General features: G+C 41.0%; 1 protein-coding gene, 1 long non-coding RNA gene and 1 pseudogene across 5 annotated transcripts in view; 1 reads left to right on the top strand and 2 right to left on the bottom strand.

Moving 5' to 3' along the window:
- The window catches only part of CBLN2 (cerebellin 2 precursor), a 7527-nt gene extending 7201 nt beyond the window's left edge, over nt 1-326 (top strand). For all 4 annotated transcript variants that reach the window (XM_066247276.1, XM_066247278.1, XM_066247277.1 and 1 more), the window contains exon 4: nt 1-326. This exon is cut by the window's left edge. The gene's annotated coding sequence lies outside the window, so the exon portion shown is untranslated.
- Nucleotides 327-3028: 2702 nt separating this feature from the next.
- Nucleotides 3029-69749, bottom strand: LOC136315516 (uncharacterized). Its single transcript, XR_010727519.1, has 3 exons — nt 69399-69749; nt 3789-3848; nt 3029-3283 (listed from the first exon to the last, which is right to left on the bottom strand). It is a non-coding gene; the product is annotated as an uncharacterized lncRNA (long non-coding RNA).
- On the bottom strand, nt 61907-62057 carry LOC136315859 (U2 spliceosomal RNA; annotated as a pseudogene).
- Nucleotides 69750-144179: the final 74430 nt, after the last annotated feature.

Here is a 144179-nt window from a genome sequence, read left to right on the forward strand (position 1 = left end):
TGGTTCCAGTGGTTTCTCAGCTCGGTCCTGATTTGGCACCTTGTACAACAGTCTTATTAAAATTCAGCTGAGAGGTGATGGGCACAGGATTCCTGAGTCACGGAAATGTCACTAATCCCAAAGCAGTCGAAGAAGAGACCTCAACTCGGATGTTACTTTCTCCTTTGTGTAACAATGTAACCAAAATATTGATAACACATCCTAATTTAAGATTCAGAATAAATGGGTTTGATGTCTGCCTGGCGCTTCTCCCTTCCCATGGTCTCCCGGAGACCCTCAGATTGTGTGTAAGTATCAGCTGGGGGTCCATGAATGTAAACCCATGTCCTGCCCGTTTAAAAAAGACACACACCAACATGCCTCCACACGCAGCTCTAGTGGTAGTCTCCATGGGCACTGCACACTGAACATGTTACAATTTGTACATAATATTTTGTCACATAGGACAATTTGTGGCAAGATACGTGAAAAAAAACCCAGCATTTAAAAAGGCTTTCTGGATGGGCAGTCTGCTTTTATCGTATATAGGCGTCGATGGGGTCCAAGTCTCCATCCATTGTTTTCATCAGACTAGAGATTTCAAAGAAAAATGACCTTTGAAGACAGTATCGGTGGTGTCTAAGGTACCTGTGAGGATGGAACAGTGTTGGATTCCACTTTTCAAAAAAGGGAATGTAGTGGGAATCGTAACTGAAAGGCTACAGTTTGAGGAAGGGTCCTGAGTTTCACGGCTCTTAGGGGAAGAGCCTAATGGGATGCAGCATCAAATTTAAATTAAAATGCTGTCACATTTTATGAGGGGGGAGTATCAAGACACATCAGTCAAAAGGCACCTGGCTGTGTGGGCTCTGTGATCAGTAGAGACCCGTCTGAGAGGGAGGGAGCCTTGGTTCTGAATGCTGATAAGGCAAAGGGAAGGAGACGGTGAAGATTGTTCTCTGCGGTTTATAGTCCTCAGTTATTTAGTCTTCTGTCATTTCTGTCACCTCACTGTCTGTTTAATTTGAAACAAGCAGCGCACCCCATTAGAGGACAATAGAGCACTTCAGAGGTAGAAAGCTATAGGAAGGAGTCCTTGTTATCTTAATGGCTCACGAATACGGAGCACAGGTATTTCTTTGTCTTGAAGGACATGGTTATACAATAAGGCTGTCATTTGGTTATATGGGTTAATAAATATGTTATTACACTGACCAAATAAGTAGATTTCAGGAGTTTGTTTTCTGCTAGGTGAAATACTTCATTCTGTGTATTCCACTTTTTTTTTTTTAGCTGGATGCCAAAGACTATATAGGAAGAAGCCATGATGGTGGTGTCTCTGGATGCGGTGGTTATATGTCCCTGGCTGCATCTGCCCTGGTTCTGTTTGGCTGTGGACCTTGAGGGAGATGAAACTCTTGTGTGTGGTCGACAAAAATTATATGGGCCAGATGAAAAATTGAAATAGATTTTCCTTTCATTAGAAAAAAAAGATGCACGTATAATGTGTGCCGCCTGATTTCAGCCGCCCCACCTCTGAGCCTCAGTCTTCCCATCTGTAATGTGAGGACAAGGGCTGCTGTACCTCTGCCCAGCTTATGATGCTGTTGTGAGGGTCACACAGAGACCAGTGACCCTCACTGCTGTCAGGCGCTGTGACTGCAGGAAGTGTTGATGGTCAGGAGGGTGTTTCTGGGAGATCAGATTTTTCAGCACACAGTTTACAAAACCTATTTAAGATGAACATCTGACAGGAGGGCATTTTCGTGTGTGTGTGAATTTTCATCTTCTCAAATAGCATTTTACTAAACTGTGGCAGTACATTGAAGTAGAATCTGATTTTTAAGAATGATAATATGCACATATGAATATCTACACATTTTCCCATGAACTCAGTTCTCAGTTATGGTATTTGACTTTCTTTTGTGGTTCAAGCCCACCCTTCTGTTCCAGTATGTGATAACACTTTATAAAAAAAACAACAACATACAACTGTCACATTTTAACACAGGCAAAGAGTGAATTATCAGTTTTCTGGTATTATAATAGTAAGTTGGTCCAGTTGATAAATTTTACTACTACTAACTACAAATGCTTCTTTTTTGTGTGTTTGTGATAGAGACAGAGAGAGGGACAGATGGGGCAGACTGGAAGGGAGAGAGATGAGAAGTATCAATTCTTGGTTGCGGCACCTTAGTTGTTCATTGATTGCTTTCTCATACATGCCTTGATGGGGCGGGGGGAGGCTACAGCTGAGCGAGTGACCCCTTGCTGAAGCCAGCGACCTTGGGCTCAAGCTGGTGAGCCTTGCTCAAACCAGATGAGCCCGCACTCAAGCTGGCGACCTCAGGGTCTCAAACCTGGGTCCTCTGCGTCTCGCTCTATCCACTGCGCCACAGCCTGGTCAGTCAAGGCAATAAATGCTTTTTAAAAAATTAGAATTTTTAAACTCAGATACATTCTAATTTGAAATATAACTCTGATGATTTTACTCTAGATCTTAAAAAACAGTGTTTACCATCTCTAACTCATGAGGGCTTTTTTTTTTCAGCCTAATATTTTTTGAGTTAGGTATTCATGCATGATGAAGTCATTTATGTTTTTAAACTTTATGCTTACTCTGGTTGTTCAGAGCAAAGATGTTAAAATATTGGCCTGAAAACTCATGGAACCTTGTCAAGATGACAATTTACTTATCTGTAAAGAAACATTTAAGCTAATCTAGTTAATGCAAGCATCAGAAGAGGGAAGAAGGTATGCAAAACAAGCATTTGACTCCTTATCCGGGACAGGTCTTTGATATCAAGGGAATGTATACCATGTCACATCCATAGTAACTACTGCGTATATATGATTTGCCTGCAAATATGTGATCGTGCGCTTTTTTTTATCATAGTGATATAAAATAAAATACAGATTGGCCACGTTCTTCTGAACTCTAGAAGTACGTGAGAGGAAAATTGGATAAGTCACTTGACACAAGAGAAACAAAATCATAGGTTACTCCAGTATGCTTGGTGTGCAACAGAGGGAGCCAAGAGTGTCCTGTCAACATCCCCGTATTTTGGCAATCTTTTATAAGGAAATAAATATGGCATAAGATGATGTAGCTGTGAGTAGACAGTTCACCTTTACATTTCCACAACATAGGAAGCATATAATCCAATGCACATGACTGAAGTACTTTATTACATTATATTTTAAGATGAGGTCAATAAATGCTGGAGCTCGAGGGATGAAGCTCACAGAGGCGGTTACACAGAATTACTCCATAGGTGTTTTACTGGGTACCCTGTACATTCACCTGTAAAACAAGTGTGACCAGATTAACCGGAGAACTACAATGAGTTTTTGCCCTTTGCCTTACTTAGGTAGGTGTTTAATTGTCATTGGGGCTTTGTTTCCGAAGCCCATCCTTTGCTACCAAAATGGGATATTACAAATATAGTTTAAAAAATTTAAGGTCAAAGCCTATAAATTCTCATGAAACTTTCTTAAAATTGATTTTCTTGGCATTTAAGGAGCAAGCAAGCCACAGGACATAGAAGGAAATAAGTTACAATTTCCATTTGGGTTTTAACATCTTCCAGCTTTTTGAGCTCAGAATTTAAAAAAAATTTTTAATGATACTCTGAAGATGTGAACTGCTGCTGGCCACATTCATTAAACAAGTCCGTCCACACATTTGCCTGGCCTTTGAAAGCATTATTTTTGCAGCTGTATTTCACACACACACACACACACAAAAGTGTATTCACTGTCTTGGTAGATAGAGGGCTACAATGTTCTCACATTTAGATGTTTCAAACCTCATTTGTGTCACACAGCCATCCGTGACATAACTGGTCAGATCCAGTACTCACTCACTCCTGCAAAAAACAAAAAAAGAAATAAAGGTCTTGTCAAAACTCTTTAAGGTAGATTCAATGCATATAAACATTTTTTTAAATGGCATGTGTATGCGTCTGTATAATAACATTATACCAAAACATGAATTCTCAGTTAATGAGTGCTCCTTCCATTCCCAAACCCAGTAGGGTAACTTGCAATTTAAGGGCAAGAGCCGCAGGCGTCACCTCCTGCTGACACCAGGAGCTCTGTTTTATCTTCTTAAATGGATTTTGCTGTGGATTCCCGGATGCCAGAATCACTTCAGGGTCCACAGCCTCATAAATCATCATCTTCATCTGCTTGCCCACGCACACTTGCTGTGTCATGACAGTGAGCTCCTTGACAACTTAATTTGGAAAAGAAATCTCCCTGCCCTCTCCTCATGCTGAGGCAGGGCTCCCCGGGGTTAGAATGCGGCTGTGCCTTGGAGCACCCCTCCCAGAATGCAGGCTGTTTGTTAATGAGCCCACCTGCCCACCTTCGGAGCACTGCCTGGACTTGATTACCACGTTCCCGCGCGTTCTTCAAGAATGCTGTTCACCTCCTGAATTAATTTCAGGTGGCAAGACTGACTTTCGGAGAAGATTGGTGATATTCCTGGTATGTGCAACTCCTGAGTATTTTGTTTAAGGCTGCTTGCTCTGACTTAATTCATTTTACAATACTTATATCAATTTCTCACGCTTTTAAAGTCCAGGAGGCTATAGAGAATCCTTGGCTTTGAGCTTTAAATGGGTGTTTATGGCCATTGTGGAAGCATTGTTGTTATGGAATGGACTTAAGAGTAATATCTATAACAAAACTAAATTGACCAGAAACTTTTGGCAAGTACACCTTAATACTAAAACCCGCTCATTTGCAATATTTTTACTTGGCTCTTAAAAATTCCAACCTGCTTTAAAATTAATATTAAAGTGAATATTTTTCTTTGATTGTTAACAGTTTTTTTTTAATTTACAAACATGCAACTTTTAGATCATAAAAAATATGTAAGACCTGAAAAATGTGACACTATCTTTTTTGTCATCGCCCAACCACCCTGTCAGGTTGTCATAGCCTGGTTTTTGTTCCAGAATTGTAAAACATCAGCGGAAAGAGCAATTATATTACTTGTAAAAAAGAATCCATTATTTTGGGGTCGGAATGTAGATCTTTTCACCACACTTATGGATCGCTGCCTAGGGCTCAGGCAGTGTGCTTCCCAAGGATGATGGAAAATACAGACATCCGGTGTATAGGAGCACTCGGTGTATAGGAGCTTACAGTCCTCGCTAAAAACAGTGTACAAAATCACCCTGGGGCTCCCCAGTTCCACTGCTGGGGGGTGGTGGTGAGCTGAGGTCCATGTGGGTATTTTCTACTAAAGAGAATAATGTTATTTACATTTTTCTCAGAGGAAGAGGGTGTTATTTTGGTGTGGACCTTGAACCCTGAACATTGGTTGATCTCCAAGGACAGCTCCCCACTTTACATGTCTCCCCTCCCCCTATTCCCCCCCTCCCGCACTGAACAGGGTTGGCTCTTTGGCTGGTGTGTGGCTGCCCAAAGCTCACGAACTAACTTGGAACGGATCAGAGTGGACAGATATGGAGGAAATTCCACTGTTTCCATTATTTTAACTCATGAAGGTTCAACTGTACTAGCCCTTGTAACCGTGCTGTTCCTGCTTGTCCTGCGGGGTGCACTGCTTGGGAAGGAAGAAGCTGTGCTAGAATAATTCAAATCCTTAGAAGACAGATATAAAGCAAGATGTAAATGAGGCACGAGATCGAGTTCATGGAGAACGGAACTGTGTGTATGCGTGTGTGTGTATGTGCGTGCCCGAACATGTGTGCACACGCAGGCAGTCCTCTTGGGTGTATTTTACATGATACTAATCTAATGAACAAAGATCTAACTTAAGAAACAAAGTGTGTCTCCCATTGTGCCACCACTGAACACTAGCTGTCCCTACGGAGGGCCTGATGGAGCCCGGGGCCTATGGCTTGGGGACAGAGACTCATTTCTCCTAACTTCTTATCTGACGACTTGGCCCAGGAGGCTGTACATTCCTGCCTTGTCTTCAGTCTGAGGAATCTATCTCAGCACCAGGTGGGAAGGACATCTGGCCTTCCTTGCAGACAATGACTGAGAACTGCAAAGAATAATGAAGCCAGCTGGTGCTATATTTCTGAGAGAAACTTTGAGTGGATCTTGGCCTCCTCCACTCCCCCTCCATCACCTCTGAATTGCCATGGCTCAAAAGATTGACAAGGGGTTGGGGTTTTGGGTTTTTTTTTTCAAGGAAATTGCCACATCTCTGAGTCCTTAGCAAGTAGCCGACCCTCCTGCATCAGGCTGAGATGATTAAGGAAGACTTATTCTCCCCATTACCTTTGATACTTCATTTTCCTTCTTTTAAATGTCTCAAAATGTACTGCCCCAAGCAGGGACTGCCCTGCATCTGTCCCTCAGGATTCTCACCAGTTCCTGAGTGTGCTGATAGAAGAAATTAGTTCTAGAAATCAACTTTCCTCTTTATCACAATAGAGAAAAGAAATGAACCTTAGTTTATGTTATCTTTTCTTCAAGAATTGCAGAAACATTTCATTCAGGGGGAAAACACACACACACACACACACACACACACACACACACACACACAAAACAAACAAAAAATCTCCCCAATAGATGGTGCTGCTGCTGTGATTTAAAGCACTGTATAATTAGTATGTAAAAAAGCTCCAGAGAGAAGCCTCTGAGAATTCCCTCACATCAAGTTATAGAAAGACAAAAAAATGGGGCTTTATTTGTGCTGAATGAAAATGGACACAATTGTATAATTTGAAAACTTTGGAAAGATTTTCTTTCGATGTGTGGAAGTCAAGAAATGACTTCTCCACTGTTTGGTGTCTCAAATATCTTTGAAGCGTAACTATAAACAAAATTGAGTGTTCCGAAGGATGAGCTTCATGGCCTTCCAAGTCTCCCCCACGCCCTCGCATAATGCTTCAAGGGTCTGTTAGTTAAAGCCATAATAGTTAAAGCCATTTCATTAGAATGAAAACTGGAATCCTTCCTCCCCATTCATGGAGGGAAAATGGAAGATGCTGAATCTACTGGCAGAACACTGTTAATGGAAAACTTCAGTGTATCAACCCTTTCCCCTGTCAGATGCTGTGTAATTACAATCATACTACAGTGTTGACATTATCATTATGGCCCTTTCACAGATGATGAAAATAGGATTTAAAGCGATGACATAATGTGGTCAAGGTCTCATAGCACATAAACCACAGAGATAGAATTCCAATTTTGGATTTTCTAACTTCAGAACCAAGTCTCTAAACTAGGTTTAACACTGCATCTCAGAATGAAAGCCAGAATGTGCAAATCATTTTTCTTAAATGAGAAATCTATATATACTATGATTAGTCATAAGCGTTTACCTCACAATTATTTCCATAGAACCCATTGTTTTTTTTAAAAATGGACAGTTTAGTTCTGCACTCTGAGAACATAAGACACTTGGTTGTAATCATGAGAGAAATACTGTGACCCTGTCACACCAGAAACACCAAAGTTTGGGCTCTCACTATGTTTACTTCTCATTTTCCACAAAGAAAATGTTGATAGAAACCTTTTTTTGTTTAATTTCCTTTGCCAGAACTCTCTGCAAAGACAAACTCAACATATTCAAACGCAGAAATGCAAATAGCTCATTTTCCCAACAAAAAGGTGCATCTTTGAGGATATGGGTCCCTGTCTCTAGAACTCCAGAGTGAAACCCGAGAAGTCAAGTACAAGCAGCAGCAGCCCTGGCCAGAGGTCTCGGTTGGTTAGAGCGTCGTCCCCATAAGCAAAAGTTGCTGATTCAATTGTAAGCCAGGGCACATACAGACACAGAGCAATGTTTCTGTCTGTCTCTCATCTCTTTCTCTATAAAATCAGTAAAACAAAATTTTCTTAAAAGTGTAAGAGAAGTAAACAAGCGAAGTAAGCGATGCTTGGATGCTTGAATTGAGCAAGTTGACCTAAAGCTGTGGTGAAATCCCTTAGAACCTGGAATCAGAGAATCTTTAGCCTTGAAAACATAATTAGTAAAGTTAAAATTAATAAAAATTAATGGGGAATTTTAGAGATAGTATGTGTCCTTTGGCTGGATTAAAAGTTTTTACTAGGCCCTGGCTGATTGACTGGGTGGTAGAGCGTCAGCCCAACATGTGGATGTCATGGGTTTGATTCCTGCTCAGGGCACACAGGAGAAGCATCCATCTGCTTCTCAATCCCTCCCCCTTGTTTCTCTCTCTCTTTCTCTCTCAATTTTCCCCTCCTGCAGGCAAGGCTCGATTAAAGCTAGTTGGCCCCAAGTGCTGAGGATGGCTCCATGGCCTCCACCTCAGGTACTTAAAAAAAAAAGAGGCTCTGGTTGCAATGGAGCAAGAGCCCCAGATGGGCAGAGCATTGCCCCCTAGTGGGCTTGCCGAGTAGATCCTGGTCGGGGTGCATGCGGGAGTCTGTCTCTGCCTCCCCTCTTCTCACTAAAAATAAAATAAAATAATAAAATAAAAAGTTTTTACTATATTCTAATTAGAAGAAATATATTTTTTGAACTTAGATAAAAAGGCAAAACAAACAATGCCTCCTAATTTTTCTTATCTGAAAATAATTTTCTGGGTTTTTATTTTTTATTTTTGTTGTTACCTCTCATATCGTTTTTTTGGGGGTTTTTTTTTTTTTTGGAAAGCATATTAGCTTAAAGACTGTGGACATAGCGCAGGGCTTACATTTGGAATTATTACATCTAAATTTTCTTTTTTTAAGGATATTATTAATGCTATATAATAAAACATTAAGGTATTTTTTTGAATTATTTTATTAATTTTAATGGGATGACAATAAATCAGGTTATATATGTTCAGAGAACACAAGACTTTTTATCTAATATGTCATTTCACATTTTAAACAGAAGATAGTTTTTAAATAAGTGTCACCTTTCTATTAAAAAAGGTTAGGCAAACAATACTTTTTAACAACTTTTCATTTATTTACAGTAAGAGGCTTGGTCTTAGTGGGTAAATGAAGGGTATGTGTTAAGAGAGGTAGGTGCCTGTTTGTGTCATCATGTCTGTCTGGCTCCCTTGCCTGGCTCTGCTGCAGGCCTCAGAGTTCCCTTCATTGCTTCCAACAACTGAAAACAAGGTAGATTAGCCAAAAATGTAACTACTTACACCAAGGCAAGCTTAACTTTTCAGTGAAATAAGGTCTTTAAATAAAATCTCAAATGAACCTACAATAAATTTAGATTTTAAGAATTTCAGGTTTTTTTAATTAATGATATCGATCATTTTCTATTGATTATTTAGGACATCTGGTTTTATTGATAGTACTTCGATATCATAGAAGCTTATCCTGCCAACCCTGGTGGCCACTCCTTCTTGTCCAGCTGTCCCGCAAAGCTGGCTGTGCCGGGGCTGTTTCCCTGGTGCCCTCCATCTGGCTCTGGAATGTTCCTGCCTGCAGGATATTTTGAGAAAGTGCATCATATCTTCATGAACCAGCTTTCATTCTAAAAATATACATTTTAAAATTAAAATAATTCTGGTTTATTAGATACAAATGCATGGAAAGTGTCAGGGAACACTGGTGGAATCATGATATGGGGATTTAAATGTCCTCATGAGTAGGATAGTAGATGATAGATAGACAGAATGATCAATAGACAGACAAACAGACAGGTAGATAGACAGGTAGATAAACAGACAGAGACTCTCTCTTGACCAACTTTGACAGGCTCTCTCAGCTCTCTTTCCTACTAAGCCTTGACCTTGGGCATTGTCTTCAAGCCTGTCTAACTCAGCTGTAGCAGAATCTGCTAAGCCCGTTTAGGAAGAGGTAACACAGTCCAGTGGTCCATATCACAGTGCCCTGAAGCATGGTAAGAGCAGGTATTGATTCCTAAGACCCTTAGGAGACTCTCAGTGCTGAGTCAGTGGCCCAGGAATGATAGAGCAAGACGCCTCCTTGACAAACGGCTTCTTGGCTGCTTCTGAGTGGCGCCTCGCTGCCTGGTTCTCGAGTGGGCCTCTTCCTAAGCCTCTAACTTAAAACTGGATGAGAGGAGTCAGAAAACACAGAGGCTGGGTGAGAGTCCCAGGCTTTTTTGTTTGCAAAACGCACTTCATTAGGAACATGGGAGCTTCTCAACTGAGCTGCCTCCTGACGTCCTGAAATCCCGTCTCCGGTCTGCACTGAGGACACGCTCCACCATGACAATGCTGATTCCATCTGCCGCCTTTCTTCTCGGCAGGACTGTAATCAGGATGATTTGGACCTGTGTAGGCTTTTCTGATGAACAAGTGCTTCCAGAATGACTCTGAGTCTCCTTTTCCTCCTGTGGGGTGTACTCACTGCCGTCTCCACAAAGCCTCTGACAGGTTCCTCTCCACCACAACCTCCTACATCCTTTTGGTTTTTGTTTTTTTCATAGTGACCTGGTATCTTATTTATTTAAGAGTTCAAACCTTTTGACATTATTTTTTTATATCTTGCCTTCCAAAAATCAGATCTTAAATGAAATCTTGATCTTGGACTTACTTTGGGATCCCCCACAGGGGCCCCTAAAAAAGAAATCTCAAAGGTCTGCCCTTTTATCGTGCACAAAGAGAGATGTTAAAAAATAATGAGATGCATTTTATAGGTTCAATGGCATGAAAAGCATTGTCAGATAAGAAGAGATGCCTAACCTTCCCTAGGTTATATTTATACGGGTACATTTATTAATATAAATACTTCAGAAACCATATGAAGTTCATAGAGCTGGATTAGAACCCTTGTCCATGATATGCCCTGGTATGACCTTATCAGTCATAATTCCAGTTCTTATTTTTATAATGTTGTATGTTGCAGAAATAATCAAACGCCTTTTGTCAAATGAACTCTGATTAGCTCTATATTGAAAGTCATCTGTCACCCACAGATAGTTTTTGTTTTACTCTGATTCTTCTCTAAAAGCTCTGCAATCAGCTACAGACCAGTGTGTTTAATCTTCAACAACAACAACAACAAAAGGACTGCCTTACAGACCCATGGAAAGGATTAGGACCAATACGCTGGGTGCAGACTTCTAATGGCTTTACCTAAATACCTTTGAGACCACACTACTGCACAGAGCAAGGAGTCCAGAACACGACTGAAGAAACAGATGTGTTCAGGAAACCACGAGGCCAAGAGCAAGTGGAGTAAGAATCACATGGGAATGAGTGAACCGATGAAGAATGAGAAGCAGTGTTTACAGCTTGTGTTTAGAACAGGGATAGTCAACCTTCTTATACTTACTACCCACTTCTGTATCTCTGTTAGTAGTAAAATTTTCTAGCCGCCCACAGTAATGGTGATTTATAAAGTAGGGAAGTAACTTTACTTTATAAAACTTATTAATATAAAGCAGAGTTACAGAAAGTTAAAGCATATAATAATAATTACTTACCAAGTACTTTATGTCGGATTTTCGCTGTTTGGTAGAATAAATCTTTATAAAACAACTTACTATAGTTAAATCTATCTTTTTATTTATACTTTGGTTGCTCCGCTAGCGCCCACCATGACAGCTGGAGCGCCCCCTAGTGGGTGGGAGGGACCAGGTTGACTACCACTGGTTTAGAACATTGTTGGTTCTTTAATGTTCTATTTTCTGGATATAAGGAATCTCCTTTTTCTCTTCAGATATCTGCAACTCAAACTAATTTAGTAGGCCATCCTTTAGTGAACAGAAGTGGAGCATTGATCTTTTTCTCCTGCTCAATTCCTCCAGAATTTGGAAACTCTTCCTGAAGGTCCTATTTTCCATGGCAATATAACTCTTAGGCATCATCAGTTTGGTAAGGATCTACCCTCCTTCTAACAGGAAATCGTGAGAAAAATTGGTTAGATAATCCTAAGCTTTGGCTGGACTATCAGATTTGAGAATGATGTGCAAAGAGTTATGACAGGACATCCTCACAAAGACCTCTTGGAAAACTAGCCTGGTATCCGGTTTCTGAGGTTCCCAGCCTTCCAGGTAAAAACAAATACTCCCTGGCAGGCCCAGGAAACTCAGACCACCTTGGGAGCCTCAAGGACAGAGGAATTCTCCCAAACCCATAGGGTCCCGCAGGTGAAGTCTGGTGGTCAATTCCTGGCTTGGAGTTTTAGCCTCGAGAACCTTTTGAAAGTCCAAGCTAGATTCCTTACAAATGTTTCAAGACAAGCAAACTTAAATAGGCATGTATTGTCAATGGCCAATTATCATTCTTGCAGACCTTATACAAATAATCAAGTCACATCTTATTTTGTAAACTTTAAGTATCTTTGATGGGAAAGAGAGTGCCTATAGAGGGCAGAGAAGGAACTGGTGACCAACTGGGATAAAGTGTGCATTTGGATGACTTGCCAAATAATGGCATCTATGACAGGATTCGGGAAGTCAGGAGGGTGAGATGATTTGTATCACAGCTAACATTACTCCTTTTCAGAAAAATTTTCTGCACTTCAGATGTATTTGGGTTCTGATTTGTAAGAAAAAAGAAATAGGCATCTCCAATGGGCGGCAAACCAACCACAGTGTAACTAGTGGGAGTCAGGGCTGGATGCTCTGTTTTCCTGCATGAAGCATTCTAAATGAACACATTTTACTTGCCGAGATTGACTCATTTTGTATTAATATATATGGTTAGTGGGTTTTGTTATTTTGCATCTAACGAAACAGCATTTTAGATCTAAAACATAAAACTGAATCTGCTACAATGATGATTTAATATTCCCTGCCAAATGTAATTTGATGCTTGATTTGCTGATGCATTGTGTTCATTGTGATCCCGATCTTGGAACTAGGGAACTATAAATACCATGAAGGATATTTCTAGAAATCCCCTAATAACATATTTAGGAGACATATGGAGACTTTAGTTTATTTACAGCATTAACATGCTTTTAAAGTCTTAATTGTACTAGTCATATTTAGAGTTTCCTTCCCTACTAATTCAGATTCTAAAACCTGCTTCAGACACTACCTGGAAAGCATTCAAACAAAAGCAAAGCGTTATCTAGGTGTGCTCTTTTCATTTCTGTATTGGAATTCTGTCAATCAGAGGCTAATTCAAGTCACTAATGAAAATGACCAACATTTGCTGAAAGCTTCCCATGTTCCAGGTGCCAACCTACGTGTTTACCTTCCAGTTAGGAGCCAGGTGCTTCATGCTCTCTACTCTGATGCAGAGAAAATGAAAGCCCAGGGGTTAGTGCCTTTGCTCGCCACCCCTCTGCTGGCCAGCCCAGCCGAAGTCTGCGTCCAGACTGACTGCCTCAGGATCCGGAAGGTTCTATATTATGGCATCGTACATTTGGGGAGCTGCCTCAGAAAATTTCAGTAAGGGCTGAATGCTCCTTTCTCAAATCGATGGTGGTGGTCAGATGCCTATCTTGCAAAAGTTTTCTTTTCAGTCCATAAATTAGTTATTTATTACATTTGTAAGTTAACCATAGCTGAGGTTAAAATTAATTCATGAATTTAATCATATTATTTTATTTATTTATTTATTTGCCAAGTATAGGACGCCAAACTAACTCACAACACTGAAGTGCTTGTCTTAATGGCTGAATGTAGCTGCTAGCCAGACTTGAGTCCTTAATCCATGTATGTATTAGGGTCAGGTGCTGAGGGTGTGATGATGGCAGGGACAGTTAGAGACCATGGAGTGTATGATTTGAGGGGTTTTAATAAGCAGAGATGGCACTTCTGCTCTGCCCAGTAAATGTCAGGACTTGGAGGAGGAGCAGAGGGCTTCAGGAACAGAAGCACACTGAGGAGACTCTCCCATGTCTGCAGGGGGCCGTCCCAAAGGGGTGACATCTAAGCCCCCGTGAAAAGGGAGAGGGATGGAGAGACGTAGTCAGCATGGGCTCAGTGGGGTGCAGGGCCGGGGAAGACAAAGGGAGTTAGAGAAAAAAGTCCCAGGAAACACGAAGAATTTAGTATTTAGCTCAAGGATAAAGTCTTTACAGTTTTAAGAATTAAAGTGCTATAATCAAATTTAAATCACTCTAATGAGGCTGTTATGACATGAATATGAATCTTATGCAGAAACCGGATTATGTTGACATTTGACCTTTTTCTACCTTCATATGTCTTTCCATAGTCCCTTCTAAAAATGCAGTCACTGGTGTGGGAACGGAGCACTGACTAGTCGTGGAGTTGTAAGATGTGCCCCGGGACCAGGTGTTTGCTTCCTGCCTATCAGAATGTCCCGCCCCCAGGCTAGGTCATCCTCAAAGAATAAAACAACAATATCAAGAAAACTTTATGCTGATTTCTAAAGCAATTTGGAGGCCAATGCTGCCTAAGCTATAATGTTTTTTTCTTAAGTTCATGCACTAGATTTTTGATGTCTGTGTTTGATTTGTTAATTTTTAAATGCATAGAATATTTAAATCTTTGTCTATGTGTTTAATAAGATGTAATTTACATGCAGTAAACCCCACCCTTTTCACTTGCAGTCCTGAGAGTTTTGACAAAGTTCTACAGTTTATCCAGCACAATCAAGAGAGAGAACAGTTGTTTCTTACTCCCCCAATTCCCACTTGTCCCAATGGCCAACTTCCCTGTGACACCCAACCTCTGAACACCTCTGAGCTCTTTCCTGTGATGCCCAGCCTCTAAACACCTCCGAGCTCTTTGCAGCCTTATAATTCTGTCTTCTTTAGTATGTCATAGCAGATGAACCCCACAGCTCACAGTCCTAAAAGGAGTGAACACAGACATAAAGGTATTCATTTATCCCAGCGGTAGTCAACCTTTATATACCTACTGCCCACTTTTGTATCTCTGTTAGTAGTAAAATTTTCTAACTTCCCACCGGTTCCACAGTAATGGTGATTTATAAAGTAGGGAAGTAACTTTATCAAATTTATAAAGCAGAGTTACAGCAAGTTAAAGCATATAATAATAATTACTTACCAAGTACTTTATGTCAGATTTTCACTAAGTTTGGCAGAATAAATCTTTATAAAACAACTTACTATAGTTAAATCTATGTTTTTATTTATACTTTGGTTGCTCCGCTAGCGCCCACCATGACAGCTGGAACGCCCACTAGTGGGCGGTAGGGACCAGGTTGACCACCACTGAATTATCCTTTCGTGTCTGCGTTCCATCCTTTTCATTGCTGACTAGTATTGAACAATTATAAATGTAACCACCATAAACATTCCATACAAATTCTGTTTAAACATAGGTTTTCATGTCATCTGGGAAAGTACTGAGGTATGAGGTTGTTGGCGCCCTGGTTATAAGGGTGTGTCATGTGTGTTACCATATGTTACCTTACAGAGATGAGACACTCAAGAGAATGAGATACTATTAACATTGTTTCACCAAGTCCAGATAAGCACTCTTCAATGTCAGAAAGGGTTGTAACTGAGTTTTGGGATGAAGCAAGATGAACTTTGCCGATGGTAAATGGATTGAAGGATGGGGAAAGAAGGACAGATGTACCTCTTGGGATCAATTGCTTCCCAGCAATTAAAGTGAAGAGAATCACTGTGTGTTTAGAAGGAGAAAGGAAATTCTAATGTCTTCTTCTTGGGAGCAGCTTTTGGATGATGATGGGCAGGAAAAGGCAAACCATTCTGAAGATGTCACGAAAAGACGAAAAGAAGGTATGCTAAACAGCTTTTGGCAAAATCGACTAGCTAAAGAGTAAAGGGACAAGCACATAAGTTATTGAGCAAGTGTGAGGTGTTAGATGCCACTCTACCTTTGATGATCACGAGATAAGATAAAAAATACCCAGGTGTGAGGGACAGTTCTGTTAAATGCTTGGTCAAGGACAAGGTAATTAACTTCTAAGTGATTCTTGGTGAGTCTCCAACTCAGACTAGTATTAATATCAATCTTTGTGGATTTTCATCATGATCGCTATTTTGTCATTCTAGAAAGGTCCTCAAATTCAAGACGTGGAACGGAGGACTGCCTTTTACATAGGTTATACCTTGTTTATGTCATTTTAAACAAGCCCAGGATGGCCTCTGTGTATGGGTGTCTAGGTTGCTGTGACTTCTCCACAGGTGGATACCTGTTAGCTCAAAAGCCTGCAGGCTCCAAAGTCAAATTTTTACACATTTACATATTTTCCAACGAGTCCAAACAAACAGATATTGGGTCCTTCAGTCAGTGCCTGCCTGCCATACACATCCTATAAAACTCACCCAGCCTCTGCCGGCCATTGATAAAATAATCTTGTGGTCACAGGACCCAAGAGACTGCTGTCTGTCCTTCAGAGCTCTCTGGCCAGAGACCCCTCACCGCATAGTGTCTGGTCTCCTCTTCCCAAAATTCCCTCCCCTCTTCTTCCTCCGGATGGTGGCCCCCTTGCCATAAGCCTCTGCACGGTCGCTTGCTGAGAGGGATGTCCCTTCTCACGCACCCTGACAGCTCCTGAGTGTCCCTGTCTGTCATGATCACATCTGTTCCCTTGATAAACCAGAGGGATTAAGTCAGGCACAGGTGACTCAGCGCTTCCTGGGTTGGGCTGAGCTGCTAACAAGGCTTCCTGTTAGGACCAATAGCCAAGATTTCTTCTCTCTCTCTCTCTCTCTTGAATTTAATGAGAAAAGTTTCTGGGAGTAACTGGCAGATGGACACCAACAAATGTTTCACCTCCAGACCACTTGAGGAGAGTGAACTCTTTTTTTTTTTTTTTTAAACTGAAGTGGGTGAGATAGATACTCATGTGGGAGACAGTCTGCCAGAAACCCGCGGCCACGAGGGCAGGTATATGGGCAGCGCCCGGGCTGCCCTGGGCTCTGCCTGTCATGGTGCTCTGGAATGATTTGTACGTTTTTCTAGAAGCATTTAAGTCATCTATCTAATATTAACTTCTGTGGATAATAATAATAATAAAGGATTGTACAAAGTATTTCAATGAGCCCCAGAGATATTTACTGATATTCCTATATCTAATTCCAAATTAGGGATTTTTTTTTTTGGTTGACAGTGAACCATTGTGTGTTAAAAAGCAAATTTCTTGCAAATACTTAACCCTGGGGAGAATGACAATGAACAGAACCCAAAGCATCCTGGGCTTTATCAACCTCCGTTTCTAGCATATTCAGATGCAATTTGGAGTCAGGAAGACAGTATGCGGTATCGTGGGTGTTCAATGGCAGACATGCAGGTCTGTTGGTGATGAGGAGGTCAGGGAAATGCACATATGACATCTGTATGCATTAGATGACTGCTCACTGAGCTTGTCTTTACCTAGACAGTGCCTGGACGCCCCGCTGATTTCCTGCATTACCCAGCAGCCAAGGGTAATTTTAGCATGTGAGAACTCTAACACACTTTCTGGCTTATCTTACTTACCTCGCTGTACAGGAAAACTGCCCCGACTTTCTCAAACGCCTCCGACACTTAGGTAGGTGAGCCTCAGAATCATACGGTGTAAATGACTCACCTAATGAGAGGACATATCATCTGAGCCCTGGGCCACGTTTTTCCAGAAGGAAACCTTCCATTTATTCTGCACAGGGCTTTACTTTTTTTTTTCTTTTCCAGATTTGCAAGCTACTTGAGCAAACAGTACTGTAACAACACAAGTTGCGATGTATGTGTTAATGATATGTGAAACAGTGTCTGCAGCTCCACACATAGTATCTCTGATGGTGGGACAGAAGCCAATGGACTAAAATATACTTTTTAAGTATCTGAAATTAATAAGAGGCATATGGATGAAACATATGATGTCGAAGTATGCCTCTCGGAAATCACTGATTTCAATGACCTGTCATTAATTTGTATTATTATGGAACAAATAAAGAAACATGGGGAATCTGAAAATATAAGCACCCTCAGTTATATATGTAAGAATATATATTTGAATTATCACAGCATGACCCCCCCCCCAGTTTGTTCTCATTGATATAAGAAAGCACAAGGGAATATGATGTAGTTAGTCTGTAAACCCTACATAGTTATTTTTATCCTCTCTTTAAAAAATTATAGATTTGCTGTGATGATCAAAGAAAGAAAAAGGGAGTGATTATTTCACTTAATAGTTATTTACTTAGCTTGTGATTTGACAATAGTATAATTTTAAAATGTTTTTAACATTAAAAATAAAATCTGTGAACTGACTGCTTTTCTCCATGTAAAAGTTGTATGTCTCTGTGATCTAGCTGTTTGGTCTTGTTGTTCACACTTAAAGTACTTTATGTAAAGAGCTGTTACACTCTTCTTTCTTCTATTGTAATTAAGTCCATTAATCAAAGATAGCTCGTACTGTGGGGGAGTCTGGCTTGCTGTTTGCTCAGTGCTCCTATAAAATGCCCAGCCTTCCAGAGACTGGAAGAATCACATCTGTAGCCCTTTCAAATAGTTCATTCTCTGATTTCAAAATAGAAAGGAAACTAAAACTTCTCTTTTTTATAGATAGTCTAACCAGTTAGGCTGGACCAGGAACCAGGAGACTTTGAGACCAGAGAGTTATTTCCCTCAGAACTTGGGAGGACCTCTCGATCTCCAGAGATGAACTCCAAGGACAGCATAGTGTTCCCAAGACTAGATGGTTCCCGACCTTGGAGGGCTTGGGTGAGGGGGCCAGGGTGCTGCTGGTGGGTGGGCTGAGTCAGGAAGAGCCCGCAGGGTCCTGGGGCTGTCCTCAGGGGAGGGCTGGAGGGACAGAGGCAGGGGTGGGTTCCTGGCTGTGGATAGTGGAAAGTTCATGAGCAGAAGAGGAAAATGAGAAAAGAGGGTATGACTGATTCCTAAGCTCTCAGGTCACACCAGGGAAAACGCGGACACACTTGTGTCAGTGGATTTTACAAAGGAACAAGAAGTAATAGGAAAGAAATGGGTAAGAAAATTACCCCCCACGGCAGGACCCTGGGAGAAGATTGTCCACTATTACGCTGCACTTCCCTCCGTGTATCTCAGCATGTTTGCTAATGCGTTGTTTAGAATGGGGCGGAGGCTTGGGGCGTGGGCAGAGAGCTCTTTCCGCCGTGGTCCTTCCTGTCCCCGCGTGTTTACTGCAGCCTGTGGGCGGGAGAAAGGGCCGAAGAACCCATGCACGGAAAACCTTTCGCACTCCGACTCTTGATAAAGAAGAAGCGTCTGTGTAATGGAGCTTACTCCATCAAAACATCGCCCTGCCGGTTGCCGGAGAGACGAGGACAGGCGGTGAAGGCGTCGTCTTTCCTTTGTTAAGATATGCACAGGAGAGAGCGAGGTGACAGGTGGAGCCAGGGCGCCACTGAGCTGAGAAGCATCGTCACAAAGTCCTGTGGGGTCGTGAGGAGAGGTCAGCGTGAACCATCTGCAGGGCTTTGTCCTACCTTGACCAACACTGGCTTCTTCTGTCCTTCTTCCCAAGTAAAAACGTCCTTGTGTTTAGGAAGGGGAAAAAAGAAAAGTAACGCTAACTAAGCCTGGGACGATAGCATTCACACATTGGAGCAGTCCTGGTCTCAGCACTGTTTCATTTCTTCCCGTTGGGAAGGGATGGGGGCTCTTCCAGGGACGTCGAAGCCGAACCCTCGAAGTCCATCAAAGGAAGAGGGCAGAGCCACGGAGCACAAACCAAAGCCAATGATACAACCAAGACAGCACTTAGCAGACAGAAAACGAGCTGGGGGTGAATCACTGCCTCAGTTCACCTGCGACTTATCAAGCCTTGCCTCGGACACCCGCCTGCAGCGTGTCCCGCTCAGGACCGCGTCACGTGGGAGAGCGAGCGCCCAGGCTGCGGGGAGGACGCGGCTGGGCCGAGGGCAGCTGAGAACCGAGCTCAGACGCCCTTCCCAAGGATCCATCTTTCTCTTCTCTTTATACAATCCCCTCTACTTAGGACGGAGGGCGTTCCTCAAAGTCAGTAGGACCTTTTTACACATTTGAGGACAAGGCAAAAGATGTATAAAACCCCACGCTAAAAAATAAACGCTCACGCAGAAACCCTGTCAGTAGCACACCTGGTGACAACAAGACGGGCTGCCACAGCCGGCAATGCCCTATGAATACTTTGAGCTGAGTAACTCAGGGCATTATGGAGTTTGCAAACTTTATTGGCAGGCTACGTCTCAGAAGGAACTGTATGCAATTAGTTTTCAGAAGTTTATAAAAGAGGAATGATAGGGACCCAAATGGGAAGGTGTGAGATAAATGGATTAATTCCAAGTGAACTGGGAAAATCCTGTCTGGTGAATTTATTACAATGATACACTAAGCAGAGAAGTGAAAGTACGTTATGAAAAGGTGGCAAGATTTAGACTTTGAGGAAAGATTGTCAAATGAAGTAGAAAAAAAGCAAATCTTCGCGTTTCAGAGAGAGTGGAGCAAAAGTAGGTTGACAGTTGTGAATGCTCAAAACACAGTTTATTCTTGTATTATTTATTACTTTATTTTTTTTCCATATGAACAACTGTAAACCTACTTTTGCCACACCTTACATATTATATTCAAATTGGGGAGTTCATTTCTTTCTTTTCCTGTTTTTATTTTTGTGGCCATTTTGAGAAATTTTATTCCGGAGCTTTTTAAAGATCATGATTTACTCCTGAAAGATTGTTTTTGCTTTCTCTCTACCTATGCACGTCAATGACTGGATTAGTGACTCAATATGGCTTTATGTAACAGTACACATTGCCACAGTTATGAACAAGGCTAGAACACTTTTGTCTTTCAGTATGACAACAGATTTGAAAACTTCTATAAAACCTAATTTAGGACATGACATAAACATAGATAAAAAAAAAAAAAAAGCCTTGCATAAGCCTTTTTTAAGGAAATTGTATCATATGTTGCAGTTGAAGCATTCTCAGTCTAAAGCTGAGAGGTTGATATTAGTAAAGACAATCAAGGACTTACATGATCAGTATGCCTGAAATTATGTCTTTAATACCAATTGACAAAAATGTACTGACTGTCAGCTAATCACAACATATCAAGTACCACTAAAATTCAAAAGAGAATCTTCATTACAACGTTTCACAACATAGTCCCATCCCAAACCCAACAACCATGAATGATAAAACACTAACCTTCGTCACTGAGTTTTGATATTGTTACTAGAACTTACTCATTAAATTGTTCGTTCAGCCTGACCTGTAGTGGCACAGTGGATAAAGCGTCGACCTGGAACACTGATTTTGCTGATTCGAAATCCTGGGTTTGCCTGGTCAAGGCACATATGGGAGTTGATGCTTCCTGTTCCTCCCCCTTCTTTTTCTCTCTACTTTCTCTAAAATGAATAAATAAAGTCTTTAAATTGTTTGTTCATCACTTTCTTGGAGAACGAAGAACTGCCCTGATATGAACACAGGAAGTCTGGAGAGACTGGGATGAACCCCTCAGAGAGAATACTGTGGGGCAATCCCCTTGAACGTTTAGTACAGCTTTAGTTGCAGGCTACATAAAAGGCTTTCATCGCTTTTTCCTACGATTTTTCTGCCTTGTAGAAAATCAGGTTCTCATGCAGAATTAAAAAAGATGTAGTGACATGTGGAGACAGGATGGTGTTTGGGTCATGTTTCTCAGTTCAAGTATTTGTTTCCATCATGTGCTGGTTTCCCTATGTGAGCAATTATTTTAATCTCTCTAAGGTTTACTTTTTTTAAATTTTTTAATTTTTTTTTTTTTTTGTATTTTTCTGAAGCTAGAAACCGGGAGAGACAGTCAGACAGACTCCCGCATGCGCCTGACCGGGATCCACCTGGCACGCCCATTAGGGGGCGACGCTCTGCCCACCAGGGGGTGATGCTCTGCCCCTCCAGGGCATCGCTCTGCCTCGACCAGAGCCACTCTAGCATCTGGGGCAGAGGCCAAGGAGCCATCCCCAGTGCCCGGGCCACCTTTGCTCCAATGGAGCCTCAGCTGCGGAAGGGGAAGAGAGAGACAGAGAGGAAGGAGAGGGGGAGGGGTGGAGAAGCAAATGGGCGCTTCTCCTGTGTGCCCTGGCTGGGAATCGAACCCGGGACTTCTACACGCCAGGCCAATGCTCTACCACTGAGCCAACCGGCCAGGGCCTTTTTTTTTTTTTTTAACAAAGCATGTTAAAACAATATTCACTGCATATGGTGCGGGGACCAAATAGAGGTTGTATAGAATCAATAATTTACACACAGAAAAAAATGTGGCTTCTTACAATGCAGTTCTGACAATGACTCGTGGTTATTTTGTGGACATCTTTTCCAGTTCCTCCATCTCCACCCATATCTACCTCAAACGTTTACTTAATGGTCACTTAGCAGTGCTCTCGTGAAAGGACTCTGAAACCTCTCATTTTAACTTTCCTTCCTTTGTGGGGCACAGTGGATAAAGCATCGACCTGGAAAGCTGAGAGGTTATCAGTTTGAAACCCTGGGCTTGTCCAGTTAAGGCACATATGAGAGTTGATGCTTTCTGCTCCACCCGCCTTCTCTCTCTCTCTCTCTCTCCTCTCTAAAATGAATAATCTTAAGAATTTTTTTAACTTCAATTCCTTTTTACATCTTCTATTTCCTCTGCCCATTGCTCTCCTCCTGATCCAAAGGTTCTCTGTTCAGACTGATCAATTTTTTAGCTTTTTTTTTCCTTCCTATGTGATCATGCCTTTCCTTAGGGCGTGACCTCCTTTCCAAGTTCCTGAAGTAAATTTCCAATTTTGAACTGACCAATTAGTGTGACCCTAAATTTCAGTATATATTATATTTTGGAATACTTGTACAGAATATTTTAAAGCTGTGATAATGACATATTTTCTAACTAAACATATTTTAAGTTTATGGACATGTTTTACAAATTCTAAGGACAACCTCATGTGCTTCAAAACTGCGATACTGGTTCTAGGGTTGTCAACAGTTGTCTTCTATCCCTTCCCACTATTATTTTTCTTAACACATGCATACACACACACACACACACACACAGGAGCAAATGGTAACATTCTCTAGATAAATTTATGTCACTTAATTGAGATAGTTCCCTTAATACAAAAAAGACATGCAGTTGCATTGTGGGAATTGAGATCCACTAGATTACCCATGGACATCACCTGCAGGACACTTCACTTCACTGGTGGATCAAGTCATCTTCAGGCCAGAGAAAAATATCAAGGACACTGGCTCTGTTCCAAAATAGTCGTAACTGTCAATGGTTCAGGCTCCCATTACACAGAAAGCCCGTAGACCAGAGGGGTCAAGGGCACAGACTCTGCAGTTACGTGACTTGAGTTCAAATCCCAACTCTGCCACTGCCTAGCTCTGTGACTGGAAGTAAATTTCATCATCTATCTGTGCAGTAGATAGCACCTATCTCGTAAGGTTGTCAGGAAGATGATGGACTATGCTAAGTACCAGGTTTGTTCTTTTTCTTTAGAAAGAGTTGCACTGAGTAAGTATCAATGTCAGGCATCCACTGGTTAGACCACAGCTTCAGTTAGAAAAAGGGTATATTTAAAGAGCAATATTCCCAAGTTACAATGGAACTGTAAAGATAGAGGTCAGCGCAGCACCGGATATCATTGTTTCGACAATAAGTGATGAATAAAGGAGACAATAAGAAAATGTAGGCAGTGCTGATTGATGTGACCATTTCTTAAGTTACTAGAACAGCATTATATTTCAGGAAAAGAAATTCCTAAATCCAAAGTGGAATGTTGATGTTTATAAATTATTTCCTTGATTTCTTAGGAAATCTTATGAATCTGGGATTCTGCTTCCATGACTACCAGTTTTGTACATACTTGATTACTGTATACTGTAGTCACAACTCAGACGTGCCCAACTCAATAGCAGTAGCTGAGTTAGAATTGAGCAGGTTTATAGTTTTGTTTGGCTCTTGGCACAATAGATTCCCAGCTTTAAGTACCATGGGGGTTTATAGAATGAAGACATCTGCATTATTGTATGAAAATGTCCCTCTGTGTAATAAATATAACTGACAGAGGTGCGTGACTTATGCTGTGAAAAAATATGTTAATGGTAATCTAGTCTTAAATACTGAGAAAACTGCCAATTAAAATTTTATGGGCCTAGTTACCATGTAAATGTTCCACAGATGTCCATATTCATGATTGACTGCCTGGTTTTCCTAATAAATGTCTTAGTTAAGATTATTTTTTAAATGCCTATGAAAACTTTGATTTAATCTGTCATTTACATTAATAGCTGTTTCCAGTTTATTACCCTAATATGTTCTTTCAGGTGATGTGGGTGATCAAATGGTCACAACTTGGATGAAGTTTCGGTGACTGTCGTGGTCTAGACGCAGTGGTAGGCAAACCACGGCTCACGAGCCACACGTTGCTCTTCGGCCCCTTGAGTGTGGCTCTTCCACAAAATACCACATGTGGGCGTGACCTCAATAAGAAATGTACCTACCTATATAGTTTAAGTTTAAAAAATTTGGCTCTCAAAAGAAATTTCAATCGTTGTACTGTTGATATTTGGCTCTGCTGACTAAAGAGTTCGCTGACCACTGGTCGGGCAGTGTTTTTCAATCACAGATCCTCCAGAAATTTTGTGCGGGTCCATGAGAGTTGAAAAACACTGGTCTAGGGTCTCTCCATTTCAGTGCCATCTAAATAGTGCTAAGTGTTTATTCCCTAACCTGTGGGAGTGTTGTGAGGAGGCACAGATGCATCCTGGCTTCAGACTCTCTGCTCCGCACCCCGATAGCATAGAGACCAGTTGTAGCATGTGCCTGAGTCTATGAGCTTCCTGGCACAGGTCACTATTTGGGCTAAAAGCAGGTGAGGCCCAGGATGTGAGGGTGTTTGTCTCTCTAGAGGTGGGGACACGGTGGCAGGAGCCAACAGGAGAGCGTCTTCCACTAATATTTGCTCATGGAGATCTTCTCAGATCGATCAATCTTACACACAATCTTCCAAACCTATGTAGGAGAAGTGTGGAATTTCTATCTGTTTACTTTTTAAGTTGTGAAGGATGAAAAGGGTGTGGCTTTCTGAATTGGTACCATCATCTGACTTTACCTTTTATCAGCCATGAAAACAGTAAATACCCTGACCAGATAAAATTGCCTCTATAAACTATCTATATAATTTGTTAAGGTTTTTCATTTGAAAGCAACCCCTTGAATAATCACAGAGACATGGAAATGATTGGTGGCTATCACATTCTTTTGTTGTGATCTTTATGTGATAGTAACCAGAAGGAAAGTATTTGTTCTCATTACTGTTATATAGTGCCCACAAGTTATATTTTAATTATATGGAATTGGTTTTCACCAAAAGCACTATCAACATTACTACCCACAGATTTTTATTTTTTTTTATGATTCAGAGTTTTAGCATCTATCTTGAGGTCATTAAAATAAATATTTATATTTTTGATGGGAGTGATGTGATGATCATGGTAAATTATAACCAAACCTCAGAAGGAAGATACCTTGACTGAACCACGGAAATCACAATTTATGTCTGCAGAATTTTCAGGTTACTTGTGTTAAAGTAACATTTTTTTTATTAATGTAAAATTTTGAAAGAAAAAGAAACAAAAGAAGTAAATTACTAAACAGATAGCAGGGTTTAGCTCGTAATTAGATGAAATGAATTCTTATCAATGTTCCTTCTAAATTTAATTAAAAAAAAATTTTTTTTTTGTATTTTTCTGAAGTTGGAAACGGGGAGGCAGTCAGACAGACTCCCGCATGCGCCCAACCGGGATCCACCTGGCACGCTCACCAGGGGGCATTGCTCTGTTGCAACCAGAGCCATTCTAGCGCCTGAGGCAGAGGCCATGGAGCCATCCTCAGTGCCCAGGCCAACTTTGCTCCAATGGAGCCTTGGCTGCGGGAGGGGAAGAGAGAGACAGAGAGGAAGGAAAGGGGGAGGGGTGGAGAAGCAGATGGGTGCCTCTCCTGTGTTCCCTGGCCGGGAATCAAACCCAGGACTCCTGCACGCCAGGCTGATGCTCTACCACTGAGCCAACCGGCCAGGGCCTATTCCTTCTATATTTACATGTCACTAAAGAAAAAGAAGGTTGTGCAGTTAGTACCTCAAGACAGTTTCTCTATAATTTAAAAGTACAATGTGCATTCATTTGCCTCTTATCTAAAAAAGAGGAAACAGTTTATCCTAGTGTGTTCTAATTAATCATTTCCTTAATATCAAAAATCACTAACATGGAAAAAACAACTCAAGAGTAAAAAAATTCTTTTCTTATATTAGGTAATAAAAAAGAAATACAAATATGCAATTCAAGCAGAACAGTAAAACAATGTCTTTGATCGGTTGTCTTTGATCAGTTTTTACTTAATTTTTTATAAAAGAATAAAATTAACCTTCCAAACCATCCTCTGTGTTGTTAATGATGATCTCAAATAGAAAGACCAAAGGCAATGGTCAGAAACCCACCACACTGTGGCCAAACACAATGACTCTGATTCTACCTTCCATCACATAGCCTCCTCCATTAACTCATACAACCAGGCCACCCCCTCAGGCACTGGCTCTCTAATTCAAGTTGAGTTAATCAGCCTTCTACTAATCACTTCTTACTACATGTTTTTTTAGTGTATAATTAAAAATGTCTGTTTATTTGGTGACGGCACAATGAGTCTGCCGCTGGTCTTACTTGGTGTCATCCAATAATGTGCTCTGTGGCTTTCTTGACATTTGGAGCTGGGCATTGTGTGTGAGTTGCTATAAGAGCAGTCAAGAGCTGCCCAGGAGAACACCCAAGACAAAGAATATCTAAGCACACTATGTCCTCTCGCATTAGATATTCTCATCGTTTAGACAGGATGAGGGCCGCCACATTTATGTAAGATGAGATGAAATGATTGGCTCAAATCTATCAGCCTAAGGAGAGACTTTGATTTCAAGATCAAGTCAAATGCCTTTGTGCTATCATCCAAAACCCTTGGAGGCATAGAGACCTTTGGGATAGGCCAAGAGCACCTGTTCACTGTCCTTGGAATTTATTTTTGTGTAAATGAGAGAAAGGTCCATGATTGAGGGTTTTTCAGTTTCCCGGAGTGACGGCTCAACCTGGTGTGCATGGAACATAAATGAGTGAAAAATCAGCCTGTATTTTGTGAGGCCTCTGTGGTGTGTATGTTTACGTGTTAGGACAGAAGACCGTGGTTCGCAGGTTCGATCCCCAGACCAGCCACAGGGACAGCACCCCAGTTCCTGTTAATGTGCCAACTCCTGTTATCCTCCCGGAACTTAGGGACCGTGATCAATACCTAAACTCTCTCCTTTCTCTCTACGCCATTGCTGGCTTCCTGAAGCAGTCTTGGGTCAAAAATAAAAGTTGTTCAATGTGAGGAAAAGGACTTCAACAACACACCAGGGTGCTAATGACATGTTACAAAGTAAATGGATGCCATACCTGTTCTAAATCTATGCTAATGACCCATTAAATGGCTGCTTAACTTCACATCCTAGAGATCATGCTAGCATCATTCTTCTCTTACGCATTACAGACTTGGTACATTTATCATCAACTTTTAGAAATAGACTATGAGTATGGTTCAATAATAACTTGATGTCATGTTCTTTTTTATTTCCTCTTGTACCTAAACAGAAGGTGTGCATTAGGCTGCCGCTACAAGCTGCACAACACCAAACGGTGTCACGGGGAAACCTAGCTCTGGCTTGCTACGGGGGCAGTTGGGCACAGGGTTACACGTGCACTCTGAGCGGTGTCATCTGGGGTCAAAACTTCAGTGCTTATGCCGAGTATTTAATCTCCTTGTTTCATTCATTGAGAGGGATATTCATAACACCCATGTCACCAGGTTACTATAGGATGAACTTAGTACATGTATAATACAAAGATCAATTCCTGGTAATTATTTAATGCTCAGTAAGTTTTAAAATAAGGGAAACTGACTTAGATTTTCTGATAAAACTCCATTGATTCCCAGAACACATTTGAAAAATACTTTGAAAGTTTATTTCAGAATTAAACCTCATTTATAGACAGTGTTTATGTCTTACAAACAGCTGTGTCATGACTTTGCTCATAAATATATATATATTTTTAAATCTCAGACTCTTCTTTTATACAATTTTAGGGAAAAAAATGTATTGTGCTTCAAAATATGTTGACAAGAGTAGAACAAATAATTTAGCCTTTAAGTCTAAGACGATCAGAATTCTTTTATGTGATCAAGCCTGATTCCTGGCTTAGAATCTGTGTGTATGCCAAGCATTCATGTATGAATACTACTTGCAAATTACATTTAAAGAGAACCTTCTTCTTTTTGAGGTTGTTTTTCTTATATTAACTAGTTGAAAATCATGTGAATGGCTTGATAAATGTAAATTTAGGCACTTTTGCTAAACTTATTAGTAGATTTTGGGCTGAAGCTGTAGTTGAAGCTCAACTTGGTGACTGTGCTATTTATCTTTGGAGATATGAATGTCACTATCACTCATGAGTGAAAATGTCACTATTTATCACTCATGTTGCATTCAAAGTTGGGTCTTTCCCAAGGCTTTGCTAATATAACACAGTAAGGTGAACACATTAGGAAGTTCATTCCTGTAGGACACTTCCAGGAGATTATTTCCGATGGCTTTAGGCAACCCCTGTGTTTCGGTCGTTCGACCCCCGCCGGTGTTGCGACCCACAGGTTGAGAACCGCTGGTCTATAGAACCACCCAGCAGTTCAGTGTGTATTTTAATGTTAAAAAATTTTAGGGACAGTTAATGTTTATTTCCCATATTGGACTATAAAAATCACCTCTGCTCTACAGACAAAATAGTACACACACCTTTCGTTAGACCGAGAGTTTCTTGCCAACACCTTTTAATAGATGGTTTGCTGAGCCAGAGGGTCTTGCCAGGTTTAGTTTGGGGGCACTTCTACACAGTTCCACAACAAATGGATGGCAATTAAGTTCACGAGTGACGTGAACATCTTCTAAAGTGTCAACTTTGTGTTCTGGTGCCAAAGGATAATGCAGATGGTATTTCAGGTGTAAGAAGCTCAGCCAGTACAGACTTGGAAAAATTGGTTTGGAGAAGTCGTTCCTGGTCTCTGCTGCAAATGAGATATGGAGAGCTTTCAAAAATACCTCTGCCTGGATCTCTCTCTCAAAGGTTCTCATTTGGGGCCCACTCTGGGTTTTGGGACTTTTAAAAGCTCTGTGGATTTGGATGTGAAGCCAAGGCTGAGAACCACTCCTGAAGAATCATTAGAAGGGAGCTCAGTGCCGACCTTGAAGAGGGACCACCCTCAAATGACTCAGCCATTACCTTCCAATAACAGTCAAACAAAGACATCTAAAAATCAATAAGAAACTTGCTGATACAAAACTAAATCTTTAATTAAATCAATCACAGGGGATTTGTAACGCAGGAGAACAAAACAACAAGATTTTGTTTCCTTCTAGATTGATGCGACAGATGTAAAAAGAAAAAATAGGTTAACTTGGGGAAAGAGCAATCTATAAATTCTAGACTGATTTCAGTGTCCCCTTTTTGTTACTATGTGTGACTTTTGGGTTTTTAAGTTGAACTCTCTGGAGGGAGATTATTTTACCTTTAATTTATTGCTGTCAGCACGTGTCATAAGGGCAGCCCTGAAATCCAAAGTCCTCTTTCAGTAGAAAAAAACTTTTCCCTAAGTCCCATCCCTAACTCTTCCTAGTCCTTGTCTGCTTAGTCAGGAAGAAGAAGAAGGCTACAGAAATGAAAAGAATACTGCCCTGGACACTGAAGGTGTTCTGTCTCCAGTGGTGCCTTCGGCGTTAGTTTCTGCACAAAGAATAAGCTTATATGACTCAGCAGATTTGGGGAGGAGAGAGTTTCCCGGAAAACACAGCCTACGGGCAAATCCCTAGGAGCCCTACAAGTGTCTCCACTTGCATGTCCGCTGTCCCTGTGATCCCAAGATCTGGTTCCTGCAGGAAGCAGTTCAGAGCAGATGTTTTCAGCAGGAAGTTCACATGGGTTCATCCTGATTCCTTCTCAGACTGATCGTCTATGCTTACTCCTGCGAGCCATGCACTCCAGAGAAAAGTCTGTAAGCACCGTGCTCAGGGTCGACTCTTGGCTTTTCTCTTGCCTTTGCCTCTTTCCACAGTATGTTCTTCATCTAGAAATCCCCCAGGAGGCCCATTTATCCTTTTTGAAGCCATTCTTGTCACTTCTCATCCACAGAGGTTTCTTTCCATCCTCCCTGAAGCACTCATTCTTCTCCAGCTTTTACATTGTGATCTTGTTCCACTCTCTGGCATTACTTTTTGTTTTACCATTTTTGAATTTAATATTTATTAGGATTTTTTCTTATCTTCCCTAAATGGCCCATAAGTATCTTGGATGCAGAGAGCATGCAATGTATTTATCAGATATTACCATCAACACCTCCCGAACCCCACCCGAACCCCTGGCATGGATCCTCGTGAGTGCTGAGCACTAAATGAAGCTAAGTCAGTGCCAAGCACTTGCACAAATATGCTAACAAGTCAGACAGCAACACCCATCTGCTGAGGCGGCACTTAATCTTCAGCAGCTGAGCTCAGTGACATGCACGCTCTGTCCCCAGGCACCCATTCATTCTGGGACTCTTCAGAGACCTAACAAGCAGGATGTTCAATTCTGGAAGCGGCAACTCCCACTCAGGCTGTGGAGAGTTTAGACTTCAGGAACAGAGAAGCATGAGTCCCTCTCTGAGGGTTGCCAGGCTCTGGGAGGCAACAGGACTATCCAGTGGCCAAGCCTCTATCCCAGCCAACCCTGCTAGATTAGACTTCAGTTGTACCAGAAACTTCCACGCCACTCTCAGAGACAGAGGTATAGGGATCCTGCCATGTCGGCTGAGCGTTTGTCTGTGAGCATGACACATGGTTGCATGCTGGGGGCTACCATCAGTGCTGATCGTGATTGCTTACCCCAAAACACCAAGATTTGGTCCATTTCTAGGGGCATGTCCAGTTGGATGCTCCTTCTTTCAGATGCCTACCTGCATACATAGGATCCGTCTATCAGAGGATGCAGGTTCTCACACTTTTACCATGTTAACCTTGTGAAGTTGCAGACGTTGAGCCCTTTTTTGACTTATACAATTCAATGTTATAAAGTTAAACCTAATTCATCTAGGTAATATGCATTCATATATGTAGGGACTCATACCAAGAAAGTGATAGATTAGGAAACTACCCACAAAATAAGTTAGTTCAGATTTGAAAAACAGTCTTTGGTAGCCTTGAGACATTTCAAATAGGTTTTTCTGGACACCTCTCTCTTTTGATTCATTTTAACTTTAACACAGTCTCTTTGAAGACATTTCCTTTTCATATTGAAGCTCCCTGAAATGTCCTCAGTTTCATCCTGAAGGACATTGACTTAAGCTTCTGGGAAACGTGGAGGTCACGGACAGATCTCCGTCTGTTTGCACGCCTCAAAAACCCACAATAACTCTTTAATAAAATTCTGGTCTTCGCGCTTTGTGCCTGAGCGCTTCCCAGCAAAGGCACATTAAAAACCACAGCCCTGACTCTGAGCTAAAACACCTCGGAGGACGCCACTGGAGCAGGGTCCGCACTGCCAGGTCTTCTCTTTCCCCAGCCACCTCTTTGTATTCTTTTGGATGAAAGGCACCCAGTCTTGAAGTGAACTTTTTAAAATAATGATACTGATTAATGTGTACTGTTGTTCTGCGTATCCTTTTTCTAATTAGATTTGATTTCTAATAGTGTCAACTGGGATTTCTCTTCAAGTCCTTAAAATGTGGGGGTTGAATGTGCCATCCAAGGTTGGAGGTGAAAAGACTGTTAACAGACATTGGCTGAATGGTACTTGATTTTTGCAGCTTGGTGCCTGGGTCTTGCACTAGATAATTGGCTAAATATCTATTGGCCAAGATGTCTTTCCATAACCAAATCTAGGGTAAGACACACAAACCCAACACATTGCACAAATTATTATAATTTGCCTTTTGATATATTCAAATCACTTTTTTCTGTGTGCATATATAAACCATTATGTGTGTGTATGTGTGTGTGTGTGTGTGTTACAGAATATGTTGTGTGCTCTATCATCAGTGTTTCCTGGGACCCTGAAATCCCCAGATCCCCAAACCCCCAGATTCCTGACTCTCATGTTTCTTAATAGCTGCACAAAAACTGCCACTCTATGACAATTTGATTCATTGCTATTTTCCCCTTTGATAGGTAATGTGGTGATAACCTTACTTGTGCACAAATCTTTTAATTTCTCAGAAAAAATCACATTCTTGGAAGTTGAATTACCCAGTCAAAATATGGGTATAAAATTAACTTATGTACAAAATGTTCTTAGCCACAATGGAACTTCAAAAAAATAGAGATCTTTAAAGCCACATTTTGTAACCACAATGAAATAAAATTAAAAATTAACAACAATAGCAATAGTTAAAATTTTCCTATTCTGAATTAAAGATAAAATACAAAAATACTGGAATCCTTGAGGACAAATGAGGAACCTGTACATAATGCCTGGGAAATGTGATTTTCACCCTATTGTAATTTAGAAAATAATTTCATTATATAAAATATTTAGCAGGAATCAAAGGCTTAATTTCAGAAATAGAAACATATGTAAACATTATTAAACTATAAAGGACATAATTGATGACAATAATGACTGAAATCAATAAATTAAAAATTAAAATAGACTTGATAAGTGACCCTAAAGGCTGGCTCTTTGAAAATAATGCAGCACTGGGTTTGGTGATGACATTTAGGCATCAAAAGGCCTGATCTGTGAAAGAAATAATGGGTGGGCTGCACACCTTTAAAAGAAGAAAATTCTGCATACCAAGAGAAAATGTCAGATCAACGACAGACAGACCAAGGACTGAGAGAAAGTGTTACATATCCAACAGAGAGCTACTTTGCAAAATATACAATGAACTCTTAAAACTCCCTAGTAGGAAGACTGAAAATTTGGTTAAAATAATAGGACAAAGCTCTGAACAGACATCCTATCAAAGAAGAAAATAGGTGGCAAATAAGCCCATGAAAAGATGCTCTGCCACACATAATAAGACACCACTGCACATCTAGCAGCATGGCCAAAATCCGGACCCCTGACCACATGCATCACATGACACCGAGAGTGTGGAGTGCTGAGGGCTCTCCTTCCCTGCCAGCAGGAGTGCAAACCAGCACTGGCTGGTGCTTTCTTATGAAACGGACCCTAGTCTTCCATCTGGCAGTCACGCTTCTTTGGACTCATCCAGAGGCATTGGAAACTGATAATCATACTGATACTCACACACGGCTGTTTCTAGCAGCCTTATTCAGAACTGTCAAAACTTGGAAACGACCAGGATATCCGTCAGTTGTGAGTGGACAGATAAACTGCATTCCACTTGCACAGTGGGGTATCATTCAGAGCTAAACAGAAAAGTACAATCGGTCATGCAAAGACAAGGAGGAACATTAACTGCACGTTACTGAGTGAAAGAAGCCAGTCTGAAAAGGCTACAGACTGTGTGATCCCAACTAATGACATTCTGGAAAACTCTTAAGTTATTGGGACAGTAAAGAGACCAGGAGTCACCAGGGGGTCAGCAGTGGGGGTGAGGGATGAGCAGATGGAACACAGGATTTTCAGGGTACTGAAACTATTCTGCATTATACATTTGTCTAAAATAATAGAATATATAAGAATGATGTAAAAAAATCAAGAACTTTCTCTTAAATTTTACTAAATAATAATGTGGTCTGATCGTAAATTTTAGTCCTCAGCTGTTTGGATAGACCAATTGTATTTTTTATTTCTTTTGTTTTGTTTTGTCTGAAAAACGTCTTCCTTGAATTTGCAGCAGATGTTCTCAGAGTCACCTGCAAGGACAGTTTTGAAAAATAGCATATCGTTATATTTTTGTTTTATGCAGGCAAATGTTAGATACACCAAAATGCAGTCATTAAATTTTTCATTAAAGAAAATCGAACCCGGATACTCAGTGTCCTAAATTCTTGTTGTGTTTGAGGTGAGGGTCTGGCTAAATAGATTGCATAGTCTCAAAGCACCTAAAGATTGTTCTTGCTATTTCTAGTTTAAAGCCTGTCTTGATTCTGTAAATTCAGATCAGTTACATTTCTGGCCATTCTTGAACCCACTGGCATTTCATTCTAAGAGCTCAGCAAATGCTGATAATTCCTGTTTGTGGGCACAGAGTGGGAGAAAGTGTAGATTTCTTTCTATAAGCTGCTGAAGAAAATATTTCCAGTCTCCCATTACATGGAACCTATTTAAGTGATACAGTGAACCAGGCATAATGGTTAGTCTGAGAAAGCAACATTTTCTATCCTCTTTCAGGCTGAAATTCAATTTTATTCTGCCTTAGTCCCTAGGTCCGTTATTACCAACGAAGGTGGGTTCAGCTACTAGTGGTTTCCATTGCATAGAAGTGCCCAAACTTTGAGCTAGCCATTTCTGATACAAAGCCCTTGGGTCACTTCCTTCAGAAGACAGGTTGAACTATTCTGGAATACTCAGGTCTCATATGAGTCCCTCTTGGTCAGACAAGAGATCCTTATCCTCAGAGGAGTCTTGGTAACAGAAAACATGGGAAATCTACCACAGCAAGAATTTCCTAGACTTTCCTTCTCTCCTTCTTTGTTTTGACTCAGGAGACACCAAGAGTTAGAATGGTTATTACAGAAGAAGTGGCAACTGCCTCATTTCTTATGGTAATCAATAATATTAGAGATATACAGTGTGTCCGTAAAGTCATGGTGCACTTTTGACTGGTCACAGCAAAGCAACAAAAGACGATAGAAATGTGAAATCTCCACCAAATAAAAGGAAAACTCTCCTAGTTTCATACCTATTCAGTGCAGTTCGATGTGGGCTCACGCACAGATTTTTTAGGGCTCCTTAGGTAGCTATCCCGTATAGCCTCTACAGACTCCTCACTGACTGATGGCCTACCAGAAAGGGGTTTCTCCACCAATCTGCCGGTTTCCTTCAACTGCTTATCCCACCGAGTAATGTTATTCCTATGTGGTGGTGCTTTGTTATAAACACACTGATATTCATGTTGCACTTTGGTCACGGATTTGAATTTAGTGAGCCACAGAACATACTGAACTTTCCTCTGTACCACCCACATCTTGACTGGCATGGCCGTGGGCTGCGCCGCTGTATACATGGTGTTACATCATCATCTGCACATGAGCACATGCTGCCACATCATCCTACAGAAACTAGGAGGGTTTTCCTTTTATTTGGTGCAGATTTCACATTTCTATCATCTTTTGTTGCTTTCCTGTGACCGGTCAATAGTGCACCATGACTTTATGGACACACTGTACTTTATCACATAGTAAGTTCAGTCACTTTACAAGTTTGGGACTACTTAACGCTTTATATAAATTAATTAGAAGTCTAGGAATACTGTTAACATGTTTTAAATGTAGCAAAAATAAATATCTTGTTGATAAACACTTAGCTCCCATCATAGGTTCCTTGCTTCCAAGCATTTTTAAGAGATCTTAGGTAAAAGAAAAATATTCCTTTTTAAAACACAAGGGCATATTTCTTGCAATATATATTAGGACCACTATATTTAGTATCACATTCAGTAGTTACGGTATTGAAGTGGTAATGCATGAAGACAAGATCTAGACAAAGGTTTATCCATTTCGATTGAATAGAAGGTAAACTACGAGTAGACAAGTGCAAAATTACTCAAAGAACAATTTAACTTTGTTATAGTCTCTCTCTTTTACTTAATTGACTGAACCGATTACTTTAACTCTGGACTTTATATTTTTTGGTCTCTGTCAAGTATCAAAATCATAGTAGACATGTCACTAACTTAGTCTTAATTTGTTCACACATGTAGTTGTAACAATGAAATTAGCCTTCCCATTGCTACCTTCTTCGTGGAAATTTACATAGCATCGTCCATAAAGTGACTTGACTTGTGGAGCAATCTCTTTGGCAGCCAACCCTATGTAATTAGATTTTTCTCCAAGGAATACTATCAATCATTATTACAAAGTGATTAACCTACCATGTAATATTAAATATTCTAAAAATCAGCTACATGATTTTATGTTTAGGACTTAAGTTAAAAGTCATAATACTCAGAATGAAAGGATAAAGAACACATTCACAGCCCTAATTTAAATTCTCTTATGATGTTTTTGTTTTTTAAGCCTAGATTCAATTTTGAATTTATTACAAAAGAAACTATGTATTGTTCTTTATAAACAATATTTAACTCCTCTGAGAACCATTTGTAAAATCTAATAAATTCCAATATCATACTTGTAAGTCAGCATAAACTTGACATTACTCCAAAAGATTAGTATGATTTTGCATAACTTGAAATATTTAAATCAATCTCTGCACATTATTTTGCATATATAATTTGTACATTTTCTGTAGCAATGTGATATTCAAATTATTAGTCAACTTTTGAAAAATGTATCTTTCCAGAATATAGGAATATGAATTGTTTCTTTATTTACTATTAAAGCATATATCCAGATATCCAGTATACTACTTAAAGAAAAATTATCTTAATTCACGTTTTGCCTTTTGATTATAATTAAACAAATGATATTTGCGGTCTTATCAATCATTTTGCAAAACAAGGCTGATATTGTCAGCTCAGAAATTTTGTTTATTTAAGACTATATAACTTGTTTAATATTGCCAGATTATCATAAATGACAACTAATAAGGCATTCTCATGGTATGATTAATTAATCCAAATATAATAGACCTCTAGGGCAGTGGTCTCCAACCTTTTTTGGGCCATCGACTTGTTTAGTGTCAGAAAGTATTTTCACGGACCGGCCTTTAGGGTGGGACAGATAAATGCACAAAATAAAGTTATGTGACTGGCGTAAAAACTGTGGTATTTTTAAATATAATTGTCAAACTTACAAGACAAGCATCAAGAGTGAGTCTTAGACAGATGTAACAGAGGGAATCTGCTCATTTTTAAAAAATAAAACATCATTCAGACTTAAATATAAATAAAATGGAAATAATGTAAGTTATTTATTCTTTCTCTGCGGACCAGTACCAAATAGCCCACGGACCGGTACTGGTCCGCGGCCCAGGGGTTGGGGACCACTGCTCTAGGGGATATCTTACTGTGTCAAGCCACAGGAGTTCAAACTCTAATGTTGATGTCCTTTAATTAGTTTTAACTGCCAGTAAGGCTTTGTACGATTTAAAAGAACAAGGAAGATTTCTTTAAACATTGAAAACAAACAGATATACTCTAAACAAACAAACAAACAAACAAAAATGTTACCATAGCAAGTTATTTGGTCCAATGATATCATTTTAGTGACTTGCACTACTAAGGCGAGCCCACCTCACTCAGGATATGACCCCATATCCTCTCTGTTCCTTCCTCAAGATGAAAGGAAGTGTACAAACTCCCCAGCCCCTGAGGTGGAGCAGCTGCCTCTATGCCTGAAGAAAGGTCCCAGCTAGAACCAGGAAGGAGCATGAGTCTGGAGGTCAGTTGGCATAGGCAGAGGGGAAGTGAGGAGCAGAGGTCCTGCCAAGTTCCACCTGGGACTCACTCTGGGTGGTTGTTGGCCAATGGCGTGTCAGTGGACAGACCTGAGATTCAAAAATAAAACAAAACAAAACAAAATCCTGCTTGGAACCCAACACAACCAACTGTGCAGACTCTCACTGAAATGGCTGAATAACTTCGGTTTAGATGCTTGAGGAAGAGCCCCATTCTCTGTCCACATGGTGTCTGTAGAGACTAGCCTGCCACTCAGCCTTCTGCAGTGTCCCCCATTGATGCCCCCATGGTCTGTGTTGAGCTCATCCCTCACACTTGGTTTATGACATCGTCAAGAGAAAGCGGACATGAGCATAACTTGTGAGATAACTTGTCCCAGGATGGGTTGTGCCAATAACATTTAGACTCTGCTCGTGACTGAGAGGCATCACTGAAAAGTCTTCAGAAAAGTAGGGCTGAGGCCTGCAATTATGCACCTGAGACCGCTGGCAATGGGGTGCCTGCCCACTCTGACCTTCTTCACCATCCATCTATCCACAAGGACAATGACATCCCCAAATCACCAAGAGCCCTCCACTGAATCGGAATCGATGCATTACCTTGGTCTTCCCCTCCTGTCAATCTCCCATTGACTCACAGACACCTGAGATCTGGATGTGGGAATCAGAGTTCTGGAAACCCCACCCATACAATACCAGTGGTGTATAAGAAATAATTGGCATCCCCGGAGTCTCAGTGTGACCTTTGTCCCACTGCCTTTTATGATCTCTGCAGCTCTTGGCTGACCTCAAGAAGATGCCTTCCACAGGAAAGCTGAGAATCGACCGTCTTAGGCCCACCATGTCTGGTAGGCAAGATGGTGCAGTATTTAAAACCACGGTCTCTCCAACTAGGTTGCAGTGCTGAAGTCTAGTTTTATTGGCTATTTGTCTTTACTTACTGAATTTATCTGTATCTCAATGAACTCATCTTTAAAATTGATATCGGATTACTTCCCTATTAATTTATGAGGATTAAATGAGACAATACTCTCAAGCACCTGACATTTAGTAAGAACAGAAGAAAAGAAAAGGATATCTATTATCCTTTGCCAATACCCTGTCCTTTTGACTTAAGAAATCTCAATGGCTTATGAGTCATTGAGTGGATTTATGAGTTCTGGAGAAAACTAAAGAAACCAAGACTTTTCCAAATTTTACGATTAACAGGGTTCTTTCCATTAGATTAGTTTGCTGGTGCAAAACTGTGAAAACATGAAACAGCATCAAAACATTAGAAAAATAAATCCGTTGAGGATAGATGTCCACCAAGGGTGGAGAGCTCATCAGAAAGGCAGTCGGGAAGGTGCTCCCGGAGCTGACTGCCATTGGTGTTCCGTCTTCTTTCCCTGGCCCAGCAGAATCAGTGATGCACTTGTCATTTTAGCATCTAATCGCTCTTTGTGAAATCAATAGCGGCTGACTGTATTAATGAGGCCAGCTATTGATAGATATGCAATGGACCTACCATTGCTGTCACTTTTCATTGCAGCCTCAAATTCCAGTACTTTATTAGGACTATTACTTCCCAGTTATTGATTTCGCCTTCGATAACTCTGTTTTTGGCAGAATCACTACATATTTTTTTGATTTTTGAGTCCACCTAGATGTTCAATACTGCTGAGAACACATAACATGAAACCTATCTGTAAGAACCATGCTGGATTTGAGCAGAGGCGGAAGACTCTAACATGTTGCCATTAGTCAAAGGTGGGGGTGCTGCTCAAGTTTTTAGTGTTTCGCCTACAGTTCATGGTAGTGTGGTGTAATGAACCCAGCAGAGACCGGTCAGGAGGACCTGCCACATTCTGGGCATCTCCTTATGTCAACTCAACTAGACTTCCCCACAGCTTGTGAGCTTGGAAGTTCCAGAAGGTTTGACACTTCAAAAAATGTGCCCTAATTCATAGACAGTGGGTGGTAAAGTTGGGATTGAAGTCAGGTCTGCTTCCAAGGCACTTGACTCTGAGGCAGATACTCTTTACCTCACATCCCAAGCCTCTGATCCAATCCTACGTCTCCCACTGACATTTATTCATCACCTTTACCATCATCACCATCCCTTCTCTTTAGGTATACATTGTATGATATTTCGGCATTCTGCACATGACGCTTTGCATACACTCTCTATTTTCACAGCCCCACAAGGCTGTGCATATGTGAGCTATTTTAATTTCTTGCACAATTCCAGAAGGAAAACTTCCCTCAATAAAACAAACAATGTTTTAGGTGGTGCCATTTTTCACCTCATGGCAACCCAACCCTAACAATCATGTAGTGTAATCAATATGCCTTTCTTCATTTTAAAGGCAGGCCAACCAAGACACAGAAAAGTTTAAGTAAGTCCTTGTGGGTCACATGCCTCATCAATTGTGAACCTGACGTCTGAGCTCTGCACCTTGAACTTGAATGCTTGTTGGAGCTCCGTATTCGTCTCCTTTTGCTGTTGTAATAAATTCGGACAAATAGAACAGCTCAGTACAAGACAGATTTATTACCTTACCTTTCGGGGGTTTAGAAGTCTAACTTCTGAGCTGCCTGGGTTGCCATAGGGGGGATTCCACATCCTTGTCTGTTCCCGCCACTCCCAGCAGCGGCCCTCGCTCCAGGTCCCGTGGCCCCCAGCCTGCTGACCTCTGTGGTCTGCGCGCATAGCCCCTCTGGGAGTCGGGTCCTCCTGCCTTCCTGCTCATATACAAGGTTCCCCATGGCCCAGTGTGGTCGCCCTGGCAATCTAGGCTATCTCTCCATTTCAAGGTCAGCTGTTTAGCAACCATAATTTTGCCTGCAACCTTAATTCCTCTTTGCTACAGAAAAGAACATTTTCCTAACTGACGGGGATCAAGGTGTGTGCATCTTCAATGGGGAGCATTATCCTGCCTTCCATGGCCTCCTAGTAACCCTGAGATGGGCTTGATTTCATGGTTAATTTTCAATTTAATGAGGCCAGGCTGCCTAAGGTTGAATTCCAGCGCTACCTTTTACTAGCGGTGCGTCCCTGGACATATTAGTAACCTCTCTGTGCCTCTGTCTCTCTCCCACAAAGCTGAGAGGACAGCAGCACCTTTCTCTTATAATGATGAGAAATACAATAGTTTAGGATTTGTAAAACACTTTAAGCATTACCTGATACCTCGTAAGTGTATTATAATTCTTAGTCAAAAAAATAAGAATAATTTCTCTCTTAATGAGATATAAATGAAAGGCATCAACAGTTCATATAAACCACATAAGTATTTGATAGCATTATTCTCAGACCAACAGGTAATTATAAGATTTCAGGAATGATGAACCTGCATATGACTCCTTGATTCCCAGTTGTAATCTAACAATATAAAAAGTAATGCCTGCATGTAGGAGCCACTGTTTTTCAATTTGGAAAGACATATAAGTTGTTGGGAAGACCAGTAGGCATGGAAGAACTAACAAGATTTTCTTCCTGAAGCAGGGCTTCTACCCTCAGATGCCAGGCAGTGTCCCCAGAGCAGAGAGCCACTCTAGGGGGTGATGGCTGTGACGTCCTCTCCCCTAATAACAAGCGAGCAACATGTCCATCCTCTCAGAACCCGACACACATCCTATTCCCATACAAGGGTGGTGGGGGGGTCAGTGCATATGGGAGTACCAAGTTATTTTCCTCATTGGCCCCAACCACACACACACACACACACACACACACACACACACACACATATACACACGTTTATGGGTGACAGGAAGAGGAAGGCAGGACATCTGGTGAGGGCACCAGAACTCCTAAGGAGACTTCCCCAAGTCCTTAGGACCTGAATGAGGGGACAGCCAGTCCTCCAGGACATGGACCTGTCAGACACAGAGGCACTGGGTGTCTTGCTGCCCCTTCCCCTGTCTTAAGCATGCAAGAGACTCCACCTGTAAGCTCTGTGGTGCATTCAAATTAGCGGGTAGATTCAGAATGACACAGATGCCCGCCCCCTCTCTCAAATCTACTCTCTAGACATCTGCTGAGAACTGCGGCAGTAGCAAGGGTCATTCAAGCGGTTTTATTTAAATGGATCTATGTAGTGTGATGGGGAAACAAGGACATTGTGTCAGAATAAGCCTGGGTCACGAATCTGACTGCCACAGTATCACAGGGTGACCCTGAACAGGATGGATGACTCCAAATCTCTGAGCCCATTTCCTATATTCTTACAGAAAAAAAATACCCCCAATATGCAGATTTATTATAGGTTTCAAGGGCACTTAAGAATTCCTATAAACCCACAAAATATGTTAACTACTATTATAAGAGTGGAAATTCTCAATTAAAGATTGTCACTGGAGGATGACGTCAGAGTAATGGCGGAGTAGGAAGCGATACCGATAAATCTCCCCCAAAACTCAACAAGATCTTCAACCAGAAACAGAAAAACCTATACTTGGAGCCTCCAGATGCTTCACAATACACCTGAAGGTATGGTCGAGTGAAAAATTGGCTAAATATATAACCAAATCCTGAAGGAAATAGGGAGTAAGAAATGCTCCGCCTTCCTCACTAACCTAAACAGGGCGGCTTTCTCTAGTAACTGTGAATATAGAAACTGAGGCGGGCAAAGGGGGTGAATACATCCAGGCCGCGCACAAAAGGCCGAACCAGGCTGTGGCATGGAGATCCTAGCGGAGGAAAAACTGTTCCTGTGGCAAGCCGGGCAATACAAGCTAACACTCGCGCCAAACCCAAACAAAGAAAGACAAGCGGGGCAGCCATTTTACCCGTTCTCCTGGTTGGTGCGCAGTTAGTGGGCGAGAGATCTCTTCCTAAGCCCCAGAAGTGGGTGTCCGTGTTGCCCCACAGAGAGGCAGGGTCAGAGGCCTTTCTGTGGGCCGAAAGCAGAATCTCTGGGCAGCCCCAGCGCCCTGGGAAAGCCGCGCACGGGAGGGAGCGAGAACTAATTCCAACGGTGGTAATTTTCCGTGCTGGTGAGGGTTTCACTCAGGGAAACGCGGCCGGCCTCATATCCTGGTGTGCGTGCGCAGATAGGTAGTGAGCGATTCCTCCGAGTGCCTCGGCAGGGTGCGCCCGTGTTATCGCACAGAGGGGCAGAGTCAGGGGCCTTTGTGTGGGCAAAAGCGGAATCTCGGGCCGCCCCAGCGCCTTGCAAAAGCCGCGCACGGGGACGGAGCGAGAGCGAATTCCAGCGCTGCAAATTTCCATGCGGTTGGGGGTTTTACTCAGAGCGTGAGACTACTGGCCGGATATCCTGGTCTGCGTGCGCAGATAGTGAATGAGAGTTTCCTCCAAGCACCCCGGAAGTGGGTGCCCACCTGTGTTACCGGACAGAGTGGCAGAGCCAGAGGTCTTTGAGTGGGCAGAAAGCCCGCCTGATTATGCTAGCAGCTCTGACTGACTGAGCCTTACCCAGAGCCCTGTGCTGAGTGGAAATAGAGTGGGGAGTTGCCAGCTCTTTGAACCTCTTACTATCCAGGCAGAGGCAGCAACAACCCCATAGCTGGATTATCAGGCTACTAATTGAGGAAGGAAAGACTAGGAGAAAGGCTCCAGGAACACGGACTCTCTCACTGTCGGAGCCTATGAAAGCTAATGAGCCTTGACTCCCAACGAGACTAAAGCACAATACATGACATTGCCATAGAGACTTATCAACTGCAAACCTCTACCTGAGCGTGCCAAAGGGGCAGAACCTGGGGTACAGAGTCACCGACCAGGAAGAGGGAGACAAAAGAAAAAACAAGAAGATAACCTCTCAAAATCAAGAATAATCTGCAGACTTTATAACCTATCCCATTTTATTATATTTGTTCGTTTGTTTCTCTTATCTTCATTCTTGATACTTTTTTTCCTCCTCCAATTTGGCCGATTAACTCTCTGCCGGTCTTACTCTCTCCTCTCCTTGAACTACACTACCCATAAGTGTTACATCTCCCATTATCTTTTTTCTCCTCTTCCTTTCTCTCTATGAGGGTTGCACTCCAAAACCCTTAACTCTCTCTCTCTCCTTTCTTTTTTCTTCTTTTACTGATTCCCTCTTTTTTTCTCTCTCTCTCTTTCTTTTCTCCCTCTATATTAGTTTCTTCCTTTCTCCTTTACATCTCCTCTCATTCAAACCTCAATAACAAACAAATTATCTTATCTGGGACTCAAACTTATGTTTGTGGCATTTTGGGGGTTTTTTACTTCACCTTTTTAACTCACTAGCAGTGCTCCCATCCCTGGCTCTCCATTTTATCTAGTTCTTGTTCCACTAAATACAATAGTATTTTTTTAATTTGTTCCCCCATTTTTCTGTTCTCTTATTCCTCTCATCATAACTCTTAGACAACACCAACACCTAAAAGCAAATCATTTTATTCTTGACCCAAATTTTTTCCTTATTTGCTTTTTGTGGGTCCATACCGCCCCCCCTTTTTTTTTTCCTTTTTTTTCTTTTTTTTTTTTGCCCCCTTATTACTTTTCCCCAATTCAGGACCTCCATCACAGGCATTGTTTGTTATAATTCACAGTTCACCACAAGATTTTCTCAAGAAAAAGGGGAGAGGAGAGGAAAAAAGGAGGGGGGGAATAATTTCCTTTTTTAAAAAATTATTATTTTATTTTTCTTTATTTCATTATTAATTTTTTTAAAAAAAAACAACTCTTTTTGATTTTTTATTTTTTTTAACTTTTTATTCTTTATTAAATCTCATTAATACTATCAACAAAACCACCCTCAGATGCCATTAAGGTAGAGAAAATCGAATATCATGGATACAAAAGAAAGAGAGGTAACACAGCTAGATGAGGAAAAAATCTATGGAGAAAAAATTTAATATATTGGAAACCTTGGAGCTAAATAACAGAGAATTCAAGATAGAAATCCTAAAAATCCTCCGAGATATACAAGAAAACACAGAAAGGCAATTTAGGGAGCTCAGAAAACAACTCAATGAACACAAAGAATATATGTCCAAAGAAATTGAAACTATAAAAACAAATCAAACAGAGATGAAAAACTCAATTCACGAGCTGAAAAACGAAGTAACAAGCTTAGCTAATAGAACGGGTCAGATAGAAGAGAGGATTAGTGAAATAGAAGACAAGCAACTTGAGGCACAACAGAGAGAAGAAGAAAGAGACTCAAAAATTAAAAAAAATGAGATAGCCCTACAAGAATTATCGGACTCCATCAAAAGGAATAACATAAGAATAATAGGTATATCAGAGGGAGAAGAGAGAGAAAATGGAATGGAGAACATACTCAAACAAATAATAGATGAGAACTTCCCAAGCCTGTGGAAAGAACTAAAGCCTCAAATTCAAGAAGCAAACAGAACACTAAGTTTTATTAACCCCAACAAACCTACTCCAAGGCATATCATAATGAAATTGACACAAACCAACAGCAAAGAAAAAATTCTCAAGGCAGCCAGGGAAAAGAAGAATACAACATATAAAGGAAGGCCCATTAGATTATCATCAGATTTCTCAGCAGAAACTCTACAAGCTAGAAGAGAGTGGACCCCAATATTTAAAGTCCTGAAAGAGAGGAACTTTCAGCCATGAATACTATACCCATCAAAGCTATCCTTCAAATATGAAGGAGAAATAAAAACATTCACAGATACAGAAAAGATGAGGGAATTTATCATCAGAAAACCCCTACTCCAGGAATTACTAAAGGGGGTTCTCCAATCAGATACAAAGAACAAAAAAAAAACAGAGCCACAAGTAAAAGCTCCAAGAAGAACACAATAAAACCAAATTTAAACTGTGACAACAACAAAAAGAAAGAGGGGGAGAAGATGGAGATTAACAGTAGCAAAGGACGATGGAGTGCAAAAGTACTCACAAAATAGTTTGCTACAATGAACAGGGTAGGGACCCTTTTCATTACTCAAAGGTAACCACCATTGAAAAAACCACCACAGAAGCACATGAGATAAAAAAGATAGCAACAGAGGAAAGATGTATGGAATACAACCAAATAAAAACAAAAGATAGAAAAACGAAAGAGAAGGATCAAACAAGACACAAAACTAACAGAAAGCAAGATATAAAATGGCAATAGGGAACTCACAAGTATCAATAATTACACTAAATGTAAACGGATTAAACTCACCAATAAAAAGGCACAGAGTAGCAGAATGGATTAAAAAAGAAAATCCAACTATATGCTGCCTACAGGAAACTCATCTAAGTAACAAGGATAAAAACAAATTCAAAGTGAAAGGCTGGAAAACAATACTCCAAGCAAATAACATCCAAAAAAAAGCAGGTGTAGCAATACTCATATCAGATAATGCTGACTACAAGACAGGAAAAGTACTCAGAGATAAAAATGGCCATTTCATAATGGCTAAGGGGACACTGAATCAAGAAGACATAACAATTCTTAATATATATGCACCAAACCAAGGAGCACCAAAATATATAAGACAGCTACTTATTGACCTTAAAACAAAAACTGACAAAAATACAATCATACTTGGAGACCTCAATACACCGCTGACGGCTCTAGATCGGTCATCCAAACAGAGAATCAACAAAGACATAGTGGCCTTAAACAAAACACTAGAGCACCTGGATATGATAGACATCTACAGGACATTTCATCCCAAAGTGACTGAGTATACATTTTTCTCCAGTGTACATGGATCATTCTCAAGAATTGACCATATGTTGGGCCACAAAAACAACATCAGCAAATTCAGAAAAATTGAAGTTGTACCAAGCATATTTTCTGATCATAAAGCCTTGAAACTAGAATTCAACTGCAAAAAAGAGGAAAAAAATCCCACAAAAATGTGGAAACTAAACAACATACTTTTAAAAAATGAATGGGTCAAAGAAGAAATAAGTGCAGAGATCAAAAGATTTATACAGACTAATGAAAATGACAATACGACATATCAGAATCTATGGGATGCAGCAAAAGCAGTGATAAGAGGGAAGTTCATATCACTTCAGGCATATATGAACAAACAAGAGAGAGCCCAAGTGAACCACTTAACTTCCCACCTTAAGGAACTAGAAAAAGAAGAACAAAGACAACCCAAAAGCAGCCGAAGAAAGGAGATAATAAAAATCAGAGCAGAAATAAATGAATTAGAGAACAGAAAAACTATAGAAAAAATTAATAGAACAAGGAGCTGGTTCTTTGAAAAGATCAACAAAATTGACAAACCCTTGGCAAGACTTACCAAGGAAAAAAGAGAAAGAACTCATATAAACAAAATCCAAAATGAAAGAGGAGAAATCACCACGGACACCGTAGATATACAAAGAATTATTGTAGAATACTATGAAAAACTTTATGCCACTAAATTCAACAACCTAGAAGAAATGGATAAATTCCTAGAACAATACAACCTTCCTAGACTGAGTCAAGAAGAAGCAGAACGCCTAAACAGACCAATCAGTAGAGAAGAAATAGAAAAAACCATTAAAAACCTCCCCAAAAATAAAAGTCCAGGCCCTGACGGCTATACCAGCGAATTTTATCAAACATTCAAAGAAGACTTGGTTCCTATTCTACTCAAAGTCTTCCAAAAAATTGAAGAAGAAGCAATACTTCCAAACACATTTTATGAGGCCAACATAACCCTCATACCAAAACCAGGCAAGGATGGCACAAAAAGAGAAAACTACAGACCAATATCTCTAATGAATAGAGATGCTAAAATACTAAACAAAATACTAGCAAATCGCATACAACAACATATTAAAAAAATAATACATCATGATCAAGTGGGATTCATCCCAGAATCTCAAGGATGGTTCAACATACGTAAAACGGTTAACGTAATACACCATATCAACAAAACAAAGAACAAAAACCACATGATCTTATCAATAAATGCAGAAAAGGCTTTCGATAAAATACAACACAATTTTATGTTTAAGACTCTCAACAAAATGGGTATAGAAGGAAAATATCTCAACATGATAAAGGCCATATATGATAAAACATCAGCTAACATCATATTAAATGGCACTAAACTGAAGTCTTTCCCCCTTAAATCAGGAACAAGACAGGGTTGTCCACTCTCTCCACTCTTATTTAATGTGGTACTAGAGGTTCTCGCCACAGCAATCAGACAAGACAAAGAAATAAAAGGCATCCATATCGGAAAAGAAGAAGTAAAGGTATCACTTTTTGCAGACGATATGATCCTATACATCGAAAACCCCAAAGAATCCACAAAAAGACTACTAGAAACAATAAGCCAATACAGTAAGGTCGCAGGATACAAAATTAACATTCAGAAGTCAATAGCCTTTCTATATGCCAACAATGAAACAACTGAGAAGGAACTCAAAAGAATAATCCCCTTCACGATTGCAACAAAAAAAATAAAATACTTAGGAATAAACATAACAAAGAATGTAAAGGACTTATATAATGAAAACTATAAACCATTGTTAAGGGAAATTGAAAAAGATATAATGAGATGGAAGAATATACCTTGTTCTTGGCTAGGAAGAATAAATATAATCAAGATGGCTATATTACCCAAAGCAATATACAAATTCAATGCAATTCCCATGAAACTTCCAATGACATTTTTTAAAGAAATAGAGCAAAAAATCATCAGATTTATATGGAACTATAAAAAACCCCGAATAGCCAAAGCAATCCTAAAGAAAAAGAATGAAGCTGGGGGCATTACAATACCTGACTTCAAACTCTATTATAGGGCCACGACAATCAAAACAGCATGGTATTGGCAGAAAAATAGACACTCAGACCAATGGAACAGAATAGAAAGTCCAGAAATAAAACCACATATATATAGTCAAATAATTTTTGATAAAGGGGCCAACAACACACAATGGAGAAAAGAAAGCCTCTTCAATAAATGGTGCTGGGAAAACTGGAAAGCCACATGCAAAAGAATGAAACTGGACTACAGTTTGTCCCCCTGTACTAAAATTAACTCAAAATGGATCAAAGATCTAAACATAAGACCTGAAACAATTAAGTACATAGAAGAAGACATAGGTACTCAACTCATGGACCTGGGTTTTAAAGAGCATTTTATGAATTTGACTGCAATGGCAAGAGAAGTGAAGGCAAAAATTAATGAATGGGACTACATCAGACTAAGAAGTTTTTGCTCAGCAAGAGAAACTGATAACAAAATAAACAGAAAGCCAACTAAATGGGAAATGATATTTTCAAACAACAGCTCAGATAAGGGCTTAATATCCAAAATATACAAAGAACTCATAAAACTCAACAACAAACAAACAAACAATCCCATAAAAAAATGGGAAGAGGACATGAACAGACACTTCTCCCAGGAAGAAATACAAATGGCCAACAGATATATGAAAAGATGCTCATCTTCTTTAGCTATTAGAGAAATGCAAATCAAAACAGCAATGAGATACCACCTCACACCTGTTCGATTAGCTATTATTAGCAAGACAGGTAATAGCAAATGTTGGAGAGGCTGTGGAGAAAAAGGAACCCTCATACACTGTTGGTGGGAATGTAAAGTAATACCACCATTATGGAAGAAAGTATGGTGGTTCCTCAAAAAACTGAAAATAGAATACCTTATGACCCAGCAATCCCTCTACTGGGTATATACCCCAAAAACTCAGAAACATTGATACGTAAAGACACATGCAGCCCCATGTTTATTGCAGCATTGTTCACAGCGGCCAGGACATGGAAACAACCAAAAAGCCCGTCAATAGATGACTGGATAAAGAAGATGTGGCACATATACACTATGGAATACTACTCAGCCATAAGAAATGATGACATCGGAACATTTACAGCAAAATGGTGGGATCTAGATAACATGATACGAAGCGAAATAAGTAAATCAGAAAAAACCAGGAACTGCATTATGCCATACGTAGGTGGGACATAAAAGTGAAACTAAGAGACATTGATAAGAGTGTGGTGGTTACGGGGGGGAGGGGGGAATGGGAGAGGGAAAGGGGGAGGGGGAGGGGCACAAAGAAAACAAGATAGAAGGTGACAGAGGACAATCTGACTTTGGGTGACGGGTATGCATCATAATTGAACGACAAGATACCCTGGTGTTGTTATCTTTGAATATATGTATCCTGATTTATTGATGTCACCCCATTAAAAAAATAAAATTATTTATAATCCAAAAAAAAAAAAAAGATTGTCACTGGCCAACCTTTAACAATTACAACTGGCCTAAGAGTATGTGTGTGTAATGCTGCACATATAATCATGTGACATATGTACATAGCAGTCTAATGAATATCAAGTTTCTAAATGGCAAATTCAGAAGATTATTTAAAACAACGTGCGGTCTATACAAGATGTCTGAGGGATTTGTCCTGATTTTTGTGGTTCCTTGATTCTCTTGATTTGTACTAAGCCCTTTAAGTTCCATGGGAAAGCCTCTATGACTTCTATCAAATTTTAGTGATGTCGCCTGACCTGGTGGTGGCGCAGTGGATAGAGTGTCAGACTGGGATGTGGAGGATCCAGGTTCAAGATCCTGAGGTTGCCAGCTTGAGCACAGGCTCATCTGGTTTGAGCAAAAGCTAACCAGCTTGGACCCAAGGTCGCTGGCTTGAGTAAGGGGTTGCTCGGTCTGCTGAAGGCCCGCTGTCAAGGCACATATGAGAAAGCAATCAATGAACAACTAAGGTGTTTCAACGAAAAACTAATGATTGTTGCTTCTCATCTCTCTCTGTTCCTGTCTGTCTGTCCCTATCTGTTCCTCTCTCTGACTCTGTAAAATAAAAAAAAAAAATAGCCCTGGCCGGTTGGCTCAGTGGTAGAGCATCAGCCCGGCGTGCAGAGGTCCCAGGTTCGATTCCCGGCCAGGGCGCACAGGGGAAGCGCCCATCTGCTTCTCCACCCCTCCCCCTCTTCTTCTTCTCTGTCTCTCTCTTCCCCTCCCGCAGCCGAGGCTCCATTGGAGCAAAGATGGCCCGGGCGCTGGGGATGGCTCCTTGGCCTCTGCCTCAGGCGCTAGAGTGGCTCTGGTCGCGACAGAGCGACGCCCTGGAGGGCAGAGCGTCACCTCCTGGTGGGCGTGCGGGGTGGATCCCGGTCGGGCGCATGCGGGAGTCTGTCTGACTGTCTCTCCCGGTTTCTAGCTTCAGAAAAATAAAAAAAGTAAAAAAAAAAAAATACAAAAAAAATAATGATGTCTTTGACATGCTTACCTAAGAACACTGGCCTAGGGTTTTTTACATTGCAAATAGAACGACATCTTAGAAACAAATGTGGAAGAATATTTAGACCCAAATCTGGCCTTGAGTCAAAATTAACCTTAAAATAAAATTCCAGAATCACACAGCATCAGAGTTAAAATGAACCACCAAGTCAGCAAATATCTTCAGTGTACAGAGAGTAAGCAGAAGTCCAAGAAACAGTGACTGGTCTAAGTGGACAACAAATGTTGAGTATGGCCACCAGCAGAATTCAGGTAGTCAGCATCCTAGTCCCAAAGTCTTCCTGCTCTAACTTACTTCTTGCATATGCCTATCTCCAAAAAGGGACCAAGATACCTGTGAAAAATGACTGTGGTCTCGAAAAACTGTATTTGCACATTTTTAAACCAGGACCTAAGAAAACAGCTGCTATTCTACAGTAAGCACAAGGAAGATTGCGAATGTCTAGCAAATTAACACTTGACAATGCAAAGTGCCAACGCGTGCTAATTTCATCTGCTGTCATATGTAAATAGTGCAGGTATTGGCAGGCTATGACTTAAGACCATCTGGAGTGAGAAATTTGTGATTCATTGACACAACGAGGCTTTTAAAAGTTTTATTTTGTTACTGGTTACAGAATGAAACCTGACTGCTCGTTTGAAGGACAGTGACTTGAGGCTTTTCAAGTGGAGTCATCACACTTACATACACAGCGAACAGGTTTCATTCCCCTCCCCCCCGGGAGTATATGTGAAGATCATCATTATTGATGAGCATTAATATTTGCAACAGGGACGAATTAGGCAAATACTAATTTGTTGTCTTCTAGTTTTCCTTTCTCATATCCTGTTATCCTTCAGCCCTCCACCCTGGCAAGGCTGTGAGAGTTAGGGTCACAGACTTCAAAAGAATTCCTTTGTTCTGACCAGAGATGCCACTTATGAACCCTGATTCCCAATGCTCACTAACTTTTTCAATAAGAGAATCATTCTGAAAGCCACACTTTTGGAGCTAAAAGGAATAGCTCAAAAAACGAAGCATAGACAAAAAAGTACAGGAAGTGGAAAGTCACACATTTCAGGCTGACACTGAAATGCATGGAAGTAAAGAATGAGAAGGGGTGGAGCAAAGGAGCTCTTCTTTGCGTAACTTCTCACCCAGACGCCATATTGGAAGAGAGCACATGCTGAAGAGGGGGCTCAAGGTCTAGACATTTATGTAAAATAAATAAAATACTTAAACATAAATATATATATATATTTGAAAATATTTTAAAAGATTTTATTTATTTATTTTAGACAGAGGAAAGGAGAGAGAGAGGGTGGAGGGGAGAGCAGAGTAGTTGCTTCTCATATGTGCCTTGACCGGGCAAGCCCAGAGTTTTGAACTAGAAATCTCAGCATTCCAGGTGGATGCTTTATCAACCACATCACCACAGGTCAAGCATAATTAATAGATTAGACAAAAAAGAAATAGAAAAATGTAAGTATAAACAGATAATACATAGATTTGCCTTCTACTATAAGGAAAGAAAAAAATAACAAGAATAATTAAATTTTAGAAAGAATAATAAAGCTCATTTTTTTTAACATTCCTTGAGTGGCAATAATAGATATTAAAAGCTACAAAATAGCCATCATTTACTGAGAACTTACTGGGAAGCATGCTTTGGACAGGGTATCTTACATACATTATTTCTTTGACCTTCACAAATAACAGTGAGATTAATATTGTCATGTATTAAAACAAAGTGGACTTCAAATAACTTGTGAAAATTCCCAGGAGCAATTATACTGCTCACAAACATTAAAGGATATTTCAAAAATGAATATGAAGTGATAAAACATCCCCTAATTTTTGTGAGAAGTGTATGTAGAATGTGTCCTCCATAAAGAAGTGGCCTTTGTCCTTAGCAGTCTTCCCCTTGTGACATCAGCAAGTCCCTGGCCTTCACCTCACTGTTGCAGGGAAACAGAAAGTATCCTCATATTAGCCAGCCATGCTGAATGGATGATATCCTTTCTTATTTTTCTGACTGACATTAAATGCTTCTACAATATCTTTAATCGCTTGCCCAGAGAATGCTGCACTTAGTTTTGAACAATAAATTTAAAAAAACCCACTGCTTATACTAGATAACAAAATTCTTTGATTACAGTTTTTTTCCTGAGTGATTCATTTAAAAGGAATAAGATGCCATGGTGGAAATTTTAGGCTTTATGTCAACATAGAAAGAAATGTTGGTTCAAAGGGGATTTTCTGGCCCACTTGAAAACACTCCAACTCAATCTTTTCTGCCTATTTACATTTGAACCTGAGACTAGTTCATTTTACACAGAATTGAGGATACACTCCATTATATAATGGATAAGGCAAGTTTATTGCTAGGAAATTGCTTAGACAGAAGCTCTATGAAGTGCTCATTGCAAATTATCTACTTATCCATCATTATAGGTATGCTCAATTATTTTTAGAACAGGACATTTCTCCTCAGTCTCTTATCACTTAATCCATCTTGAAACAATTCTAAAGATCATCACTCAGTCCATTTGGCCGGTACACTTCTGTGTGGCCATACTAGTTTTTGTTAAAGGACCACAAAGATTTTCCCAAGACAGAAATCTTTCATGAGGTGCAATTCCAAACTAAGAACAAAGGAGAGCATCATGAATTAGTAACAATCTGTAAAATATAAATTTACCAACATAGTGTAAGGAGATATGTATGTGTGAGTAGCTTCCTTTTCACGCATTTGGTGAGGAAAAGATTCCTGTCCTGGGGTGGCCAAACACATGACAATGGCCTTAGGCAGAAGAGGCTGACACATATATTCACAGGCAGGAGAGGGAGGAGGACACTACAGGGCATGGAGGGGCACGGTCTCACACAAGGGGTGCATTCAGGGGCAGGGTGTACAAGCTGGAATGTGGGAGGCAGGCTTTGTTGTGTTGAGAGGCTGAGATGCCTTTTGAGGAGGTGATTGGTTTGTTTGAACAGTTATCTGGGCAGGCCAGGAATTGAACTCACTACTTAGGGATAAGTAGGCACTGTCATTGATCCCCATGCCAAGAATTGCTTGGGAACCTTAACCATGAGAGTCAGGAAGATAGGAGAAGTGTGGTCAGGCTATTGGAAGGCTCCCATTTCCCCCAGATCAGGCTTAGATGTCATGTCTTATAGCCCAGCATAGATGTATGTGTACACACACACACACACACACACACACACACACCGGCATTACTGCTTTATCTCAGAGTCTTGCTTATTTTCTCCTCTTTCCGCCCAAGGCTACCAATAATTACACCAAATTTGGTTGAACTTGGTCACAAAATAATTCCTTATCATGCCTATTGCTGAACCATAGAAAGCACTTATTTTTACATCATTCTAATTGTATACATTTTACTAGACCTTAATTAAGCATTTAGTTATGACTTCTACAAAGATAGCCTGAAGTGACAGAAATGTCTTATTTCTGCAGTAACATTTTGATTTGAAGAAATGTCTCAAGAGGGTTATAACTAGATTGTATGATTTGTAAGTAATATTCTTTTATTTTCAAAACAAACAAAACGTTTTGGAGGTTCTGTCCACATGCCGATCCCACATGTAGCCTCCTGTCTACAACAAAGGTAAGGAGCCCTGTTTCCTAGGACAGGGCTTGGTCCAGCGCCAGTGCAAGATCAAGTCCAGCTCCACCAATCAAGAGCTTTTCAACAGGCACACAGAGTCGTGAAAAGACTTTCGATACAACTGACCTTATTGGTTACCTCTGAAAAGGACAAAGTCAGGGGTGTGGTGGATCAGATGTTAGGCTTATGGAATCCCAACAGCTGTTCTCTGAACTCACTACCAGCATGGACGGGGTTAAAGAAATGTTCCAGAAATAATATAAAACCACTCTGAATCTTGACACATGGGAGTGTTGAGACAGAGGATGGTTAGAGGAAGTACCTGAGAGATTTTATTAGCTATAGCTGTAAGGATACCTAAACTATCCCAATTCCTCTCCAGCCTACAGGAAGCTGTAAGTGAAATATCAAATTATAGAGAAGATGCCAATTTTTGTTTGTTTGTTTCAATGAAGGCAGAGTCTTGTTCTTTTTTTTTTCTCTGTATGCCTGTCACGGACACTTAGATTCTGACGAGGACATCTGAGTGACTATGCGTACTGCAGTGCTAATTAATGACCACCCTGTTTAACATACCCTGCAGCACTGCAGCGCAGACCTGAGTAAGGACACTTTCCTGAAGGCCACGAGGTCAGTTCACTGTTGAAATGACCAGGAAAGCACATTTCAAAAGTACCACTCCAGCGGGACGTTTGTGGAAACTTTTCTAGCTTCTCATAATTGATTTATGAAAACTGGCCACAGAAGAGACAGAGTGTTGTTTGACTACTGAGTGAGACAGCATCCATAGAATCTTCTAGAGCAGAGATGCCCTGGTGCCAGCCCAGCTGCCCACCTTGCAGGACTGCTGAAGGTGAGTGTGTATACTGTGACCCAGATACTCTCCAGGGTCCACAACATGTCTCTGCCAACAGGAGCCTTTCAGAACGATTTCCTTTAGGACCAATTGTATTCTAAGAAACCCTCCAGCAGTGAAGGGAGCAAAGTTTCCTCAGAGACCCGGGCTTGTTTGTGGTCCTCGGGGTATCATCTGCTCCTAACTAGCTACCTAACTGCGAAAAGGAAGAGCATTTGAGCACCAAGTTGAAGATAAAACTAGGAAAAGTGGGTGGAAAGTAAGGCAGATATTTTTACAGACGTTGGCTATCGCGTAAGACAAGGACCACTGGTAGAGATGGCCTTGGGTAGAGATGGCGCTATAATAGATGATCTGGACAGTAAGATGGTGGACTGTTCCTTCACTGCTTTTCAGTAATGCCTGGTGAAGCCCTTACTAGATCAATGGACCTGCTGCTATAATTTAAAAATATCTTTACACTGAAAATTTGATCTACACATTTGGTTGTGATGCTAGTATCATGGGTGTATGCATATGTCCAAATTCTTTACATTGTCTATGATAAACACGTGCAGGTGTTTATAGCTACTGCACCTCAGTAAAACTAGAAAACAAGATTCCATGCATTTTTAAAAAGGAGTGGTTTATTCTAGAATAATTATTTTCTTTTCTGATTCACCTAGGGGAATACTTAGATTAAGATCATTATCTTAAATCTCATATTTTGAAACAAAAGCTGAAAGAAAAAACCTAAACCGGTGTTTGAGCAAGTGAAAACCGACAGATTCACAAGTCTGCTTTTTCTCAGAACCACAATGAGTATGTCTTTCGATGCCAAAGGTGTTGCTTCTATAATACAAAAATAATAAAATCTGTTTTTCTCACCTTATGAGAAGTGGTGGTGGTGTTGAGACTTTAAGCACGATGACTTACATTGAAAGTGTGTTGGAAATTAAAAATGGTAATATACAGAAAATATTATTACAATTGGAAAGATGGTATTCTTGGAATCTTGCCTACCCTTCTAGTTCATTGATGACGGTTTCCATCGTTTTTCAGTCCAGCCTCTGAAACCACCACAAAGGTGTATCAGAGTGAAAAAGCAAGCAGCAATCGCCGAGGAAACCGGAGAACAGAGAAAGGATGGGATGAGGAAGAGGAGAAGAGCAGGACCTAGTCCGGCTTATTCTGCTGCATGAGAGAACCCTGCAGGGATCATTCCTGTACCAGGGAAATCATTTACAGACGTTGCTAGTACAAATCCTTTGATGGTGAAGGGAGCAGCAGTGAGAGCAATTAGCATGACTGCCAAAGCATGTCACATTTTATTTCAAGAGACCAGCAACACCCAAGATTTGCCAACTGTGGTCTATTCAGAAGATGTTTATGTTTCAGAAATCCATTTCTAACTTTCAGGTTTTGGAGGCCATTCTTCCCTTCCTGACTTGTAACCCTGGTGTTGACAGCACACGAAATGCAGGAGTGGACAAAACTAGGTTTACAGTTGTGAGTACCCAAAACACAGAGGCGATTCTTGTGTTATATCTTTTTCCATACCAACAACTGTGAACCTACTTTTGCCATCCCCTGTACATTTCACCGGGCTCCTGATGTATGCCAGGAGTTTCCCCTTCTCTCCATTTTCAACGTCCTTCTTTGTTGCAGTGAGTTTTAAAAGTCCTTCTAAGTGTCTGATGTCTAAATGTTACACATCCTCCTTCTTCTTCTATTTCTTTTGCCACAAAAAAAGCACAGCTACCATGTCTGGATCACCCCCAAACAGTGTCCCTCTGCATGTGGGGAGGAACAGTAACTGACCTAACTTTTCAATAGTCACTATGAATGTTCGAGGCTCTTTATTGACTAAGAGAAAGGTTAACACTGACTGTTACTCCTGGAAGCAATGACTTACATATGTTCTGTCTCAAAATTGTCATTCACCCATTTGTTCATTAATTTATTCAGGATAGACATTGGAGTCTTCCTGCAAGCAGAGTGACCATGGTTCTTTGCTGAGGACAAGATGCTGGGCGAAGAAGAAGGAAGAAGAGAAATTCGTGCTCTGGTGGCACTGATGTTCCTAATGGAGAAGACAGGAAATAGACATGTAAACAGAAGCAAGACCATGCTTCCCTGTAGGGACAGATAAAGGAAAAGGAGGCAGACTACGGTAATAGATGGGGAAGGGTGGAGGCAGGAACTGCTATGTAAGTAAGGAGGTTAGGACAGCTGTTCCGAGCAAGGACCCCAACGATGGCACTATGCAAACCATCGACACTGAGTCGCACTTCCTCTGCCATGACCGAGGAGGCTCCCACCCCCGCAGCAGGAAGCCATGCAGTCAGAAAGGTGCATCCTTTGTGGTGGGCTGAGCCTGCACAGGCTTTAGACGACCCCATTTTCAAGCCAAACCTTGTGGAAGAATATCCATTCGGCAGACCTTAATTGATAGAGGAAAACTGGATGGTCAGGATCCTGGACAAACTCACTGGTAGCCTCTCAGTCTTCCTAGTTCAGAGGGACATATTAAAAAGAATTGCAATAGCCTGACCAGGCGGTGGCACAGTGGATAGAGTGTTGGACTGGGACGCGGAGGACTCAGGTTCGAGACCCCAAGGTCGCCAGCTTGAGCGCAGGTTCATCTGGTTTGAGCGAAGCTCTCAGCTTTGACTTAAGGTCACTGGCTTGAGAAAGGGGTTACTCGGTCTGCTGTAGCTCCACAGTCAAGGCAGATATGAGAAAGCAATCAATGAACAACTAAAGTGCCACAATGAAAAATTGATGCTTCTCATCCCTCTCCACCCCTGTCTGTCCCTATCTCTCTCTCTCTCTGAATCTGTCAAAAAAAAAAATAGATAGAAAAAAAAAGAATTGCAATAGACATAGGATGAAGCTACCCACAATGAGCAAATGAGTTATTCATTTAGTGCATTTTAGATGTATTAAACAGAAGCTGCCTGTTTGACAACTTGGGGAGATCAAGAGTAGCAGGTGGTGAGGCAAGGGGGCCTTGAACTCACGGAGGACATCATGAGCTAGACATGCAAGGTAAGCCTCTTCAGCATGTGGGTGGCGCAGAAAACCAGCACTTAATGAGGATGGCGAGGAAACGACTGTGGGCAGGCAGCACAGAGGACCAGGCAGGGTGTCCCCGAGAGGGCAGCAGGGTGAGGGGACAAAGGAGAATGAGAGAGGAAGGAACGGGAAGAGGAGGAAAAAACCCTGGGAAGATGGCACCCTGCAAACCAAAATCATGTTAGGTGGGGGGTGTGATTACTCACTCAAGATGAAAGGGAGCTTGGAACTATGTGAACAAATACTGGACCATAGATTTGGCTAGACAAACAGTATTTCTGGCAAATAGCAGAGACAAATGTCTGTGGAGACTAGTTAAATAAAGAATGGGGAGCCCTGGCCGGTTGGCTCAGTGGTAGAGCGTCGGCCGGTGTGTGGAAGTCCTGGGTTCAATTCCTGGCCAGGGCACACAGAAGAAGTGCCCATCTGCTTCTCAACCCTTCCCTCTCTCCGTCCTCTCTGTCCCCCCCCACCGCCCGCCAAGGCTCCATCTGAGCAAAGTTGGCCCAGGTGCTGAGGATGGCTCCATGGCCTCTGCCTCAGGTGCTAGGATGGCTCCAGTTACAACGGAGCAATGCCCCAGATGGGCAGAGCATCGCCCTCTGGTGGGCATGCTGGGTGGATCCTGGTTGGGTGCATGCAGGAGTCTGTCTGCCTCCCCTCTGCTTCTCATTTTGGAGAAATGCAAAAAAAAAGGGGGGGGGAGGTGAGGAAGTAGAGACAGTGAGTAGGAAAAGCACTTTCGGGGGACCTCACTAGATGCATCTGAGGTAAGGACAACCACCTAAAATGGTTAGGAGGGGGGCAGCACCCAAGGGGCACCTTTAAAATGAAAGAACAGTGCTCTACAATGTTTTGCTGCTGATGGAAGTAATAAACTGAACCCTCCGAGAGTTTGGTCACCTCTTACTCTGCTTCCCATTCCTGCTAGAGTGTAATGTGTTAAGTCATGCTATGCTACGTCTTTGGAAACCTAGAGTCAAATAGGTCTGGGTCATAGAAACTTATTTGTAAATACAGTGGTACCTTGAGATACAAATTTAATTCATTCTATAACCGAGCTCATAAGTCAGTCAACATGTATATCAAACTTCTGATACTGGACCCATGCACCAACTCACAGCAGCAAATCACGACTCTTAGCTCGAATTTCACTCGGATCTCGAACAAAAGTACAGACCAAGTTGCATCTTGTATCTTAAAAAAAATTCGTATGTTGGTCTGTTCGTATCTCAAGGCACCACTGTTTTCTTAGTTTTTGTTTGTGCAATTAATGGACTTCAACTATATAGAGAGATTTATTTTTTTGTTTTTGTTTTTAAGGACAATTTTCCCAAACTGAGGCATGGCATGTCGATTGATGAGGTAAGATCTCTGTTTACGAGCAAGAGAGATTCAACAACTTTGGGAGAAAGATTATCATTAAAAGTGAAACAAACAATAAGATGTTATGCCATTACAATAGTTTTTTTTTTTTTTTACTGGTTTTTGTTGGTCTGAATGTCCTTATTATAGGTTAAAAATATATTATAGGGAACATAATAAAGTACAATTATATATTTTTTAATATAATGTGCTTTTTTTTGAAGAGATTAGTGATAACTTTATTTCCAGATGAGCCTGCAGGTGACTCAGGTTTACTTTGTCATCTATACCAATCATGATAAAACTTTTAAGTTTTGTTTAAAACCTGGATTTGAATCTGATAACTACACCTTTGCTTTTTGACATTTGTGACTTTGGGGGAGTGACCCAACTGCTGCCCAAGGCTGTGCACTGTAGAACTGGCCCTCTTAAACCCAGACCATTTGGCTATTGAATTGAAGGAAAAAGTCAATTTTGCGTCTCTCAGTCCATGATCAGTACAAGAAATGCAGCAGATCAAGTTTAACAGTCATGAAGACAGAGGAGACATGAAACCCCTCCCCTGAAACAAGTCTGGAGCGCTTCCCAGAGCTGGCCTGGAGGTGAATCATTGATGGTTTCTACTGGCCTCCTGCAAAGGACAGGTATCCTTGTGAAAGGAGGTAGCTGTCACCTTGAATCCAGGTGTCCCCTGACCCGAGGCCCTGCCTTTCCCCAGGGCCTGGGAGATGGGCATACTATTGCCCTTAGGTGGTCATATCTCAGGCAGGTGGCTGGGAAGTCCTTGAGAAAGACATTCTCTGGGTCCTAAACTAATGAGAGTTTTTTCAGGAAACTTGTATGCATTCCAAAGGGGCAGAGAAAGAATTGCTCGTTAAAAATTGTAATCACGTTTTTAAGGTAAATGCTCCAAGCAAAAGGAAGCATGTAGGCTATCATGGGAGAAAGTTCTGTCGAGTTCAGTGCATTAAGGCTCACCAGCAGGGGCTTTGATGATGTGTGCACTGCGGTTGGCCTGGAAACTAAGAGATGCCCTGAAATGACAATAACGAGAGCTTCCCTTTCGCCATTTGTCACAGACCAATACCTCCTACACTGCCTGTCTCTACACCTAGAGTCAGTACCAACATTAGGGCTAACAGGGAAAAGAGGTCTTACCATTAAACCAGTGGTAGTCAGCCTGGTTCCTACCACCTACTAGTGGGTGTTCCAGCTTTCATGGTGGGCGCTAGCGAAGCAACCAAAGTATAAATAAAAAGCTAGATTTAACTATAGTAATTTGTTTTATAAAGATTTATTCTGCCAAACTTAGCAAAAATCCGACATAAAGTACTTGGTAAGTAAGTATTATTATATGCTTTAACTTGCTGTAACTCTGCTTTATAAATTTTATAAAATAAAGTTACTTCTCTACTTTATAAATCACCATTACTGTGGAACCAGTGGGCAGTTAGAAAATTTTACTACTAACAGAGATACAGAAGAAGTGGGCGGTAGGTATAAAAAGGTTGACTACCCCTGCGTTAAACCAAGAAGGTAGCTAACCAAATATAACCTTCAGCATAAAGTCATGTGTTTGAGAGGTCTGTTCAAACACCCCCAATGCGGGCAGGCCCTGTTTTAGGTCATCAGCACAATTATACCCCACCCAGCCCCCCCAAATTATGTGAATGAATCCGATCAAGGTCAAGGCTCTCGGGGCATTTTGTGCTCGTCTTTCTCAGCACGCTGTCTGCTTTGGTGCCCGCACAGGCCGACCTTTGGATGACAGAGTCCGTGGTTAGCAGTTTGTATGTCAGAAGCTCCCAGCACAGAGTGAGGCATGCGACACCAGAAAGCACTCACTTCCTGGGTCAGCACCTTGTGCAGAGTTAAGAAAACAACAACTCTGCTGATATGGACTGAATTGTAAACTCCCTTCCACCCGCCTTCCCCAACCAGTTCGTATGTTGAAGCCCTATGGCCAAAGTGATTCCATTTGGAGATAATAGGTTTTTAAAGGGGCAATTAAGGTTAAATGAGGGTAGATGAGGGGAGAGGGCCATGATCCAATATGATGAATGGACTCATCAGAAGAGGAAGCCACACTAGCATTGGTGCAAACAGAGGGAAGATCAAGGGAGGACCCAGCAAGGAGGCAGCTATCTGCAAGTCAAGGACAGAAGCCTCGGGAGAAGCCCATCAGCCGTGGCCGCCAACACCCTGAGCTTGGGCTTCCAGCCTCCAGAAACTGTGAGAAAACGATTTCTAGTTGTTTATGCCCTGGTCTGTGGCAATTCGTTACCACAGCCCTAGCAGACTAACTCAACCACGTTTACAGTTAGGCACAGTTGGACACCACTCCCAGCTCTGCTGAGGACTACAGTAACAAAGTGAACTTCTCTGAGCCCTGACTTCCTGTTTTGTTAACTAGTAACATTTCCTCTCTTGCAAGGATGCGGTGAAGATGAAATTAAAATATTAAGAGCACCACGACCTGGTAACACAGTAAACACTTCCTATGTTGGGATTATGATGTTCATCAAAATTGTTTGGCTAAATAGATGAGAACAAGAATACGATCAGGAATTTGAAAATATGTATCTTGTGTTTTCCCCTTCCCTAGTAAATGGCAAATGTATTTTTACTACACTTGATCTTAGCCAAAAGGCCGAGAAGCGATGGCAAATGTATTTTTATTGTGTCCAATAAAATGTTTTTTCTTGCCTGACAAGATGTGTCTGTAAGTTTGGTTTACCACACTTCAAAAATCATAAAGTGCCTCTGCAAACAGGCACCTACCCCCACAGTACACTCTTTGTGGTCATTTGAGCTAAGAGGACGATGAGACTGATATATTCTGGAGGGCTTCAATCCGGACCACATATTGATCCAGGTGTCACTTCTGCCACGTTCATGGTTGTGTGCTCTGTGCTCAGAGCCATAAATTCAATCACGTGATTGTTGACTTCACGGTGGATGCCTTGACCAGCGTGTTGCTCGTGTGTTCTTTATGTTTAAGTCAGGTGGTTTGGTTTTTAAAATGAAAGATGGTGGAAAAGTCACTTGAAAATTGCCATTCAGATTGAAGGCCCTTTCATGTGTTCCGTTTGGCTGTGAGTTTGCTGCTCAAAGGCTGCTATGGACTCATAGTCATGCCGTTGAATCATCGGCAATTCTTTCCAAGCAGGCTACTGTTCATACGTATAGGCGAGTATCTACATCCAGGTTATTCAGGTGCGCTCTTGCTTAATTTACCTGATAAAAGGTGCTCAACCTTCTCCTTACTGAGGCTGCTTTAAAAACATAATTCAAAATCAGTGGAACAGTTAAACACCCCTAGAAACTCAAAATAACATGTAAGGCAGCACAACGATGTTCCATTCGGATGCAGCCATGGGAGAGTGGATAAAAGAAACACGGGTTTCGTCCTATCATTGACATTTAATCATTTCACCTTCCAACCTGCATGCGCACAAGGCATCAGAAGACAGAGAAATGTCACTTGCACACCTGGGAAGGTAGTAAGTGTGTTTGTGTGCAGAGAAAACGGGAGTGTTAGTAAGAGGCAGAGGTGCACTCCTTGGCTTTGTTTCTACCGTTGGTTCTAATATTATCCTGGTGGTATTTATGCACTATTGGACGGCCATTTGCTGACAAGTTACCTTTTAAGTCAAGAGTCAACACTGAGAGCAAAGAGAATGCTTTTCTGGAAGGTTTTCTAATAACCCAGGGTTACGCTGAGGTCCGTTGGTTTTGAAGAAAGACACAGGGACTTGAATTTAAGCAAACACTTTGATTTTTGATTCCCTGGCACATGAGTGACAGGTGATAGGATCATGGTGGTCTTCACACTTAATCAGAACACAGGCCCCTCTGAACAGAGCATAAGTGGAGGACATATTATTTTATACTTTATATTCATTTACTTTAAATTTTCTTTGAAGGGAAACCAGTTTGTTGCAACTGTACGTAGACAACATAGAGCACAGAAGAAGACAAGTAATTCATGCTCATTCGCAGAGTAGGACCACTGACATGAATTTGAAGTTATACCCTCTGGTATGCTTTGTTCAACTTCAGTGCTGTGAATCCAGGTGGATGGCATGGGATAAGATATCTTCAGTAGTGGTACAGGATCATTCTAATTTGTAGATGTCACCGTTTATCATGAGAAAGACATAAATAGCTTCCTATTAGAAAACTTGGAATAAGTAAAACATATTATGCTAATTATACACTGTATTTCTTGATTGAGATCATGAGGATATGTTGCATATTGATTTGTAGGTTTGTTTCACATTGATCATGACTTTTAAGATAGGGAGTAGTTGAACATTCACCTATTGCATCCTGGTTCAACTTCTTTTGGGGGAGAGAAAGCTGCATAAGCCTTTTTTTTTTTTTGATGTTTACAACACCAAGAAACCAAAGAATAAGGCGCTATGATTAAAGAGTTATATTTGAGGTTCCTACAGAAGCGGATAACACCCTTTCAGCTAACCCTGACTGATAACAGACCTGGAATGTTTGTTTTGGAGCCAATTATTTCTAGCCTGGCTCGGCCGCCTTTCATACAAACTTCTTTTGTCTCCTAGGTTTCCTTCTAATTATGTTTTGAGTTCAGACAAATTATACAGAGGTGGGCAAGAGTAGGTTCATAGTTTTAATACAAATAAATAATTCAATAATTAATAAACAGTAACACAAGAATTAACTCCGTGCTTTACATACTCAAAACTAGAAAACCTACTTTTGCCCACCACTATAAACAGTGTTGAAGAAAGAAATTACACTTGGCTTCTGAGTTTATTGTCAAGAAGGCAAAAAGGGGAAGTGAATGTATTCCATAGTCCTTATTATCTGTAAGGAAGAAACCAACTCACTTTTTTTGGGGGGGGAAGGGAGGGGCTCATGCTTTCTTGACATAACTACACTAAACTATTACCTCTTTCTTTTTTCCCCTGTGTGTAAATATTTGTTGATACTGTATAGCTCCATTTTTCTGGCTCAAAGTGGGCTTAAACATGCTGTTTTCATTTATACCATATATTATTTGCTTATTTGTTGTAAATTGCTATGCTAGATGGTAACAGCCAAAAGAAGATTGATTACTTTTTAACTCTGAGTTCTAAGACAATGACGAACATGGGCAAACATAATTTTTTCATATTTAATTTTGAGAATGAAATCCCCCCCACCAAGTCTGTGGTCTCTTTATACTCTCTGAGACCTGTCCCAAGCCACCCCTTCCATTTTCATGGGTGAATTCTTTACTTTACATCCTGAAACACCACATGGCAGTCTTTATAAATCTCTCTCCTCAGGCTTTGAAGTAGACAAAGTCCGAATTCTTTTTTTTGAGGTAAAAGTAACTCATAGCAATGGGACCTAAAGGTATTTCTTTTGATACCTTTTGCAAAGTTTAATCAATTATGGAATTTAACAGTGAATGTGTTAAGGTTTAAGTTGAGAATGTCACATAAAAGTAAATATGGATGGGGCAAAAGTAAGTTTATGCTTGCATGTATGCAAAACAATACAATAATTAATAAATACTAATACGGCCCTGGTCAGATAACTTGGTTGGCAAGAGCATCATCCCAAAGCACAGAGGTTGCCCGTTTGACCTCTGGTCAGGGCACAGACAGGAACAAATTGATGTTCCTATCCCAGTTGCTCCCTTCTTTTTCCTCTCTCTAAAATTAATAAAATAAACATTTTAAAAAGTTTAAAGAATAAGTAATAATATAAGAGTAAACTCTGTGTTCCATGTACTCACAACAGTAAACCTCCTCTTGCCCCAACCTGGATTATGTATCTGATTCAAATAATGTCCCCTTTGATAGTGCTTGATTTTATTAGCTTGGTGCCATCTTTTTGTATGAAGATTAAGGTATAATTGACATATATCACTGAACTTGATGCCATCTTCAGGACTTATTCATAATAGTGTTTTTTTTGACATGTAATAATTCCTTAGGAAACATTTATATCATTATACCTGTCCAGACAGAACACTGGTAAAATAACAATTTTAGGAATAAGAAATGAAAAAACAAAAAGTACATTCAATTTTGTAAAAGTAAATGTTCAAGTCAAGTTATAATGCCAATGATTTCATTTGGATGAAATCTTTCTGAAAGAAACAAGAGGTGCTGCCCATGAACCTCTGCTACTCAGCAAATTTCAGGAACAAATTATTGGTAATGGAACCAACATGGTAGAGAAATATGGTAGAGATGTAAAATACATGACTCCTGTCTTCAGGAGATATAAAATATGATAATTAGCACAGTATCAACATCTTCAGGAAGACAAAATATTTGAAACAAGAAGGCATCTCAGAGATAGAAAATTTCACAAGATCGATGCGTATTTAGTATCATTACTCTACAGATGCACAGATTTGAAACTATCCCACTGAGTGTGTTGAACAGAGAACTTTTGGGAAACGTGGGGTTGAATGTTAGCATTTCTTCATAAGTGAGGTTGGCCCGAAGGCAGAGAACGAAAAAAAACAGGCAGACAGGCTGGATCTGGGGGAACAGTGAGCCGTATGCACAGAGGACAATAAGCATCTCTGTGACTTGAGTGGGGCTCAGTGTGTCTGGACAAGGGAGTTCAGACTCAAGAGGAAGGGCAACAAGCATCAGAAAAGAAACGTAAGCTCATCCTGTAGAAACCAGGGAGCTCCTGTCTGATTTTAGAGTCACGTTTCATCGATGGTGGGCACTGGATGTTTGGTTGTAGCATGAAGACCCCTAGTTGGGTAGAGGGAGGTAGGGAGCTGATTTAGAAGGTTATTACCAAATATTAAAAGTTTCTATACTGTATTGACATTTTTTATTTTCTAGATATGTTTATTGCAAACATGCAATAGTTTTTGTTGTTGTTGTTGTTTTATACCTGGAATAAAACTGGGCACTGTCCTTGTAAATGGGTACAGAGAAATTTCTCAAATGACACTAAACTGTTTTTCAAAACTATGTTGAGCCTGACTGGGCGGTGGCAGAGTGGATAGAGCGTTGGACTGGGACACGGAGGACCCAGGTACGAGACCCCGAGGTCACCAACTTGAGCATGGGCTCATCTGGTTTGAGCAAAGCCCACCAGCTTAGACCCAAGGTCGCTGGCTTGAGCAAGGGGTTACTCGGTCTGCTGAAGGCCTGCAGTCAAGGCACATATGAGAAAGCAATCAATGAACAACTAAGGTGTCGCAATGAAAAACTGATGATTGATTGATGCTTCTCATCTCTCTCCGTTTCTGTCTGTCTGTCCCTATCTATCCTTCTCTCTGTCTCTGTAAAAACAAAAAAAAAAACAAACTATGTTGAAAAATAAAAGTCCATATGGAATGATGAAAACAAGGTGAGGACAACTTTTAACTCATGAACTTCATTAAAATAACAGAAACGGAATTATATCATAGCCAGTGATTTGACCACAGGCACCAAGCTCACAGTTTCAAAACCTGCTGGGAACTGTATTAAAATATGGGACAATGACAATTGCCAAGTATATGTCCTGGGATAGAACACAGGACTTTTACAGATTAACATTTTATTCACTGTTATAGCCAAAGACATTTTTGTCTTAATCTTTGTAAAGACTCAAACCATTTAAAAAACAAAAGTGCTGTCTCCCTGCACAAAAAATAATTCAAAATGGATCCAAGACCTAAATATAAGATCTGAAACAATAAATTACATAGAAGGAAACATAGGTACTAAGCTCATGGACCTTGGCTGTAGAGAACAATTTATGAATTTGACCCCAAAGGCAAGGGAAATAAAGCCAAAAATAAATGACTGGGACTACATCAAACTAAAAAGCTTCTGTACAGCAAAAGAAACTGTCAACAAAACAAATAGACAGCCAACTAAATGGGAGATGAGATTTGCAAACAACAGCTCTGATAAGGGGTTAATATCCAAAATATATAATGAACTCACAAAGCTCAACAACAAATAAGCAAACAATCCAATAAAAAAATGGGAAGAGGACCTGAACAGACACTTCTCCCAGGAAGAAATACAAATGGCCTACAAATATATGAAAAGATGCTCATCTTCATTAGCTATTTAAGAAATTCAAATCAAAACTACAATGAGATACCACCTCACACCTGTTAGATTAGCTATTATCAACAAGACAGGCAATAACAAGTGCTGGAGAGGCTGTGGAGAAAAAGGAACCCTCATTCACTGTTGGTGGGGATGTAAAGTATTACAACCACTATGGAAGAAAGTATGGTGGTTCCTCAAAAAACTGAGACTAGAACTACCATATGACCCAGCAATCCCTCTACTGGGAATCTACCCACAAAACTTAAAAACACTGGTACATAAAGACACATGCACCCCCATATTCATCACAACATTAATCACAGTGGTCAAGACAACAGAAACAACCCAAGTGTCCCTCAATGGAGAAAAAAGAAGACATGGTACATAAGTATAATGGGATACCACTCAGCCATCAGAAACGATGGCATACTGCCATCTACGACAACATGGATGGACCCTGAGAACATTACACTGAGTGAAATGAGGAAGTCAGAGAAAGCTAAGAACTGTGTAATTTCACACACAAGTGGGATATAAAACTGAGACTCAAGGACATAGATAAAAGTGAAGTAAGTGGTCACCAGAGGAAAGGGTCGTGGGGGAGGGAGTAGGGGGAAGTGTGTAAAGAGGGACAAACATAAGGTGATTGTAAGGTATTTTTCCCCGGCCAAGAAGGAATGAAGGGGCCAGAACCACCAAGTGTGAAATTGCAAAAGGCTTTATTGAGTACAGTGCATCCCGCCCAACAAGGTTCCCTGGCCCCAAACAAAGAAAGATGGAGGTCAGGGAAGTTGCACGGATTAAACCGCATGGGAGATATTTAAAGGGGTCCTCTAGGGAAGTCGGGCTAATATGACGTGGTGAAATCTCACTGGCTGGCAGATGGTTGGTCGCTTTTTTCCAAAGGGTTCCTGTAAAACCTCTTTTGGCACGCTTGGTTGTGGGCAGTCCTAGTCAAAGTTCTCGGGTCTGGGTTCCCCACGTGACCATCCCCCCATTATCCACCAACCTTACAGTGATGGAAAATAATTTGACTTTGGGTGATGGATATACAACACAATCAACAGTTCAAATGCTATAGAAATGCTTACCTGAAACCTATGTATTTTTATTGATCAGTGTCACCATGTTAAAGATAATTTTCTAAACAAAATTAAAAAAAAACCCAAAAAAGCCACAGTGCCTTTGTGATGTTAAAATTGAATCTGGCCTTGAAGATGCTGAGAACTAGGAAATGGAAATGTATGTAGAACGGACTTTGCCTCTCAGCTCTATAGCTGTATCATCTCTCCTCTCACACCAGTTCTACTAGACAGAAAGTTAGGACTATCCCTGTCCTTTCCATGAAAACAGTTACATTTGTTAAACGAACCATGCTGTTTTGCAGAAAGGCTTTCCTGAGCCAAATGCATGCTGGAGAAAACCTAGGTCCTGGGGTGTGCGATCACCCCAGCCCCAGCGGGGGAGATAGGCTGGAGAAGAAATGTCAGCCCTCCTGAAGCTGACGGTGTTCTCATGGAGACAGTTTGGAAAAGAAAGACATAAGTTATTTAAAATTTTTTTTTACTTTAGCTGTAGGTAAGGGGGGAGGTGGGAAAAGGTGAAAGGGGAAAAAGTTCTGGAATAGGTGAACTGTCCCTAAGAGGGAAGTACTTGATGTTTCTGAATTGTGTGTGGGCAAAAGTCAGGAAAGTGTTTGCATCAGAAAGGAGCAAGAGGCGCCTGGTGGCCAGGTGGCCCCTGGCTGGTCTCCCTAGATAATCTCAGAAATAGCCACCTGGACGCTAATTCAACATTCGCCACACATTCAGGAATGTAAGCACCCTCTGGTGCTTTTGCCCGGCTGTTGCTAACTCATTAACCTCTCCTGTCTCTCCTTTCCTCCCTGTAGCCTGTTGTAACTTAATGTAGGACACTCATAGCAAGCTAAATGACATAGATGTTAATTCACTCACGGTTAGGGCGGTGGCCGGCTCAGTCTGGGTCCTCTCCGTTTAGGTGGGGCCCGAAGGAACCTGCTTGGAGGGGCAGAGCACTTGGCAGCAGCGGTCACATGGGCGTTGTGATGCATGGGGCCCAGGCCAGGTGGGTCCACGCCGGATACGGGCAGATGGCAGAGGAACTGCGGAGCCGCAAAGTGTTGGCCTTACCCGTTTATTGGAGGCTCGCAGAGACTGGCCAGCGAATAAACAACAAAAGGGAAAGAGCAAATACAGTGAGGAAAATCTGCTGTTCGTAGCAAAGGGCAAGGGAGCAGAAACACAGCACGTTGCAGTGGCGGGAGCAGATCTGGGAGAATTAGCCAGGAGGGAAAGCGCCTGCAGCCTGACCTAACAATAGGTGGAGCTGCCAGGTGCTCAGGCCCTAATCAGCAAAGTGCTTGCAGCCTGGAAGCCAGCCAGCAGGCCTCACCCAGCTGCTCTCCCGCAATCCTGGCTAGCCACCTGCAGTCTCAGGCGCCTGACGTGATCTTCACTCCAGCTTCTTTTATTTTGGCCAGTGGTCTTATCATAGGGTCAGTTATCATGCTTCAAACACAGGACTCAGGTGGGCTTGATAAGGTTGACAGATGGAGCTACCAAAAAAGGAAGTCAACCCATTACACCTTGGGAATCGGGCCTTCCATAGTGGGCTTTTTTTTTTTTTTACACAAGACATGGTTAATCACATCGTTTCATACAGGGTGTTGGCCCTCAGTCAAAACAGAGGGAGTTATCTCAAAAGGGCGTAAACTGGTTAGACCTGAATCACTCCTACTTTCCTTTTTACATTGTATATGAATTTGCTTTTATGTTTGCTGCCACGTTTTCTGTATGGATGAGTTTATTTTTATGATACCTTCATTTTGCACCCAGCTCCCCCCCAATGCCCCTGCCCTCTGATAGCTGTCAGTCTGTTCTCTGTCTCTATGAGTCTGTTTGTGTTGTGTTTGTTAGTTTATTTTGTTCACTAGATTCCACATACCAGTGAAATCATATGGCACTTGTCCTATGGTACCTTATGCTTTGAGATTCTTTTGAAAAAAGATATCTAGTTGGAACTAGTCTGGTCACTAAATATAACATTCATTGAGAAGAAATGCAAACAGAACCTATTTATCTATCTCTCTTGGTAAACACAAACATCTTCCTGAACATTCTTACTGACCACTGCTAGGGCAGCCTCCTTAGGCTTATGGACTACCTCCCAGCCCTCTTCGGTTCTGCAAAATCTTTTATGTTCTTAAAAAGTACCAGCTAAAAAATCACCTGCACTAAAGGTGCACTGCAGAAGCAGAGGGCACCCGGGGATGGAGGGGTCACAGACACGCCTCGGTGGCAGCCTGACAATCTCTTTCTTTTGCTCACCTGCTCCCGCAGAATGACCTGCCCCACGCTGCCCACCCTATGGGGCTGTTTGGGAGATGTCCAAGATTAAAGCTGCTGTTAGAGATTTCTCTTTCATGAAAGCCTTTTGATTCCCCCCCCCCCCCTCACTATTACAGTCTGGATCCTAATCTCATTCCTTTCACCGCTGGTCCAACATTCTCTAAAAAAAAAAAGAAAAATCTGCTGCCTGGCTCAGAAGCGAGGACCAGTCACAGCAGCATAAACATCCTTTCCTCCTGAGAGGACCCGTGTGACCATGACATCGCTGCATTTTCCTCTGTACTGACCACTGCCCTGCAGGCATCCTGATGCACTTGGCTAAGCACTGACTTTTTTCCCAAAGTCTTCTGCAAGGCAATGGGAACAAGAGAGAGAAGAATTCGTCCCTGTCATGCTAAGTGCAAGCCTTTTCTGGGACCATGGTCTCAAGGAACACAAACGCAGTTCACCAATTTTTTTTTTTTTTTTTTTGTACAAAGTGTGTTAGCACTGCGTACTTGTTTCAAAGAATTAATGCATTCATCCTCAATATGTATATATTTTATTCCTTACCGAGTGTGCTCTGGGCACTCCACAGACAATGAGGATGGCCGCTGTCCTCACACAATGTTCCCCGGCAGCGCTGGCTCTCTGCCTTGATGTACATGTTCCGGGCGCAGGCTGCCGGGTCCGACGGGTGGCATCTCAAACTTCGCAGGCCTGGGACTGGGCCCTGAATTTGCGCGTCAGGTGACGCTGATGCTCTGAGAACCACTATGTAGGTCATTGAATAACCTACAGTCATTGAACATTTGAGCATGTGGTTGAAGAAGATGCAAATATTGCTGTTCGGGAGGAAGGGCGGACATAAAAGTGAGCAGAGGCGGTCACAGTCCAGCCTGCCAGTTTTCTAGAGCAGCTCGGGGACTGGGCAGCAGGCGTGGAAACCCGCCAGACTCACCCAGCTGACCCCGTCTGGGAGGAAGAAAGGGCCGTGAGTGGTTGTCAATTTTGGACAGTACTACCTGTAGGGCTGTGTGGAAGGCTGAGAGAAAGCTTGATTAAATAATTTAGGGCAATTTACAGGTACTATTGGTATTTACATTTTAATTTAAGGTCTACTAAATATATAAATACCTGTTTTGACACTGGGCTGATAAAGAAGGTCAAAGTTGCAAACAGAGATCCACACATCATAGTTTTGCCTCGGTCTAATCTTTTGTTGAACACGTGATAGATAGGTGTCTTGCAAAATTTAATTACCTTTATAGTTGCGTGTGTCTCTTAAACAAGGACTTATTGAGGGTGTTATGGTAAACAGCATAGTTTTGGGGGGCAGAGAGGGGGAACCCCCTTTTAATAGAATTGGCTCATGGTCACTTTTAAGCTATCAATGTTTTAAAAGTCTGGCTACCACAAAATTTTTCAAAAATTAACACTTAGCTTTCGGCATCCAACGCCAGCCTGCTCCAGATCGATTTCTCTAAATTGGGTTATTTGCACCAGTTTGGGTTTAGCTATTTGAAAGTTTAGATGTATTTACTACAATCTTGCTTTAACAGGGAAAATAAAAGAACATAAGATTTAAAGAATACCTCTTTAATTATTAAAATTTTAATAATTAAAATGTCACAAGCAAAGGCATATGTGAACTTTGTGGCAGTTAGAATATTTCAAAGTATTCCCCTCAAAGGCATGCAAAAATTATCTTAACACAAAAATTATCTTAACTTAGTCTAATAATCTTCCCATTGTATAGTTTTAGAACTTTATTTTCTTAAAAAAACATGTGTTCATTGAACCGCAGGGGTAGAAAATAATTTCATCTCTACCCTTCTAAGTTCTTGGCTGAGAAACCCTTATAATAAAGGACAGATTAATGGGAGGAAAGCAAACAGAAGTTTTACAACATGTCTACCTCTGGTATAGATAGGAGAGATTCAGAAAACGAACCACCTTAAATACCATCTCCAGCTAAAGACAAAAGATATTAAGCTGGTGGGGGTGGGGGGGTCAGACAAATGATTGACTTAAGCATAATGATGGACATTAACATGAGGCTTTAGAAGATCATAGGAGACAAAACACCTATTTACAGCCGTCAGTCAACGTGTGCACAAACACATTTTGGGCTGGGAAAACCGGATACTAATGTCCCATTGTCATCCGTCTATCGCTAATGTATGATGGCCTCCTTCTTTGTGTTCGGCCTCCAGGGGGGATGTTCACGCTCAAGAAACTCTTCTCATAAATTCAAAGTGATTGGAAGCCAGCAAATCCCGGATGGAATCTTTCTTGCTTCAGGTAACCATGGAACATAAACATTCATACCACCACCCTATTCTCAGGTGTCATTCCCACCTACATGTGTTCTCAATGTGAGCGGGAAGGGCACTGAGCAACGCGAGAGGGAGGGGACGTTCTGCGCCCCTGTTTCTCCCCCTCCGTTCTGAGGGGCACGCGGGGCGATTCCCTGAGAGCAAAGGGGGCAAAGAACGTGCGTCCGTGCAAGCTCCTCTCTCCGCCACTGCCTGGATCCAGGCCCAGCGCACCAGCAAACCCACACCGATGATGAAGCTGTCATTGTGTTTACTTATTCATCTATTTAACCTGGCCTCTTTCTCAACTGTGATCTACAAAACAGTCACTGGTTTACATTTTTTAAAAAGAAAGCTGTCATGAAACTGACCAATACTTTATAAGAAAACAGATTGGACTGAGGGTCAGGAAATTTGCCATTGATCACATGGTTATCTTTATTATTATTATTATTATTATTATTATTATTATTTTAGCTTTGAAGCATATTCAACTTTTAATAGCCTCTCTAATTTCGGGCACATATTCTAGAAAATAGGAGTTTTAACAGATCCAAGTTGTAATTATGAAAAAAAAAACATTATTTTACAGGAGGCCAATATGAATTTTTACCACGCAAGTTAAATATCATTTATGTTTTTTTATTTTTATAACAGTTATCTCTTTCAACAGCTACAGGATTGATATGAGACTTGTAAAAATAGTTATTTTAAGCCTGACCTGTGGTGGCGCAGTGGATAAAGCTTTGACCTGGAAATGCTGAGGTCGCTGGTTCAAAACCCTGGGCTTGCCTGGTCAAGGCACATATGGGAGTTGATGCTTCCAGCTTCTCTCTCTCTCTCCTCTCTAAAATGAATAAATAATAAAAATAGTTATTTTGTTGTAATGAAAAGGTTGGCAAGTAAACAGAAGTAAGGTATAGTTCCTCCTTCTTGGCTTTTACTTGGGGTCACAGAAAATTTTATTTTACTTTTTTTAATATATAAAAAGAATAGGCACTAAACTCAACTTTATAGATTTATGTAACTTTACTTATTTTGATTAATTTTTCTTTCCCATCAGAGTGAATAATAAAAACAAGTACTTTCTACATAATTCCATAGTGGCTGTTCTACCTAAGTAATTATATCCAACTTCCCAAATGTTTAACTATTGACCCTCATGACTGGTAGAAAGCACTCAACATCTTCACTGCCCCCTGAAGCTGCTCCTAAGAGATGCTGAAATCAATGAGGAGTTATTAGGAGAGGCAAGTTTAGTAAACAGAGTGTTTATAAGTGTTGGAATCCATGGGAGTCCGAAAGACCAGAGTAACAGGCTTTATTGAAAGGAAGAAAGGAACCCTGCCGGGCACTTCTCCCAGGGGAGAAGAGCACCAGTTACAGACTTGGGGCAAGTTATATAGTGTTTGGGAGAGCCTGAGGGGATACTGAGGCAAAAGTCCTGGTATGTCCGAAATGCTCCTCCTTGGGGGGCTTCGAGCATGTGGGTGTTGAATCAAAAGTCCTGGTGTGTCCGGAGCCCTTCCTTGGGGCGGCTTCTCAGCTTTTTGGAATTCCTCTGTCTCAGGGTCAATAGTCCAGTAAGGGTGAGGTCTGACAGATAAGCGGAACATCAAAAGGGCAGTTTGGAATTTACATATCTATCAATAAGGAATAGACCCACTGATGTGCTTGCTGGCACGCTCAGAGGAGTTCTTATCTCCTCCTTGGTGACTGGGTATGTGGGGACAGGTGTGTGGAAATTATACCTGGCCCTTTAACACAGTCACACAGCTCCCATTCTGGGCCTGACCAGGAACACAATTCTGGGCCTGACCAGGCCTGGTGGTGCAGTGGATAGAGCGTCAGACTGGGATGCGGAGGATCCAGGTTTGAAACCCTGAGGTCACCAGCTTGAGCGCGGGCTCATCTGGTTGGAGCAAGCCTCACCAGTTTGAGTCCAAGGTCTCTGGCTTGAGCAAGGGTCACTTGGTCTGCTGTAGTCCCCCGGTCAAGGCACATATCAGAAAGCAATCAATGAACAACTAAGGTGCCACAATGAAGGATGGATGCTTCTCATCCCTTTCCCTTTCTGTCTGTCTGTCCCTATCTGTCCCTCTTTATGCCTTTCTCTGTCTCTGTCAGACACACACACACACACACACACACACACACACACACACACACACACGAACACTTAAGAAACTGTCCTCTGGGCTTGTTTTTGTCGGGTTTATGTCAAACTGCTTTCCCCTCAACTTTTGTGTTCAGTGCCGCTGTGTTCAGAATTTGTCCCACCCTGCCTGACTGTGGTTATTATGTTTTATCCGAAGCTTCTGTGTTGAAACAGTTATGAGTTTCTGTCCCAGAGGGTCATATGATGAAGTTGAAGCAGGCTTTTATCCAGAGCCATATAATAGCCTCCGATGGGGAATACAGAAGGCCATGGATTATTGATAGAGTCATAGCTGCAGTGCTGCTGACAAATTTGATGTCTCCTTTGCTAGGTTTCTAATACTAAGAAATATTTCTGGTAGCATGTCATCCCATAGCGTCACTTGGAGTGCAAATGATGACTTAGATTTCTAATTGGTTATTCTGATAATTCTGATCACAGGCACAGTGTCTAAATGGCATATAGTAAAAACAAACAAAGAGAAAGTTGGGTCCATCTTGAATCTATAGAAAATAACAGTAACAAAGACCTGGTTGTCCCAAATCATCATTAATCATTCAATTGATTGATCATTTGATGGTAAGGATTTTTCTAGTTAAAGTATTCCTTGTCTAAATAATATCCAGACCCTCAAAGGGTAGCAACTATTTCCTCAGTACCTGAGACAAGGCGTTAAAGGGTTACATTGTTTTCTGTTTTGTTTTGCTGACAAGTAGATTGATACCTAGGCACACCTAAGTGGCCTCGTTAGTATGCAAAAGTATTTTCTAGCTTGGCATACATTTTTAATTTGTTTTTAATACCACTCTATGGCAAACCTAGTGTGAATAAAAACCTCCTTTTGACATTATAAAATGCTATTTTAAAGACCTGATACTGACAGCTCGCAGGAAACTCTGAAAAATCATCCCATTTAGAACATCCTGGTGCTGTTTTTATTCTCTCTTTAGATGGCCATCATTATATCTTACTATAATATGAGATTAGAAATCACTGGGATATCACAAAGAAAGAATCAAACCCAATAAAGGAAGATAAATATGAGGTTAAGAGTATGACGATGGTGAGGAGGGCTCATGTTTGTATGAAAAATTTAGTGTCTTTACATTCTTTCCTTTTCTTCATAATACAGCTAGCCAGCTACTGGGGGGAAAAAAGCATTGAAACATAGAAAAAGACATAGTTTTCTCCTCAGATAGCACAGCTTGTTCGTTATGTAACTCAGAAAATGCTTCATTTACTCGGCCTTCTCTTCATTCTCCCTTTTAATTCAAAGAAATTAGCACCTTTACACCCAAATATGGTTATAAACAAAACTGATGATATAAAAAAGAATATGTTCGATTTGCCTCATTTATGGGTACTCACAAATTCCTCGGCATTGTGTATGTGTGCATCATTTCGCTTTCATGGGTATAATTTTCCTTATAATTCTGGCTCTGTGAGTTCACACCTCAGCACCATAAAATAAGCCTTAAACCAGTGAGGGCTTCTTGTGGGCGTGTTTTATCTACAGTCAGAGTGGAGAGCATGGTGGTGATGCAGAGGCAGGTGTCCCCAATGATACCCACTCTCCAGTTGTCTGCAAAACCAACACAAAAGGTTGTTCTCCAGCGACAGTCGCTTCAAAGTGAGCAAAATAAGGCTACCTTAAAAATTAGGTAAGTAGAAATAACAAATACATTCACTTTTACAGTTTAAATGTGATGGCATTGGAAGAGTCTAAAGAAAAGCAATACTCAGTGTCATGGCCGATGGGCACTGTACCAACCAGATAAGGTCTGTTTGAACTGACTGCACTGTGCAAGTTTATCAGTTAGGTGAAGGGAAGATGGTAGTGTTTGAGGAAAGGATTGCTACATTATCACTTTTTATTATTTATTTTGTTATTGTCCTAGTTTTCTGTCAGGCAAGGAGTTTGCATCACTTGAGTACATATAACGCCACTCAGTAACACAGGCATTTTGCTGGCAACAAACCTACTAGAATGAGATAATGACTCTCAAAGGGTGTCACAGCCTGTTTCTAATTTATAGTCTGCCTGCTTCTGAAATAGTTACATTGCCTTAACACAGTATATAAATTTAAAAAAAAGTAAAATAAAACTTTTCAAACAAAGCAGAATGAATAGAAATCAAGCTTATTAAATAAATAAACTTTCCCCTATACGTTTGACAGCCACGGTTAAAAAGTAGTGATTCAATTCAGCACTTTGTTGAACTGGATTTGTGTAGTGAATGATGGTAGGCATTCCAGGCGATACAAAGATGAGCAATGTGGCTACTTGTATAATCAGAAAGAGAAGGCATGTTTATCTTCAGAGTAAACTTCTCTAAAACTTTAATGTTGGTGCCTTTGTATACAGAACAGTAGGCATTTGCTTCTACTGTAGTAGAATAAAAAGGCAGAGAGATTCTAAAATGTATTATTGGTCACCTAGTAGGTTCTTAAGAGCAACTGTTGAATAAATTGGGTGAATAGACAAGTAATTGCATGATTCATGTAAATATGTATGTATATAGATGTGTATAAAAACCAATGACATAATATTGAATCATTGTTCAACAGAAACTGAAATAATATATGCAAATATTTTTGAAACTTAAAAATACAGAAATAAATTTTATAGAAGTGAGAGAAAATATTTTATCCATTCATTAAATTGCTTCTCTAAAAGTGCTTAGGCATGCCTTAGTAGGTATTAATTGAAAATCTGTTCATGAATGAAGTATCTATGTCCACCAACTTTGGTTCAATTAAGCCACTGTAATATATTTCCCCCCAATTTTTCCATTGATTTGAGAGAAAGAGATGGGGTAGGGTGGGGGGAGAGAGAGAAGCATCAACTCATTGTCCTACTTAGTTGTTCCATTTAGTTGTGCACTCATTGATTGTCTTGACAGGAAATCGAACCCATGACCTCAGCACGTTGGGATGATGCTCAATCCATGGAGCCACCTGGTCAAGGCACCCCCAAATTTTAGATGAAAACAGACGCTAGCAAAATAGAAATAGTACCTAGCATCCCTGAGTGTACATATCATTTTCTTCAACAACAACAACAACAACAAAAAGTACTGAATTAACTCAAGAATTTCAGAAGTCTCTGACTGGCATCTCCAAGTTCATTGCATTACTAATGGAGGTCTTCATTTCTAAAGGAATCTTAGTAATTTCCTCTATGGGAATGCAATACAAAGGTTTTTCACAGATGCCTAAAAAAATGTGTTTTTGCTTTGTATTGTGGAATGTTTGTATCCCATTACGAAGGCCAATTCTCACATTGCTTCATCTCATGTATGTTCACAAGTGCCTAGCTAGGATTTGCTGATGAAATGGTTGTTCACCTCTATTTTCCACTGAGAAGCAAACTTTCCGTAGAACATGGACTAGGCACAGGAAGCAATCGCTTGATTGTGGCTCCGTCATCTGTCTCATAAGTGTGAGGGAGGCTTTGATCCTGGCTTTTATGTGTATAATGAACAGATTTTTTTTATCCTCTCCACTATCACTAGCTTACCTAATTTGCATTTATCTTAACAACTTTAAAGATGCAAATACACACCTGATGTCTAAAGGCTACAGATGTGTAGAAGGAAATTGGACTTTCAAGTGACCATGTCCAGGCAATAATGGCTTAGCTATTGAAGATGTTTATATCACAGTCATGTGCATACTGGTTGCCTATTCTCACTCGAGGTTTCTAACTGAGAACACACAGAAAATATAGCATCCTCTATAGTTTTGGAAGCCAACGTTCCTTGAGTAATCCTGTTCAGTGAGAGCAGTTACACAAAGGAAGAAATAGCATTGCTTTGAGAATGCATCAGGGGAGGCTTTAGTAGGAGGTCAGCACCTTAGCTGGACTCCATGGGAGACTGTGTGACATTCTCTGTGGCTAACCTGTAGAGTTTGTGTTGAAGACTGACAAGCCATGTGGAAAACCGCAGCATAAATCTATGCGTGCATGTCATGAAAATATTAGATCTTCCCTTGGCTGTCATGGTGGGCCACGGAAAGGTTTTAATGAGGGGGTAATTAATCATGTTTGCAAAAACCGATTGAAGGAGAGAGGACAACACAGGGAGGCTTTTAAACTTCCTGCCAACCCAGAAGTTCTCTGACTTAGACGTCTCACAGTTTGGTTCAGTATTACTGGGAACAGGTGTGTTGGGTGCACGTGCTTTTAGTTCCTGCCCTGGAGAGCCATGCAGGTCAACAGCCCTCAAAGGTATAAGGGACAAGTGCTGAGTACAGAAACAGAACGAGGAGAGCGAGTGTTGGTTCTTCCCTGCTCAGCTACAGGATTGGAAAATGCCCATAAGCCAACAGAAAAGAGAAGACAGTTTTTCAAATTGAGTCAGTTTAAGTCAAATGAACATGAAGGGAAAGAAAAAAAGAATCTAAGCAAGTTCTGGGAGCAATAGAAGGATTTAAATGCTGATTGCTTGAATTATTATTTATTAAGTTCTCATTTTTCCCCCTGTGGTAATATAAAAATTAAAATTAATGCTTAACCATTGTGTTTGACAAAAAATTTTAAAGTTTTTTAGTGTCTCAGAGAACTAATAGTGAAAATAATGTGATCAAAGTTTGATATATATTTTTATTTTTAACTTAGAAATTCTTTTGCCCACTGTCCACAGTTATGCCCTTAGGTGTCTTAAAGTTCAGCATTAAGAATGTGTTAAGCTCTGTGAATCAGATTGAATTTCTATATCCTATCATGCTACATAACTGAAGGAGACAAATAATCAGAACATAGCATTAGTTCATTACCATTGTATCTTCATTATTTTGAAATTGCATGGTCAGTAAGGCTACTAAACATTGAATGGCAGAAGAAAGATAGAGTCAATGTTGTTCCCAACTTGCAATATATGAGTAGATTTTTAAACTGTTATTTCATAGAGTTGTAAATTCATGACTCATACGCCAATATGGGACGCTTTAAATATTGTAGCTTGGATCTATATTCTGTAAATTCAAATTATATATTGCAAATTAACCTAGCTACTTAAGGTTTCTGAGAAGCGAAGGAAAACAGGTTTATCTTGTGTCTATAGGAATTAATAGGTTTACCTACACAAATTATAGGTATTCCCAAGGTCTATAACGTGTACGTGGCAGACTCTAAATCTTACTTATGTGATTTGATTTGTAGACTATGCTTGACAAACAAGGATCAAGGATAGATTTGTAGACTATCCTTGATCATTTTACTGTTTCAAATAAGTAAAGCTATGTAAATGACGTGCATAGAACAGGGCGTGTGTGTGCATTCCATGCCTATAGACGTGTAGCAATACAGGGATAAATTTAACGGAGAAGTGTTTAAGTCAATGCTTTTCATTTGCATTTCTTATCAATTCTCCTCACATCGGCTTTTTTTTTTCCTTCTGGTTCTTTCTCAGCACTTTTCTTATATTTCTTTTCCTCAGCTTTCTTTTCACTTTCCCAGGCTTAAGGATAGGTCCATTACAGCTTTCTGACTGCTGCCCGCAGGGTGCCGTAAAAGCACAAACGGGGTATAATTGAGGCCCACATATTAACTTACCTTCTGTTGTGTGGGAAGAGCATACGCAGGCTGTTAATGTGTGCTCTGTTGAAACTCTTAACTGGGGGGATGAGAATTAGTTTGCAGTCGTAATTTGGTAAGCACCTGGGAAAAGTGCAAGCTTCATTTCTTGCAACGCAGAATATGATTAAAAAGAGAATCTATTATTATCATGGGCACCATTAAAAAATGTGTAGACAGCACTCTATGATGTTAAAATGGAAATTGGAAGTTGTTCTCCAATGTGGAAGATGCGGCATGTTAATTACTGTCTACCACAGTGCACTGCAAGTATGATTCAATTATTTGCTTTGTCAAGCAATATTTTGATTAACCTGAACTTTAATGTGATGCATCTACTGTTTTTCATATTGTGAGGAAAGAGTAGCATAGAGCATCACCCTGCCAAGAGCTCCCAGGAACCTCCAGAAATGTGCTCACTGCCATAGAGATCCACATCTAAATCTAGATCTAAAACATTTCACAAATTTAGGAAATTATGCTGGGTGCTTAGAATAACTTGTGTTCTTAGCAAATCTGCAGAGTGAGCATGATGGTGGTCATGTTTGACTTGAAGATACCCTAGCTGACAGAGGATAAGTGTTGTGCTAAAGGTCACTAACCCTTAGGGTTGTCAGGCTTTAAACTGATGCTTACGTTTGTCCCAAACTCAAGTTCTAGGAGAAATGACCTCTCTGGTTTTTAATTCTTATTGATAACTGAAATTTTAGAAGCAGAATCTGATTACCTTCCTTCTTTTTTTTGAACAGTGTTTTTCCACCGTTTAGGACAACGTAAATCCTATATTGCGCAAGTACCACTTATCTGCAATTTGGGGCTCACATTTTGACAATCATTTTAATGGTTAGTTAAGAAACTACCTTTTATTTGTTGATTACTTGTTTTTATTTAAAGCCGGTAACAGCACCTGACAAAACAGTTGATGGCTTGCCTTCCCGCCCAAATTGGCTGCGAAGAAACGCGAAAGGGCTCTTCTGTCTTTAGTTTGGTCAGTTAATTCTGTTATAAAGAAAATGATGCAATCGTGTAACTTTTAAGCCTAATTAGGATAATCACAATGCTACCTTGTATTCCCCCCGCCCCCGTCCTTCGTCCTTCTTTCAACAAAACTTGTATCAAGCACCTACCAAAATTATCTTTTTTTTTTTATTTTTTAAAGTCAGTAGTTTAGCTGTGTAAACTGGCACAGAATAGTCCATGATGTGAAAGAAATATTCATGATCCAGGAGGAGGCCAAGTGAGATGCTAATTGAGGAGAGAAGAGGGGAGGGGAGGGGAGGTAAGAGGGGAGGTGAGGGGAGGTGAGGGGAGGTGAGGGGAGAGGAGGGGAGAGGAGGGGAGAGGAGGGGAGGTGAGGGGAGAGGAGGGGAGAGGAGGGGAGAGGAGGGGAGAGGAGAAGAGAGGAGAGGAGAGGAGGGGAGAGGAGAAGAGAGGAGGGGAGAGGAGAGGAGAGGAGAGGAGAGGAGAGGAGAGGAGAGGAGAGGAGAGGAGAGGAGAGGAGAGGAGAGGAGAGGAGAGGAGAGGAGAGATTCAGCGAGGCGGCTGGAGGGCACACAGGGAAGAGAAGGGTAGAATATTGGGTCATGCAGAATAAGGGGCTCATGCAGAGAAAGGCAGGAGGAGTGAGATGGAGGGAGGGGTAGATAGACATCCAGAAGGCTTATTTCAGGGGAGAGCGGTGGGGCTGATTTCAAAGAGAGAGAAAGAGAGTGAGAGAGAGAGAGGGAGAAATCTAGTATGAAGACTTTCACCAAATTCATCATGTGCATACACATGCATACACATGCACGTACATCTATAAGATGTGTCTCGGTTTTCTCATCTGTTTTTCTCCAGCTACCTTATTCTTTTTACACACCGCAAAGCAAGAGGGCATGTGTGGGACACATGCACGTATGAGCGTGTGTGTGCACGCGTTTACTTAAAATCACGATGGGTATTGATTTTTTAAAAGTCAAGCCTAATCAAATTGAAGGCAGCGTCCTATTTTAACTCTGGGTTTTCTCAAAGCAGGATCCTTGGTGTATAATTTAGTTCAGGGAAAAGACATCTAGAATCTATCATTTTTCCATTAGTGATATTCAAATGGGCAAAGCTTTGAAGCAAAAGTATAATATTTAAAAAAAGATATGGATTGGCTTATTTGAAAATTAACCAATAAATGAAGCAACTCTATTGTCTGATGCAACTTTGATCCCAGTTTAGTATCTTACTAATATAAAAGTGGTTAGAAATAAATAATTTAAACAATTAAAATTCTACTTATGGTGCATGGAAATTGGAAATCTACCTGTATTTTTATTTATCTCTCATACATCTACTTCTGCCATTTTCTGATATTTACCCAAATTATAATTATTCTTTTATTAAAAAATATTTGTATTTATCATTAAAAGTTATCCATGAATCCAAGAGTAAAATTAAGTGAGAATATCTAGTAAATATTCTTCAGATGTTGAATAGTAAATAGTAATTATGGATTTCTTAAAAAATATCAAAATGTTATTCACTGGTCTAGTAATTTGGCATTAATGTGTTGTAGTACTCAGGCTAATAAAGACAAAGTCATTGACAACATAATTTGTAAATTCTATCATTTAACTATTGCATGTTCTGTTTTACTGAGTAGTTAAATAGTTAAATACTATCTTTTAATGAGTCATTTTCTTAAGAAAGTAAGCTTTTAAATGTAGGATCTATATCCTGATACTAGCCCATTTCTACATTATTTATATATATATTATATAAATATAATAATATATAAGAGATATACAACACCTATTACTATATAATAGGCATTCAAATTAAACTTAAATGCACATAATATTTTTTATTTATCTATACTTAGTGGACCAGAGATAATTAGAAAATACTTTAACACATACATATTTACATGGGTATGTTCAATATTCTGAGAATTCACCATATCCAAATATATTGTTCTGAATATCATGATGAAGTCACATTTCATAGGCATAATACTGAAGTTATATGTGTATATATATTTTTTTCTTGTGGGAGAGACAAAGAGAGGGACAGATAGGGACAGACAGATAGGAACAAAGAGAGATGAGAAACATCAATTCTTAGTTGCGGTTCCTTAGTTGTTCATTGATTGATTTCTCATATGTGCCTTGACCGGGGGGCTGCAGCAGACCAAGTGACCCCTTGCTCGAGCCAGTGACCTTGGACTCAAGCTGGTGAGCCTTGCTTAAACCAGATGAGCCCGCGCTCAAGCTGGCGACCTCGGGGTCTCGAACCTGGGTCCTCTGCATCCCAGTCCAAAGCTCTATCCACTGTGCCACCGCGTGGTCAGGCTGAAGTTATATTTCTAACAGTACTCAGAAGAAGCTAGAGAACTGTCCCCCCACATCATATACTCTTCTTATTAAATTAATCCTCCTCTGTATGGATATGAACAGGTTTACCTGTGAAACTGACCTGAATGCTCAGTCTAAGCATGCTCGCCCTCTTTCTCATTAACTTTGCTGTCTGTCTAGTTTATAATGACCCCAGGTTGGGAGAGGTAATTAAGTGATTTGGTTTTTAATAAAAGACTTTCCCTTTCAGCTGCTGCTAACCAGCTTTAGTGGAACAGCTTTCATGGGTTGATAAAAAAAAAAGAAATGATGTCACATTTGCAATAGAAATAAATTAAATCCTGCAACCTGAAGTCATATTTCATGGCAGCTCCCTTTAATTTTATTATTCTGAAGTGCATGGTTAACACATTTTTGTTTGTTTGTTTATTCACAAATATTGTGTCTCAGAGAGCTGAGAGGGTGGGGCCTACTCAGCTGCAGCCGACTCGGGGGTGAGGTTGGCCGGGCCTGGCAGAGGCTGACGGGGTTCATGGGCTCAGTGGACAGACTAAGCCACAGAAAAGTATCAGGCCCGGAAAACTGGTGAAATCATCCTGCTTCGTTTCGGACTTAGGTTGTCTGTCTGACCCGTTTATTCCTGCAGAAGTTCCCTTCTCTTTCAGAACGAGGGTGTCTGTCCCACGCTGGACCCACTGGGCCTTGTGTAAGGAGATGCACTCAGTCCTGAGTTCACAGGCCCACAGCTGAATGAAGCACACTGTTTCCTTAAGGTGTGTGTGGGGTGTCTTATCCACACTCTTTCCAGGACCTGAGCTAAGCGACTTAGACGATAAGACATGGACATTTTTGAGTGATATTTAGATGTATATTTTTTTTCATTTAGAATTAATTTTGGAATGGATTACAAATTTTGGAAATATGGGGATGGATGCTAGTTTTTAGGAGGCAGAAGCCACCCTCTACTGGGCTGAATTGTATTCAAATTCACGCCCACCTGGGATCTCAGAACGTGACCTTCTTTCGAAACAGAGTCTTTGCAGAAGTCAAAGGTAAAGACACAGTGGGTTGGTGGACCCTAAATCTAATAGCAGTGGTCCTTACAAAAAAGGCCACTTGGAAATGCATAGCTTAGAACATCACGTGGTGCCGGTAGTCCACACCCCAGGACCCGGGAAGCCAGGGTGGCCAGCCACCTGCCCAAGCTGGAGGCAGGCTGGGCAGAGTCTCCCTCCAAGCCCTCAGTGGAACTCTGCTCACGGCCACCTTGATTTCAGACGTTGGACCACCAGAAACGTGAGGACAAGATCCTGCTGTTTTAAAGCACCTGGTCTGGGGCAGTCTGTTAGGGCGGTCCGAAACAACGAATCCACAGGTTTCTTAAGACCCATTGCTCTGAGGACCACGCTGCCGGGTGCTGCCATGCGGGCAGTTCAAGTTGCCCCATGGTGGTGCTGCCTCCGCGCCCATTTTGTTTGGACAAGCGGCCCGAGGGGCCTTCGCCTGGCAGGAGCCCCTCATCTGAGCACACGCCCCCAATAAGAGCCTGCAGAGCCACAAGGAAATGGAAGTTCTTGACAGGACTTCTCCAACAGCCCTTCTGGTCCACGGTCTCTCCTACCTCCCAGCAACTTCCCCCGGTGCGTCCCTTTGAGAGGAGCCTGTGGGGTTTACCGAAACACTGCTCTGTTTGGTTTGAATGGCCTGACCCAGCTGTGGCCCATAAACCCTAAAGCATCTACCCAGAGACTTTGATAAAAGCATGTACCCAGGTCTATCCCTCTCTCTCTGCCTGCACCCAGCCTTGACCTGCCCATGGGGCCCCTCTTGGTGAGACGGTAGGTCCTCCGGGACCTGTGAGTCCTAAACTTCTCTATCTTAGTTTCTCTTGCGGCCTGGTATTGAACCGTGTCTGACCACCTGGCACCCCGGGCTCTAGTTCACAAATGTTAACAGGGCCCTTCTGTCCCTCCACAATGACTGCTGAGTTCTTAGATCAGAGTTGGACCCTAGGTCCTGCCCATCACACCACTGTGATGCTCCCACCTGATGGCGTCTGCCCCTCTCTCTGAAGAGGTGGTCTCACCCTGGTCGATCTGGCAACACTTCCCTGGGAAATGCAGCAGCAGAGCCCTTTCCCTGAGAAGCTCTCTCCAGCAGGCTTGGTGTGCACGCTTGTGTTTGCTTTTGTTTAGCTTGACAACAGATGCTAAGCACTTGAAAAATGATATATATCATGTGCTCCTATCCTATGCTTTCCTAATGTGCATAATGTCTTTCTTTGTATTTGTATAATTATTCCAGCTAAACAAACAAAAAAACAGTGTGACCTCAAAAGAAACCCCATTTATTAAAACTGTTCATTCTGGTAAAGGATATGACCTTGGTTAGGAAAATGAAATAACATCAAATGACAATACAGATACATTCCTTAATTGTAGGTAATCCCACCTCTATTTTCTAATAAATATTCCAGTAGATACACTCCCCTTTGAGCCCCCTAGTAATGTTCATGGTATGTCTGTGCTGGTGGTGTTGAGCACATATGTGTTATTTTGAGCACACACAGCAAAAACAGTTTGTTGATCTGCTCTGATCTTTGTCCTTGAGATAGTTTGATCTACTTTTAGTACTTTTACTAGTTCTGACTGGAAGGTCCCCCACCTCAAGGACATACACATATTAAGCTATGAGATTCTATTTGAGGAACATGCTGCTTTTGTTTCTAAAAATGCATCAGGACTTCAATCATTCCAATTTTCTGGTATTGGTGAGATGGTGCCCAGTTCTGTGAGTCTGACAAAACACTGATTGTGCAGGAATAGTTTGAAGGTTCTTTTCCTCACCATAAAAAATAAAATGACTACTTTTAATTGGATAAAGTTTGATTTAATTTCCCATTTCATGATATCAAATTAAAAATATTCATCATGCTTATATGTTCCATTATTCACAGCCCTGTGCCAACATGACTTTAGATCTTCTCCTTTGATTTCGGATTCTTAATGATAATGTTCATGTCTTATTTAAAGCCACACAGACATGATCACCATTGGTATTTCTCTTTGAAATGGAGAGGAAATTTTCTCTTAGATCTGGCCCCGGTGGGATTGGTGCAAAATGAGACCTATTCCCAGTAAATCTGCACTTACTTCCTCCATACTCTTTTCAAGAAGCTACTTGAAGTTTGAGCCCAGTCTAATCAAGAAAGCCAAGACAGTATTCTTAGATGAAATTTGCTGAGGAAAAACAACATCACTATAATTATATCTTTAATGCACAGATTTCACATATTAGCTAATTGATATAAAAGCTGTCCTTTGATGGTGTGTGGCAGATTTAGTAGCATTTATAATGGAATGAAGATCAGTGGGGGAGAGAGACCCCTTGGTTCATAGTGTAGTACTCTATATTTTGTTTGTCCTTTTTTTTTTTTTTTTTTGCTTTTTTCATTCTTCTAACTTGAAGCAAAGTTCATGAGAGTAAATTACAAAGATAGTGGGATAATAATTCCTTTTTTGTTCTTTGCAGGCAGCTCAAATGGCACCAATGCTGAGGTTGGGGTGCCATTTGGATACCAACACATGGTTCCAGGATCATGTGTCACCCTGGCTGGCCCAGCAGGGGTGCAGAGTGAAACAGACCCACCTGCAGCTGTGGAAGGAGACCATTGGCCTCAGGGGATTCAAAGGACACATGGTGCCTTTCCACCCTCTTTATCTATGTCCCTGGCATCTCACCCCCTCATTCTGCATGTCCTTCTTCTGCGTGGTATGTATTCCTTTAAGCTCAGCCCATTTTATTTCTGCTAGATAAACTCAGATTCACATTTCCAAGAGACTGTCTGTATTATGGCAACATAATGGAATTCTTCCTTTCTACGGTTAGAAGATACACCCACCCTGTATATATATATTTCTATTGATAGGTAACAAGCTTAGTGGCTTACAACAACACAAACACATTTTTATTTTGCCTTTCATTTTTTGAGCTCATTCATAAACTTGAACTTGTGATCTTCAGTTTGGAAACTGAAGTCGAGAATAAGAGGTAGAGGATGATAAGACTGGTGGATGGTGCTAGTTAATTCATTACCAAATAGGACCCTTCCAGGGAGGATCTGTACAAGGCTGCATGATACACAGAACAGAAAAGGCTGGGGCTGCCGTTATGTTTGTGTGTAATATGCATGAAAGTTTGAAGATTCTTTAATCAAGATTACAGAAGATGAAACTGTATTTTAAAATCTTGCTATTAACACATGTTAACACTCAGCATCAGTATGCCAGTGGTAAGAATTAAATCAAAGATCAGAGTATGATAAAAGAAAATGAACAATGAATGATTTGTATCACAGATAATCTATGCCAGTTTGCTTCAGTAGAAGAGACAGAGAGAAGAGACATCATCAGCATGGCAGAATGAGTTTTCTACCAACTTGTCCCCGCTAAGGACACCAATTGAGACAATTACAGACTAGACGGCCTTGGTGGAAGCCTGGGAGGCCAATGGAGGAGTTCTAGCAAGTTGTTAAACCAACAAAGATGGGTCTGATATTGGAAACACTCAAGAGAGTAGGAGGAACAGTTTCACTTTAATCAAGGCTCCTCTCCCGCAAGGTGACACAGCCCAGTGCCAGGAGAAACCTCTCACCCTGTGACTTTTCCCGCAGGGCACAGAGTGTGTGAAGAAGTACTTGCTTTTTCCAGCTCTGTGTGATGCCTCCAGAGACCTGCTTCCTTCTCACGCCATCCAGCAAACTGACGGTACGTGAGGCTGGGGTGGGACAGCTCCAGAGCTCCTGGGGGCATCGAAAGAACCAACATCCTCCTAACCTCCCTTTCAGACTCTATCAGGAAGCCTGTGTGCACTCTGGGATACCACTTAAAGGAACGATCTAGGTACTATTGGGGTCCTAAAGGAGAAAAGAGGAAGAAAGTGGCATAAAACTTTTTAAACATACAAGGGCTGATAGCTCCCCAAATATGTACTGGATATCCAAGTTCACAAAACTCACAGGTCTCTGAACTATTTTAACCCCAAAAGATCTACTCCAAGACACATCATAATAAAACTGTCTAAAACCCAAGGTAAAGAAAGAATTGTAAAATCAGCCAGAGAATGAGAAAATCCCTCACAGACAATGTCCCCTTCCCAGGAGGCTATCAGTGAAATTCTTGGCTGAAACCCATCAGCCATGAATGTGGGATCGGGCTCACAGCGACCTGAGAAACAGTGTCTGTTGCACAGTCATGCTGTTACTGTGGGTCTGCGGGTGCTTACAATGAGTGTTAAGCCTTCACCTAATTGCATGGGCCTCCTGTCTCCAAAGCGAATCTGGGCACTGCCAGCATTGAGTGCCAATCTGCTGGAGGAAGAGACGAGGCTGGTAGGCGTGCATGCCTCCTCCACTTCCCGCAATCGGCATTCAGCTGGCAGGGCCATTGTTTGACTGTTCTCATTGTTGGGGACACTGCTTCTTCCCCGCTGAAACAGACATGTCCCCTGCAGCAGACTTAACTTCTCTGTCCTCCGTGAGCATATCTTATTAGGCACTTCATTAGTCTATTGCCTTTTAAAGGAAGCCTACCCTGAAACATCGGTTTTCTCCGGGCAAGGTCACGTACTTCGCAATCCACTCGACTCCTGGTGTCCACCCTGGTTCTTGGCCCATTAGCAGAAGATCAATAAATATTTGTTGAAACAACAGATACATAAAATGCATTAAGCTGTCCTAGAATAGAAGTAGGTGGGAATGAGACCAGGGATACAAAGTTAGGGACTCATAAAATATATCCCAAAATGAGACTAATACAAAAATCAATTCTTAAGAACCTTTCACGTTCGCCGTGAGTGGGCCACAACGTGGCTTTCAGCTTGCGCGAAGCCTGTGCGGAGAGGGAAGTGGCTTCCATTACACCGGTCTCTGCGTCCATAACTCAGGCGCTCTGCAGTTATTCCTGACTTGGAAACGTCCGATTTTACTGCATCCCCTGATATCGGCCTATTTCTACCATAAGACAAGACAGCACTTCTTTTAAGGGCCCTCATAAATTATCCAACGTTTAGTAAACATCTGTTTTTAGCCCATGGCTCACCATTGGCTATGGAATGCATTCAGGGACACAAAGGAAGGGATGTGTCGATATTTCCCAGGCATCCCCCATGATGTTCTGGTGGACATTCTTAAATTCTCTCTGGGGCACGTTGCCAGGAACAAGAGAAGTGCACCTCTTTTAAGCCATCTTCCATCATTATTGCCATTTCCGCTGAGTTCCTGGAGGCTAATTGGCATAAGTGAGCCTGAGATGTTTATTATCTTTCAAGCTCTTGGGGTTTGGTTCTCTGAGTCCCAAATTCAGTGTGAAGAATACAATGCACAATAATCATACCCACATTCTGAAATACTAATAAATGCTGGGTACTGTGCTACATAGTTTAGCTAGATTAGATCGTTGATTTCTTCACAAAAGTTCTGTGAGGTTAAGCTCTATGTTTTCAGTTTATAGATGAAAGAACTGATTCTCATTGATACTGCATTGACAGAGGTCCTATGTCCAGGAGGGTGCAAAGTTAGAATTAAATCCAAGTGTGTTGACTCCAAATCTATACTCAATGTGAAGCCACGGTGTCCTGTTTTCCTACAGGTCAGTGAAACTGGTAACAAGAGTAATAATTGATGATTAAAATTAAGATGTAAGAAGAAGTCGGTAAGCCTGCCTAGAATTCCCTTTAGGACACAACTCTGACCATTCTCATTTACAGATAATATACGTGTGGAGCCCTAAAATTTTACAGTTAAATGTTGACGGTAATCTTGGTATGGAAGCTAAAGTGCCTTTTGTTGAACTTTTTAAAATGAACATTTTTTCAAACAATGCGAATGGTTATGCAAAATGACACATGTCACTTAATTCAAGTACCTCACCAGTGACACAATTCTGAGGCACGTTTGAGAATTGCTTGTCCGGCCTTTCAGAGATATCTCTCTCTCTCTCTCTCTCTCTCTCTCTCTCTCTCTCTCACACACACACACACACACACACACACACACACACACACACACAGAACCTTGTGACCTTATACACCTATAGTTTGACTTATTCTAAACCCCACTGTATTGTTGTACATCACTTACTTATCTAGTCCTCTGTTGATACATACTAGAGGGTTTCCTAATTGTCTTTGATCACGAACAACGTGCCAAACATATGCTTTGGATTTATAGTTTTGTGCCATTGCATAAGTACATCTTTAGATGAAATTTCTGGAAATAGAAGAACTTGTTCATTGGAAATATGGAACTACAGTTATGGCAGATGCTACAACATCTCCTTCAGGGAAGTTGTGCATATTCAGGTCATCCAGAGCAGAGTGCCTTAGCACGCCTCCAAGGGTTATATACATTTTGATCCATGAAAACTTAACCTGTGGAAAATGGCATGCTATTCTTTGGCTTTTCATTTATTAGTATAGTTGTGCATCATTATACATGCGTATGAACCACATTAGTATTTTGGGGAGGGGTGAATGTCATTTGTAGAACAACAAACTGGGATCTTTTACGTATTGATTTATAAGAACTCTGCATACTTAAAATAAGTTTATCTTTTATCAAAGGTATTGTACATTTTAAAAATATATATTTTTTTTAATTTTTTTTCCATGTTCCTAAGAAACAGTTTATGGTTTTCACTATCGGTATGCTTCATTTTATTTTATTCCTCAGTATTGTACCTTTTTCATTGCTGCTATAAATTGGAACGTCATGCTATAATATCTTCTAACCTTCTGTTTATACTTCTTGTAGATAAAGTTATTGATTTCATATATATTAAATTTATAACCAGGCATCGTATTGAAGTCTCAGTACCAAATAGTTTTTAAGAGGTTTTCTCAGACTTTCCAGAAATAAAATCCCTAATTTTCAATGTATGCTTTGTAATTTAAAAGAAATATTTGTTTTAATGACATAGTTTATACATGAACACATTATTGTAGTAAGTGCTTAACCTTCAGAGACAAGCTTAGGGCAAAAATCCCAATACAGTGTCCTAGAGAAAATCAATTTATTTTTTCTAGTGTCTTCTGCTATTTTCTTTGTTTACAAAAACATGTATGTAACTTTGAAATATATAATTTTTTGTATTCTAATAAAAAATAACATCACATAGCTATTGTGTTCAGATTACTTTTTTGGCTCTCCACATGGTTTTACTTAATTTAATTACATAAATAAACAGTTGAAAATACTTCTTAGTACCCATATTTTGAGTGTGCTACTTTATATTAAATTTATTAATTTTCCAGTTCCCAGAGATGGAGCATTACCTTGCTTTACATTTGACTTTTATAAACAACCCTCAAGTGATCATTTCTTTTCAAGCCTACTTGACATAGGTACAAATCTTTTTTTATTTTATTTTTATTTTTTGTATTTTTCTGAAGTTGGAAATGGGGAGGCAGTAAGACAGACTCCCGCATGCGCCCCACTGGGATCCACCTGGCACACCCACCAGGGGGTGATGCTCTGCCCATCTGGGGTGTTGCCCTGTTGCAACCAGAGCCGTTCTAGTGCCTGAGGCAGAGGCCACAGAGCCATCCTCAGCGCCCGGGCCAACTTTGCTCCAATGGAGCCTTGGCTGCGGGAGGGGAAGAGAGAGACAGAGAGGAAGGAGAGTGGGAGGGGTGAAGAAGCAGATGGGTGCTTCTCCTGTGTGCCCTGGCCGGGAATTGAACCTGGGACTCCTGCACACCAGGCCGACGCTCTACCACGAGCTAACTGGCCAGGGCCCAGGTACGATTTTTTATTCTCTACCCCACTACCCTGATTAAGATGTTTTCAAATATTCTTGGTTTGGGTGCTTGTTTAAAATTTTAAGACCTGTGGCCAACAGGGCCCCAGAAATCTAGACCAATGTAACCATTGGCACAAGAAAAGGAGCCGCTGAGGTGTGAGGGTGGTCTGTGTGAAATCAGGAACACATTGTTTCTCTGTCCCCAACCAGGAGGCCAGCAGCCTTGTGATATAGTCGCAAAACAGCTGGCTATTTAAACTGTCTCCTGCAATAACTTGGGACCCATATTTCTGCTTACCACGTTTCAGGCTTTAGGAAATTTGGTAAAAATATATAGATACTTTGAAATATCTTGACTTCTGGCTAAACTCAACCAAGTTTTATAGGAGAGGTGCTATAATCAGCCTCTGCCCGCACATCTGAGAGCAGAGAGAAAACATGCAACTTAAGTAAAAGGAAGCTTTTTCAGCCTGATGGGAAACCCAGGATGGCTGGGATTTATGTACCACTGAAGCTCAGTTTATAGAAACAGTGGCCTCCTCCCCATCACTCCCCCTTCCGCCCCAGCCCCAAGTTAGTGCCCACTCTGAGGAAGGCAGATAGAGAAAGTGTTAAGACCAGGGAGAAGCCGGAGACCTATTTGGCCCTGCCCATCATGGGTTAGCACTTCTCTTAAACCTGCCACATTCTAGCTGTCGAATGGCTTTGGATGCTGTAACTCAATCTGAATAGCACCACTGTGAGATATTGTTCTACTATCCACTTTTCATACAGGAAACACCTCAACCCCAGACAGGACCTGTCTGAAGCCCACTGAGTTAAGTGTCAGAGCTGGTATCACATCTAGCCGGCACATCTGGGTCTGGCTCTTGAATCTGTTCCATGGACTTCACAAAATGAACTATACATTTATTCTTCACAAAGACGAAATGGAGTCAGAAGAGCAAAAATAAAAGTTTCTCTTATATTTCTTAAAGCTTTTTAAGTGTTCATGTTTAAGGCAAACATATTTGTAGACAACTTATTATTATTTTTTTAAAGTGAGACTCAGGAGAAAGGTGTTACAAGAATTCCAGCAGCATGGAAGAGTTTTGAGTGCATGTGGACTGACTCCATATCACACACACACACACACACACACACACACACACACACACCCTTCTCTCCCCAGAGGAGGAATCAGCGTGAAGGCTGGAAGTCAGGGCGTCCCTGTGGCTGACGGGTCCCCCAGCAGGACAAGAAATGGAGGACGCAGAGAAGGGAGATGGGACAGGATGGGGAGGGGAGGAACCCCGGCTCTACCCCTCACCCATCTGGCCTTCAGAAATGGCACCAATGTGTAAAATGCTGAGTGTGTTTAGGTTTCCTGAAAAAGCATAATGAAGACATGTTTATACATGTAGGTGAAACAAACAGCCCAATGGGATTTCACAATGAGCAGTCGAAGATGCAAGAAGGCCATGGAGTCTGGGAGAAGCCCCCGGCAACCATCCTGTCAGTGAAAGATGTAATCCCAGTATTTCCCCATCTCCGAGGGCTGGATAGCCTTGGCCATGTCTGTATCTTGCATAGATAAGACAATAGCAACGAACTGATTTAAAATGGGGCCAAGTTACACAAAAACCGAATGCACAACCTAAAGCCAGAATATCACGTTCCTGAAAAGTAGCACAAAATTATTTATGGTATTACTTCAGGCACTAGATAGACTTGCTATTTTCAGTGTAACTTAAAATAAGAATTCCTTCTATGAATGGAAATAATTTGGCAGCTATCTGCCTTTAAAAATTTGCCTTGAAATGGAATAAATATACTCCCAGATATGTTCTTGAATTAGTTGATAAAACATTTTCGAGCTTTCTAAATTCACTTCTTTTACATCATTCGAAATAAACTGTATTAACATCTAAGAAGATTTGTATGCCTGACTTGAATAGTTTGATTGCATTTATTATCAAAGTGAGATCAATAATAAGTATCCAAGGAGTTCAAGCATTTAAAAAAAATAACTTTAACCTGACCAGGCGGTGGTGCAGTGGATATTGGAGTGGGACACAGAGGACCCAGGTTTGAAACCCTGAGGTCACTGGCTTGAGCGCAGGCTCATCTGGTTTGAGCAAAGGTTACCAGCTTGAGACCAAGGTTGCTGGCTCAAGCAAGGGATCAGAGCAAGGGGTCACTCAGTCTGCTGTAGTCCCCTGGTCAAGGCACATATGAGAAAGCAATTGATGAACAACAACTAAAATGTCAAAACAAAGAATTGATGCTTCTCATCTCTCTCCCTTTCTGTCTGTCTGTCCCTCTCTCTGTCTGACACACACACACACACACACACACACACACACACACACACACACTAAATAAATCGTTTTACCTGGAACATAAAGAATGGGAGAAATCTGGGAATTTGGGAAAATGCACCATTGTGTTTGTGCCAGCATACTCATGCTGGGGAGAGGTTTCGAATGTGTGTAGACTGACTCCAACACACACACACACACACGCACACACACACACACACACACACACACACACGCGCGCGCGCACACACACACATACATACACCAGAATCGTGGAGGCTCTGGCTGGAGTGGCGGTTCCATTGGCTGTGTTCACCTACCGCGCCTGGAGCTCTGTTCGGGAGAGCTCATTTAGGGGTCTCCGTGCAGGTGACAGGACGCCTGCTCTAGGTGCTGCTCAGTTTAGCATCCTTTCCTCGGGGTCCCCAGCACGTGCGCAGAAACCAGGCCCGCTGTGACCGTGGCTCCAGGATTTCAAGTAGTGTCACCACATTTTATGCACACTCCCCGAGACAGCTGGAGATTTCTTCACTGCCTTGGAGCTGTAAAAATAAGCTGCCTGAGCTAACACACTTCTTGGGGAAAAACAATCAAGTCATTTATTGACTCCTCGAGTCTAGAGAAAAAAAAAATTACCATGCTACTCACAACCCATAAATTCCTGATGGGATTAACCCTCATTGCTGAAAGTGAACTGCTTTTCTCATCAACTATTATGAAATATTGCAATTTCATCAAAATATTAAATTAACCCATAATAGGCCTGACCTGTGGTGGTGCAGTGGATAAAGCGTCCACCTGGAAATGCTGAGGTCGCCGGTTCGAAACCCTGGGCTTGCCTGGTCAAGGCACATATGGGAGTTGATGCTTCCTGCTCCTCCCCCCTTCTCTCTCTCTCTCTTCTTTCTAAAATGAATAAAAACAACAACAAGCAAACAAACAAACAAAAAATTAACCCATAATATTTTACTAATATCCAAAGGCTTACTGTATAATACAGCTTTAGGATGATTGTTAAAATACTTCGTATTAACTATAAAGTGCTTAAATGAGCAGACAAGTTCCTTCTGTAAGTGGTTCAATGCGAGGTGGGTTTACAAAATTATAGATTATCTATCTATCTTTCCATCTGTCTATCTTCTATCCATTTAGCATATTCCATGAATTCATCAATTATCTATCTAATCCGTCCATTTCTTCCTGGATGAGGACCCGCTCCCAGATGCTCATATGTCGCATTATCTCTGCACCCTAATCAGCCTGGTTTTACACTGCCTTTTCAATGAGAGTGAGGGTTTCTTTGTTTTGTTTTCTTTTTAAGTTTTGACAAGTAACGTGAGTTCCCTCAGTCTCAATTTCCCCTACATAAATTTTCAAACATAAAGAAATTTTGAAAGAAATATAGATAAAATTCTCAACATTTGGCCATATCTGTCCCCTCTCTGTCTCTTTTTCGCTTTGTCACACAAACATACATGCTCACACACACGTGCGCGCACTCACATGTGATGTACTTTTTTTTTTTTCTGAAGTTGGAAATGGGGAGGCAGTCAGACAGACTCCCGCATGTGCCCCACCAGGATCCACCCAGCATGCCCACCAGGGGGTGATGCTCTGCCCATCTGGGGCGTTGCTCTCTCACAATCAGAGCCATTCTAGCACCTGAGGCAGAGGCCCCGGGGCCACGTTTGCTCCAATGGAGCCTCTGCTGCTGGAGGGGAAGAGAGAGACAAAGAGGAAGGAGAGGGGGAGGGGTGGGGTGAAGAAGCAGAAGGGTGCTTCTCCTGTGTGCCCTGGCCGGAATCAAACCCAGGACTCCTGCACGCCAGGCCGACACTCTACCACTGAGCCAACCAGCCAGGGCCGTGATGTACTTTTGAAAGTGCAATGCCAAAATCCTGCTCCTTCAATCTAAATACACTGATACTCACCATGCGAAGAAAGAGGGTAATTACTGTCCTTTAACAATAGTTTCCTAAAGGAGTTATTACACACTGACTTGCAAAACACAGGGTTTTCACCATCCCTTCCACATTAATTAGAAGGCAGTTCTCTTGAAAGAAAATCTTAACTTTTGTCCCTCATTTCGAGTCACATTATGGATTCTTGTATTTCTAATTATCGAAAATAGCAACCAATAGCAGTGTCTTTAGCAAGCTTAAAAATAGTAATTTTAATGTCATTTCTCAGGGAGTCAACATTCACATTTACACAATTGTTATAAAAATACTTTTCCTTTAAAAATTCAAACTAGAATCCACTCTAGGTCCAACCTTTGTAACCGATTGTTCTGGCTCATTAATTTCTTTCTGACTAGAAGAGACCCATGGCATGTTCATGGCACTGATTTTTTTAAAGAGACTCATAGACTCTTTCTTCTAGGTTATTTCTCACTCTGATTTTGATTTCTCATGATGTCTAATTCCATTCTTTATTCCTGCATTTTCTAGAAGCTGGAAAGAAACCTGGAGACTTGGTTATATTACTTTAAAATATTGTGGATTTTATAGATGACTTTGTGTGTGGCCTCTTGCATCCCATTGGGGGGGGCTATACTGGCCAGTGTCGCACTGTTAATAATGTTTCATTTGATCAGTTGGCTAAGGTGGTGAAGGACAGATCTGTCCAGGGATTCTTCATAGGAGTGCCACATGTCTGTGTCCTTAGCTGTTCTTGTTCCCTATGCTCCAGCGGCCATGGCTGCCTTTAAACAGGTTATGGTTGTATTTTACTGGGCTTTCTTCTTGTTCCTGTTAGGACCATTGGTTTGCTACAGGCCACTCTGTCTCACCCAGATCAGCAATTGGGCACTATGCTGCCATTATCAAAGAAAACACATTGTTCTACTTGACCGGAATGAACTCCTCTCTCCCACCTCCCAATTTTTCCTTTCTAGATATAGGATGTACAGCAAACCAAAGCCTATACAGGGATCCTTACTTATCCATTGTCTTGCTTTCTCTGGTTTCAGCTACTCCCTGATCCCTGTCAACTGTGCTCCAAAAATATTAACTAAATTTCCCCAACCATCGACGTCATCTGGTCCTGATGCCCAGCCATCTACGTTGTCAAGGCTCCCTCATCCAGAACCACCTGAAGAAAATGACCTTCCATCTGACGTATGCGTTGTCAGAAGGTCAGCACTGGCTTAACCCTACGTCACAATGCCACTGTGGTCCCCTCGCTCCCCCCATCATGTCTGCACTGCCTCGTCTCACAGCATCACAAGAAGGGTGATCACAGTCCAGTAAGTACAAGGTGCCTGTGTTTCAGTCTCTTAAGGCACCTGACATGAACCTTATAGTCATTAGCAGCCATCTTCAGCACCCAGGCCAACTTTGCTCCAATGGAGCCTTGGCTGTGGGAGGAAAAAAGAAAGATAGAGAGAAAGGAGAGGGGGAAAGGTGAAGAAGCAGATGGGTGCTTCTCCTGTGTGCCCTGCCAGGGAATCAAACCCAGGACTTCCACACACTGGGATGATGCTCTACAGCTCAGCCAACCAGCCAGGGCCCAGAGACACATTCTTAACAGATATTTTAATCACCAACCATCATATTCTGGAAAATAAGTTGAATTCAGAAAAAAAAGACATGAATATTTGAATAACTCATCTCAAGAAGTAACAAAGTAAAAAACTGAGAACAGACAACAAAACAAGAAACGTTTATTAGACATATACTTTAGGCCTACTTAATTAGAAATAAGTCACACTATCCATCTGAGCTTCAAAAAGGACAATCATTTTTGCTCTGGCTGTTACCTGTTTGTTGCTTGAACTTACCTAAAACCCCATGAAGTGAAGAGCTAACTTATTCTAAAACTGAAAACAAAAAAAACAAAAAAAACATTGGTTAGGAAATTTTGTTATTTTAAATAGTTTACTCACTGAACTATCAGTCCCTATAGAACAGAGAGAGGGAGTTATGGTGATTAGGGGAGACTGATACTGTGTGTCTAATGGTTAAGGATTTTTTTTTTCATATTTTTCTGAAGTGAGAAGTGGGGAGGAAGAGAGACAGACTCCCACATACACCCAAATGGGATCGACCCGGCATGTCCACTAGGGGGTGATGCTCTGTCCATCTGGGCCATTGCTCCATTATTTTGGAGCCATTCTAGCACCTGAGGTGGAGGCCATGGAGCCATCCTCAGTGCCCAGGCCAACTTTGCCCCAGTGGTTGTCTTAAAAGACAACCTAAGGACAGATGACCAAAGAAATAAAAATTATGGTGTAGATTTATAAATGAACTAAAAGTAGTTATGATAATCACTTTAGATAAAGAGAAGACCATCAGCAGATACAATGGAGCAGATATTCTTAAAGGCAAAATAGACTACAAAGGCAATTATGGAAGGCGATGTTTTTAAAGGATCATTATCTTTTTTCTTTTGTCAATTGGGTTTTTGATTAGTAATTACCACTCTTGTGGAGAAAAAAAGGTGTAAATTATTTACAGTCTCAGTAAATATATTTAACTTACCATATTTTAACTTTGTTGTTGGTTTGGTTGTTTGGCTTTATAATTTCCTTAGATGTGAAAAATAGACCTAATTGACTCTGGCACTTGGAAAATATGCTTCAACATATAAAAATCAGAGTGTAATAGAAAAGAATTCTCTTGCCTACTCCTACTAATCCTGTCTCATAAAGAAATTATAAAGCAGTGAATTTAAAATGGGTCAGATGAAAGCCATTTAAACTGTGATATATATAATCAATTCAAGTAAGTTAGTGCTACCGGCTTATTGAGACAAATTCTTTATCAAGATATAATGCACTAATAAGGATAGAAGGCGCAGTGACTGTAGCTATTGCCTTGAAGACAATGTAATTTCACTTTATGGTATTATCACCATCAACACTTCTCCGTGCCCACCAGGCGCACGGCACTGCGGTGGACAGCCCTTGGGTGGGGGAGGGAGAGCATCCCTCTCACATGTGGATACAATGTCCAAGAATTTATAGTCTAGGGAGGTGCAAGTCATTGTCTTGAAATAAGAAATAGCTCTTCTATCTGAATTAGGCTTCTAAATTTAATAAGTCATCTGAACATTTTTCCCTTACAGTATGGGACCAATGCTTCAGCAAGGGCTCTCTGGTTTGATTGTATGTTTTGTTGTTTTCTTTTTGTCTTTTTTTTTCCAAACATCGATAATAATATGAAGAATTCTGACCCATTGCTCATTAGCATGTCATGAAACAGGGCTGTATTGAGGGTCTCGGCCAAAACAACGCATAGAAATGTCATCTACCACGGTGTGCTCCGGCTGAGAATTGTGAACACCTCCTGACGAGGTTGGGAAAATAAATTGTCTAAAATGGTGACATTGCAGTGTCATAAGACTTGAGTGTGTGTGTTTTTTTAGAAGTATATATAAAATAAATTCTTATTAATTGAAAAGAGAGTATGTTCTGAATTTGTAAATTATCGGTACATTCTAGCAATGACCGTAATATCAGGGTGAACTATTATAATGTCTTTTCTATGATGACAAATGAAACTCCCTTGTAGTCCTTCACACCACTTGTTACTGCTAGAGGTCAAGCACACTAAGGGTGACATTTTACTCCTCACTTCAATTCAGAGATTAAATTTTATCTCAATCCTTGATGTGTGATCCAAGTACTCAAAATATTTACTGAGCCCAAAATATTTATCGAACCTAAACAGGCACTCTTCAGACCTTGGGTCACATTGGGGAACCACACGGACAAAGATTCCTGCTCTTTGAAGTCGTGTTCTAGCAGAGACGCAGGTCATGAAGCATATGCCTCATACACACATCTGTGATCCAATGTGTGGGTTCAGGATATCTGTTATGGAACAACGGTCAAGTAGAGTAGGGCAAGGAGGGCCAGCAGAATCAGGGACAGTACCGGCAATTATATTAGCAAACAGGCTTAGAGGGAGCTCAGTCAGCAAGTGGTCTTTGACCGAAGAATTGCAGGTGAAGATATCCAGGGAAGGTGGTTTCAGGCAGAGGCATGCCAGTGAATTGATATTAAGGGAGAGAATAGTCTGTTTGCGTGAACAGGGTGTAATTCTATCCAGGGGGAGTATGATATTCATGCCGTGAGAAGGGGTAAGATCAGACTGGTTTGGGGGGGCCAGGCCGTGTTGGACTCCCCAGGACATGGGAAGGATTTGGATACTGCACTGAGTCAAAAAGGGAGGCAGGGAGAGTTTGGAGCAGGGTAGTGACACTTTGCAAGGTCACTTGGAGCCTTTGAAGGAGCTGATGGGAGGGTGAGAGGGGCGGCGGTGGGCAGGAGATGGCCGGCAGTGACGGGAACAGAAGAAGGGGCGGCGCAGCACAAAGCCAGGGGGCCGTTGGAGCGAACGGAGAGGTGTTCAGGGCCTGGGATTGGGATGCATGCGGTGCTTTGCTGACAACGCCCTGGACCTAGAAAGTGCATGTTTTCAGAAACCATACAGAGACAGAGAAAGGTACAAACCGGGTATCACATGGGTGGCGGTGGTGATGGTGTTCTAACCAGCCACGACTGAGCAGTGGGCACGATCACTTAGCCACACGAATGCTTGCCCATTTTCTCAGGCAGCTTCTCCCTCCCTTCCCTTCATTCAGAGTTGCTCACTATCCTGACAAAACAGAAAATGGGGGAAAAAAGCTAATGAAGGGCAGAAAAGAAGACCCCTCAAAATCAAGGGCTTGGAATCACCCTTCCATTGCCCTGTAGACCTCCATCTCCCCTCACAGGCTTCCTGCCAGAAGGCGACCTTGGCGAACGGTATCCACCGGCTCCTGACCTTGGAGGACTGAATCCACAGCTCCTCAGTCCTCCAGTGCTGCTTGCTCTGCACAGGAGGCAGGGGCACGGACAGAAGACTGGACCACAGACAAGTGAGGCCTCTTCCTGTGTCCCTCCCGGCCAGGTCACTCGATCCCAATGACCGTGTCTCCCTACCAAGGGTGCAGTTCCTGTCCAGGGGCCTTTCCTTCAGCTACAGCTGCCTCCTTCTCTGGCCCTATGGGCGGTGAATATTTTCTTAAGACACAAACAGTGGCTTAGGACAATAGGAATTTATTCTCCCACAGTGGTGAAGTCAGAAATCAACGTCAGCACGAGTTGTTCCTTCTAGAGGGCTCTGAGGGTGAGGCTGTTCCATGCCTTTCTCTTGGCTTCTGCCATGGGCAGCAACCCTGGGTGTTCCTTGGCTCATAGACTCACCACACCCAATGTCGCCTCTGTCGTCACACGGTGCTGTGCCTTGGGGAGGTCTCTGTCTCTGTGTCTCTCCTCCTCTCCTTAAAAGGACATGAGTCCCACTGGATGGAAAACCCATCTACTCCAGTATGACATCATCTTAATTACATCTGCGATAGACTGATTTCCAAATAAGGTCATGTTCTGAGATTCTGGGAAGGGCATGATTTTGGGGTGGTGTCTATTTAATAGCTCCATATCAAAAGCTTTTCTGCTCTTGCTCGCCTTGGGATGAAATGATCAATCCTGCTCACAACTTTTTAAATACTCCTCTAATAATTAAACTTTTTTCTTTCGACCTTTGAACGCTATCTTTTCTGTTGGGACCCTAGCCAATAAAGACCCCGTGATAAGTGCTTGCAGAATTCAAGGACTTCCAGTGGCCAGTCTGTTCTTAAGAGTGGAGATGCTGTATTTAACCAGAATGAGACAGATGAGAAAAGAAAAAGAACGAAACCCTCAAACTCTTAAATCCCTCGCTCATGTAATAGACCAAAACCCAGGGCTTTTCTATAACTATTGAAATAATTTCTTATCTCTTCCAGCCCTGTGGCAAAGATACTTAAAAAACAAACTCGAATATTGATTTTGCAGGTGGCCAAGATACAATATCAGTACAATTCACCGTCTGGCAAGGTGTCTTATAAAAATTTAGTGCATTGATGAACGAGTCAGAGCCTGCAGATTGAAAATGGTGAAATACAGGAAGGTAAGGGGACTTGGAGAAATGAAACTCAACACAATACCAGGTCTGCTGTACCAGCACAAGCATGAGAGGTGCTGCAAAGGACTTACATCAATGAGAGGAGACTATAATTACAGAACGAGCTAAATTTCTTAGTGCGAGTACACTTCCAGGAGATTCTAGATTCCCTGTGGTAAATTAAGTCATTGGGAAGGTTCTAATAGTTTCCACACCACTCAAAATTCTTGTTAAAAGGGAAAGAACCCCAAGACTTTGTAACTGGAACACTGGCATGGACGTATCTGGTGCAAGCAAACCTTTATGTCCTAAGATCGTTCCTTTTCTACATCTGTTACAAATGCACTGGTGCAGAGTTTCTTAAGAAAGCACTGTTATAGCATAATCACTATAGGCCGATAGCATACTCTACATTCAGATGGGCTCCCTGAATTCAGTGGGTACAGGTGGGTCCTGGGCGGGACTCCCAGAGACGAGGCAAGTACATTTTTGCATTTAACAATACTGCTCAAATGGTAAAATCAGAGTGATTTGATTCACAGGGATTTTACATAATGGTGAGCTGCTGATTGGTTCACTGGAATAGTAATCGTTGGGCAGCCTGTTCAAGTGCTATTATGCCTATATAATTGCTCAAGTTCTCAGTCTGGGTCATAAATTAGCTCCTCCACAATAGAGAATACGTGTCCTGATTATTGTCACAATACTGCGCTGAGTCAAACATGCTGAGGGCGTGAATGCACGCCAGAGCTTAGGAGCCCTGCGGCTGGGCCTGGCAATACCACCATTAGGAATATGAATGAGGAACCTAATAGCTAGCACCCAGGTTTTGCCAAAAGTTTGAAGCAACTGGAAGACAGATATGGAGCACAAGAGGTAGGCAGAGGAAGTACCCCTTCATTTTTGATGAAGGTGTGGATATTGTCGGCGAGCAGTGGGCTTTCTAATTCTGAGGTTTATATCGGAGAGACTCCTGGCCAAGACAGTGTTCCACCATGCGTGTATCTTAGCAGAAGGATCATCTTCGTGTGTAAACCTACGGCATGGATTTGCAGGGGAGAGCATTGCTTTATGCTTCCTGCTGGCAGCTCAGACGCTAAAGGGGGGGCTGGTTGAACCTCTAGCATGATAATTTCTTTTTCTCAACTACATATGCAGATGCCTTCTGTACACGCTATAATGATGGGTACATGCGAGTGAACCCTCATGTCAGCATGGACTTCAATCAACAATGTGTCATGTGATCCATCAGTTGTAACAAATGCACCATGTGGTGTGGGATGTGGATGGTAGGGACATCCTACCCATATGGGGGCAGGAGGCTTATGGGAACTTTGTTCTCTCTGTTCAATGTGGCCATGAAGTTAATAACTGCTCTGAGAAAATAAAGTTTAAGAATGAAAAAGAAGAAAGGAATAAAGAGAGGAGAGAGGAGGGAAGAAGGGAGGGAGGGAAGTTAGGGAGGAAAGAAGGGAGGAAGGAAAGAAGGAAGGAAGGAAGGAAGGAAGGAAGGAAGGAAGGAAGGAAGGAAGGAAGGAAGGAAGGAAAGGAGGGAGGGAGGGAGGGAAGGAGGAAGGGAGGGGGGGGGAGGAGAGAAAGAGTTACGTCCTATGCTGCCATAGCTTCTCTTCAAGGTGCTGTGTCACACTCACCTTGCCAGTGGCTTCGTCTGATGCCAGGATGGCATTGTGGGCCTCTCATGATAGTGTAGCTCTCTGAAGCTGCCTGAGACTTATGTTAGAAATTCTCTCTCCTTGTTCCTCATGCTTCCTTGGAAAGCTCCAGAGGAGTAATGAATGTAGTATTACTAATGTTTTACAGAATTTAATCAAACACCTCAATTTCAGTTATCAACCTCCCTCTCTCTAGGACTCAGATCCGCTCCTTCAGGAAGACAAGGGTTCTACCCTCTGGGATGGTTAGATGAGCTCATGAACCTCACTGTGTCTGTTGCCCCTGTGTCTTTGTGAGCATTTGTCCTCGCCTAGAGGCTCCTCCAATGGCTGACATCATACTTGGCTCCATATTTGGCCCAGTCCTGAATTGCTGCATATTTCCCATGATCCCATGAGATCATGATATGCAGTCCTGATGATAAATTCAGGCTAAGGCACTGGAGGGGTGGGTTCCTTCTGTGCCAGGAGGCTGCTGTGACTTCTGCAGAGGTCGTGGGTCTTTCCCACGGAGCCTGAACCTGGAAGGATGTGAGATGGCGTGGCTACAGCCACCTTGTCACTGTACAGAGTCAGAAACCCCATCGCCATCCCAGGGGCTCTCATACCAGGAAGCCAGCAAGTTCATTTTGTCCAAGCCACTGATGTATTTCTCATAGCAATTCATCAATGATAATTTCTGAGATCACTTCTGATCTTATGTGTTTCATCAATACAGACATCTATAGATTACGTTTTCTTTGGAACAAAATACCTTGAAGTTTATATGTGTGTATTTATTTCCGTAGCTATAGGTAAATCACTTCTGTTTTATGTTAAAATATATCTGACAACCAATTCAAAAATTATAGAATATAAAAACTCTATGCATCAAAGATTTAAAAATAAAGTAGATTTAAGTACAGACATGTCAACCTCCACAATTCAAGTTTTCTAATTTTTGATGGCTTTTAGGACAGCATTTTCAGCCATTTTTCATTTCAGGGCACATATAAATGGATTACTAAAATTCTGTAGCACACCAAAAAATATATATGTTTTAGTAGAGCTGCCAAGCATAGATATAATTTTGATTCATTTACACTGGACGGCTATGGTTGTGTTGGCTATTGTCATTTTTTTTATTTGACAATCTGTGGGAACAGAGGTCAGTGCCCCTGACTGAATAATCAGGTATTGCATGTTTTTAAAAATTGTTGCTGCTCGCTGGTTGAAAATCGCCGGCTTAAAGCAATCTACTTTGATATCAGTGTGCTCTGCGATGGCAGCTCCTCTTTTGATCAGGTACGATTCAAGGAGTCTTTCCAAACAAACCATCTGGAAATCCATGTGACATTTTTAGCTAAATACCTCCAAGTTTTCAATTTAACCAAGAGATTTTTTTTTAATAGTCTAGCCTTTTGCCTGACCAGGTGGTGGTGCAGTGGATAGAACATCGGACTGGGATGCCGAGGACCCAGGTTCGAGACCCAGAGGTCGCCAGCTTGAGTGCAGGCTCATTTGGTTTGAGCAAAGCTCACCAGCTTGGAGCCAAGGTTGCTGGCTCGAGCAAGGGTTAATCAGTCTGCTGAAGGCCTGTGGTCAAGGCACATATGAGAAAGCAATCAATGAACAACTAAGGTGTCGTGACGAAAAACTGATGATCGATGCTTCTCATCTCTCTCCCTTCCTGTCTGTCTGTCCCTGTCTATCCCTCTCTCTGACTCTCTCTTGTCTCTGTAAAAAAAAAAAAAAGTCTAGCCTTTTAAAGTGAATAAGCCATTCCTGTGTGTCTCCTTCTGAAACTTTCTACATCCCTTCTCTTAGAAATGGTTTAAACAATCTAGCTAGCCTAGCTACATTGTGCAGTCCACAGGGTTTCATTTTATAAGAAGTGAGATTTCTGATTGTCTGTCATTTTTTCCCTTACAAAAAACTATTTACTAGTGACACATACTCTGGATAATGGGGAGGTGCCCGGGCAATGGGAGGACTCGTGCAAAGCTCTGAAGGCCGAGCTGCGTGCGCCCTCCTTCAGGAGCAGAACGTACCAACACCCGGAGCACTCACCCATGGAGTAAGCACAGGGTGGAGGGCGTGAAGAGGAGGGGATGTGGCCAAGGGACATGTGTCAGTGGAAACCGTTTCTGGGTGTTGACAGATTATAAAGAAGCTAGTGTTGTAATCTGTGTGTCAGCCAATGACGACAGGGCCTCCTCATCTCTTAGTAGATGTTTTCTACCATCTTCATGGTATGTCTCCATCTATATCTATATTTATATCATCTGGACTATTTCTAAAACCCCAGTTATTGAGCATCTAGGTGTCCAATCCACAGCAGCACATTAAAGTCTACTAGACATCTCAGATATTTAAAGAACAAATCAATTTTCAAAAATTTCCCCTGCCCAATAGTCTTTCATTCAAAAAAAAAAAATCACTGACATACTTGCAGCTAATTCAAGGCACGACTCGTGGTTTCTCTCATTTTCCCCTTCCCTTGGACATTGACATCTAACCCACTGGCAGGTCATGTCACATCTATGGTGGAAATACGGTCCAAATTTATATATATATTTGCTATTTCTTCTAAAAAGGCTCTAGTCCAAGCCACTCTGATTCTTGCTGGTAAAAATTTCCCCCAATTCTTTCCAGATCAGCGTCCCTGGCCTGGGACGCAGCACAGCAGACTCAGTATTGGCAGGCACCTCCACTTACACCAGTCCTCTGTGTCAGTCCTGCCTTCACCTTCACCCCACAGTGGTCCTCCCAGTTACACTTGACTGTTGCTTTCTTGCTCATAAGAGTTTTGGGGAATGGAGTCTGACAAATGCCTGAAACGGGACATAACTTCTAGATCAGTGGTAGTCAACCTCGTCCCTACCGCCCACTAGGGCATTCCAGCTTTCATGGTTGGCAGTAGAAGAGCAACCAAAGTATAAATAGATAGATTTAACTATAATAAGTTGTTTTATAAAAATTTATTCTGCCAAACAGCGAAAATCCGACAAAGTACTTGGTAAGTAATTATTATTATATACTTTAACTTGCTGTAACTCTGCTTTATAAATTTTATAAAGTAAAGTTACTTCCCTACTTTATAAATAACCATTACTGTGGAACTGGTGGGAAGTTAAAAAATTTTACTACTATCAGAGATACAAAAGTGGGCGGTAGGTATAAAAAGGTTGACTACCCCTGCTCTAGATGGTGAAGGAATCCCCAAATGTGAGACCAAGCTCAACCTCCCAACACAAGCGAGTGAGCGCAGGGAGGGAGAAGAAGTCCATGTTGGAAATAACTAACTTAAGTGATCTTTTTAGAAATAGTATCCTCAGATGTAATTGTTATCATCATCTTCTCACTTGGCTTGCACAATTCCCTGTATATGGTATTGGATGGTGACATACTCCTTCACATAATCTAATTACAATTAGCTGAAAACAAGCTGTCAGACATCTTTATTAGCTGTAATTTTCAGATCTTCCCCTAAAAAGAGAAACTCTATGTCTGACATCTGAGGTCACTGAAGCTGTCAGGGTTAGCATAATTATCCCAAGTGCGGAGTGGATGAGGGTATGGTAACAGTTCTTTCCGTAACACCATTTGGTGAACTGACACTAATACATTAGAATGATTTTCATCTAATCAGTTTCCTTGTTAAATTTAGGCATTGGTGTTTGGTAATACCAAAGACCTCTCATCCCAGCATACTAACAATATAAGAAATTTCTTAAAAATGTAAGCAGCAAGAATTTGGAGCAGGGTCTACATGGTCTGAAGGCAGCCTTTAAGTTGACTCTAGAGATCCCTGCCTCCGGGGCTCACAGCCCTGTGCAATACCTTCCATCACGGGTTTAGTTTTTGCTTCTTATTATTACCATGGGGCAGAAGGGATGAGATGGGACTTATGGGAATAGGTTATATAGGCCATGGTATCGGAGCTGAGGTTATAATAAAACTGCGACTTCCATATTGGAAAGTTCAATCTCCTCTCTTCCACACCCTTTCTGATGGCTCACTCCTGGCTAGTGCACCTTCCCCATACAAGGTGGCCACGTGGAACAGAACTCAGTCTGTCCGTGTCTGAGAGAACAAGCAGACAGACACCTAGACCCACCTTCCCTCAATCAAGGCTTCCCCTCGAACTCAGCCTCAGCCAGGAGCCTGTATGCAGCCTTACGGGGGTCCTGGCCCCAGATGCACCCAGCGAAGCTGCACGTGGACTCCTGACCCTTAGGAGCAATAGGATAAGTATTTCTTGTTTTCAACTGCTAAGTTTGGGGCTAATTTTTAAAAATGTATGACACTATGAACCTAATTACACAGGTTTCGGGTGCCCAATTCTATGACACATCATCTATACTCCATATTGTGTGTTCACCTCCCCTCAGGTAAAGTCCTCGTCCGTCACCACATATGCCTCTATCTCCTCATCCACCTCTTCCCCTCCCGGCAATCACCATGCTATTAATCTTTAATACAGCAATAGATAGCTAATATCCATTCTATCAATTTCACATTGCATGTTATGCTCTGCTTCCTGGAAATAATCATCTGTTTTTACTTTGTCGATATGTTTTTAAATATTGTGCACTGGCAAAGAGCAAACTCTGACTCAGTGAAATAAACAGTGTTGATATTTATACAGTTCAAACATGATGTGTACATGTGCACATTTTTTTTAAAAGCTGTTCGTGGGAGAAATTTTTTTTGCAAAAGAGTTGTATGTGCAATTCAAGTTAGAAATACATAAGAACTTTCTAGTCTGGACAACAATTTTTTTAAAAATGGCTTATTTTTTCTATCCAATAGTTTTCTGCAAATGTACTTATCTACTTAGATACTCATTCATTCCTTTATTTATTCATACCCTGAGAAGAAAGAGTTAACACAAAAGGTCTGTTTTACTCAACCCTTGCTAATCTGTGTAGCCACAGCAATAACCTTCAGTCAACTTCCGAGAACTAAGCTACAAGAATGTTCACAGAGTCACTGATTGGGGATACTCTATATCCTTGGAGAAGTGAACGGAGATGTCCTAAGCTAGCAGCCTGGTTTACATAAAGATTCTTGATGTATACCTGCTGCCTGGCTTAGGATTTGCCAATGGCTGGTTAAAAATAGCTAAGTACATAGCCCCATTGAGTTTTGGACCCCAATACCAGAGTGGTCTTACCAGAGTGGTCTTTCTTGGGTGGAAATATATTGCATGCTTCGTTGCTGCTTGGGCTGGAGAGAAAAGAAAGTCATGAGGTCCCTACAGAGAGAAGAAGACCTTAGAAGTCTGAATAATCATTTTACCATCTCCTCCATAAATATATATATATATATATCCTCCTGTTCCTGCACTGTGTCCTTTGCTCTAATAAATCTTATTCTTGAGTTTAACATGTTGTGAAATCAGAAGAGTCCTTCCGGGCAGTCATCAAACTATTGGGTGGCCATGGGTTCCTGGAATACACTCAGAATCCCATTAAAAAATTGCTACTGTAGACGAGAACTCTCAAACTGGGAACTGGCAAACTAAGTTATGCAATGTGTCCTTTATCTTTAGTAGAACTGCATTTACCTTGTTTCTGGAACCATTTAGATAAAACTTTGTTTAAAAGGTGTTTACACATCCATTGTGGTGTTTATCATTAAAATAAATTTTAAAATGTGGGTGAAGATATATAGAGAAATTGTACATGGCTGGGAGGAATCCTTGTACATGGCTGGGAGGAATTTAAAATGGTGAAGCCACTATGAAAGACAATATGGCAATTCTTTAAAAAAGTTAAATATAGAATTACCATGTATTCCAGAAATTCTAAGTAGATACTCCAAAGAATCAAAAGTAGGAAGTCAAACAGCTCTGTGTGTTTCCATGTTTATAGAAGCATTATTCAGAATAGGGAAGGTGGTAACAACCCAAGTATCCATTGACAGATGACTAGACAAACCAAATGTGGTCTCTAGATACACTGGTTCTTCAGCCTTAAAAAGGAAGAAAATTCTGACACATGCTGCAACATAGAAGAATCCTGAGGACATGATGCTAGGTGCAGTAAGCCAGGCACATAAACCTAAGTACTGTATGGTTCTACTTAGAGTTCTTAGAAAAGTCAAATTCATAGAGACAAAAAGTAGAATGGTGGTTGCCAAGGGAGTTTCAGTTAGGGAAGATGGCAAAGTCCCAGAAGTGGATGGTGGTTATGGTGGGAAACGATGGGAATGTACTCACTGTTGCTGAGCTGTGCCCTTAAAAATGGCCAAAAAGATAAATTTAATTTTATGTATATTTTATAACATAAACATTTTTAAAGGTAATTTTTATTTATCCTTAAAATATCTGAATGCAATCATAATATCCCATATAGCTTAATCGATATGTAATGTATAAACCAAGAAGCACTATACTCATGAGTCAAGGGATAACAAGGGTAGGTGTTTAGGTTGTCACCTTGGGATGAATTCACAATGAATATTTCAGAGTCGCACTTCTTGCTGTTACAGGCAACTGAGTGGAGGAGGAGAAGAGGCCACTCCCAGCTGTCTGGATGCCCAATATGATGAGAACTGAACTTCAGAATGCAGAGATGGATTATTGGGGAAATTCTAAATTACGACATTTCAGAGGAAAGTACAGGTGTGGCAAATCAGTATTCAAGGACTGAAACTTCTATAATACCATCAAAGAAGATAAATGTCAAGTCTTCCCTTAATTACTCATACCAGTATACAACATCAAGATAGAAACGTGAAGATCAGGGTAATAAATTGTCAACAGATCAGCGTCTGGGGAACAGGATCTGAATGAATATGCAGGGAGTGTATTTGTGAAGACCTAATGACAACCGCTCACCTTCCCTCACCTTGAGTACATCCAAGGCCAGGCATCATACAGAGTGTAACTGCCATGAATGAGGAGCACCTTGGTTTTTGAAAACATTTTTTTTGTTTGCTCATCAAATGTTTTAATTAAACAACTGAATGTCTGGATATGCTTCGCCATCTGTGGCATTCCTCACTTCCTTTCCTCCACAACCACATGTTTCTAAACTAATAGTAACACGTCGCCCCCGTGGCGATTCTCGTTTTGACTAAGTACAGCTGTAAGTCCTGAAATAATGCAAGAGGCAATTAACTGTTAGAACGAAGGAGAATGGCAGCTAAAAAAAAAAAAAAAAGAATGGTGATAAGAAAATGAGATACTTGAAATTAAAGTGATGGAGGTATGCGATCATTGGTAAGAACTAGTTTTGCCTGAATAAGGAGATGTCGGAGAGCAGAAAGAAAATAAGAAAAATAATGAAGAGGCCAGCATGTTCCATCCATAATCTTTATTCATGTTGAAATGACTATAAAGTAGCACTAGAGGAGCAAACAGTAGACATAATTGAGACCGGAATGATTGATTTGGGGGCATAATAATGACTGTGCTCTAGAAGAGCCATGTTCCTTTCCATTCTGAATAATAAACATGCAGTGAGATCATACCTACTCTAGTCACCTAACAAATAGTGCATATGAGCCTTCTATGTTTGGTGGAAAGGGGACTTTATATGGATTTCTGAAATGGATCCAATTAAAATTTTACATGAAAGAAAAATCCTAGTACTTAAGTTCATACAAGAGTGCTAATGTCTAATTCAGAAATTAAAATTTTTGACCATGATTTTGCTATGCTCTAAGTCTGAGAAAATGGATGGGCTTCATGCTTGTTGCCATGATTCACCTGTATCCAGCTGCAAAATATAAATGTTCACACAACATCATACCAATTGCCTGAGCAGAAATTAGACGTGCGCGCTTGGGACACACAGGTTCTGAAGTGATAATGAACGCATCCAACTTTGGAATATTCATATTTATTACCAGTGTTGACTGTAATCTTGGCATTTTGTTAGCCCCTGTCTGTTCTCCACATGAACTGAAGCTGCTTTCTCTCTGTCTCTGCCCTCTGTCATTTAAACATTCCAAGTCACCTGTTTTGTCCGGACTTCCTATTCTTTCCCCTGTGGTCGTCTCTCCCCACCATTCTCACTTTTTTGGAATAAAATTACGTTCCTCGCTTATGTACTAATTAGTCCTTTATCATAGTTTATAATACTAAAGTGTTATCTGTTGTTAGTGGTTTTTTCTTCCTTGTTAAACTGGTATTTTTAAGACAGATCGTGCCTTATCTATATTTTGTCTCTGGAAAGCTAGTACAACGTCTGCCACACAGTCATGGGATCAAGGGATACTTTTTATATACTAAATTACTATCATTGAAACATTTGAATGGCAGAGAGCAAGGGTTTGGGTATTTATAATGACAAAATTAAGAGTGAGAGAAAAAGAAGTGAATGATAACAATATACGAGTGTGAGAAAAGGACTTTATTTCTCACAGCAGGAAGAATCACTATCCAAATTGGATACTACAGCACCTCCTTGCACCCCTTGATTATTTTTCATCTCCTTTAAAGCTGTTGAAAAATAATTTATTATTTAGTTGCCAACAGATGATAAAAAGTTCATTTTAGGGGGCTAATGGCACAATCGGATTAGGTTTCATTGCTCAATTTTTATCAGTCTCGACAAGAGGACAGTCAAGTCATTACACATTTATTTCCCCATTTCAGAATCAGAAGAAATTATCCTTGCCAAAGTAGGACGCACTCAAGACCACATACATTTGCTGTTATGTCAGTGAAATTATTTCTACTGCTGAAAAGCAGTGATGTCGTGACTCAAGGACGTCATAATTCCTTGTGAATATTGTATTCTACTAGCTAGGCCATTCATATAGGAAGTATAATTAATTCCAAATTATATTTAGAAAATATAAAGGACTAGACATCCAGATGTCCTGGGAGAGGAACAGAGGCATGAGAAAGCCCGCCTCCTCGCTCTGTGTGGCCAGGCCGCACCTCTGGAGTCACTCAGCCTGGAGCCTGGAAGCCCAGCCTCCTGCCCAAATCTCTCCAACAGCACCATTCCTCCTGAACTCTGGATATGGCTTGGATAAAGTGCTAAATAGACAGCTTATTTCCAATTGTGTATATATCATTGTAAATATGTATATACATATCGTCCTTTGCATAACAGATTTCAAACCTGATTTTTCTCCAAGGCACCTTTCACTCAACATTCCTTTTCCCACCTTGCCTAGCTTGAATGTATGACAAAGCTAGTATTGTTTCAGTGAGTTTGGGGTACAGAAGAACCCCACTATTGATGTGGTGGCTTAAATTGCAAGAAGTTCATTTCTCTCTGTTCTGAAGGTGGGAAGTCTGAGATGGGGCATCAGGGGGGCTGGGTGTGGAGGGGTCCCTTCCTGGCTGCAGAGGGGCCCCTTCCTGGCTGCAGAGACTGGCTTCTCACCATGGGCTGCCCTGACCTTCCTTCCCTGCCGAGAGAAAGAGCACTCTGCTCGACAGGCAGTGATGCGACCAGATCAGGCTCCATGTTTATGCCCTCATGTCATCTGAATGACCTCCCGAAGGGCCCTGTCACCAAATATGGTCACATGGGGGTTAGGACTTTAACCTATGAATTCAGAAGGGAGACACAATTCAGCCCATAACAAGTATCATGAATCTGAGGATTAGTAGTCAATAGGAAATTAAATAATTCTACATAATGTATAAGCACAGAGAAAAGCAGAAGGAAGGCAGGGAAGCAGAGAGGAAGTGATTGAAATCTCAGGAGGTTCGAGCACTGGGATTAAGTGTCCTGTTTTTAATGCTACTGTTTTCTATACTGACCAGAATGAGCGTATTCTGCCCATTTTTATCAGTTTGCATTCTTTCACATCAATCCCTTATTTATCAGTTGATTCTCTCTGGATTCTGAGGAAAGCCAACATCTGGCAGAATGCTACTGGATTTTCCTGGTTAAGTGTCCTTGTCCCCTCTCTCTTCTCTGCATTCTGTGGTTGGGACATATAGTTCTTCATGCATAGTTCTTCAAGAACCCCTCAAGTTATCTATAGTTCTGACTCACCATGATTCAGTCACCTGACATTTTAAAAGAGTCACATGATATTCCAATGAAGTTATTCTTTCCAATAATATTTAAGATAACTATTTTATCCCCCAAAACAATGTACTAATTTTACATGGTGATGAAATTGTGCCATAATTTATAATTTGCCAACATAACATATTGTGTAGTACTATGTTTAAACATTTAAGAAAACAACTTTTTAAAAAATTGACAGGGATCTTTGGTTAGAACACAGGCCCATTTTAAGTTGCGAAATTCTTCTTAAACACATGAAAATGAGGTTAAAATTGGTGTGGCCATCTCTGGGACTCCATGAGAAGATCTTACAGGCAGTGCTCATTTCTTCCCAGAGAGAAAAGCATATTTGGATGTGTGCTGTCATTACCTCAATGCACCACAGACAGAGGGATGTGGGAGCCTGACTCAGTTTCCCTGGTCACAGCAGCATCCAGGTATAGATGAGCAATGATGCTGGAGAAACACAGTTCTCTTTCAGTTCAGCTGGAGCCAAGTTGTCCATGGGAGACCCTGGAACAGGTAAATGGAACTCCTGGCTATGTGGGTGAGTGAAGGATTCAGTTCTGTACAGAAAAGAACTTCCAAGTTATCCAAAACATGTCATATGAGTTGGGTCTTATTCTGCAGAATTCAGGGATACTACACTACCTCCAGCATCAGGTTGTCACTGATTCTGGGGACCAGGGATAAGACCTAATGCAAAGTGGAGGATCAAGTCATTTCAAAGTGGGCAAGAGGAAAAACACAAATGTTTCAATCCATGTTTCCTTTTGAAAACCTATGTTTAAGCCCAACAGAATGTGTTCATTGTTTTCTAATATGCTTTCTGATCTTAACTTTCATAAAAACTCATGACTGTTTTCTATAAAAGGTGGGTTTGGACGTACTAAATAGCCATCTTACAAATGAGTAATAAATAGGCATCCAGTGTTTTTCCTCTGATGTTCAGACAATATATCTCTCAGGATCGATTTGAGCTCATTCTTTTATGGGTGCAATGATGTTTCCTTACTGGAGTGCGATATTACTGGAAGTGTGCTCCACTGCCCACCCAATGAGCCAGCCCCAATTTCCACCAAAGGCACTGTGAGCAGAAAAGTGACTTATTACAATACCATAGAAAATATGCTCACACTCCCAACCACTTTCCCCTGGATGTTAGACACAATAAAAGTGGCATCTACTTTTGTGGGTAACAGTAAGTGTCTATTCAAGTCTACAAGCATGCTTAACTTCCCTGCTGTGGTTACAGCCACATCTCGAGTAAGTACACAGGCAGCAGTCACTAAGAATATTGCTACAATTAAAAGCAGAAGTGGTAACAGGATTCTCCTTGTAGAGCAGTTAAATTCATGCAACAACCACAAAAAGCATTTATTACAACTTCAGGAATCTGAGTAACCAAAGTGTTGAATGCTATTGCTTTATTCTCCATTATTCCCAAGATAATTTAAAAAAAGGGAAGTCTATTTTTAAAATTAAACTATTTATTTTGACATAATTTTAGAATAACATACAGTTAAAGAAATATTATTTGCACTTAACAGGGAATAGCCAGGGGAAAGGCATCCAAACTCTTTTGTCTAGACTGGAAGTCTAGTGCAATTTTATACTAACATACTTATATGAGGTCTTACTGTAGCATAATCACACATTGTACAATTAAGTGTCAGCCGTAAGTATGTTTCCAGGATGGATTTGTTTCTTTATAAACTATCACATGCAAATCATTGTGATTCTAAAAGATAGTCACGCAATGCCCTAGCCAGCTAGCTCAGTTGGTTATAGTATCGTTTCAATATACCAAGGTTGTGGGTTCAATCCCTGGTCAGGAAACATACAAGATTCAACCAATGAATGCATTAAGTGGTACAACAATTCAATCTCTCTCACTCTCTCTCTCACCCTCCTTTTCTTTCTCTCTAAAATCAATAAATAAAAAAATTAAAATATAGCTATATACTGAGAACTTTGGAGTAGATGATATGAAAAGTTTCAGAGTTCAAGCAAATATCCACTTTGCATTTGTGAAAATTATGTGTATTAATACAAGTTCTTATATAAGTGCCCTTTAGAGCTTTACCAAGTATGATGATTCATCATTCTGATATATCATGGCACAGCTGGTTGCCAGGATTGACATTATAGCAAAGATTTATATAAAATATCTAAAAGTTGTGTAGCTATATGATTCTACTCCACGGGTAGCACCATCCCCAACACCCATTTTTAGGATAATAACTCCAGAAGAAAAAATATCTACAGAGAAAAACTCTCATAATTAAACTACTTGTCTCCAACATTCTAGGCAAAGAAACATGGCCATAAAATTTTTATCTTAGTTTTTCTGATTTACTTATTTCACTCAGTATAATGTTATCAAGGTCCATCCATGTTGTTGTAAATGATCCGCTGTCATCATTTCTTATGCTGAGTAGTATTCCTTAGTATATATGTACCAAAGCTTTTTAATCCACTCGTCCTCTGATGGATACTTGGGCTGTTTCCAGATCTTCGCTATTGTGAACAATACTGCCATAAACATGGGGGTGCATTTCTCCTTTCGGAATAATACTATGGTGTTCTTGGGGTATATTTCTAAAAGTGGGATAGCTGGGTCAAAAGGCAGTTCAATTTTTAATTTTTTGAGGAATCTCCATACTGTTTTCCACAGTGGCTGCACCAGTCTGCATTCCCACCAACAGTGCAGGAGGGTTCCCTTTTCTCCACATCCTCCCCAGCACTTATTCTGTGTTGTTTTGTTGATGAGCACCATTCTGACTGCTGTGAGGTGATATCTCACTGTGGTTTTAATTTGCATTTCTCTAATGATTAGTGATGTTGAGCATTTTTTCATATGCCTATTGGCCATCTATATGTCCTCTTTGGAGAAGTGTCTATTCATTTCTTTTTCCCATTTTTTGATTGGATTGTTTGTCTTCCTGGTGTTGAGTTTTACAAGTTCTTTATAAATTTTGGTTATTAACCCCTTATCAGATGTATTGTTGAACTATATGATTCCATACATAGATGGGACATAAAAATGAGACTCATAGACATGGACAAGAATGTGATGGTAACTGGGGGGGGGGTAAGAGGGGGAAGATGAGGGACGGGGTGGAGGGAGGGGAGGGGCACAAAGAAAACCAGATAAAAGAAGGTGATGAAAGACAATTTGAGTTTGGGTGATGGGTATGCAACATAATCAAATGTCAAAATAATCTGGAAATGTTTTCTCAGAACATATGTACCCTGATTTATCAATGTCACCCTATTAAAATTAATTTAAAAAGATTTTTATCTTAAAATATGTAATATCTACAAGGAGTCAATATTTGAAAGTTGAGAGTGGATGATTAGTTTAAAATAGGTCTTATTTGGACATGTAGAAAGTGTATACATTTTTAGTACCTTAGTAAATACACTTTATTTTTAAATAGATTTAGACAGAAAAATGCACAGAGTGTTTATTAGTAATTTTAACTTTCTAAAAATTTAGTTGTTGTAGTTTAGTGAGATAAAAATGATTTTGTTTGAATTGTATTTCCAACTTGGTTGATAACTAGAAATGATTAAATCCATGCTACAAATGGATGTAATCTTGCATTTTTAATTATTGTAGAAATGAATCAACATGGATTTTTATTCCCAATACCTCCAAGTAAAATTCTTATCTAAAGAGTTTTTTTAAAAGAGTGTTATTGTATACATGCACATTGTCATTCCCTGGTGTGTTCAAAGCCTACATAATAAACAAGAAAGACTTAATTCTTAATATTTTTCTAGATTTTAAGATTCTTTCCTTTAATACTTCTCTAATAAAAATATATAAGTGCTTATCAGAGAGAATTTCAGTCCATAAATTCCATAAAATATCTAAAGAAACACTAGTTGTTTTTATTTCTTACATCAACATAAAAAGAATTGAAGACAGGTGTAATAGTAAGAATAAGGCACAAATTATTTAGACAAAAAAATAAAACAAAATTTTAGTTCTGACTTATTGTATTATTTATTACTCTAATAACTTGTGGTCTCTAACCTTTATTCTAAGGTGTCTTCAAATTAAACTATTCATCATTGTATTGCTTTGATTTAGAAGAATTCTCTACTCAACAAATTAACAGAGTATCGAAGGGAAAAACCAAAACAAAACAAAATAGATGATCAACTTGTTAGGCTGGGGAGGATGCATGTAATCAAATTTAACACACACTTATTATTTAGAAATAAAAATTTTCACAAATAATAGAAGGGCCTGCCCCTAAATCTGTAGAATAACATTTATAAGGAGCTATAGGTAGCACAATTTTTAATATCGTTTGATGGTGATATAGTGAAGCTGTCTCCGGGAGATGGCGGATGACACAGATACTGACTTTCCCCATTTTTCTTGCACATTGCATTAGCATGGTAATAAGCCTGGAAAAAAGACAGAAGAGGGATAAAGAGTTGGAAAGAAAACACAAAATAGCTTTATTTGCAGATGTTGTGCTCGTAGCAAAATCCAAAGGGATCTGTGACGAATTAGAAATAATAAGTGAATTTAGAAAGTTAATGAACACATGGTTAATTTAAAATTAAGTATTTTATCTAACTTTGTCAGACATAAAGATAATGAAAAGATTAATTAGATAATTTGCGAAAAACACCAGAAGTTACTGACAGCCTTCTGCTCCCTCTTAATGTGGAGAAAGCTGCAACAGACCGTGGTTGCCACCTTCGCAATGACAAAGTCTGATGTCCCACAAAATAACTTTTTCTGGTGCCTGCCAGGGTCCTGGGGTCACCAGGAAAACAGGTGGACTGAATTAAAACATGAGCAAGGTCCTCCAAGAGAATGCCAGGAATGTTTCTGCTCCGTAGAGCACAGGAGCTAGAGGGGACCACTCTGCAAGTGGGTAATGACCACTCACCCAGGGGAGAAGCAAGGGCCTCATTTCAGGAGAAGCTGAAGAAGCCACAGAAAAGAAAGTTCACAGTCCACTCTGATAAAAGGCAGAGTTTTGAAATTTAATTACCTCCATCTATCCGAAAAGAGCTTGCCATGCCTTACTTTCTGGGCCTCATGTTGGCCTGTGGCCATCGAATGCAGAGAGCTGTTTTCTGGACTGGTGCTTACTGACACCCAGGACTTGGGGATCCCCTCACTCATTCCTTTGCCCTAAAATGCTAAGGAGTTTCTCGGGAAGGTCTAGAGCTGGAATACAACATGCTTATGCCCAACCAGGGTGCGGGGGAGCTGCCTACTGGTATACTTTGGGTCACACTGGGCTGCACAAGACTCCAAAGTGCAGCCTTCTTTAGGCAGAGCCTGACATTGCCCCCTTGGGGATGTCCCACCATGTCAGTTGAGTGAAACCGGAACTTGCCCTCCCCAATTGCCTCTATTTATGGTTCCAGTTTGGATTTCAAGTTCACAGAAATTTGGATGAGCCACAGAAGACGGAAGCAAAGCAGCAGCCTGTGCTCTGAAGGTGACTAAGGCCCCCAGGGCTCCTGTGCCCACCCTGCCACTGGCCCCATGGGTGGGCTAGGGCAGCAGAGTGTGTTTCCCTGGGCTTTTATTAGGTTCAGAAGAGCTGTTGTGCTTTTAGTCAGTGCTGAAGACTCAGTGGTTTCCTTTTGAAGATTCCATGACACTGTTTCTCTCCCCCACTTTCTCTCTCCTTCCTCTGACTGGCCCCAAGTGCAAGGTCCATCCCGACTTACGTAACATTTTTTTGCTAGTCTGTGTTATTCTCCAAGACTAGTAAATGTCACATAGTTTCTCTCCCAAAATTATTTGATCACATAATTATTTTCTTCCCAAATACCATGAAAATTAATACATTAGCAAAAAAAAATGTAAGTATTCATTTTTTAATCTTAAATATTTAAATTTAATAAGTCTTTCAAATAAAAAAGTTAATATTATATGACTTACTATGGGTTATCATAAATAATACACCAAGATTCATATTTAGTGATTCTTTATTCACATTTTTAGTGCTTTGAAGTCAGATATTTCAAGACTATTCTAGAATGATCTGGATGGAAAGGAGGCAGAAAGTCTGGGGACAACCTCAGATTTTATGATTTTAATATTCAATATATTCCAGTATAGTTCCTTGTGCGTTTCTGAAACACATTAAAAACTTTCTCTCTTTTTAGTCATCTGCCGGCACCTCTTCAGTATTTTTTTTGATTGATAGTTGTCTGAATCACAAAGAAAGCAACATCTTTTCTTCTTAGGTCCTTGGATGGTGGGCAAGTTTGGGAGGTGTAAACTGCCAGCCCAAATTTCACCTTAGAAGCTGCAGCACTGTCTTACAAATTTTTTTATGCTTCATTACAAGGACTAGTTAAGTGGTTATGTACATACATATAAATATATTTATGCACAAATGCATTTTATTTAATCAGGAAACTCTCATAAACAAACATGTTGCATGTATGCAGATTTTTTGGGGGGTGGGAGAAGAACACATTTTAAGTTATCCAAAAATAATTTGCCCCCTGCGTAGTTCTAGTACAGAAATTAATGATGATACTATTTGTTCCCATCTGCTCTATAGATGCCCTAGTGATCTGGTTATAAAAAATAAATAAACTCTCTACTATTGCAAAATTATAATTTTTAAATAGATATTAAGAAATGTTTCTTGCCTGACCTGTGGTGGCGCAGTGGATAAAGCGTCGACCTGGAAACGCTGAGGTCGCCAGTTCGAAACCCTGGGCTTGCCTGGTCAAGGTATATATGGGAGTTGATGCTTCCAGCTCCTCCCCCCTGTCTCTCTCTCCTCTCTTGTTCTCTGTCTCTCTCTCTCCCTCTCTCTCTCCTCTCTAAAAATGAATAAATAAAAATAAAAAATAAAAAAAGAAATGTTTCTCTTATTGTTTTCTTCCCCAACATCAAATAGTCTCAGTATTACAACAGGAAAAAAAAAGAATAAAATACAAAGACAAAGAAGAAGTACAACAAATGCCTTTATAATATAAACAATACTCTCTGGTTGACCCTATGAACTCTCAAGTACTAAAAAAAGGTAATTTATCTTTTATGATCATTTTCTTTGAACTTGTAAGTCCCATGTATGGACTGCTTTATGAGTTATGAGGAGGGATATATGGTGTTGGCTGGAGACTTGACATGGGTGGGGAACACACAGTGCAACATACAGATGATGTGTTATAGAATTGTACACTTGAAATCTGTATAATGTTATTAACCAATGTCACCCCAATGAATCCAATAAAATTTTTTTTGAAAAGAAAAAAAGGAAAATGCTGTTTGTAAGGTATACATCTATGTGATTTTTTTAGTAAGCAGCAAAAATTCATGCTCATAAGCATAGTCAATAGCTACAAAGAAAAAAAATAAGGCAATTAAGAGATACATTTCTCTTAACTAGTCTATTAAGAAAATATGAAGAACATATAAAATACAAAAACAAATAATATTCCAGTATATGAGTCAATCTCAATAAGTTATCTTAGGATCGTTTACCTATTGATAATCTATGATTAAAGCAGTGCATTTGGTGCTCAGGTGAATAAAAAATGACGCATTAATTTTTTTGGTTAGAAGAGTTCCAGCTACTTTACAGCTTGTTTAGATACAAAGTTTTTCAGGAAGACAACTGAAGCCTATCCGCTGCTCTTTTGACACTGAGACTAGTAAATGGGCACTCTTTCTTACCAACAATGATTCTGTAATTATTATCTGGTAGGAGCCTCAGTCAATTACATGATGTGACATTTGCAGAACATAGCTAAAGAGATTGTCGATTGAGAGTCACAGTCTTCTGTGTTGTCTATGACCCTTCATGACCTTAAAATAATTACCTACATGGTTTTGAACAGAATCTCCTGATTCCGCCCCTTTGAGCTCTTCTAATCTTAGCTTTCACTGCTGGGCTCTGTGCATCTGTCACCAGCCAGACTCTGCCCACTCCTCCCTCTCTGCATGTTTCCACCTTTTGCGCATAATGAACCCTCTTTCTAGACTGACTCCACTGCATTCATCTACCCCAGGTAAACCTAACATATCGATGAGGCCTTTAACTGAGTATCCTAATTTGTTAGCATTTCTCCTTCTCCTGTATTCCTTGATTTGTTCTGATTTGTGATATTGATAACATTAGGGATCATGTTTTGGTCGTTTGCCTACACATGAAGGAAGAGACCTGTGCTTAATTCTTCTTTATCTTTCCTATAATAATGCATATAATCTTGCAGAATTTCTAGAAATAGTTCCTTAGCTGTTAAGTGCACGCCACACGTGGGTTTCAGCAGTAGGTGTTTGCGTTGCTTGCTGACTGACACAGCCCATATTCTGTCATGCGTGCTGATGGAAAGTGTCTGTTGAGAGGGTAAAGTAAATGAGCGGCCATCAGCGACCAGCTTGCTTTTCTTGTAAGGTTCAGGTAATATTACTACAATAGTAGCCAACACTCAGATTTCACTCATTGTTATTTTATGGTTTTCAAGAAGAGTGTAGTTTCTAATAAAAAAAAACCCATAGCTAATTATGGGCTTCAACATATATTTAGAGATTTACATCCCATATGTAGGTATTACCCATTCAAACATCCTTTTGCTTTAAGATCTAGGTCTCATACTTGGGTAGTTTTGCAGTTTTTGTTGTGTTTTTTTTTTTTAGGCAAAAATATATTATTTCACATGTATAGCAGATCTGCCCTCCACATGTGAATCAAATGCATAACACAAGTATTTGTTCAATTTTGGGAAGGGTCACACTCCTGTCCTATTTAAGTGACGGTATATTCTGCTCACACCTGCATAACGGGAGCTCAGTGGTCTCTGGTGGTATTTACCTAAACACTCCATGGACACAAGTGCCTTCTGGGCCACATGTAGCCTTTCCCGGACCCCCGCAGGGCCTGGCCCCCACCAGCCCACAGTGTCACTGAGGACCCTGGTCGCACCCTGAAGTCCCTGCTTATTATTTTCTATCCACATCGAGCATAGAGAGTTGTTTGGGAGAATGAGTCTGCCTGAGCAAGGAGATAGCTTCATTTCAAAGTACATGTTGGTATCTACTTTTAGCAAAACAAAGACACTGTAGAACCTTTGAATTCACATTTTTGTTCAAGGGGGTTAAATCCAGAATCAAATTTTTAAGCAAAGGCAATGAAAGCACCAGCAGCTGCAATGCTAAGAGATCTCTTCTTAGAGACGAAAGCTCTTCTGAAGTCAGAGTCAAGCTCTCACTCCGCGGCAAGACAGGCTCAGTGGACGTCACCGCTTGTCAACATCCTGGGGACACATTTCTCCTCTTCCATGGGCCACTGTCAAGGTTCCTTACTGTTGTGTGAGCCTGAGATTACACAACACACTGAGACTTGAGAAGTGACCGTATTGAACCCAACCATGTACTTTTTCATTTCTAGTAAATTAACAGATAACTATGAAATCGTAGCACATTTTAAATGACTCTCACATATTTCTTTTCATGGAGATAATAGAAATTGTGCATCAAAAAATAAAACTAGCGATTTAGATCAGATGTGGCCTTAGAGATAGGATTTTATTGCATCCATTTGTCTGTCAGTCTTTCTACATATTTAACCAGCTCTTGTCACCATGGCAACCGTGCCTCTCTGGGAGGGTGAAGGACAACTTGCAGCTACTAGCCAACTTTCTTCACCACTGCTTGACTTCTGCCAACTTGAAGACAGTCAGATATTTTAAAAATATGCTTTCTATACTTCTCATTCGAATCCCAGGGGGAAACTCTTTAAAAACCTGCACTGTATTGAGATGGCAATGTTAGCGCTTAATAATGCTATACAAATATAAGAGTCTGTGCGAGCAGAATAATGCCTCACCCTTTAAATGCTGCTCAGCTTTGAACATCCTTACGGTCAGAAAGTTGTCAATTCCTGAACGTGCCCGGTTTCTTCAAATGTCTTCTTCGCATTTGACATTTTAGTCCAAGTCCTCTCGAAGGGCAGGCAGAAAAACACTGGTCTATTTCTCAGAAAGGAATCAATAGTTTTCTTTTAAACATCAAGGCTCTGGTTATGGAGGAATTTAATGTCAGCACTTACAGCTCCATCGATGTGTCTTCTACACCCTCAGAAAAGAGGGCGATGGGGCTGCCCTTTGAGATGCCAAATGTTAATTTAGACAAAAGGAATGATGGTCTGAGAGTTGGGCACCATCGCCTAAGCGGTGTTACCTTCCATAGCAACACCGCCATCCCCGATGGTGCTTGATGACCGATAAAACGATCTAGAAACCATGTCAAAAGAGGCAACATCAGCCACGCCGGTGCACAAAGGGTCAGGGTCCGAGCAATACCCATCAGGCCTGTGCACTGCAACCTTTTACATCAGAAGAAACGTGTGTCTCAATCCTTCTGACGTTTGTTTGCATTTATCGTTTGCAACTGCATTTCATTGTTTGTAAGCAGGGCTCCCTGAGACAAGGTCATATAATTGGATGTTTCTAATAGCTGGTATCTCAGAAATGAATTCAATAAGCCACCCCATTGTATTTTTCCCTGCAGAGGAATGCTCTCTGATGCTGCGGTTTGATGAAGCCGTCTCCTAAGAGATTTAGCTTGTGTCTGTGTCACAGGCAAGGATCATGTCTGGGCACAGAATCTTCTGCTGAATGGTGTCAAGCTCAGATACACATGGACTCAGCAAGGAAACTAAGATGCTGAGGGGACTATAAATGGTCTTTTCTAGTTTTCTTTCCTTTTTATTTATTCTTCAGGCTTATCCAAACTTGCAGCTGAAGAAGGGACAAGAACATTTACATCAAGTTGATCAGAAAACCAAATGTGTTTGCTCCGGGGCTGTGAGTTCAGGTGGACAGAAAGCTCGCCCCATGCATGGTCATTCCTGTGGTCCCCGGCTCCAACTCCAGGGGGACCAGGTCACTTCTGATTTCATACAGAGAGCGACACCTGTGTTTGTTTCTTATTAATATGTGGTCCTTCTATCCCATTGTCTGCTTGCTTGTGTAAGAATGACCTATCTAGGTAGGAAACAGAAGTTCTCTCAGGGGAGAACTCTTCTCTCCTCTGTGCTGAATAGAATTTCTACTAGGATATCTTCTCCGTGGCTAACAAATCTTCTACCAAGATAAGCTAGAAATGATAAAAAAGACACATGGGGCTGAGATGTTCCCTGGTTTGATCTCCACATGGAAAATCATTTTACATATGTCAGGGGACACTACTGCACACTAGAGTGTAATTTTAGTAAAATTTCTCCTGTCTCTGTGATGGGAGGTGGGTGACAACCTGGAGGAAGTGTCCCCTTGGCCGCTGCCCTCCCAGAGAACAGAAGCTAGGGTGCCCGCTTCCTGGGTTGTGACCTTGTCAAGAGGCTTTCAAGACTTACATTTCAAAGGAGAAGAGATATGACTCATAGTCGCAAGTTCTCTAAAGTGAGCGCTCTCAGACAGAGAGAGGAGGGTCCACGGTAGTCAGGGCCTATGAATTCCATAAGGACTAGTGAGAGGGGAGGGGAGGGGACTGGGGCAGGAAGAAACCTGTTCGGAGTTTGGTCAAGCCAAGGTGATGGTGAAGATTCTACTGGTCAGTACAAACAGTGCTGATTATCTTCCTTGAAAAGGGTAAATCTTGTCTGCTCCCACCTTCCCAGGCCCCGTAAATAGACATGTGCACAGGGACCTCCTGCAGTCACAGGCCTTCAGGAATATTTGGGTCATTCTATCCACTCATTAAGGTGCACCTGACACAGTCAAGTTCCTCATATGTGTCTGTCTAGATAAACTAGTCTCCCACCGTGGTCAGAAAGGAGGTCATAGAGCTTCTGTAGTCATGGCAACTATGGACCTCAAAGATATTTACACAGCATCAATATTGTACCTGCCTCCACAACCACTTTAGGGAGGGCCATCTGGTAGACCCAGTTCACCAATTCAAATGTGAATCTCATTCCCAAACACCCTCAGAATAATGTTTGAGAAATATTTAGGCCCCTGTTTCCCAGTCAAGCCACTGCATGAAATTCACCACCACAATGGCAGTACCTCTATTTCATAGCTGAAGAAACTGATTCCCAGGAAGGTAAATTAATTGACATTGACTGTTGAGTCATTATTTGAACACTGTCCCCAGAGTATATGCTTTTAATTCCTTTGTTGGGTGTCTTCTTATAGAATTTTCTTGGAGATTAATTCTGAAAACTAACATTGTAACATATGTCTTTTCAGAAGAAAGACAGTGGGAATTACATTTCAGCAGTAATCATGAACAGACTCTTTTTTTTATGTTGATGGTCATCTAGAAAAATTAAGCTATTATGTCAAAACTTATCTAAACCATAGGGCACCAGGGAAACAGTGGCATAGGCATCAAAGATGGAATCTCTACTTTCAAACTCATTCGGCATCTCTAGCAAGGGACGGAGTTGCCAGATACTACAGGAGGACATGCCAAAAAAATTGGCCTCAATAAATAAAACACCACCAAAAAATAACCAAAAAAGTAACAATCCCTCATATTTGCTTAAATTTATGGTTCAAATTCTCATGCTAATTCTCAGACAGAAGATAAAGAGGACATTCCTACTTTTAAAATTTTAAAATAACCTCCTTTATTTGTACCATGCATTCAAATTCCTATTACGGCAGACATCTTGCAAGAGGCTGTGCAGTCTATCTACTGTATTGTTCTTGCTGCAATAAAACAGTAACAAATTGCTTCAATGAACATTCTATTCTGGGTTGTTTTAATATTGAAAAAGATGAAGGTCTAATTTATAAGATTTATAAAAGACCCTAGTTACAAGTAGAACAACTGTGTTGCCCGATAGAAAAATGGTAGTTAGCAATGGGGGAGAAAAAGGAAATAGCATCTACAAAATGCCACTTTCCCCAGGTGAAACAGCTGGCAACAACATTACATATTCAAATACATCATACTGACATGTGGTTTCTATCTTTTTGGCTTACCCAAGTGTTTTCTAACATATCACCTGCAGCTACATGTATAAACCCAGAGTGTTTTGCTTATTAAATTTAGGTCTTCCTCATCATTTTCCATTTCATAGGAACTATCATAATTTGTCAGTTTATATAGAAATTAAAAACAAGATACTGAGCTTAAGGAAATAGGGGATATTACATGTGACTGCAGCCCATTTCATTCCATTTATTCCACCATGATTTATACATCTTGTTTGGTCTTTTTATTGAAAATATTCTAAGTTGCTTACTTTCACTTGGGTGATTATTAGTTTGTTTTCCTCCTACTTCTAATGACTATCTGCTTCTGTACCTGGGCTTGCAGGCCACCCTGCCCAAACTAAAGTATACAAGCGTGTCCACCTGTCTCTCAGAGGATTATCAGATGCCATTCTAGAGAGCATCTTAGTTCCTGAGCACCTTGTCACATGTTTAAATCAAGCAGTTTTATACAATCACAAAACTAGTGCTACATTCTGATCTAAAGTCAAAGCAATATTCATTTCATGCAGTTAATGATATTGAGTGACACAGAGGAGGATGCCAAGTGAGATACTAAGAGATAGGACCATTGGAAGAGAAAAGGGAGGCAGCGCGTGATGGCGGGGCATCCCCTCCCTGCAGGTCCTTAGCTAAAGGAAGAAGCTAGTTCCTAGCCTCTGGGAATCCATTCGTCTTACATGTCTGCTGTAACTGCCGCCCATGGAGTCAGCAGCCCCACTGTCCTGCCGACAACACCCGTTTCTCCCGCAAGCAATTGTGGGAGGATGCTAAAGCCATCGGAGGGACCAGGCGGCTGCTACCCTTTCATCCACTGCTGATGTGTGGAGCTCCAGTGGCCAAATTCAGCTGACACTCTGCTGTCCAGGAAATCTGGCATGCAACTTGGGGGCTTCTGGACTCGGGGAAGGTTGCAGAAGAGTCTAGGGGCTGACTGTCAATGGGCAGTAATGGGCAGTATGCGCCTTGCATACTTTCCACAGAATGCCTGACATGCAACCGCATTAAGCTGCTCTTGACACTGGGCTTTGTTGACACTTTCAGCAGATCTCAAGGTTACAGAACAGTCAGCAGATCAATCAGTTTTGTTAGTACTTCCAAATTGGGTGGCACACAGGATCAGTGGTGTGTTTGTTATATGTATTTTTGAATTGTCTTTATTACAACATTTGGAAAAATCACCAAAGGGAAACTGTGATTTTTATTTGCACACTAAGCACGTGTTAACCATGTAAATAGGATGTAACTGATTCCCATCAATGATCTAGTTTCTACCAATAAAAAATCACATCAGATCACTTCTCTTTTGTAAATGCTCCACGGATGCCTGCAGCTTTGTAATCAAAGCCAAAGTCCTTACCTTGGCCTACAAATAGCCAAAATGCCTGAGTTGGAAGACCATTTGACCCTCATAGAATTCCCTAGTCTATCTAAAAATTGGAGTGGCATATTCTGCAGACCAGGGCACAGTAGCTGCTCAAAACTTTTCCCCTCCTCTGGTGATATTTGAGAAATAGTGTGAGAGTGCCAGATGCATAATGCTAAGTTATTTTATTTATTTATTTATTTATTTATTTATTTATTTATTTATTTATTTATCATTTTTTTGTGGCAGAGACCGAGAGAGTCAGAGAGAGGGACAGATAGGGACAGACAGACAGGAAGGGAGAGAGATGGGAAACATCAACTCCTCGTTGTGGCTCCTTAGTTGTTCATTGATTGATCCTCCATATGTGCCTTGAGCAGGGGCTACAGTAGACCCAGTGATCCCTTGCTCAAGCTAGCAACCCTGGGCTCAAGCTGGTGAGCCTTGCTCAAACCAGATGAGCCCACACTCAAGCTGGCAACCTCAGGGTCTCGAACCTGGATCCTCCACATCCCAGTCTGATGCTCTATCCACTGTGTCACTGCCTGGTCAGGCACATAGTGCTAAGTTTTAACTTTCATCCCTTTATGTCCATCCTGGTGCATATGTTGCCAAGGTGAAAAGAAGAAAATACTTTTTAATGATGTTTAAATACACAGGAAAGTAGACATAATTTTGCACAAACACTAAAAACTGAATATGCACAGATGATATCTGGTATTTATTTAGAAGACAAAGTAACCACGAAAGTAGTGCCTAAATGTATGCATGTTTATGTTTGCTAGGCTGTCTCCAGACACAGCCACTATCCATTTCTTCCCTTTGTGCCTAGGACGCAACTACACATAGCAAGAGGTGGAGTCCAGGTCTCCTCCTCTTGAACTTGGACTGGCCTTCCGACTTGCCTCCACCAACACAACACATTGGAAATCAGGATCTGTGAGGTCTGGTTCTATCCCTCTGAAGGGGGGATGAAACCAGACATAGTGTATAAAACCCAGGTACCTGGCAACTGCCATGGTGTGAGGAAGCCCAAGTCATCCATGTGGAGAGATCATATATGGAGAAACACAGAAATTTAATGGATAACCTGAATCAAGTCCTCAGAACAAGATTCCAACTGAAGCTCTCACTTAGTGCCCAGCCGTTTGACACTCTAGCGGATGCCCAGGGAATGATCAAGTTAAGAGATCCATGCCCTGTCCAAACTACTGATCAACGGATCATCAGAAAATAAACTGGCTGGCACCAGCCAGTGACTCAATGGATAAAGCATCGACTCAACACTCCAGAGGACATGGGTTTGACCTTGGTCAGAGCACATAAGAGAAGCAATCAATGAGTACACAACAAAATGGAACAACGGCTTGATGCTTTTCTCTCTTTTCTCTCTCCATTCCTCTCTCTTTCTCAATCTCTCTCTCTCTCTCAAATCAATGGAAAAGTGTATTTAAAAAGAAAATAAACTGGTAATACCTTTGAGTGAGTAAGTTTTGGGTGGCTTGCTAACGCAATAGATAACTGAAACACAAGGAGTCAGCCGCGTTTTAATATAGCCATTGCTTTCTTTAGTATAAATGGAAGCAGAGTGACTCAGAGTGTCGAAATTTCACGTCCTGGAGTCTAGTCATAGCTTTTCTCATAGCCTTCTATAGTTTATCCAAGCCTTAGTATATTATTTTAAATATGTTCTTATTCAAACACTTGAACTGCAACTAAAACTCACAAATGCCTTCTGCAAAGCGATTCTGGCAAGTTCGCATGTTATGACGGTTGACATAATCTTCAGGCACAACACATTGCAGCCATTCTAATTCATTTAACATTTCTTGGTAACTGACTACAAGCTTGCTCTGGGCAAAAGAAAAAGAATAAGCTATTATCCATGCTTTCACAGAGCTCACTGTTCACCGGGGGAAATGCCTTATCTAAATAGAATGCAACTATAGCTATAATAGTAATATTTAGCAGGTGTAATGGAAATTTTCAATGCATTTCTACCAAACATGCTTTTTCAAAAGTCCAACTTCCAAAATGTGCTCACACACCAACAAGCTAAAGCTTTTCTGACCAGTGTGAACACCTGACCTAGGCTCCTTTGTATTGGGACATGGGGCCATTTTGCAAGTCTGTGATGAACTCTTGTGTTAGCAGATTTTAAATGTTTGGGAAGGCTGTGTTTGGTCATGTGCTCCAGAGATTTACAAAAAACTTATTTTCTGACACACACACATGCATGCACACACACGCTAAAGAGGCAGTAAGATTTGTACAGAAATAGCATTTGCATCCTGAGAGAAAGAGGAAGAGATAAGAAGAGAGAGAAGAGCTAAGGTTGCCTGCCACCCCGCTTCCAGCCTCTCCTGAGATGGGACAAGAAACCCAACTGCTGGCCTCTGGGTCCACTTCCTTCTTTGACTTAAACCAGCTGGAAGAAGTGCTCTTTTTTACCCCCAATGAGATGCAGAACACACACAGTGATCATGCAAGAAGGCAGTCTCTATCTTCTGGATAGCAAGGATTAGGATAAACTGGGCAAAACCCGTGAAGGCGAGTTAGGTGGTCTAAGAAGACAGAGAAAGTGCCGCTGGATGAAGAAACGCAGGCGTAACCCTAACCCTAACCCCCGTGAAACTGCGCATCATTTGAGAGAAACAACTGGCCCCCCATAATTAGCCGCATGGAGGGCAGAACAGTGGAGGTGAGGCCGGAAAGAACAACTGTGACAAAGTTAACCTAGATGACACATAGCATCCAAATACATCCAACAGATCCTTCTCGGGGCTAAGAAGCAGCAGAGGACAGGAAAGGAAGAAAATGAGGACGCATTTTCTATTTCCTTGTGAGTATGAAGAAAAGGCAACTTTTGTGGCTTTATCACACTGATCAGTAGACAAAGCAGCAGGAGACCTGATCAGGAGCTCGTGTACTTCCTGATGGCATTTGCATTCCAGGCACAGAATGACCGATGCGGGATAGAACCATACACGACGCAATTTCTCACACTGTATGCATGAACAAGTGATACTGAGTTTTCTTCTCAAACGCTTGCTTAAAGGTCTTATTGATTTTTGAAGTGATTCAAGGGAATATGGACCAGTCACATCTTGAATGACATAACTGGCTTGTTTGTGTCAATCTGTTGGCCTTCTCGAGAAATGTCTACAGTTCCTGGTAGTGGTTACTCTAAGAATGTCTATCATTACTTTTTCCGTTATCTTAGTAGAAAGGGATAAAAAAAAAGCCTGTAACTTTAAGGACACCCACCCCCAATAATAACCAGGGCTGAGATTTCGCTGAAGCACTTATTTGCTAATGTGTGAGAAGTTATCAGTCGTGTTCCGCAACAAGGTGCCCAGTCAGTGTCCTGCCTTTGCATGTGGATCAACACCTGTGACAGGTCGCTTCTCTACTTCATCATACTTCTCATTTTCTCCTCCCCTCTTTCCCTCACCGACTTCACAAAAGGGAATAGCAATAGTGTTTTATTGTTATTTTCTAGGTAAGTCTCAATATTAACCTCAATCAAATGTCTTCATTAGAGTAGGAATAAAAGACCTGGCAGAGTTCTTGAATCAAATCATGATCTAATAATATTAGCAATATTTTTATAGTCTTGGCCAAAGCTCTGGTCTATTTCGACTTTGTACTAAAGTGAGCAAAAGACCAGCGAGAGGAGGCAACTTAGAAAATCAGATTACACCTTAGAACAATACGATATGCTTATGATTATGAGATAACATTACACACAGAAATGAATTTCTGTCCCTAAGATACCACAAAGCTGTATTTGATTCCTGTGACCATTTAAAAAAGAAATAAAGCTTAATTTAGTTGTTTTTTTAACTCTGTCCTATGTTACTTTGTCTCTTTACTTTCCTATTGTTTACTTCACCTAACCTTAAAAACTCACTGTTTTTGTTGTTGATTTTTACTATAGTTCCGCGTAGTTTTCCTTTAAAACCTAGAAGTAAACAGGTTGATGATTAACTTGTTTATCTTCATGTACAAGTGGTTAGGCCTATATAAATAACATGCATTTAAAAATGTATGCAAGGAAAAATTGGTTTCCGTTTCTATTTTAGCATTGAAGTATTTTGTTTCTTCTCATTTTGCCCTTTTAACAGACCCATATCTCCCACAGGGAAATGACAGCCTTTCCATATTTATCAAGCACTATTTTAAGGGGGAGGGGGCATATTGTCACTATCCCTTTAATAATGTCATGACATATGTATGATAAGTGATATTTGCTCTAAGACTCTGAATGACAGAAAAATGTTAATACTAAGATCCAAAATAGCATGCCTTTATAAAGTGATGTGATCACATTTTTCATAATGCTGAATTGCATAATTATTTCAATCACATCTTTTTTCTACTAAGTCAATAATGGAAGAGGTTATCAGTCTCTATCAGATCGCTAGCTGATTAGGGCGAATTAGAAACTGTCTATGACAGGGTTAGATAATAGTAACATAAAAGCCCTGTGCATAAAAACAGCAATAATGCATCAAATTCACTGTCTGCCTGAAACTCTGAAGTCCAGTAAATAGGACTCTATCCACACGTTCTCTTCTCAGACTTCTCACAGGCTCAATAAACACCCGGCAAAGCAAATCTAATATAATCCTTAGGACTTATTAAAATTCTCATTGAAATTCACCGATTATCTATGAAAGAATGTATTCCATAAGAAAAGATAATATGTTGTAGTTAGACATTATGTGTAAAATAATGGAAAAAAATGAAGCAGGCTCTAATTTTAGCATTGACGGCCAAGGAGCTCTGGAAATTTTAATTTTGGCGGAGAGGAAATGTGTTATTATCAAAGATGTTTGAAACTCTAGTTCTGTAAGTTTATTGCTTTACCTTATATAACCATAATACTGTGGCTGACACTGAAAAATATAATAATACAACTGATACCACATTAATAAATGATAGCAGTGTGTTGGACAGTGCACAAAACAGAACTGATAAGTGTGTGTTCTGATAAAGAAATTTTCATCCTATGCAAAAAAGCTAAGTATAGGTTGCTAGACCCTCTTCTAATGTTTTATAGGCTTCACCTCATTTGCTTGTCACAAAAACTCATTGTACATGTGAAAAGTCCAAAGCTGAGATGAGACTTTTGCCTTGAATTACACACCTACTAAGTGGCCAATGACATGTGCCATCTCGGGTCAGTCTGGGTTCGTCCTGTTTAGACAAAGAATACGGTTCTGCAAGTACTCAAAAGCAAGAAGAAAAGACAAAACTGTGTGAAAGCAATAAGAAATTTATGTGCTGTCAGTTTTATATCAATCATTGTGGATGGTTCTAAGTGTCTTAAAAGAAAATACTCTTTGTGAAGGAGTAAAGGCAAGAAGAGCTCTGAAGAGGCAAAGTTCACACACATGTACTAGGGGACTCTCATGGGATCATAGACTAACACGTATATCTATAGAGAGACAGGGGTTCTAATCAGATGAGACATCAAGTTTCAAGGGAAAATAACATTTAATAATAATCTTTTGAATGTTAGAATGCCACAGTAGCCATGTTGCAGCAGACATCTCTTCAAGATTCCGACTTAAATTCCTTTGGATACGGATACATATGTGGGATTGCTGGATCATATGGTCATCCTGCATTTAACTTTCTGAGGAACCTTCATGCTGTTTCCCACAGTGGCTGCACCAATTTACAGTCCACCAGCAGTGCACAAGGGCTTTCTCTTCTGCACACCCCACCAACACCTGTCATCTTCTGTCTCTTAGACAATAGCTGTTCCAGTGGGTGTGAGGTGACATCTCCTCGTGGCTTTGATTTGCACTTCCCTGAGGATTCGTGAAGTTGAGCATGTTTTCACATACCTGTGGCTGTCCCAGAACTGAAAAGACATTCTTCCTGAAAAGATATACCATGGCCAACTGGTACATGAAAAGATGTTCAACGTCTCATCTTTTTTGAGTTTTACAGACACTCACAGAAATAGAGCTCATTCCATTTGCTGCAGCTGCTCCATCCCAGGCTAAGTCTGGTGCAAATATATCCTACCTTCCACCTGTTTCTTCCATCATTTTCCATCAGTGCCACACAACAAGCCCCCTCCAGAAATGTCTCTCCCCATGTGCAACTGTCTTATTTTCATGCCTATCCCCAGTTTGTCATTACACATGTCTAGACTCTACAGTGGAGAGTCTACTCACTGGTGACCTGCATATCAAAAGAGCTCTACATTTTCTGTTTTGTATTTGGTTACTCTCTTTTGTAGTTAAGAGCTCTATTATCTTATTATCTATTATCTATTATTGGCAAAGGACACAAATCCCTTCTTGATTAGCCTGACATATATTAGATTTTGATTTGAGGTGCATTGTGTCATATAAAGGTATATTCAGTGTTAAAAGTGAATAGAAACATAGGATACATTCTTGTTGATTAGTACCTTAATGTAATTTAGTTTATTGAGGTCTTTTTGGTCACCTGTCATAACAGATGCATTTTTATAGATGATAGAGGGGCTGATCTGATATAAAAGTCTCGTTACCACTTACAGAATGCCGGCCAGCCAAGGGCACTCCGCTGAGAGCCCTCTACAGCCAAAGGCTCCGATGCACAGGGCTTGGTCCTGCCCATGGCAGGGCTTGTGACATTGAGGTTTTTTCTGAATAAATTTTGGGGGGAAAAAGTCATCATAGGTTTCCCTTTGAAATACTTTCTTTACTTTATGTTGGTTGATAACTCTCCAAATCATTCCATTTTACTTTGAGTAATGGGATTCAAAGAGTCTCACAATTCTAAAATGAAACACATCTCAGGCTGCTGAGTTTAGGGATAAAACATGAAAAGGTTCCTGAAACTTTTGAAATGGAAAATGGAAAAAAAAAATCTGTGCAGATCAAAATGCATTTCATGTTCAAAATTTTCCAAAGATACAGACTTCCTGAAACTCCTTTTTATAAGTTAGTTTTTGGTTTCAACTGGTCGGCACAGGATAATACCTAGAATCAAACATTACAGTGTTGATTGCAGGCTTCAAACCAAAGCATGGCTCTTTTACAAGTAGTTTTAAAGACCAAAACTGTTAGCAACTTTGTTGTCTTATCGTTGATGTAAAAATGAATTTTATGACTTAATGATTGAAAGTTAGCACTCACTGATTTATTTCTTAACCAACTCTATACACAAAGGTGAAGAGTGATGCAGACAGTAAAATAAATTAAAATGCTGAAACTCTGACATTGTATTAGGGTGATGGTTAGCTTCATGGGTCAACTTGTCTGCGCCGTGAGATCATGATGCCCAGAGATGGGGTCAAACACCACCATGGACATTTCTGTAAGGGTGGTTTTGTACTGGTTAACATTTAAATGGGTGACCTTTGAGTAAAGAAGATGGATGAACTTAATGTGGATGGGCCTCAGCCAATCAGGTGAAGGCTTGAAAAGACCAAAAGCCTGACCTCCCCTGAGCAGTCCTGAGTTCTGCCAGCAGACAGCCTTCTGGCTGGAACTGCAGATTTTGGATTTTCATGGTGGGGGGATAAATTTTAAACAAAGCAAAAGTAAACAGGTTTTCCAGAAGGAAATGAGAGAGAATGAAGGAGTAGCAAGAACTATGAGAAGCATTCCTGTGGGATGGACGTTACCACATTCCTAATGTCTTGTTTTCCTTTTCAATAGTTTAAAATGTTACATATATACACCTAATAAACTCCATTTTTACTATCCTTGGTATAATCTATACTCAAAGTATATTATTTGTTTTTTCTGTTATTGTCACACAGGGCAGCTCTATCTCTTAAAAACAATAAACTAACAATTCACATTGATAACCCCTTAGTGTGTCAAAATCCTAGAGGAACAGAGGGATTGTGGTCCTCCATAGCCCAAGGTGAAAATTAATGCCAACATGGGTTGACTTTCAGGATGAGTAGAATCCGTTAGGATCCCATCATCAAACCTACAAACCCAGCGTCTTATCAAACATCCCAGCTTGTCCTGGTACAATAGGGAGGTCTTCTTAAGATGGTGCCTTTCTGCTCGGAACTAATCTCCTTCCGAGCCCTCTCTGCTTGGATTGCTTATACATCATTCTTTTATGTAAGTCCTGCCACGCCCATCTTTTTCTCTCCTTCCAGTCATTTCCACCAGCCACAATCTATCAGACCATCACATTTCTGTAGTCTTGTCTAATAAAAAAATGAAACCGAATCAATCTTAACAATAAAATCTTCTCCAGACCATCTTGTTTTCTTGCTGTCATTCTGTTGTCTGCTCCCCTCTGTTGTCTGTTCCCCTGAATGCCAACGCACAATTCTTTGATACCTATTCTTCCTAGTTTGCTCATTCCTCATTCAGTCTTGTGTTTTCCAGCCTCCCTTACCCCTGAAGGGGACCATGTAAATAACTACAGACCCATAACATGTGAGCAGAAATGATATGACATCTCCTTAAAGACCCAATTACTGACCATTGTTTTCTGGTTCTACCTTCTGGAAGCATGGGAAGTGGTGAAAACTTGGGTGTCCTTGGTGGCCATGTGGTGGGGTTGTCAGCATGGATCCCTGTCTGTCCCGGGATGCTCATCTCTGCTACCTACAGAGGAGCTCACTCTTCACGTCCAATCTTGCTGCTGTTGATAGAGGAACTTGTGCCCGGCTTGTATAAATTCACAGTCCTCATCGGAAGCTCAAACTCAGTTTTCAATTTTCGGATGAAGTAATAACTGTGTCATTTGGTTTTTAAACACAAACCCACCAATGCACCGATTGATTCAGAACATCAAGTATAAATAAATGTTCAGTGCAAGGATGCTAAGTTTTCTTTTTTTTTATTGAGATGGTTTTGCAAAGAAATACAAGATATGTTTTTCTAAGGACATGAAGATTTTTTTTTCCCAATTTTCTAACCACCTTATAAAATATCTCTGACAGTTTAGATTTGTTTCCTCAACAAGTCATAAAGAAAGTATCCCCTCAGAAGCTGCTTATATGATTTTGCAAATTCAGATTCTGTTTTAGTTTCATTTATAGGTATTCCTTGAAGAAATAAAATTTCATCACATCCTTAAACTCATAGAGAATCTTAACAGATACACAGACAGAATAACAGTCTTAGAAACATGGATTCTATAGTCTTATAAAATATTAAAAGCATCTCATTTCTGTGCATTTTTATGCCTTTAAATATGTATCATAATAATTTATTGAAGAGTCTACTACATCTTAGCCACTATGCTATACTTAAGATTTATAATAATTAAAGAGATGTGGAGTTTTATATAGATTATGCAAGTACACATATCTGGTCCATTTATTTATGTCTCACAATTAATTTCTTCTACCTCTAACTCTTCCCGGGCACTTCCTGTCCAGAGAATCTGTACTGGAATGGTCAGCATGAAGAATGGTCTGAGAAGGGGAATGCTGGAGAGAAACAGTGGCTCATGTTGAGCGAGGCGGATAGCGGAGGGAGGGAAATGGTCAGCAAAGGGGGTCCCGGGACAGATGTGCTACGTGAGACTGCACACTCCGCTGGAGGAATAACGTTCCAGGACAGCTCGGGGGAGCTCACTGAGAAGTTCAGTGGTATTGGCTTTCCTCTGCAAGCAGGAGGTGTGGAGACAGAGTCAGTTTAATCATCACAGTGAGGATGTTAGGGGCCCAAAGCCACAGAGACCAGGTAGTGGGTGTAGCTTCCAGAAGCTTATGGCCCACAACTACTGCAACGTCTGTCAAGGTCAGAGAGCGGCCAAGGACACGTCCCATTAAGAGCAGTGGAAATGGTAACAGACCATGCCCTCATTGGAGGCAACATGGATAGACATCCTACAGAGATGCGGTTTCACGTCTGCAGCCAAACTGAAGTGAGAGCGGAAGGAACTGTGGGTGACCACCTCCCTAAGAGGACACGACCTTTCATCTAGTTCATGAATCTAAGCCCACGTAGAACCTTCTCACTGAACAGGTGGCTCAGTCCCCAAAAGGAAGGACCTTGCAGAATCAGAGTATATATTGTAAAGATTCCCTCTCTCGTAGTGGCAAATAGTGTGCTCCTTCGGATAGGAATATCAAACTGCTTAGGGTGTAGTGGTGGACACCAATGTGTATGTGTGTCACTTAAAGTGTAGCATACTAGACCCCAAGTGGACTTGCAATGAGCCAAGAACCCTTTGCGGAAGGTTTGTCATTGGTGTGGGCTTTAAAGAATAAAAATTCAGTTGATTCACTAACTATGAAGTGAGGTAAGATCTCTAGAGATATCGTGTGGGTGACGTGTTGAATCTGCAAATGTCTTCTGGAGATCATTCATTTTTTGAAAGATTATTTTAGTTTTTTGCAACAGGGCCCAAAATATATTTTGAATAAGAAAAAAGTAATGTATGAACACAAAACTTGACAAGATTTCTGGTGTCATGTCCCCGTCAACTGCTCCTTGATAGATGTGGTGGCTGTCCTGCACGTTTCTTTCTCAAAGGTAGTTGTTTGTTCTTGCTCAAGGCTCTTGATGGAAAATGCCATTTATTTACAAAGGAAAGAGCCAGCATCACACAAAATATATTTTCCATGAGCTACAAAAGGTAAACCATTTAAAAACAAAGTGCTGCTTCTTTCTGTCATTGAGGAATAGGGTCAACTACTGGGTAGATTCCGTGCAGAATCAGGAAATTACATAATTGTACAGTGCTGTTAATATATTTTCAAATTCTCTTTTCTGCAAATGTTTATCTACTAACAATACAATCTAAGTAATATTAGACCCTGTTGTATTTTCCCTGACAATGCTGAATGCATTTCCAAACATAGTTTGCTAAGATTATAAATTTGAATGGTACCAGTAAAAAAAATTTTTGAATTTCCACTAAATAAAAACACCATTACAAACGACCTCTTCTTTGGTGGGTAATTAAGGAATTTGCACTTATATGTAAAATATTCTCCAATCCTATTAAGCAATCACTTGAAACAAAAGTAAAGCAACATATATGTAAAGCAACTATTATATTTAACATAGAGTACAAATTGGTACAAACTGCCAAAATTTCACTGCAACAAAATTTAATAACATTTTATTGATATTTTGAATTAAATTTTTACTTTGTTCTACTTTTTTATACTTATTCAATATTTTTAATTTCAGTTATAATTTATATATTATACCTACTACTCACAGGTGTGAGTGTTAAAATAAAAAAACTCATTGATGATACAAAAAGTAATCAATTCAATGACTGGAGTGATTTCTAATGTGATTTCTTTCTTTCCTTCCTTGGTGTCGATAATAAAAAGGGAATAACTCAGGCTTAGATGGACTTCACTGAAAGATACCCCATGTTCGGAAGTAAAGCAAACTTTACCTTAGACAACAAATTCCAGAAACGATTTATTACATACATCCCTATAAAAAGGAAACGATAGGGCTCAACCTTATTAAAATCCTGATTTTATACATATTGTAAATTATGTTATAAATATTGAAAACCCAAATTCTAAAATATACACAGAGAGGCAAAAACCTAGAATAGCCAAGACAACCCAATGGGTAAACCACGTTGGAGGACCCACGCTACCTGATGGCGAGACTTATTCTGAGGCCCCAGTCAGGACACTGCATGCTATTGCTGAAGAGTGATACCCGGATCAATGAGACAAAACAGAGCCCAGAAATACAGCCATACAAATGTAGCCCACGGACATTTAACAAAGGGCCTTCAACAGAGAAAGGATCTTTCAACAGAGCTGGAGCCAGTTAATGTTCACATGCAAAATAATAAACTTGGACACAAATCTCAAGCCTTTCACAAAAAAAGTAACTCAGAACAGGTTAATATCTAAATGTAATATGTGAAATGATGGAACTCTAAGAAAAAAATGTAGGAGAAAAATCTATATGACTTTGGGATTGGTAATGCTTTTAGACACACACACACAAAACACACACTACATAAAAGAAAAGCAATGCCTACGTGGAAGGCATTAAAGTTAAAAACCTCTATTCTCTGAATAATGCACTTGAGAGCATGAAAAGGCAGGGCACAGACTCGGATAGGGCTGTCGAAACACATACCTAACAAAGTTCTTGCACCAGAAATACACAAATAATATTTAAGCTCAACAAGAAAAACAAGCAGCCCCATTAAAAAACGGCCCGAAGACCCAACCAGAGAAGAGAAGACACAGAACACAGGGATCACAGGGACAGGCAGAAAACAACAGCGAGTCACAACTGCACATCTGCCAGAATGGCCCAACTCCAGAAATGGGGAAACCAAGTGCCGGTGACATGCAGGCTGACAGGAGCATTCACTCACTACTGGGAATGTCACCAAGCGGCACAGACATCTGGATAGCAGGTGGCAGTTTCATGCTAATGTACACTCAGCCTTCACAAGCTACGCAGCATCTCTCTCTCTCCTGAGGACTCAGTCAACTGGTGTGAAAGCTTAGGTCCACTCCAAAACCTGGGTGCAGATGTTGACAGTAGTTTTATGCATAACTAAGAATAACTGAAAGCATCAAGATGTCCTTCAACAGGTGAGCGGACAAACCGACTCGAGCATGTCCACAATAGGCACCCGCCCTCAGTGATAAACAGGGAGGTGCTATTGAACCCTGTTTAGACCCCATCGTCTTGAAGGCCTATCATTAAGGGAGCGACTCCAGGCTGAAAAGGCCATGTGATGGCATTCTGGAAAAGGCTGACCCATAGAGAGGGTCAACAGATCTGTGGCTACCACAGATTCAGAGATCAGGGATAAAATTTGGAATTTTTATAGGGTGATGAAAGGATTCTCTATGATGTGCATTGGTCAAAACCCATAGAACTGTCTAGAAAAAAAAACGAGGAGATGATGTCAGAGTAATGGCGGGGTAGGAAGCGATACCGATAAATCTCCCCCAAAACTCAACAAGATCTTCAACCAGAAACAGAAAAACCTATACTTGGAGCTTCCAGATGCTTCGCAATACACCCAAAGGTATGATTGAGTGAAAAATTGGCTAAATATATAACCAAACCCCGAAGGAAATAGGGAGTAAGAAATGCTCCTCCTTCCTCGCTAACCTAAACAGGGCGGCTTTCTCTGGTAACTGTGAATATAGAAACTGAGGCGGGCAAAGGGGGTGAATAGATCCAGGCTGCCGCAGCACAAACGGCTGAACCAGGCTGTGGCACAGAGATCCAAGCCGAGGAAAATCTGATCCTGTGGCAACCCGGGCAATACAAGCTAACACTCGCGCCAAACCCAAACAAAGAAAGAAAAGCAGAGCGGCCATTTTACCCGGTCTCCTGGTCGGTGCGCAGTTAGTGGGCGAGAATTTCTTCCTGGGAAAGCCACGCACGGGAGGGAGTGAGAACTAATTCCAACGGTGGAGATTTTCCGTGCTGGAGAGTGTTTCACTCAGAAGGAACCGCGGCCGGCCTCATATCCTGGTTTGCGCACGCAGATAAGGAGTGAGTGATTCCTCCGAGTGCCTCGGCAGTGCGCACCCGTGTTATCGCACAGAGGGGCAGAGTCAGGGGCCTTTGTGTGGGCCAAAGCGGAATCTCGAGCCGCCCCAGTGCCTTGCAAAAGCCGCGCACGGGGACGGAGCGAGACTCAATTCCAACGGTGGAGATTTTCCGTGCTGGAGGGTGTTTCACTCAGAGGGAACCGCGGCCGGCCTCATATCCTGGTTTGCGCGCGCAGATAAGGAGTGAGCGATTCCTCCGAGTGCCTCGGCAGTGCGCGCCCGTGTTATCGCACAGAGGGGCAGAGTCAGGGGCCTTTGTGTGGGCCAAAGCGGAATCTCGAGCCGCCCCAGCGCCTTGCAAAAGCCGCGCACGGGGACGGAGTGAGACTCAATTCCAACGCTACAACTTTTCCCTGCGGTTGGGGGTTTCACTCAGAGCGTGAGACTGCTGGCCGGATATCCTGGTCGCAGACAGTGAGTGAGAGTTTCCTCCAAGCGCCCGGAAGTGGGCGCCCGCTTGTGTTACCGGACAGAGTGGCAGAGCCAGAGGTCTTTGAGTGGGCGGAAAGCCCGCCTGATTATGCTAGCAGCTCTGACTGACTGAGCCTTACCCAGAGCCCTGTGCTGAGTGGAAATAGAGTGGGGAGTTGCCAGCTCTTTGAGCCTCTTACTATCCAGGCAGAGGCAGCAGCAACCCCATAGCTGGATTATCAGGCTACTAATTAAGGAAGGAAAGACTAGGAGAAAGGCTCCAGGAACACGGACTCTCTCACTGTCGGAGCCTATAAATGCTATTGAGCTCCGACTGCCAACGAGACTAAAGCACAATACATGACATTGCCATAGAGACTTATCAACTGCAAACCTCTACCTGAGCGTGCCAAAGGGGCAGAACCCGGGGTACAGAGTCACCGACCAGGAAGAGGGAGAGAAAAGAAAAAGCAAGAAGATAACCTCTCAAAATCAAGAATAATCTGCAGACTTTATAACCTATCCCATTTTATTATATTTGTTCGTTTGTTTCTCTTATCTTCATTCTTGATACTTTTTTCTCCTCCTCCAATCTGGCCGATTAACTCTCTACCGGTCTTACTCTCTCCTCTCCTTGAACTACACTACCCATAAGTGTTACATCTCCCATTATCTTTTCTATTCTCTTCCTTTCTCTCTATGAGGGTTGCACTCCAAAACCCTTAACTCTCTCTCTCTCTCTCTCCTTTCTTTTTTCTTCTTTTAGTGGTTACCTCTTTTTTTCTCTCTCTTTCTTTTCTCCTTCTATATTAGTTTCTTCCTTTCTCCTTTACATCTCCTCTCATTCAAACCTCACTAACAAACAAATTATCTTATCTGGGACTCAAACCTATGTTTGTGGCATTTTGGGGGGTTTTTACTTCACCTTTTTAACTCACTAGCAGTGCTCTCATCCCTGGCTCTCCATATTATCTAGATCTTGTTCCACTAAATACAATAGTAATTTTTTAATTTGTCCCCCCAATTTTCTGTTTTCCTCTTATTCCTCTCATCATAACTCTTAGACAACCAACACCTAAAAGCAAATCATTTCATTCTTGACCCAAATTT

Source organism: Saccopteryx bilineata, chromosome 11 (assembly GCF_036850765.1).
Source record: "Saccopteryx bilineata isolate mSacBil1 chromosome 11, mSacBil1_pri_phased_curated, whole genome shotgun sequence".
Taxonomy (NCBI): Eukaryota; Metazoa; Chordata; class Mammalia; order Chiroptera; family Emballonuridae; genus Saccopteryx; species Saccopteryx bilineata.